Source organism: Ovis canadensis, chromosome 25 (assembly GCF_042477335.2).
Source record: "Ovis canadensis isolate MfBH-ARS-UI-01 breed Bighorn chromosome 25, ARS-UI_OviCan_v2, whole genome shotgun sequence".
NCBI lineage: Eukaryota > Metazoa > Chordata > Mammalia > Artiodactyla > Bovidae > Ovis > Ovis canadensis.
Genome location: NC_091269.1, coordinates 18,318,659 through 18,462,837, shown reverse-complemented (window position 1 = coordinate 18,462,837; position 144,179 = coordinate 18,318,659). Strand labels below are relative to the sequence as shown.

General features: G+C 43.9%; 2 long non-coding RNA genes across 2 annotated transcripts; both read right to left on the bottom strand.

The window, feature by feature from the left end:
* Positions 1-63,486: 63,486 nt before the first annotated feature.
* LOC138430410 (uncharacterized) lies at positions 63,487-108,870 on the bottom strand. Its single transcript, XR_011253155.1, has 3 exons — positions 108,588-108,870; positions 68,707-68,850; positions 63,487-64,807 (listed from the first exon to the last, which is right to left on the bottom strand). It is a non-coding gene; the product is annotated as an uncharacterized lncRNA (long non-coding RNA).
* A 20,628-nt stretch (positions 108,871-129,498) lies between these two features.
* Positions 129,499-134,390, bottom strand: LOC138430411 (uncharacterized). The gene is made up of 2 exons (XR_011253156.1): positions 131,378-134,390; positions 129,499-130,525 (listed from the first exon to the last, which is right to left on the bottom strand). It is a non-coding gene; the product is annotated as an uncharacterized lncRNA (long non-coding RNA).
* Positions 134,391-144,179: the final 9,789 nt, after the last annotated feature.

Genomic DNA, 144,179 nt, shown 5'->3' with positions numbered 1-144,179 from the left:
GCGAAGTAATGTCTTTTGAATATGCTATCTAGGTTGGTCATAACTTTTCTTCCAAGGAGTAAGCATCTTTTAATTTCATGGCTGCAGTCACCATCTGCAGTGATTTTGGAACCCCCCCCAAATTAAGTCTGCCACCGTTTCCACTGTTTCCCCATCTATTTCCCATGAAGTGATGGGACCAGATGCCATGATCTTCGTTTTCTGAATGTTGAGCTTTAAGCCAACTTTTTCACTCTCCTCTTTCCCTTTCATCAAGAGGCTCCTTAGTTCTTCTTCACTTTCTGCCATAAGGGTGGTGTCATCTGCATATCTGAGGTTATTGATATTTCTCCTGGCAATCTTGATTCCAGCTTGTGCTTCTTCCAGTCCTGCGTTTCTCATGATGTACTCTGCATATAAGTTAAATAAGCAGAGTGACAAAATACAGCCTTGATGTACTCCTTTTCCTATTTGGAACCAGTCTGTTGTTCCATGTCCAGTTCAAACTGTTGTTGCCTGACCTGCATACAGATTTCTCAAGAGGCAGGTCAGGTGGTCTGGTATTCCCAGCTCTTTCAGAATTTTTCCACAGTTTATTGTGATCCACACAGTCAAAGGCTTTGGCATAGTCAATAAAGCAGAAATAGATGTTTTTCTGCAACTTATATATATATATATATATACTTTTTCACTATCAGTTTTTACAAAATATTGAATATAGTACCTGTGCTATAAAGTAGAATCTTTCTTATTTTACATGCAACTGCTAAAAAAAGCAAACTCTGTTTTTTAATTTTTAAAAATTACTTTATTTTTTATTGAAGGAGAATTGCTTTACTGAATTTTGCTGCTTTCTGTCAAACCTCCTCATGAATCAGCCATAGGTATACATATATCCCCTCCCTTTTGAACCTCCCTCCCCATCCCACCATAGGTTGATACAGAGCCCCTGTTTGAGTTTCTTGAGCTATACAACAAATTCCAGTTGGCTGTCTAGTTTACATATGGTAGTGTAGACTTCCATGTTACTCTTTCCATGTACCTCACCCTCTCCTCCCCTCTTCCCATGTCCATAAGCCTATTCTCTGTCTGTTTCGCCATTGCTGCTCTGTAAATAAATTCTTCAGTACCATTTTTCTACATTTCATATATATGCATTAGAATATAATGTGTATCTTTCTCTTTTTGACTACTTCACTCTATATAATAGGTTCTAGGTTTATCCGCCTCATTGGAACTGACCCAAATGTGTTCCTTTTTATGGCTGAGTAATATTCTGCTGTGTATATGTACCACAACTTCTTTATCCATTCATCTGTTGATGGACATCTAGGTTGCTTCCGTGTTCTAGCTATTGTAAATAGTGCTACAATGAAAAATGGGATACATGTGTCTCTTTCAATTTTGGTTTCCTCAGGGTATATGCCCAGGAGTGGGATTGCTGGGTCATATGGCGGTTTTATTCCTAGTTTTTTAAGGAATCTCCATACCATCTTCCATAGTGGCTGAATCAATTTACATTCCCACCAACAGTGCAAGAGCACTCCTTTTTCTCCATACCCTCTTCAGCATTAATTGTTTGTAGACTTTTTGATGATGGCCATTCTGACCCATGTGAAGTGATATCAAATTGTAGTTTTGGTTTGCATTTCTCTGATAATGAGTGATGTTGAGCATCTTTTCATGTGTTTGTTAGCCATCTGTATGTCTTCCTTGGAGAAATGTCTGTTTAGGTATTTCCCCCACTTTTTGATTGGGTTGTTTGTTTTTCTGGTATTGAGGTGTATGAGCTACTTGTGTAGTTTGGAAATTAATCCTTTGTCAGTTGTTTCATTTGCTATTATTTTCTCCCATTCTGAGGGTTGTCTTTTCACCTTGCTTAGTTTCCTTTGTTGTGCTAAAGCTTTTAAGTTTAATCAGGTCCCACTTGTTTACTTTTGTTTTTATTTCTATTACTGTAGGAGGTGGGTCATAGAGGATCTTGCTTTGATTTATGTCATTGAGTGTTCTGCCTATGTTATCCTCTAAGAGTTTGATATTTTCTGGTCTTACATTTAGGTCTCAAAGTTTATCTTTGTGTATTGTGTTAGGAAGTATTCGAATTTCATTCTCTTACATGTAGCTTTCCAGTTTTCCCAGCATCATTTATTGAAGAGACTGTTTTTGGCCCATTGTATATTCTTGCCTCATTTGTCAAGTATATTCTTGTTCCTCCTTTGTCACTAGCTTCCCTAGTGGCTCAGAGGGTAAAGCTAGGATGGAGGAGCCTGATAGGCTACAGTCCATGGGGTGCCAAAGAATCGGACATGACTGGGCAACTTCACTTTCACTTTTCGCAGAGCTAAAAAGGCATGGAGCCGGGGGTCACCCTTAGGTCTGTCTGGTCAAAACCTTGTGTTTCTGGCCAAAGACAGGATACCAGTCAAACCCTGATAGCTTCCCTGGCTTCCCTGGTAGCTTGAATGGTAAAGCGTCTGCCTACAATGCGGGAGACCCGGGTTCAATCCCTGGGTCGGGAAGATCCCCTGGAGAAGGAAATGGCAACCCACTCCAGTATTCATGCCTGGAAAATCCTATGGACTGAGGAGCCAGGTGAGCTACAGTCCATGGAGTCGCAAAAGTTGGACACGACTGAGTGACTTCTCTTCTTCTTTTTCTTTTGTCAAAAATAAGGTTACTACAGGTGCATGGGTTTATTTCTAGCTTTCTATCTTGTTCCATTCGTCTATATTTCTGTTTTTGTGCCAGTAGCATACTGTTTTGATGACTGTAGCTTTGTAGTATAATCTGAAGCCAGGAATGTTGATTCCTCCAGCTCCATTCTTCTTTCTCAAGACTGCTTTGGCTATTCAGGGTCTTTTGTGTTTCCATATGAATTGTGAAATTTTTTGTTCTAGTTCTGTAAAAAATGCCATTGCTAATTTAATAGGGATCACATTAAATCTGTAAATTGCATTCTGTAGTATATTCATTTTCACAGTATTGATTCTTCCTAGCCAGAAACATGGAATATCTATCCATCTGTTTATGTCATATTTGATTTTTTCCATAGTATCTTCTAATTTTCTATGTACAGTTCTTTTTTCTCCTTTAGTAAGTTTATTCCTAGATATTTAATTCTTTTTGCTGCAATGATGAATGGGGATGATTACTTAATTTCTCTTTCTGATTTTCCATTGTTAGTATATAGAAATGCAAGTGATTTCTGTGTATTGATTTTGTATCCTGCAACTTTGCTAAATTCACTGATCAGCTCTAGTAATTTTCTGATACTATCTTTAGGATTTTCTATGTAGAGTATATGTCACCTGCAAACACTGAGAGCTTTACTTCTTCTATTCCGATCTAGATTAGTTTTATTTCTTTTTCTTCTCTGATTGCGGTAGCTAGGACTTCCAGAACTACGTTGAATAATAGTGGTGAAAGTGGCCAGCCTTGTCTTGTTCCTGATCTTAAGGGGAATGCTTTCAGTTTTTCACCACTGAGAATAATGTTTGCTGAAGGCTGATCATATATGGCCTTTACTATGTTGAGGTGGCTTCCTTCTATGTCCATTTTTAAAAGAGTTTTAATCATAAATGCATGTTGAATTTTGTCAAAGGCTTTTTCTGCATCTACTGAGATGATCATATGGTTTTTATCTTTCAGTTTGTTAATATGGTGCATCACATTGATTGATTTATGTATGTTGAAGAATCCTTGCATCCCTGGAATAAACCCAAGTTGACCATGGAATATGAGCTTTTTGATGTGTTGCTGAATTCTGTTTCCTAAAATTTTATGGATGATTTATATTTTATTGTGGAATTCCAGTTGAGCTATTTCAAATCCTGAAAGAGGATGCTATGAAAGTGCTGTACTCAATATGCCAGCAAATCTGGAAAACTCAGCAGTGGCCACAGGACTGGAAAAGGTCAGTTTTCATTCCAATCCCAAAGAAAGGCAATGCCAAAGAATGCTCAAACTGCTGCACAATTGCACTCATCTCACATGCTAGTAAAGTAATGCTCAAAATTCTCTGAGCCAGGCTTTAGCAATATGTGAACCATGAAATTCCTGATGTTTAAGCTGGTTTTAGAAAAGGCAGAGGAACCAGAAATCAAATTGCCAACATCCACTAGATCATGGAAAAAGCAAGAGAGTTCCAGAAAAACATCTATTTCTGCTTTATTGACTATGCCAAAGCCTTTGACTGTGTGGATCACAATAAACTGTGGAAAATTCTGAAAGAGATGGGAATACCAGACCACCTGACCTGCCTCTTGAGAAATCTGTATGCAGGTCAGGAAGTAAAAGTTAGAACTGGACATGGAAAAACAGCCTGGTTCCAAATAGGAAAAGGAGTACATCAAGGCTGTATTTTGTCATCTTGCTTATTCAACTTCTATGCAGAGTACATCATGAGAAATGCTGGACTGGAAGAAGCACAAGCTGGAATCAAGATTGCCGGGAGAAATATCAATAACCTCAGATATGCAGATGACACCACCCTTATGGCAGAAAGTGAGAGGAACTAAAAAGCCTCTTGATGAAAGCGAAAGAGGAGAGTGAAAAAGTTGGCTTAAAGCTCAACATTCAGAAAATGAAGATCATGGAATCCGGTCCCATCACTTCACAGGAAATAGATGGGGAAACAGTGGAAACAGTGTCACACTTTATTTTTTTGGCTCCAAAATCACTGCAGATGGTGATTGCAGCCATGAAATTAAAAGACGCTTGCTTTTTCCATGATCCAGCGGATGTTGGCAATTTGATCTTCGGTTCCTCTGCCTTTTCTAAATCCAGCTTGAACATCTGGAAATTCACAGCTCACGTATTGCTGAAGCCTTGCTTGGAGAATTTTGAGCATTACTTTACTAGCATGTGAGATGAGTGCAATTGTGCAGTAGTTTGAGCATTCTTTGGCATTGCCTTTCTTTGGGATTGGAATGAACACTGACCTTTTCCAGTCCTGTGGCCACGGCTGAGTTTTCCAAATTTGTTGGCATATTGAGTACAGCACTTTCATAGCATCCTCTTTCAGGATTTGAAACAGCTCAACTGGAATGCCATCACCTCCAATAGCTTTGTTCGTAGTGATGCTTTCTAAGGCCCACCTGACTTCACATTCCATGATGTCTGGCTCTAGGTGAGTGATCACACTATCGTGATTATCTTGGTCATGAAGATCTTTTTTGTACAGTTCTTCTGTGTATTCTTGCCACCTCTTCTTAATATCTTCTGCTTCTGTTAGGTCCATACCATTTCTGTCCTTTATCGAGCCCATCTTTGCATGAAATGTTCCCTTGGTATCTCTAATTTTCTTGAAGAGATCTCTAGTCTTTCCCATTCTGTTCTTTTCCTCTATTTCTTTGCATTGATCGATGAGGAAGGCTTTCTTATCTCTCCTTGCTATACTTTGGAACTCTGCATTCAGATGCTTATATCTTTCCTTTTCTCCTTTGCTTTTCGCCTCTCTTTTTTTCACAGCTATTTGTAAGGCCTCCCCAGACAGCCATTTTGCTTTTTTGCATTTCTTTTCCATGGGGATGGTCTTGATCCCTCTCTCCTGTACAATGTCACAAACCTCCATCCATAGATCATCAGGCACTCTACCTATCAGATCCAGGCCCTTAAATCTATTACTCACTTCCACTGTATAATCATAAAGAATTTGATTTAGGTCATACCTGAATGGTCTGGTGGTTTTCCCTACTTTCTTCAATTTCAGTCTGAATTTGGCAATAAAGAGTTCATGATCTGAGCCATAGTCAGCTCCTGGTCTTGTTTTTGCTGACTGTATAGAGCTTCTCCATCTGTGGCTGCAAAGAATATAATCAGTGTGATTTCAGTGTTGACCATCTGGTGATGTACGTGTGTAGAGTCTTCTTTTGTGTTGTTGGAAGAGGGTGTTTGCTATGACCAGTGCATTTTCTTGGCAAAACTCTATTAGTCTTTTTTAAAATATATAAATTTATTTATTTTAATTGGAGGTTAATTACTTTACAATATTGTATTGGTTTTTTGCCTTGCTTCATTCCATATTCCAAGGCCAAATTTGTCTGTGACTCCAGATGTTTCTTGACTTTCTACTTTTGCATTCCAGTCCCCTATAATGAAAAGGACATCTTTTTTGGGTGTTAGTTCTAAAAGGTCTTGTAGGTCTTCATAGAACTATTCAACTTCAGCTTCTTCAGCGTTACTGGGTGGGGCATAGACTTGGATTACTGTGATATTGAATGGTTTGCCTTGGAAACGAACAGAGATCATTCTGTCATTTTTGAGATTGCATCCAAGTACTGCATTTTGGACTCTTTTGTTAACCATGATGGCTACTCCATTTATTCTGAGGGATTCCTGCCTGCAGTAGTAGATACAATGTTCATTTGACTTAAATTCACCCATTCCAGTCCATTTTAGTTCGCTGATTCCTAGAATGTTGACGTTCACTCTTGCCATCTCTTGTTTGACCACTTCCAATTTGCCTTGATTCATGGACCTGGCATTCCAGGTTCCTATGCAATATTGCTCTTTACAACATCGGACCTTGCTTCTATCACCAGTCACATCCACAGCTGGGTATTGTTTTTGCTTTGGCTCCATCCCTTCATTCTTTCTGGAGTTATTTCTCCACTGATCTCCAGTAGCATATTGGGCCCCTACTGACCTGGGGAGTTCCTCTTTAGTTATCCTATCATTTTGCATTTTCCTCCTGTTCATGGGGTTCTCAAGGCAAGAATATTGAAGTGGTTTGCCATTCCCTTCTCCAGTGGACCACATTCTGTCAGACCTCTCCCAGGTCTCCCATGATCCACCCATCTTGGTTGATCCCACATGGCATGGCTTAGTTTCATTGAGTTAGACAAGGCTGTGGTCCATGTGATTAGATGACTAGTTTTCTCTGATTATGGTTTCAGTGTGTCTGCTCTCTGATGCCTCTCACAACACCTACCATCTTACTTGCGTTTCTCTTTCCTTGAACATGGGGTATCTCTTCATGGCTGCTCCAGGAAAGCACTGACACTGCTTGTTACCTTGGACAAGGGGTATCTCTTCACAGCTGCCCCTCTTGACCTTGAAAGCGGAGTAGCTCCTCTTGGCCCTCCTGCACCCACACAGCAACTGCTCCTTCTTCTAGGTCTTTGTTAATTGATTTTTGAATAGTCTCCATTTTGTTTTCAAGGTTTTTGATCATATTTACTGTCATTATTCTGATTTTTTTTTCTCAGGAAGTTTACCTACTTCCTCTTCATTTATTTGGACTTCAGTGTTTCTAGTTTGTTCCTTCATTTGTGCAGTATTTTCTCTGCCTTTTCATTATTATTATTATTTTTTAAGTTATTGTGTTTGAGGTCTCCTTTTCCCAGCTTCAAGGAAAGCTGAATTATTTCCTTGAAGAAGTTTGAATTTTTTCTTCCTTTTGGTTTCTGTCCTTCTACAGTTGGTCCAGTGATTTGTGTGAGCTTTGTATAGGGTGAGATTTGTGCTGAGTTTTTGTTTGTTTGTTTCTCCTCTGATGGGCAAGGCTGGGTGAGGTGGTAATCCTGTCTGCTGATAATTGGGTTTGTATTTTGTTTTGTTTGTTGTTTAGAGGAGGCATCCTGCATAGGGAGCTACTGGTGGTTGGTCATGCCAGGTCTTGTATTCAAGTGGTTTCCTTTGTGTGAGTTCTCACTATTTGATACTCCCTAGGGTTAGTTCTCAGGTCATCTAGGGTCTTGGGATCAGTGCTCCCACCCCAAAGCTTCAGGGCTTGATCTCAGGTCAGAAACAAAGATTTCACAAATGGCTTGTTATGGCATTAACTGAGATTAAAACAAATATCCAATAATGAGAAACCAAAGATAAACCCCAGACAAATGGAAGTTACAAAATCAGGCAAATAATAATTAAAATAATGATTAAATTATAATATTTAATTTAATATAATCAATTTTAATTAATTCAGTTAAAATCATTATTTACTTTTTATTTAATTTAATTAAATATTTAATTAAAATAAAATACACATATGCATATAACCCATGAGCAAAGTGAAAACATTCAGGAAAAATAAAGATTGACCTGGTGAACAAAGGAAATCAAAAATTATATTTACCAGTTAAGAACTAAACTAACTTAAGCACAAACTGGAAAACAAAACTAAAGCAAGGTGTCAAGTGTGGAATAAAGCAATGAAAATAAAACTAACAAACATGTTGAGAGGAAAGGAAAGACAGAAAAGAAAGAACAGATATGCAAAGTTAAATAGAGGTAGATGAAGAAGATTTATATACACTAAAGATTAACTGCAAGGGGAAAAGAACAGTAGGAAAGGCAAAAAAGGAATAAATTTAGAAAAAATGTAATACATTTATAAAATTATTTTTTTTTAAATTAAAGAAATGGAAGAAGAAAAGAAAAAAAGAAATAAAAAAGGAAAACTCCACAGAACTGCAGAAGCCCAACTTAGAGGCAGAGGTTTATAACAACAATAGAAAGTGTGACTGAATATATACATATACACCCATAAGTGAAATCAAAACAGTTCAACAAAAATAAAGTACAATAGATTGATCCAGCAAACAAAGGAAACCAAAAATTATATCTACCAGAACAAAACTAATTCAAGTACAAACTAGAAAACAAAAACTAAAGCAAGTTGGCAATTGGGGAATAAAGCAATGAAAATAAAACTAACAATATGTTGAGAGGAAAGGAGGGAAAGAAAAGAAAGAAAGAATAGATACGCAAAGTTAAATAGAAGTAGATGAAGATTTATATACATTAAAGATTAGCTGCAAGGGGAAAAGAACAATAGGAAAAGCAAACAAAGGAATAAATGTAGAAAAAAAAACCTATTAGTTTAAAAAATTAAAATTTTTTTAAAAAGAGAAGAGAAGAATAAAAATAGGAAAACTCCACAGAACTGCAAAAGCCCAACTAGAGGAAGTTTATGACAACAATAAAAAATATGACTGGTGGGGGGGAAAGCTCAAAAACTTAACTGGATTTCTTAGTGCCAATAAAATCAACAACTACAACGGGGTGGGGGGATTCCAAAAGAATCTACAGAACAAGTCAAAAAATAAAAATGATAAATGTTTTTCTTGAGTCACTGCTCTCAGAGTCCTTTCCCTTGCTGGGAGTCACAGTCCACCTCACCTCCCTAGGATGCCCTCCAACACTGTGCTGGTCTCTGGACCTACTGTGGGGCAGCTCAGATTCTAATCTGGTCCTACTCCTGTGTGTTCTTGCCTCCAATGTCCACAGCTATCAGAGCTAGTGCATTTTCTTTTTTGGAAGCTCTCAATGGCCTTTTATATATTCCAAAGACACAGAGTCTGCCTAGTTGATTGTGTGGATTTAATTTGCAGCTTGTACAGCTGGTGGGAAGGTTTGGGGTCTTCTTCCTTAGCCACACTGCCCCTGGGTTTCAATTGTGGTTTTATTTCCACCTCTACATGTGGGTCATCCACTGGGGTTTAGCTCCTGAGGCTCCCCTGCAGGGCTTGAGTTTGCCCCTTTGGGGGCCAGGTGTGGAGGTGATGCAGCTGCATGGGTCTCATGGGTTTTGCAGCACCAGGTGCTCAAGAGGGGTTGGAGGCTAGGGCAGCAGGAAATATAGTGCTCTAGAAGGGTATGGAAATCAGTATTGGCCAATATGCTCCAGTATTCTTGCCTCGAGAACCCCCCGACAGAGAAGCCTGGCAGGCCACAGTCTGCTGCTGCCGCGTCGCTTCAGTCTTGTCCAACTCTGTGCAACCCCGTAGATGGCAGCCCACTAGGTTCCCTTGTCCCTGGGATTTTCCATGGAAAAACACTGGAGTGGGTTGCCATTTCCTTCTCCAATGCATGAAAGTGAAGAGTGAAAGTGAAGTCACTCAGTCATGTCCGACTCTTCGCGACCCCATGGACTGCAGCCCACCAGGCTCCTCTGTACATGGGATTTTCCAGGCAAGGGTACTGGAGTGAGGTGCTATCGCCTTCTCTGAGGCCACAGTCTACAGGGTTGCAAAGAGTTGGACAGGACCGAAGCAATCCTGCACACATAGACGCAAGTCTTTTTCTGCCTGTGGCAGCTCTGCCCCAGTGAGTTGAGTGTGAAGGTGGTGCAGCTACTTGGCTTGCTGGGACCCTGGAGGCGCCAAGTTGCTGGGACACAGACTACCTCCACCGCAGGAGTTATGACTCTATCAAAGTCTTTTTTCAAGCCTCTTGTAGCTGGTGATCAGAAAGCCTCTTTGGCCAGTCTTTCTCCATAGCTCTGCCAGTTCAGGCAGGGCTCCCTTGCCTGGGATCCTTCTCTGTTTTTCGGCACATCAGGTACATTGAGGGGTCCCCCTGGCTGGGATCCTACATCATAGATCAGTGCATCAGTCATTGAAAGGGGCACTCTGGGTGGAGTCCTACTCTGTAGTTCAGTGTGCCAGGCAGTTGATGGGCCAGCCTCTCTATTGTTCAGCTTCCGATGCTGGCGTGTGGAGAAAAAGAGGCTATGGTGATGGCCCCACTCTCTACATGTGACTCAGCAGTATCACCTTGCTCCCATGGCTGCCTGGCTTTCCTCCACAGGCATTTCCCACCACGATCTCCTCCCTCACATCCCCTCCATCTGTCTCTTGTGCCTTCCAGGAGACCAGCATTCCTATAAGTGGTGTATGGCTGTGGCAAGGACTGTCTGATTCTCATTCCATTTAGGTGGCCACAGATCAGCTGTTTCACTCTCACCCTTAAATGTTTCTCCTCTGACTCAGACAATTGCCCTGTTGTGGGGATCAGACCCCTGTTTCACTTCCCCCACACACGAGGGCAGGTCCAATCCTACTAACACTCCTGTTTTCCCCCCTAGTTCCTTCATCCTACCGAGTTTTGCATGGTTCTATGTCAGGTACTCCTGTCCTCTCTCAGCTGGTGTTCTGAATGCACTTCTGTGTCTAAAGGTGTATTTCGGAGTATCCGTGGAGAGAGATGTACTCCACATCCACTTAGTTCTCCACCATCTTTCAATGCCAAAAGTTAACTCTTAATACATCCCTCTTCCTCCATTTCCCCTTTGGAAACCGGTTTGTTTTCTATGTCCATGAGTCTGTTTCTGTTTTGTAAATAAGGCCATCTGTATCATAATAATGCTAATATTTTAACCTTTTTCCATGAATCACAAATGTTATCCACGGTATCTATAATGATGAATCTCTTCCAGATTGGCAAAAAATCAATACAATATTGTAAAGTAATTAACCTCCAATTAAAATAAATAAACTTATATATTAAAAAAAAAAGACTAATAGAGTTTTGCCAAGAAAATGCACTGGTCATAGCAAACACCCTCTTCCAACAACACAAAAGAAGACTCTACGCATGTACATTACCAGATGGTCAACACCAAAATCACACATTATATTCTTTGCAGCCACAGATGGAGAAGCTCTATACAGTCAGCAAAAACAAGACCAGGAGCTGACTATGGCTCAGATCATGAACTCTTTATTGCCATTTAAGTGGTTGAATGTATTGGCAGAAAGTAGTTAATATTATTATTAGTTTCCTTTTAATGCCTATAGGGTCATTTTTGATGTTCCCACTCTCAATCTCAATTTTGACTATATGCTCTTTATTCTTAATCAGTCTAAGTAGAGATGTATTAGTCATTTCAATATTTTGGTTTCACTAATTATTTAGTTGTCTTTTTCTATTTCATTGATTTCTTAGTACATCATTTTACTTACAGTGAGTATAATTTGGCCCTCCCTTTTTAAGCATCTTAATTGCCTTGATATAGACTGTTTGACTTCTGTATATAAGCACCTATAAAAGGTATATACTTCTCTATAAACTTTAGCTGCTTGCCACAGATTTTGATACATTGTATTTTTATTATACTTTGTTAAAATAATTTCACAGTGTAGAAACTTAGCAGAGCCCATATTAATAAACTAGACTTCAGCAATGGGATAAACAGAAATCCTATGCTACCTCATATATGACAAAATAACAGGCGTTGCTTCAGTGATATTCTTGCCAGAGTGGAGTAAGCTGAATCCAAATATGAAGCAATGCCAAAGAAATATACATCAAGGGTTATTGCACAAAATAAATAGCCTGCAATCTTAAAATATTGTAGTCAAAGACTGAGAAACTCTTCCAGAATGAAGGAGACTTAACACATATGATAACTACATAGAATGTATAATTCTGTTTTGTGTTCTTTTAACTTTGAGACATTGCTGAAACTTGAATGGGACCTGAGAATTAGAAGGTAGTAATGTACCATTGTGATCCACACAGTCAAAGGCTTTGGCATAGTCAATAATGCAGAAATAGATGTTTTTCTGGAACTCTCTTGCTTTTTCCATGATCCAGTGGATGTTGGCAGTTTGATCTCTGGTTCCTCTGCCTTTTCTAAAACCAGCTTGAACATCTGGAAGTTCATGGTTCATGTATTGCTGAAGCCTGGCTTGAGAAACTTTTATGCAGGTCAGGAAGCAACAGCTAGAACTGGACATGGAACAACAGATTGGTTCTAAATAGGAAAAGGAGTATGTCAAGGCTGTCTATTGTCACCCTGCTTATTTAACTTCTATGCAGAGTACATCATGAGAAACGCTGGACTGGAAGAAACACAAGCTGGAATCAAGATTGCCGGGAGAAATATCAATAACCTCAGATATGCAGATGACACCACCCTTATGGCAGAAAGTGAAGAGGAACTAAAAAGCCTCTTGATGAAAGTGAAAGAGGAGAGTGAAAAAGTTGGCTTAAAGCTCAACATTCAGAAAACAGAGATCATGGCATCAGGTCCCATCACTTCATGGGAAATAGGTGGGGAAACAGTGGAAACAGTGGCAGACTATTTTTATGGGCTCCAAAATCACTGCAGATGGTGATTGCAGCCATGAAATTAAAAGATGCTTACTCCTTGGAACAAAAGTTATGACTAACCTAGATAGCATATTCAAAAGCAGAGACATTACTTTGCCAACAAAGGTCCGTCTAGTCAAGGCTATGGTTTTTCCAGTGGTCATGTATGGATGTGAGAGCTGGACTGTGAAGAAAGCTGAGCACCGAAGAATTGATGCTTTTGAACTGTGGTGTTGGAGAAGACTCTTGAGAGTCCCTTGGACTGCAAGGAGATCCAACCAATCCATTCTGAAGGAGATCAGTCCTGGGTGTTCTTTGGAAGGAATGATGCTAAAGCTGAAACTCCAATACTTTGGCCACCTCATGCGAAGAGTTGACTCATTGGAAAAGACTCTGATGCTGGGAGGGATTGGGGGCAGGAGGAGTAGGGGACGACAGAGGATGAGATGGCTGGGTGGCATTACCGACTGGATGGATGTGAGTTTGAGTGAACTCCGGGAGCTGATGATGGACAAGGAGGCCTGGCGTGCTGCGATCAATGGGGTCGCAAAGAGTTGGACACAACTGAGCAACTGAGCTGAAATGAACTGAACTGAATGTGCCATTAATACCCTGATTTTGATGGTGACATAAGAATGCACACTAAAGTATTCAGAATAATGGCATCATATCAGCAATGTAATCTGAAGTGGTTCGGAGTAAAAAATGTTTCTTAGATTATACTTGCAACTTTTCTGTAAGATTTCTTTTTCCTGAAATTTTATTATTATTGTTGTTCCCACCCCAAAAGGAAATTTTTTTCTGAGAGGAAAAAAGCTAAAGAGATGAAAAAGAGCAATTACTATATGATTCCATTTATATTAAATTCTGGAACATTAAAAACTAATCTATAGTGACAGAAGAGATCAGTGCTTGCTTGTAGTGGTGATCAGAACAGACTGACTTCATGGTGGTGGGAGGGAACTCTTTGAGGTGATAGAAATGTTCTGGAGATGTACAGTCTTGATCACAGTGATGGTTACATGAGAATGCATTTTATAATATACGAATTATATCATAAATAAAGTTGATTTTAAAAGACCAGAGCATGATCTCTATCACTGTTTCCACTGAAGGAATCAGAGGTCCTTGGAAAAAATGGCTAATTTCTGTCTGAATCAGGTCTAGAGTCAGCCTGGGACATCTCACTGTACTGCTGCTGCTGCTGCTGCTGCTAAGTCGCTTCAGTCGTGTCCGACTCTGTGCAACCCCATAGATGGCAGCTCACCAGGCTGCACCATCCCTGGGACTTTCCAGGCAAGAACACTGGAGTGGGTTGCCATTTCCTTCTCCAATGCATGAAAGTGAAGTTGCTCAGTTGTGTCCGACTCTTCATGACCCCATGGACTGCAGCCCACCAGGCTCCTCGGTCCATGGGATTTTCCGGGTGAGAGTACTGGAGCGGGGTGCCATTGCCTTTTCTGTCACTGTACTAGAAAGTAAAAATGTTTCAAATGTTAATGAGGTCATATATAAAGGACAGACGAAATAGCTTGAAAAAGGGCCCACTTGCAAAAGTTATGACAATTTAAACATCAAAAAGTATAATGATTATGATGGATTGAAATACATTGAATCAATGAAAATCTGTGAACTCACAATGATGCCTTCAAAAACGTATAAAGTCAGAAAAACTCATTTATCACCATTTCTGAAGGAGGGCTTGGCAACCCGCTCCAGTATTCTTGCCTGGAGAATTCCAGGCAAGCCTGGCAGGTTCCAGTCATGGGGTTGCAAAGAGTCAGACATGACTGAGCAATTGAGATAGCTATTAATATTAAAATACTGCATTACTTTGAAATTGGGTATTTTGGGATATTCAAGTAGCCCCAGTTGATGAAATAATAAATGCAGAATAAATGATGAAATTATTTAAAAAATCATTTTATAAGCTTTATATTTTATCAGTTGATTTTAAAACCATTATGTGAATAGTTGGTGAAGAACTAATTAAACCTTCAGAAATATCACATGAGTATAGTCACAAGGGCAAAACATAACTATAAAATAGAGAGATTAGGCTTCCATCATACTAATTGATCATGGGCCAAACAAGTGTTATATGTCTCCTGATCAGCTATTACATATTCTAGCTAACAATGTTTGGATATAAGTTCCATGAAATATAGGAGACAGTCACCAGAAAAAAAAAAAAAAAAGAAATAGGACACCCTGCAAGGAACTGATTAGTCCCTTCAAGATATCAAGTGTAATTCCAAGAGACTTTTCTAAAATAAAGAAATTTTAAGGGGAATAAAAACAAATTGCCATCACAATCAACAATGGATTGAATGTTATTTAGATAAAGCCACAGTAAATTAAAATTTTGGCTATTGTAAAGTAAAATAAAGTAACATTTAAAAAATTAAAAAACAAAAACAAAAGGCAGCTCAAAAAAAAAAAGAAAAAATTTGAATAGGGTAGGTATTCTATGAGTTCAAAATGTACTAAGACGAAGAATTAGAGATCTTTGACTAAAAACATTACAATACAGAACACACAGTTTAATACAATTTTGGTTAAAGATACATATATACATGTGTTACATGTGTGTATGTGCGTACGTATAGAGAAAGGAGATAAAGTAAAATCTCATTTTGGTAAGAAATACTATAGGTAACCTGTGCATGTGTGCTCAGTCACTCAGTCATGCCTGACTCTTCGTGACCCCATAGACTGTAGCTTGCTAAGCTCTTCTGTCCATGGGATTTCCCAGGCAAAAATACTGGAGTGGGTTGCCATTTCTTCCACTAGGGGAGGTAATGTGTATATATGTATATCTATTACTTACATATGTAAAAGGACTTCCATTCGAAATGGAACAGGGGGAGAGGATGAAGACTCTCACACACCTTTCTTCAGGAAACAAAACTGAGACACTGATTTTCCCATAAATGCCTGCTTTACAGAAGAGAGAAACCTGTTTCCTGACTGGGGAAACCGGCCAAGTGTCCCTCCCCATCCTCAGGCCAATGAACTCACTGTCTGAATGCCAGCTGGATGTGCCCTCTTTTCACTCTTTGTCCAAAAATAGAGCCTCCCCAAACCCTCAACTGACTTCCTGAATTGCAAGTCCTCTGCTATTCCTTGATAAACACAGTTTCTAGTTATCTGAGCTTGCCTCAGCTTGTCTCCTTTATTTAGATTGACACCACACATGGACGCACTTATATTATCAAAGTAAGATAATATATGTATATAAATGTGCATGTGCACATATACATACCTAGAAAAAGAACCAGGAGTATATGCCTAATCTATTAAAAGCATGACATCTACTGAAATATCTTGTGATATTTGGGGGTGGAATGTACTATTTTTATCTTATGTTTTTAATAATTTATTCATTCATTTGTTTTTCATTTTTGTTTGCACTGGATCTTCACTGTTACAGTCTTTCTCTAGTTGCGCTGAGCAGGGGCTACTCTTCTGCGGGCTTCTCAATGTGGTGGCTTTTCTTGTTGCAGAACATGGGCTCTAACTGTGGGCTTCAGTAGTTACGGTGTGTGTGTTTAGTTGCTCTGCAGCATGTGGGATCCCCCAGGACCAGAGAGCAAACATGTGTCCTGTACATTGGCAGACAGATTCTTATCCACTGTATCACCAGGGAAGTCCTTCTATCTTATTTTTATTTTTTTAACTTTTAAAAACTTATTCCTTTCAAGGCACATGCAGAGTGGCTTATATGAGGAATGCTGTAGTTGGAAGTTGGGGGAGGGGCTCTGCTACCCACAGTTGCTCGAAGATCTGGCTGCTTCTATCTTGGGGAACCACCAGCCCTGACACAAGCCCTCCCAGGTTGAAGTAGAAGAAGATCAGGTTTCAAAAAGGCTGGTTTATGAACCAGGATTTTTTAAAAATAAAAGGTTATTTTTTCAAAGAGATTTTTATCCTGACAATGCTTCTGCATTCTCTTAGTCCCTCACTCAGGCCCTCCCTCTGTCTTGCCTAAAATACCACAATGGGCTTCATCTTCAACCTTGAACTGTCCCAGTTGGCCCTGCAGGCAGTCCTCATGAAAGGGAAGTGCCCATTGGGTGACTACAGTGATGATTGTTTCCGTGGTTTCCACCCACACTGGGAAATCAGAGCTTCTCAACCTCCAACACTGGGGACTGACCTGCGTGGTCTCCACACACCTCCTGTCTTCCCATCCTGTACTCTGCTGGGCCTGCCCACCACCTGACCCCAGCTGTCCCCATGCTGTGCTCACAACCTGGCCCAACACCAGGCTTGTCTGCTGCAAGCCTGGCTCTCCTCTGGTGTCACTTCCAGTAGCCTTTCCATGGAACATGCACTCTCCTCTGAGGTTCCTCAGTTTTAGCTATAAATTCTAATGCTGACATTAATGTGTATGGTCTATCCCCCCAACAATACTGAAACTCTTCAAAGGCAGAAATTCTCACTCAGTTACACATCGTTCACAAGACTTGTTCTATTTACTGCTTAAAGTAGTACCATAAAATATGAAAAAAATACATGAATGATGTTCTCTGATTAAGAGAATATCCTCTTTCAAATATTTTATCCACACATCTAAAAGAAATATCTAAAGACAGCAAATTATATTTTTTCTTTTCTTAAAGCAATAGAATGTATCCCCCATGCTCACACTTTCTTATGAAATCAAAATCAATTAAATGAATAGGAATGATAGGCTTTGATCTGCAGTGAAGAGTCTACATCGAAATCAGGTTCAGAGGATGAGGTATCGAACCCATACCCCTGCATTGAAAGGCAGAGCTTTAACCACTGGCCCACAGAGGAAGTCCCTAAAATTGCACTTTTAATGCTGCAAGGTGCAGTGAGACTCTTTCTGAGTTACCCATAGAGTCAAAAAAGTAAGCAGCCAGTCCTGCCTCACAAAGCTGTAGCCACTCAGCCAGAAGGAGCCCAGAGAATTTTCCAGAGCATTCTGCCTGCAGGCCAGCCCTGCAGAGAGAAAGGGGTGACTACCTCCCCCACCAGTCTGAGGGGACCCAGAGCAGAGCCCAGTGTCATGGCAGATAATATTCAAAAAGGAAGTAAGGCAGACTCTGGAGGCAGCCGCTGTGTGATCTCCATCCCACAGATGAGAAGACAGGCTTAGAGAAGGCACTTGTTATGGTCAAATGATACCCCTAAAATTCACGTCTCATAATCCTAACCCCCTATAATGAAAAGGACATCTTTTTTTTTGGTGTTAGTTCTAGAAGGTCTTGTAGGTCTTCATAGCACTGTTCAACTTCAGCTTCTTCAGCATTACTGGTTGGGGCATAGACTTGGATTATTGTGATATTGAATGGTTGGCCTTGGAAATGAACATAGATCATTCTGTCGTTTTTGAGATTGCATCCAAGTACTGCATTTTGGACTCTTTTGTTGACTATGATTGATATTCCATTTATTCTAAGGGATTCCTGCCCACAGCAGTAGATATAATGATCACCTGAGTTAAATTCACCATTCCAGTCCATCTTAGGGAGAAATATCAACAACCTCAGATAGGCAGATGACATCACCCTTATGACAGAAAGTGAAGAGGAACTAAAAAGCCTCTTAATGAAGGTGAAAGAGGAAGAGTGAAAAAGTTGACTTAAAGCTCAACATTCAGAAAACTAAGACCATGGCATCTGGTCTCATCACTTCATGGCAAATAGATGGGGAAACACTGGAAACAGTGGCAGACTTTATTTTGGGGGGCTCCAAAATCACTGCAGATGGTGATTGCAGCCATGAAATTAAAAGACGCTTACTCTCTGGAAGGAAAGTTATGACCAACCTAGATGGCATATTCACAAGCAGAGACATTACTTTGTCAACAAAGGTCCATATACTCTAGGCTATGGTTTTTCCAGTGGTCATGTATGGATGTGAGAGTTGGACTATAAAGAAAGTTGAGCACCAAATAATTGATGGTTTTGAACTGTGGTGTTGGAGAAGACTCTTGAGAGTCCCTTGGACTGCAAGGAGATCCAACCAATCCATCCTAAAGGAAATCAGTCCTGAATATTCATTGGAAGGACAGAAGGACTGAAGCTGAAACTCCAATACTTTGGCCACCTGATGCGAAGAGCTGACTCATTTGAAAAGACCCTGATGCTGGGAAAGATTGAGGGCAGGAGGAGAAGGGGATGACAGAGGATGAGATGGTTGGATGGCATCATTGACTCAATGGACATGAAGTGAAGTGAATTGAAGTCTCTCAGTCGTGTCCGACTCTTTGCTACCCCATAGACTGTAGCCTACCAGGCTCCTCCATCCGTGGGATTTTCCAGGCAAGAGTACTGGAGTGGGTTGCTATTTCCTTCTCCAGAGGATCTTCCTGACCCAGGGATCGAACCCAGGTCTCCCACATTGTAGGCAGACACTTTACCATCTGAGCCACCAGGGAAGTCCATGAGTTTGGGTGAACTTAGGAGGTGGTGACGGATAGGGAGGCCTGGCATGCTGCAGTTCATGGTGTCGCAAAGAGTCGGACAAAACTGAGCAACTGAACGGAACTAAACTGAACTGAATCCTAACCCCAGTACCTCAAAATGTGACTGCATTTGGACACAAGGTCTGAAGAGAAGTAATTAAGTTAAAATGAGGCCACTATCAACAGAAAATAGGATTAAAGATTTACTGAGCATGGCCCCGCCCATCAGAGCCAAACCCAGTTTCCCCTATAGTCAGTCTCTCCCACCAGGAAGCTTCCATAAGCCTCTTATCCATATTCAACAGAGGGCAGATAGAATAAAACCACAATCACAGAAAACTAACCAAACTGATCACATGGACCATAGTCTTGTCTAACTCAATGAAACTATGAGCCATGCCATGTAGGGCCACCCAAGATGTATGCATCATGGTGGAGAGTTCTGAAAAAACATGGTCCACTGGAGAAGGGAATGGCAAACTACTTCAGTATTCTTGCCTTTAGAACCCCATGAACAGTATAAAAAGACAAAAAGAAAGGACACTGAAAGATGAACTCCCCAGGTCAGTAGGTGCCCAATATACTACTGGAGAAGAGTGGAGAAAAAACTTCAGAAAAAATGAGGAGATGGAGCAAAAGCAAAAACAGTTCTCAGTTGTGGATGTGACTGGTGATGGATGTAAAGTTTGATGATGTAAAAAACAACTTTGCAGAGGAACCTGGAATGCTAGGTCCACGAATCAAGGTAAATTGGAAGTGGTCAAACAGGAGATGGCAAGAGTGGACAAGGACATTTTAGGAATCAGTGAACTGAAATGGACTGGAATGGGTGAATTTAACTCAGATGACAATTATATCTAGTACTGTGAGCAAGAATCCCTTAGAAGAAATGGAATATCCATCATAGTCAACAAAAGAGTGTGTAATGCAGTACTTGGATGCAGTCTCAAAAATGACAAAATGATCTGTTCGTTTCCAAGGCAAACCATTCAGTACCACAATAATCCAACTCTATGCCCCAAACACTAAAGTCAAAGAAGTTGAAATTGAATGGTTCTATGATGACATACAACACCTTCTAGAACTAATACTAAAAAAAGATGTCCTTTTCATCATAGGGGACCAGAATGCAAAAGTAGGAATTCAAGAGATACCCACAGTACCAGGCAAGTTTGACCTCGGAGTACAAAATGAAGAAGGGCAAAGGCTAACAGAATTTTGCCAAGAGAATGCACTGGTCATAGCAAACACTCTCTTCCAGCAACACAAGAGATGACTCTACACATGTACATCACAGATGGTCAATACTGAAATCAGATTGATTATATTCTTTGCAGCTGAAGATGGAGAAGCTGTTTACAGTCAGTGGGAAAAAAAAAGAAAAAGACTGGGAGCTGATAGTGGCTCAGATCTTGAACTCATTTTTGCCAAATTCACACTTAAACTGAAGAATGTAGGGAAAACAACCAGACCATTCAGGTATGATCTAAATAAAATAAATCCCTTACCATTATACAGTGGAAGTGACAAATAGATTCAAGGGATTAGATCTGATAGACAGAGTGCCTGAAGAACTATGGCCAGAGGTTCGTGACATTGTACAGGGACAGTGACCAAGACCATCCACAAGAAAAAGAAATACAAAAAGGCATAATGGCTGTCTGAGGGGGCCTTATAAATAGCAGAGAAAAGATGGAGAAGCTAAAGGCAAAGGACAAAGGGAAAGATATACCCATCTGAATGCAGAGTTCCAATGACTAGCAAGGAGAGATAAGAACGCCTTCCTCAGTGATCAAGGCAAAGAAATAGAGGAAAGCAATAGAATGGGAGAGACTAGAGATCTCATCAAGAAAATTAGAGACAACAAGGGAATATTTCAAGCAAAGATGGGCATAATTAAGGACAGAAATGTTATGGACATAACAGAAGCAGAAGATATGAAGAAGAGGTGGCAAGAATACACAGAAGAACTATACAAAAAAAGATCTTAATGATTCAGATAACCACGATGGTGTGAACACTCACCTAGAGCCAGACATTCTGGAGTGTGAAGTCAAGTGGGCCTGAGGAAGTATCACTATGAACAAAGCTAGTGGAGGTGATGGAATTCCAGTTGAGCTATTTCAAATCCTAAAATATGCTGTGAAAGTGCTGCACTCAATATGCCAGCAAACTTGGAAAACTCAGCAGTGGCCACAGCTCTGGAAAACATCAATTTTCATTTCAACGTCAAAGAGAGGTGATGCCAAAGAATGTTCAAACTACTGCACAATTGCACTCATCTCACACGCTAGCAAAGTAATCCTCAAAATTCTCCAAGCCAGGCTTCAACAGTATGTAAAATGAGAACTTTTAGATGTTCAGGCTGCATTTAGAAAAGGCAGAGGAACCAGAGATCAAATTGCCAACATCTGTTGGATCATAGACAAAGCAAGAGAGTTCCAGAAAATCATCTATTTCTGTTTTATTGACTACTCCAATACCTTTGCCTGTGTAGATCACAATAAACTGTGGAAAATTCTGAAAGAGATGGGAATACCAGACCACCTGTCCTGCCTCCTAGAAATCTGTATGAAGGTCAAGAAGAAACAGTTAGAAGCAGACTTGGAACAACATACTGGTTCCAAATTGGGAAAGGAGTGCATCAAGGCTGGATACTGTCACCTCACTTATTTAACTTATATGTAGAGTACATCATGCAAAATGCCCAGCTGGATGAAGCACAAGCTAGAATCAATATTGTGGGGAGAAATATCAATAACCTCAGATATGCAGATGACACCACCCTTATGGCAGAAAGTGAAGAAGAACTAAAAAGCTTCTTGATGAAGGTGAAAGAGGAGAGTGAAAAAGTTGGCTTAAACCTCAACATTCAGAAAGCAAAGGTCATGGCATCCAGTTCCATCACTTCATGGCAGATAGATGGGGAAACAATGGAAACAGTGACAGACTTCATTTTCTCGGGCTCCAAAACCACTGCAGATGGTGACTGCAGCCATGAAATTAAAAGATGCTTGCTCCTTGGAAGAAAATTTATGACCAACCTAGACAGTCTGTCTAGTCAAAGCTATGGTTTTTCCATACAGTAGTCAAGTATGGATGTGAGAGTTGAACCATAGAGAAAGCTGAGTACCATAGAATTGATGCTTTTGAACTGTGGTGTTGGAGAAGACTCTTGAGAGTCCCTTGGACTGAAAGAAGATCAAACCAGTCCATCCTAAAGGAAATCAGTCCTGAATATTCATTGGAAGGACTGATGCTGAAACAGAAGCCCCAATACTTTGGCCACCCGACGCAAAGAACAGACTCATTTGAAAAGACCCTGATGATGGGAACAATGGAAGGCAGGAGGAATAGGTGATGACAGAGGATAAGATGGTTGGATGGCATCACTGACTTGATGGACATGATTCTGAGCAAGCTCTGGGAGTTGGTGATGGACAGGGAAGCCTGGCATGCTGCAGTCCATGGGGTCACAAAGAGTCAGATAAGACTGAGCAACTGAACTGAACTGACTGAGGGTGAACCATGATCCAATATGACTGGTGTCAGGGGGCAGTCCTAAGATGGCAGAGGAATAGGACAGGGAGACCACTTTCTCCCCCACAAATTCACCAAAAGAACACTTAAACCCTGAGTAAATTCCACAAAACAACTTCTGAATGCTGGCAGAGGATATCAGGTACCCAGAAAAGCAGCCCATTGTCTTCGAAAGGAGGTAGGAAAAAATATATAAGACAAAAAGAGACAAAAGCGGTAGGGATGGAGCTCCATCCTGGGAAGGGAATCTTAAAAAGAGAGAAGTTTCCAAACACCAGGAAACACTCTCACTGCCGAGTCTGTGGTGAGCCTTGGAAGCACAGAGAGCAACATAACAGGGAGGAAAAATAAATAAATAATTAAAACCTACAGATTACAAGCCCAAAGGTAACTCCCCCAGTGGAGAAGCAGCACAGACACCTTTACCTGCCACTAGCAAGCGGGGGGCTGGGCAGGGAAGTGTTGGCTGCATTGCTTAGAGTAAGGATCTGGCCTGAATGCCCTGAGCACAATCTGAGTGAACTAATTTGGGCTAGCAAACCAGACTGTGGGATAACTACCATGCGAAAAGCCAGCCCTAACCTAAGACACAGCCAGGTCTGCGCACAGAACAAAGGACTGAACAGAGATAGCAGCTGCAGACCATATCCCTCAGTGACAGGCAGCCAGAGCTGGAAGGGGGCAATCATAGACCCAGAGAGACATTATCTACAAACCTGTAAGCAGGCCTCTTTGCTAACTAAGACTTCTTGGGGTTCTGGACGGTCAACATCTGCCTGAGAAGGTGAGCCGGTTGTACACCCAGAACACTGAGTGGCAGCGACGGGTGAAGGCGATAAGTCGCAGAGACTGTGCTCACCAAACTCCTCATCATTTGAGCTGCTCGGACCTGGGAAGGGCACAAAACACAGGCCTAACCGAGTCTGAGCCTTTGAGGACTACCCGAGCGCCTGAACCTGAGCGGCTTAGACCTGGGAGGTGCATGCAGCCCAGGGCCGGCCTCGGACGGTTCCCAGTGAAGCAACCTAGAGCCTGAGCGGTGTGAGCAGGGAGGGTACACGCACTGTGAGCGGGGGCAGGCCCAGTGTGGCTGAGGCATTGCGAGCACACACCAGTGTTATTTGTTTGCAGCGTCCCTCCCTCCCCACAGCGCGACTGAACAAGTGAGCCTGAAAACAGTGTCCACCACCACCCTCTTTGTGTCATGGCGGAAATCAGACACTGAAGAGACCAGCAAACAGAAGAAGCTGAAACAGAGGGAACCGCCTTGGAAGTGACAGGTGCAATAGATTAGAACCCTGTAGTTAGTACCGACTACATAAGAAGGGGCCTATAGATCTTGAGAAATATAAACCGGACCAAAGAACTATCCGAAAATGAACTGACCCACAATACCCACAACAACACCAGAGAAAGTCTTAGATATACTTTTACTATTTTTACGATCATTCTTTTTTTAAATTTTTCAAATTTTTAAGTCCTCTATTACTCCTTTAATTTTCACTTTTATAACCTACTATTACTTTAAAAAAAGAGAAGACCCTATTTTTTAAAAGCAAACTTCATATATATATATATATTTTAAAATAATTTTTGTGACCTTTTTTTTCTGTTTTTTTCTTCTTTTCTTTAATATTGTATTTTTGAAATTCCAAACTCTACTCTAGATTTTTAATCTCTGCTTTTTGGTATTTGTTATCAATTTTGTACCTTTAAGAACCCAATCTTCAGTACCCACTTTTACTTGGGAGTGAGATTCTGGCTTGCCTACTCTCTCCTCCTTTGGACTCTCCTTTTCCTCCACCAGGTCACCTGTGTCTCCTCCCTACCCCCTCTCTTCTCTACCAACTCTGAGAATTTCTGTGTGTTCCAGATGGTGGAGAACACTTAGGGAAATGATTACTGGCTGAATCTGTCTTGCTTCTTTTGATTCCCCCCTTTCATCATACTGACCACCTCTGTCTCCTTCCTCCCTCTTCTCTGTATAACTCCGTGAACATCTCTGAGCAGTCCAGTTGTGGAGTGCACATAAGGAAGTGATTACTGGCTAGCTTGCTCTCTCGTCTATTGATTCCACCTAGAGAGAGTCATTTCCTAGGCAGGTTGATAAGAAGTCTAGGGGTCCCCAAGGAGAGAGGGGTCTGGAATTCTCAAGGAGGAAGAAAGAACAAACTTCTTTTCCTTCTCTACATTCCTTAGGATTGTATAACAACAATGTATTCTTCCTGAGGACAGTCTCTGGATTAAACCTTCTGGCTAATTCTGTTATCTTAAAATTTAAATTATGGGAGTAGGTCTGATGAGGTCTTTACAACCTCCAGACATTCTTTTGATTTACTGGAGAGTATATAACTTCATTGCTAACACTAACAAGCAGGTACTCTTTCTACCCCCTTCTGATGCCTATGTCAGAAGCTTTCTCTATCTCCTTTATACTTTAATAAAACTTTATTACACAAAAGCTCTGAGCGATCAAGCCTTGTCTCTGGCCCCGGATTGAATTCTTCTCCTCCAGGGGCCAAGAATCCCGGTGTCGTGATTCAACAACAACCTTTCATCTTCATCTCATTCGGGTCACCTCTAACTCCCTCCTCCCTCCTCTTCTCCATGTAACTCTCTGAACCTCTCTGGGTGTCCCTCAGTGGGGAGAAACTTTTCATCTTTAACCTAGATGTTTTATCAATGGTGCTGTATAGAAGAAGTCTTGAGACTACTGCAAAAATAAGACTGAAAACCGGAAGCAGGAGGAACTCCAGGAAACATTAATTGACAGGAGCTCATCAGACGCCTCCATACCGACACTGAAACCAAGCACCACCCAAGGGCCAACAAGTTCCAGAGCAAGACATACCATGCAAATTCTCCAGCAACACAAGAACACAGCCCTGAGCTCCAATATACAGGCTTCTCAAAGTTACTCCAAAATCAGTGACATCTCATAACTCATTACTAGACACTTCATTGCACTCCAGAGAGAAGAAATCCAGCTCCATGTACCAGAACACCGACACAAGCTTCCCTAACCAAGAAACCTTGACAAGCCACCTGTACAACCCCTCCCACAGAGAGGAAACTCCACAATAAGGAGAACTCTACAAACTGCCAGAATACAGAAAGGACACCCCAAACTCAGCAATATAAACAAGATGAAGAGACAGAGGAACACCCAGCAGGTAAAGGAACAGGAAAAATTTCCACCAAACCAAACAAAAGAGGAAGAGATAGGGAATCTACCTGATAAAGAATTCTGAATAATGATAGTGAAAATGATCCAAAATCTTGAAACCAAAATGGAATCACAGATAAATAGCCTGGAGACAAGGATTGAGAAGATGCAAGAAAGGTTTAACAAGGGCCTAGAAGAAATAAAAAGGATCAATATATAATGAATAATGCAATAAATGAGATCAAAAACACTCTGGAGGCAAAAAATAGAAGAATGACAGAGGCAGAAAATAGGATTAGTGAATTAGAAGATAGAATGGTAGAAATCAATGAATCAGAGAGGAAAAAGGATAAACGAATTAAAAGAAATGAGGACAATCTCAGAGACCTCCAGGACAGTGTTAAATGCCCCAACATTCGAAACATGAGTTCCAGAAGAAGACAAGAAGAAAAACCATGAGAAAGTACTTGAGGAGATAGTAGTTGAAAACTTCCCTAAAATGGAGAAGGAAATAATTATCCAAGTCCAAGAAACCCAGAAAGTCCAAAACAGGATAAACCCAAGGTGAAACATCCCAAGACACATATTAATCAAATTAACAAAGATCAAAGTCAAAGAACAAATATTAAAAGCAGCAAGGGAAAACAACAAAAAACACACAAGGGGATTCCCATAAGGATAACAGCTGATCTTTCCATAGAAACTCTTCAAGCCATGAAGGAATGGCAAGACATACTTAAAGTGATGAAAGAAAATAACCTACAGCACAGATTACTGTACCCAGCAAGGATCTCATTCAAATATAAAGGAGAGATCAAAAGCTTTACAGACAAGCAAAAGCTGAGAGTATTCAGCAGCACCAAACCAGCTCTCCAACAAATGCTAAAGGATATTCTCTAGACAGAAACACAAAAAGGGCATATAAACTCGAACCCAAAACAATAAAGTAAATGTCAACGGGATCATACTTATCAATAATTACCTTAAACGTAAATGGGTTGAATACCCCAAAAGACAAAGACTGGCTGAATGGATATAAAAACAAGACCCCTACATATGTTGTCTATAAGAGACCCACCTCAAAACAGGAGACACATACAGACTGAAAGTGAAGGGCTGGAAAAAGATTTTCCATGGAAATAGAGACCAAAAGAAAGCAAGAGTAGCAATACTCATATCAGATAAAATAGACTTTAAAACAAAGGCTGTGAAAAGAGACAAAGAAGGACACTATACAATGATCAAAGGATCAATCCAAGAAGAAGATATAACAATTATAAATATATATGAACCCAACATAGTACCACAATATGTAAGTCAAATGCTAACAAGTATGAATGGGGAAATTAACAATAACACAATAATAGTGGGAGACTTTAATACCCCACTCACACCTATGGATAGGTCAACTGAACAGAAAATTAACAAGGAAACACAAACTTTAAATGATACAATAGACCAGTTAGACCTAATTGATATCTATAGGACATTTCACCCCCAAACAATGAATTTCACCTCTTTCTCAAGCGCACACAGAACCTTCTCCAGGATAGATCACATCGTGGGCCATAAATCTAGCCTTGGTAAATTCAAAAAAATTGAAATCATTCCAAGCATCTTTTCTGACCACAATGCAGTAAGATTAGATCTCAATTACAGGAGAAAAACTATTAAAAATTCAAACATATGGAGGCTGGACAACACGCTGCTGAATAACCAACAAATCACAGAAGAAATCAAAATATGCATAGAAATGAATGAAAATGAAAACACAACTACCCAAAACCTGTGGGACACTGTAAAGACAGTGCTAAGGGGAAAGTTCATAGCAATACAGGCATACCTCAAGAAATAAGAAAAAGGTCAAATAAATAACCTAACTGTACACCTAAAGCAACTAGAAAAGGAAGAAATGGAGAACCCCAGGGTTAGTAGAAGGAAAGAAATCTTAAAAATTAGGGCAGAAATAAATGCAAAAGAAACAAAAGAGACCATAGCAAAAATCAACAAAGCAAAAAGCTGGTTCTTTGAAAGGATAAATAAAATTGACAAACCATTAACTAGACTCATCAAGAAACAAAGGGAGAAAAATCAAATCAATAAAATTAGAAATGAAAATGGAGAGATCACAACAGACAACAGAAATACAAAGGATCATAAGAGACTACTATCAGCAATTATATGCCAATAAAATGGACAACGTGGAAGAAATAGACAAACTCTTAGAAAAGCACAAGTTTCGAAAACTGAACCAGGAAGAAATAGAAAATCTTAACAGACTCATCACAAGCACGGCAATTGAAACTGTAATCAAAAATCTTCCAGCAAACAAAAGCCCAGGTCCAGACGGCTTCACAGCTGAATTCTACCAAAAATTTAGAGAAGAGCTAATACCTATCCTACTCAAACTCTTCCAGAAAATTGCAGAGGAAGGAAAACTTCCAAACTCATTCTATGAGGCAACCATCACCCTAATACCGAAGCCTGACGAAGATGCCACAAAAAAAGAAATTAGAGGCCAATATCACTGATGAACATAGATGCAAAAATCCTTAACAAAATTCTAGCATTCAGAATCCAACAACACATTAAAAAGATCATACACCATGACCAAGTGAGCTTTATCCCAGGGATGCAAGGATTCTTCAAATCGGCAAATCAATCAATGTAATATACCACATTAACAAATTGAAAGATAAAAGCCATATGATTATCTCAATAGATGCAGAGAAAGGCTTTGACAAAATTCAGCATCCATTTATGATGAAAAACCCTCCAGAAAGCAGGAATAGAAGGAACACACCTCAACATAATAAAAGCTATATATGACAAACCCACAGCAAACATTATCCTCAATGGTGAAAAATTGAAAGCATTTCCCTTAAAGTCAGGAACAACAAGACAAGGGTGCCCACTTTCATGACTACTATTCAACATAGTTCTGGAAGTTTTGGCCACAGCAATCAGAGCAGAAAAAGAAATAAAAGGAATCCAAATTGGAAAAGAAGAAGTAAAACGCTCACTGTTTGCAGAAGACATGATCCTCTATATAGTAAACCCTAAAGACTTCACCAGAAAATTATTAGAGCTAATCAATGAATATAGTAAAGTTGCAGGATATAAAATCAACACACAGAAATCCCTTGCATTCCTATACACTAAGAATGAGAAAATAGAGAAATTAAGGAAACAATTCCATTCACCATTACAATGAAAAGAATAAAATACTTAGGAATATATCTACCTAAAGAAACTAAACACCTATATATAGAAAACTATAAAACACTGGTGAAAGAAATCAAAGAGGACACTAATAGATGAAGAAATTACCATGTTCATGGATTGGAAGAATCAATATAGTGAAAATGAGTATACTACCCAAAGCAATTTATAGATTCAATGCAGTCCCTATCAAGCTACCAACGGTATTTTTCACAGAGCTAGAACAAATAATTTCACAATTTGTATGGAAATACAAAAAACCTCGAATAGCCAAAGCAATCTTGAGAAAGAAGAATGGAACCAGAGGAACCAACCTGCCTGACTTCAGGCCCTACTACAAAGCCACAGTTGTCAAGACAGCATGGTACTGGCACAAAGACAGAAATACAGATCAATGGAACAAAATAGAAAGCCCAGAGAAAAATCCATGCACCTATGGACACCTTATCTTTGACAAAGGAGGCAAGAATATACAGTGGATTAAAGACAATTTCTTTAACAAGTGGTGCTGGGAAAACTGGTCAACCACTTGTAAAAGAATGAAACTAGAACACTTTCTAACACCATACACAAAAATAAACTCAAAATGGGTTAAAGATCTAAATGTGAGACCAGAAACTATAAAACTCCTAGAGGAGAACATAGGCAAAACCCTCTCTGACATACATCACAGCAGGATCCTCTATGATGCCAGAATATTGGAAATAAAAGCAAAAATAAACAAATGAGACCTAATTAAACTTAAAAGCTTCTGCATAACAAAGGAAACTATAAGCAAGGTGGAAAGATAGCCTTCAGAATGGGAAAAATAATAACAAATGAAGCAACTGACAAACAACTAATCTCAAAAATATACAAGAAAATCCTGCAGCTCAATTCCAGAAAAATAAATGACCTGATCAAAAAATGGGCCAAAGAACTAAACAGACATTTCTCCAAAGAAGACATATGGATGGCTAACAAACACATGAAAAGAGGCTCAACATCACTCATTATCAGAGAAATGCAAATCAAAACCACAATGAGGTACCACTTCACACCAGTCAGAATGGCTGCAATCCAAAAGTCTATAAGCAATAAATGCTGGAGAGGGTGTGGAGAAAAGGGAACCCTCTTACACTGCTGGTGGGAATGCAAACTAGTACAGCCATTATGGAGAACAGTTTGGAGATTCCTTAAAAAACTGAAAATAGAACTGCCTTATGACCCAGCAATCCCACTGCTGGGCATACAGACTGAGGAAACCAGAATTGAAAGAGACACATGTACCCCAATGTTCATCACAGCACTGTTTATAATAGCCAGGACATGGAAGCAACCTAGATGTCCATCAGCAGATGGATGGATAAGAAAGCTGTGGTACATATATACAATGGAGTATTACACAACCATTAAAAAGAATACATTTGAATCAGTTCTAATGAGGTGGATGAAACTGGAGCCTATTATACAGTAAGAGTGAAGTAAGCCAGAAAGAAAACCACCTGTACAGTATACTAACACATATATATGGAATTTAGAAAGATGGTAACATAACACTGTATGCAAGACAGCAAAACAGACACAGATGTATAGGAAATTCTTTTGTGCTCTGAAGGAGAGGGAGAGGGTAGGATGATTTGGGAGAATGGCATTGAAACATGTATAATATCATATATGAAATGAATCACCAGTCCAGGTTCAATGCAGGATACAGGATGCTTGGGGGTGGTGCAGTGAGATGACCCAGAGGGATGGTACGGGGAGGGAGGAGGGAGGGGGGTTCAGGATGGGGAACACGTGTATACCTGTGGCAGATTCATGTTGATGTATGGCAAAACCAATACAATATTTTAAAGTAATTAACTACCAATTAAAATAAATAAATTTATATTTAAAAAAACCAACTATATGAGTGGTGTCCTTCCAAGAAGAGGAGATCAGGACACAGACTCACAGAGAGGGAGGATCATGTGATGACACAGGGAGAAGACAGTTGTCTACATGCCAAAGAGAGATGCTTCAGGGGAAACTGTCCATGCAGACACCTTGATCTTGGACTTCCAGCCTCTGGTACTGGGAGAGCATACAGTTCTGCTTTCAAGTCCCCCAGCCTGATGGACTTTGTCTGGCCCTGAGCCCAGTGACACAGCAGTGGGAACTGATGGAGCTGAGATTTGAACTTAGCAAGTCTGCCTGTGGGGCCTGCCATCCGCACCATGCACTGTCTACCTGCCCCCAACCCACCGGGATTTGTATGTATGTGGTGTGGCCTGGCCCTGTGGCTTTAAGAAATCCAAAGAGAACCGTCTCCCCAGCCTCCTTTCTTCTGAGAATGAGCGTGGGGGTTGGGAACTGAGTAGAGACCAAGAAAAAACCCTGGGAATATTGTGGGGAGGAACTAGCATCTGCAACCTGTGACACCCTGGCTTCTCTTGGCCACTATACACTCTCATTCTGCCCAAAGGGAGGAATAATTCAATCTGAGGAGTAAACACAGGGTGAGTAGCTGTGTATTCTTCTCAGCCTGACCTGTCAGCCTTTCCTGAGGACCAGGCCTTCTCTGTCTCCTCCTGATCCTGCAGGGCAGCTGCTCCATGTGGAGAGGCCCTGCCTGGCCTCACTGGCCTGATTGACTGGCTAAGAAGGACCCTGAATCCCAGGGTTAGTGAGCATATTTCACTCTTGCCCTTAGCCATGCAAATTTCAAAATTAAACGCTCAAATGAAAACATCAGCACAGGTCACACACCTACAGGCCCAGTAGTCTGAGAAGCTCTATTTGGAAGATATGGCTTATCTTTTATCACAGTGACTCCCAGTCACTGGGAACATCCTTGAGCAGTCTGGTTAGGGGATCACAGCTCCAAGAGCAGCTCAGCGTCACCTCCACAGGCCGTGAACTTTTCTGTCTTCGTCGGTGGAATTTTCTTCCCTGGGAAATGAAGGTGCAGGGCTTCACTAGAGGTTTCTATGGGCCCTTCCAGCTAATGCTCTGAGACTAGTGTCCACCAGAAGAGGCACTTCTTGAGGCATGAAGATCCTAAGACAGGCATTCTGTCCTTTGTGTGGCTTATGATTTAACTGGAGAGAAGAGAGAACACAGGTGTGACATATATGGACAGGGCAGTGTTGGCCCAGATCAGGGAGTCCTAAACTCTCTGAGGAAGAAGTTCAAGGGCATAGCAGTCAGGACAAGTGCAGGTGAGAAGATGCCAGACCTACTGGGGTCCTGGTAATGCATTCTGCCCAGCCACTCCATCAACTCAAGTCATCCACTGCCTCTTAGTTTCAGCTTTTGATGAGAAAATAATACACTGCATCCATGGAAAAAGGGGATGTTTAAAACACATAACACTCTCACTGTGACTTGGTATTTCATAGCATGTTTCCACTGTTGTTGGCACATGCTCTGAGTTGGGCAGGATGGGGAGACACACTTTCCAAAGGGGGATGTGTGGGGAGAGAGTAAATTAGCCAAGATGGCATTTTCAGGCTCTCTTCCCCCACGTTTTGTAAATAATGTAGCAGATCATTTATAGCACTGCACATGCGCATCACGAGGTACTCTCTTGGACATGGTCTAGCTTTGCGACATGAGTTCCACCCAGAAAACAGAAGCACTTACTGCGGCATCATAGCTGTGTCCCTTGGGTCAGCCACGAGAGGAAAGCACTTAGTGTGTCTACTGCTATGGCTGCTGTGTCAGCCAGAAGAGAATAAATGTGTCTGCAGTTCCTACAGCTCCTTGAGTCTTCTTTCAGCCTCTTAACTGGTGCCTGGCCTACCCTGGGTTCAGTAAACAGTGTGAACAGCAAGACAATTGGCGTCAGGAGCAGGAGCAGCAAGACAGGATGGCTGTGGTTTAGAGTGATGTGCAGTTCCGGACTCCTGGGCATGTCCATCACACCACATCACAACTGGTTCTGCATCTGACCAGCACTGGGTCCTCAGCAGCCCTGAGATGCCGAGTGGTGGAACTCTCCATGGTATCCCTGAGAAGGAGGGTGGAGTGAGGTTTCTTGGCCAGAGCACCCCCTCCATCTTTACCTCGGGGGCATTCTAGAAGACCAAGCAGAACTCTTGGAGAACTTAAAACATGTCTCCCTCATACCTGCCATGCCAGCTCCTCCTTCCCAAAGGAGAAGGAATGTTCCTCTGAAAAACCCTAGCAACCCTTGGCAGGAGCAGCCCAGAGGAGGCAGCTCATGGCCATCAGTCCTCATTATCATTCTTACAACATTTACTCCATCATCTCGAGGAAAAGGTCTGTATGTTTTGTACCATCTGACTGATGGACTCATTTAATACAACTGTCTAAACAAGACCAAAAGGAAAACACTCATTTTCTTTGAACAGAATCAGAAAAACCACAGACTTCTCAAGTTTGAAATAAGCTGGGCTGTTGATTTTAATATTAAAATTTGGACTGCCAAGAGTTGGGTAGGGTTGGCTTCTGGTGTGATACTGAGGGGTCCCCAGTGGGTCTGCCGAGGGGTTGTAATGATGTGACAGGAGTTTCTGACTTCATTCTCACACAACCAACTATCCTTGACTTCTCACACCTAGCATTTGGGTTAATGGTGGTAAAGGGAAGCAGAGTGACCTAAATTAGATACACCCAGGCCAGCACACCTGGAGAAGGCGATGGCACCCCACTCCAGTACTCTTGCCTGGAAAATCCTGTGGATGGAGGAGCTTGGTAGGCTGCATGCAGTCCATGGGGTCGCTAAGAGCTGGACACAACTGAGCGACTTCCCTTTCACTTTTCACTTTCATGCACTGGAAAAGGAAATGGCAACCCACTCCAGTGTTCTTGCCTGGAGAATCCCAGGGGTGGGGGAGCCTGGTGGGCTGCCATCTATGGTGTTGCACAGAGTCGGACATGACTGAAGCGACTTAGCAGCAGCAGCAGCAGCAGCAGCAGCAGGCCAGCACAACAAAGGACAGGAAATCAGAACAGTTAGGAAGAAAGGGGGAGATTAGAAGTAATACAATGAGTTCTTCATGACCCAACACTAAATTTTCTCAGCAACTTTTATTTCAAGGAATCAGGTAGAAGTCTTCAATACAAGTGGAGGTTCCACTTTAGAGCAGTGAAAGGGCAAAACTAAGGCACAGAGAGGGTAGAGCTGTGTTCAAAGCCACAAAGAAAGATGCATTTGGGTGGGTCTTACATTGGGTGGGACCCACTTGGTAATTTCAGTAACTCGCTCATTGGAGGACTATTAGTCTGGGTTGTTGCAGAGATTTGTCACAGGTTCCTGGGTAACTCACAGAACCCTTAGGAGGGTCAGAGAATCATGCCACAAGGCCACACACACAGTGTCCACTTCAAAAGTGAAAAGTCCCTTTTGAACCTTTAAGGGAATAAAAGTAGATTGAACTTTGAAGGGAAGCAATGCAAACTTCTAAAACATTGCCAATATAAACTCTTCCAGGGAAATTAGCCCAGACACCTGAGCCCCTGGTTGCCCTCCTTCTGGGAACTCTGAGTAACTAGGTCTCTCTCCAATGGCAATCAGCTCTGGATTTTCATGACTCTAGTTTTCCATTCATACACTGTGTTTTCAAACACCTGCAGCTTGAATTCTGGATGGAGAGATGAGTCAGGAGTAAATGAAGATAACTAAGAATAAAGGGAAATGAGGACTTCGCTGGTGGTCCAATGGTTAAGAATCCGAGTTCCAATGCAGGGGATTTGTGTTTGATCCCTGGTAGAGGAACTAAGATCCCACATGCTGTGGGGCGACCAAACCAGCACATCTGAACTAGACAAAGCCTGTGCACTGCAACCAAAACCCAGCACAGCCAAAAAAAAAAAAAAAAAGAGTACAAGGAAATGGCCTAAGATGCAAATAAACAGTTCAGAAAACCAGAGCTAAAGGGACTTGGTAGGTGTGTGACGTCACCATATCTGGGGATCAGGGATGCAGCTTTGGGGTGCAGGCAAACCTAAGCAGGGCTGGAAAGGAGCATGAGATGGGCAACAAGGGCCAGAGTTCCCAGCACTTACTCTTGTCTGGGTGCTGTTCCATAGTCTCTGCATGAAGTGAAGTTGGACCCCCAACACACCGTGTACAAGTTTTCTCCTCAGGAGGCAGCACCTGGGGTGGGGAAGAGCACAGCCACACGAGTCACTTGCCCATCACAAGTAGCTTCGTAGCTTCCTTGGTCCTTCCATGTCTCATCCGGGAAATGGGAATCACAGCAGTACCCTTGTCAGGAGGCAGCCATGCTGGTTAAACATGTAACATCCCAGGCCATTTGGAATGATGTCTAGTTCTTAGTAAGAATTTGACAAATGTTTATTATTATTTCATTTCATGAATGAGATGATTGAGGCAAAAATAGGCTTGAGTCACTGACCCCAAATCACTCAGTGTTAGAACTGGACGGGAAGCCCATTCCACCACGGAGCTGGTCTATAAGCCGCTAGAGAAGGATGCAGTCATTTGTGTTTACTCAGATCACTGTGGGCTTCCCAGGTGGCGCTAAAGGTGAAGAACCTGCCTGCCAGTGCAGGAGAAGTCAGAGACATGGGTTCAGTCCCTCAGTTGGGAAGATCCCCTGGAGGAGGGCATGGCAACTCACTCCAGTTTGCCAGGAGAATCCCATAAACAGAAAAGCCTGGTGGGCTACAGTCCATGGGGTCACAAAGAGACGGACCCGACTGAAGTGACGTAGCATGCACACATATCGCTATACAATTTTTCTCTTAGGCTCCCTCACACAATACTCCCCAGGATACATATTTGTTAAATAATGGAGCGATATCATCCCAAAGAAAAGGAGTGGCTCAGATCTGAGGCACCAGAATGCTCACAGAGTATTTCAGAGAGTAAAGTACTGTGGTTAGGTGAGTGAGTCGAGGGAGGTAAGGCTGCAGGACACAAGGCTGCCGGTGGGCTGGGGATGCCCGTGGACCACCAACCTTGGTGAGGCATCTGCTAACCTGGTTGTGGGGTGGTGAATCCATGGATGGGCAGAGACTGGAGCCTGAATAGGCTCTCAGATATGGAGCCATGTAGTGTCATTGGAGAGAGAAGGCAATGGCACCCTACTCCAGTACTCTTGCCTGGAAAATCCCATGGATGGAGGAGCCTGGTAGGCTGCAGTCCATGGGGTCGCAAAGAATCAGATACGACTGAGTGACTTCACTTTCACTTTTCACTTTCATGCATTGGAGAAAGCAATGGCAACCCACTCCAGTGTTCTTGCCTGGAGAATGCCAGGGACGGGAGAGCAAAGAGTCAGACACAACTGAAGTGACTTAGCAGCAGCAGCAGTGGTGTCATTGGAAACAGTCATGGCAGGCAAGCAGCTTCCTGAAGACAGAAGTCAGAAGTGACAGCATTCAGTGAGCGATGAGAACCCAAAGAAGCCAAAGCAGGAAGAGTCTAAGTGTTAATGCATAAGAAACAGAACTTCTCTTACCTTCCATTTTTTTCCACATCATAATTTAAGCTTAACAATGGCTTCATTTCAAGATTAAAGCATATTGTTTTTTTTAAGAAATTCACATCCTTACTAGGTTGCAGTTCTAAACTAAAGGCCTATAAAGAACACAGTTTTCTTTCATTCTTAAGCTTGCTGTAACAAACACAAACTGATTAAGTCATCAGAATTTGCAAAAGAAATTTTTGGCATACATGGCCAAAGTGCAATCATTTCGAGTTTACATGTTCATATTTTGGAACTAGAAGTAAACTTAGAGAGAACAGCTAATCCACCACTCCTTCCCATCAAAGCCAAGAGCAGGGGAGGGTCGCATCACTTGTTTGTTTGGCAGAAAAAAGAGAAGCAGATTCCCAACTAACTGCTCATCAACCATTTCAGCAACTTCTGTCTTTTTAGCAGAGAAAATAAAGATTAAAAGAAGATATAAGATTCAAGAAACACTGAAGGATGGTGATCAGCAGGGAGTCATGAGGAGATGAAATTGCTGCTGGTGATGGTGGCGATTTTTTTATTCCCCCACATTTATTTAGTGGATGCTTCCAGAGTCCAGACAGGGTTCCAGAAGTGGGTACCAGTGATGAGCAAAACATCCAAAGCCTTGGTTCTCATGAAGCTAATTTTCTGGTGGAGGAGATGGATTTCATAGTCATATACACACATATGCGAGCACCCACAAAATAAAAATTTCAAGAAGTAAGTGCTAAGAAGTGCAGCTATGTTGAGAAGTGTCATGAATATTACAGTGATGGTAATGATGATAATGACAGGCTGACGATGTCGAGAGGAAATCCTAAGGCACCACCACTTCTGCATGGTGCTCTCTCCTTGCTGCTGTGGCTCCACCACTAAGAGCGCCCTCTTGGCCCCTGAGCGGCATGGGGACCTGGGCGGGGCTAAGAGTCTCACATGCAACGACTTTTCTCATGTTCTTACTTATGCTCCTGAGGCCTCGGCGCTCCGCTTGGAGTAGAACAGCTTCACGATGCAGAATAAACTGAGGCCGAGTGTGCCAAGGCAAGATTCCTGCACAGTGTGGTTCTTCCATGCAGTAAACTCTGTGATCCCATGACTCAGGGAGAAACCGCTGCGGCAATTTTAAAGCATGACCCAGTGTGTTTCAACAGTTCTCCCACTGAGAGGAGAGGGTCACCTTTTGAACCTGGGCTCTGTAAGACTTCTTGGCCAGTAAAGTGTCTTCAAGGTCATGCTGCCACAATTTCTAGGCCCAGCTCTTAAGTGTTTTCTGTTCCCTGGAGCCCAATCATCATGATGAACAGGGTCAGTGCCGTCTGAAGGGGCCATCTGAGATTTTTCTGGCCGGTGCTCAGCCAGTAACACCCACCTACAGTGTGGAGGGACTGCGCCCTCAGAGGATGCCTCCAGGCCTCAATCACTTAGCCTCAGCCCCGAGAAGCAGATCCAGGGAGCTTCCCTAAAGGCTGTGGGGGTGAAATCAGCCCTGTATTTGAACATGTTGAAGCCTTAGGCAAGAATGATGTCTTCTCTGGGAGGAGGAAATCTTTACATATTCATTCATTCATTCCTTCATTTCTGTTTGTATCATTTCTACCTTCCTGGGCGAATTCCTTGTGAGCAAGAGTGATTTTTGTTCTTATGTGACTCTCCAGTCTCTAGTCCCCACCCCATGGTCTAACACCCACATGACACACAGGGCTTTGACCCCTCTGAACAGGAATTCACGTTCCTTTGCTCTGCCCTGAAGCCTCCTCACCCTGCCCTGGGCACCCTCAGCCCACAGAGCCCACCCTCAACCTCAGGCTCTCTCATCTTCCAGGGTCCCCTTCTGCCCCTCCATAAAGGGGGATAGACCAGCACTTCCTTCCAGAAAGGGAGCCAAGGACATTATCAATGTAGATGGGCAGGGAAAGTCACTTGATTCATGGTGTGTGGTTTAGCAAGGCTGCTTTCCCCAGCCTACAGAAGGGGCTGGAAATCATCTTTCTTGGAGGGAGCAGGGGCAGCCATGGTGGCTGAGGCCAGGCAGGAGGAGCAGCTGGGGGGACACAGCCTGGATGCGGCAGGCTGCTCCTCAGAGAGAAAGGCCCTGGCCACCTTGATGGAGTAGGCCTCCTGTGTGTCCTCAGCCACTGCCCTTCAGTCTAAGCAAACAGAAGGGTGCTGGTGGAGGCCCAAGGCCCCAAGCATCCCTGGCCCACAGAGTCACACGAACTTGGGCCCATGTGTTCTTCCAGAACCATCTAATCCAGACCTTCTTCAGAGAAGATCCAGATCAGCCTCCAGGAGCTCTTTAGAATAGCTGTCCTCTCCGCCTGTCTGCTGGAGGGCTCGGGCACTCTCCCTTTCAGGACTCAGCTGCCCTGCTCCCTGCACACCCCCTCCCACCAGATCCAGGGCTTGGGGACTGCAGCTGAGTTTTCTGGGCCTTCCTCCTGTGGGAAGACCTCTCCATGCTCCAAAATGCCACCTGTGCCACCTGGAAAGCCCTACTGGAATGGGTAACGGTTCCCTTCCCCAAGGGATCTTCCCAACCCAGGGACTGAACTTGGGTCTCTTGCATTGCAGGAGAATTCTTTACCATATAAGTCACCAGGAAAGCCCCCAAAATGCCACAGAGGCCCCTTCAATTTGAGCCTGAAAGAGATGCACATAAGGTAGGCTTCTGCTCCCAATCCCAGTTGATGACCTTCTATACACAAAGTGTTCTTTAAAAGAGCACAAAATAGGGACTTCCCTAGTCGTCCAGTGGTTAGGACTCAGTGCTCTCAATGCTGGGGCCCCAGGTTTGATTCCTGGTGAGGGAACTAAGATCCCAAAAGCCACATGGCAAAAAAAAAAAAAAAATTACATGAGAACTAACTGGGGACAAGCATCAAGGCAACTGCTAATGGTTTTGGGCAGAGGGGATTGGGGGGGAATCACAAAATATGGCTCTTTCTGAAAAGTTCCAGTAAATCCCTGATTACTTCCCACAGCAGCCACTCTCAGAATCAGAGGGAAGCAATGAAGCCCTAACAGTTTGTTTTAGGCACCGTGATTTCTGAAGTTGTGCACTCAGGCACGGGACTGGTCCTGCACTTGAGCTGGGGCATCACCCAGCTGGCGCACCTGCTCAGGGACTGAGTCTCGGGCCATGCAGTTCCCCACAATAGCAAATCCAACACAGGAAAGGATTTGAATTCTGCCAAGAATCAGCCAGGTCCCCAAGCATCGCAGCCATTCCTGAGCCCAGGACAGAAGGTACTCTTGGTGGCCACTGCTCTGCAAGCCTCCAGGTGGCTCCTATCAGCCTTGTGTCTCTTTTTTTTTTTTTTTTTCAATTATGGTAAAATACACATAACATTGGAGAAGGCAATGGTACCTCGCTCCAGTACTCTTGCCTGGAAAATCCCATGGATGGAGGAGCCTGGTAGGCTGCAGTCCATGGGGTCGCTAAGAGTCAGACATGACTGAGCGACTTCACTTTCACTTTTCACTTTCATGCATTGGAGAAGGCAATGGCAACCCACTCCAGTGTTCTTGCCTGGAGAATCCCAGGGACGGGAGAACCTGGTGGGCTGCCATCTATGGGGTCGCACAGAGTCGGACACGACTGAAGCGACTTAGCAGCAGCACATAACATAACACTTACCATCTTAACCCTTTTTAAGTGTGCGGTTCAGTGGTGTTAAGTACATGTGCTACCATCACCACCATCCATCCTCAGAAATCTTTTTCATCTTATAAAACTGGAATTCTGTCTCAATTTAACAAAAACTGCCCTTCCTCGCTCCCCTGGCAACCACCCTTCTTTCTGTCTCTGAACTTGACTCACCTAGGGACCCCAGATAAGCGGATTCATACAATGTGTGTTCTTTAGTGGCTGGCTTCTTTCTCTTAGCATAAAATCCTCAGGGTGCATTGTTGTAGTAGGTGCCAGAATTCCCCTTTCTTTTCAGGCTGAAGAGCATTCCATCATATGGATAGGCCACATTTTGCTTGTCCATTAATCCACTGATGGACACTTGGGTTTCTACTATCTTTTGTCTCTTGTGAATAATGTTTCTATGAACATGGGTGTACAAATATCTCAGACACTGATTTCAATTCTTTTGGGCTTGTAGCCAGAAATACTGGATCATATGGTAATTCTATGTTTAATTTTTGAGGACTCACTATACTGTTTTCAACAGTAGCTGTACCCTTTTATATTCCCACCAGCAAAGAGCCAGTGTCCCAATATCTCCGCATCATGCCATCATGTTCTTTTCTTTTTTTTATAGTGGTCATCCTCATCCTCATTTGTGAGAGGGTTCCATAAGTCTCCTTTTAACTAAGAAACGTTTAAATTATATCAAATACTGACATGAACTTCCCAGGGTTAAACTAAGAAAATTGCATCTGTTCAACAGTTAGCAGTTTATGGAGTTCTTTAAAATACACTACCTGATTTTATCTTATAATACCATAAAAAAGATTTTGTGGTTATCGAATTTTATAGATGAGGAAACTAAGGATTACTGAAAGAAACTAAGGTGGGAAACCAAGGTAGGCTGAGATTCAAACGCTTTTTCCTTCATGCTTCTAACAAAAGAGTGTTGTCGTCATTTTGACAGATTTTGAGGTCACTCTCAGTTGACAGTAGGCTTCATATTAATAATTGTGGTAACAAAATTAATAGCACCTAAAATTGAAGAAATACCTTCTAAGTGGAGAGAAAAAACAGTAAGATCTACTGAAAGTAAAATTAAAATACATACTTCAGGGTGTCCAAAAAATCAAAATAAATGTTGATACAGGCTTGGATCTCCCCCTCTTGCAGGATCAAAAATGTTGTGTTTAGATTTTGGTCCGTTAATAATATAGTAATACTGCCTGCTAATACAGGTAATAATATCGATGGAAGAATGGCAGTAATTAAGACTGATCATACTGTTTGGGTCTTGCCACAGCTGAAGGTCAGCTTCAGAGACCTTCAGTCTTCAAGCCCTGCTTCTGTCCCACCTGTGAGTTCACTCCATCCTCACATCCTTGCCTGTGGCCCTTCCCTGGATCTGGAAGACAGCTGCACAGTAGCTGAGCATTCAGGCCTCAAGGAGGCAGAGGGCTGGAGTCCACCTCTGACTCACCCACCGTGTGGCCTCGGACATGATCTCGAGTGCTCTGCTCGTCTGTCCCCTCAGCAGTGAAGCTGGGGCAGTAAAGGGTCCCGTGAGGGACCTGTGACTGAAGTGAGGCTGCTATCTTGCACCTGAAGATGGTGGGCGCTCTCCACCCACCCCTCCTCCAGGCTTTCCTCCTCCACAGTGCCCCTCCCTGGGACCACCCAGCACCACTCTCCAGCAGAAATCACACACTTGGATGGATTTGGGCCCCTGCTCTGACAAGCATGGGCCTGAGCCCCTCTCACACAGCTTCCACCCATCTGACAAGAGCCCACCGTCCTCTGTACACCCACCCTTCCCTCCACATGTAAATCACTCAGGCCTCTCAGCCACTCACAGCAAGGCCTCTGCTGCTACACACCTCTGGCTCTGCCCCAAGACATGGTGCCCAGCAGCAGAAGATGGGTCCACTCACTCAGCAGCTGTGTGACCTCAAGCAGAACATTTACCATCACAGGACATGGTGAAGATCATGTGATCAAACGTAGTAAAAGGACTCTGTACCCCGTAAAACTATCTACGGATCTCAACTGTGACTACAGACATTCCAGGCTTTAATCTCCTTCCATGTAACACTGTTTTCCCTGGATCATAAATTCCTAAAAAGGGCTGTGTACTTTGTACAGTAATTCATAGAACTCCTTCTAAGTGCTCGATAGATGTTTTCTATGATGGATAGACTTGGGCCCCTGCTTTGGCAAGCATGGGCCTGGAGGCGCCCTATATGTTAATATGCAACATGGGCAGCTTCTCTGTTTCAGGCATGTGGAATACAGATATCCAAGCCACTTACATTTAATCATATAAATGCAAATTGTGGGTATCTATCTGGGCTGCCTGTCAAATCCCCATCCTCTAAGCAGGTGCATACAGAGACATCTGGGCCACACATGACGGCATAGATGCTTCCACCAGATGTCCCGCCCGGGACTCCCCTCCCCCTCCAGCCAGTGGATCAGAGCCTAGCGCCAACGTGCTGGATGGCTGCCCACCGGCTCTACCATTCTTATCAGGAGTTAGTGGTACCTCTCTCCCCATCAGGAGAGAGGTAAACAATCAGGGAGAGGGAAAGGGAAAGCCTTAAATATTTGCTTTCCTTTACAAGACCACCTACAAAATGTTGCTGAGAACCTGCAGGGGAAACAATCTGTCCGGATCCCAGGGCCGGCGAATATAAACACACGGAGCACTAGGCGGGCGAAAGGGAGCTGGGCCAGATGTTCCCACAGTTTTCCCAGAGTAGGGAGGTGGCTGGGTACCGAGGGGGAGACGGGGTCCTCCCCTAGTTTTCATCCTCTCTTCCTGATCTCTTCTGTTTTCCTTTGTGACCTACAAAAATCAGTTTGGACTAGAGTTTGAGCACATGAATAGGTGAAAAGGTGGCTGTTACGATGCAGCTGGGACCCCTTTCCTTTTTCTGTGAAGGACCCTAGCACCAATGTAGGTCCACGTGGCTGCTGCAGTCGTCGGAGGTCAGGGTCACAGAGACCCGCGGCCACTCACCTGAAGCCACGGTGGGTGCCCAGCAGAGGCAGGAGAAAAGGTCTCAGCCTGCACTTGGGGTTCTGTTCACCATGGAGACCCCAAGGCAGAAGACGACTCATCAGAGAATATTTTGGAAAGTGAATCTGTTTTGTTTTCAGTGGCTTTTCCCTCTGGCTCATTGGAGCAGCCTAGAAGAGCAGGGGGGCTAGGAGTTGGAGGGTTGGGGGTGGTGGGCTGGGGCTAATGGGGTGGGGCTGGTGGGCTGGGGCTAATGGGGTGGGGCTGGATGGGATGAGGCTTGTGGGTGGAGCTAATGGGGTGGGGCTGGATGGGATGAGGCTGTGGGTGGGACTAGTGGGGTGGGGCTGGATAAGATCAGGCTAATAGGTGGAGCTGATGGGTGGGGTTAGTGGGATGGGACTAGTGGCTGGATGAGATGAGGCAGGTGGATCGGGCTGGTGGGGTTGGATAGGATAAGGCCAGTGGGTGGGGTTTGTGGAGTGGTTGTGGGGCCTCCTGTCTGACCTGGGGACAGGAGTAATCTCTGACACATTAAACCCAATGGGGCAGTGCTGAGCAAAGTCCTCAGTTCAGTTCAGTTCAGTTCAGTCGCTCAGTCGTGTCCGACTCCTTGTGACCCCATGAATTGCAGCATGCCAGGCCTCCCTGTCCATCACCAACTCCCGGAGTTCACTCAGACTCACGTCCATCGAGTCAGTGATGCCATCCAGCCATCTCATCCTCTGTCCTCCCCTTCTCCTCCTGCCCCCAATCCCTCCCAGCATCAGAGTCTTTTCCAATGAGTCAGCTCTTCGCATGAGGTGGCCAAAGTACTGGAGTTTCAGCTTTAGCATCATTCCTTCCAAAGAAATCCCAGGGTTGATCTCCTTCAGAATGGACTGGTTGGATCTCCTTGCAGTCCAAGGGACTGTCCTACCGGACCTTTTTCGGTATTCATCACTCCGCTCTGCCTCTCCTGCCTCAGGCTCTGCGAGCCCTTCCTTGGCGGCTCCCCAGGTGCCTCATCACCTGACCCCTCAGGACCTGAGAGTTTGTCTGAGGAGGCAGAGGCACTGTCGCCACTGCTGTCCTCACTCCCCCTGATGCCGCATGAGATGGGCAGGAACAAGTGTCATTACTTCTCAACCTCAGCTTCTCAAGCTGTTAAAATATAAATGAAATTAAAAACATTATGATAAAATTGCCCTTTTAGAGTAAGTTTTAATAACTAAAGACAATGCCTTGAAGCTCTGATCACAGTGTCTGGTTAACTACTAAGTAGTTGGTGAATGTTACCAAAAAAAAAAAAAAGAAAAAAAATCCAGTCAATCAGACAAACCAACAAAAACAACAAAAAAAACAGTTGTCAATGTATGGCAAAACCAATACGGTATTGTAAAGTAAAATAAAGTAAAAATTAAAAAAATAAATAAATAAAAAATAAAAATTACGAGAGGCAAAAAAAAAAAAAACAAGCAGTTGCAGATCTCAGAATTTTTAAGAGATCTTGGTCTGAAGTCTTTACCAGCTCACCACATTAACAGAGCTTTTAGGAGTCTGATTGGGCTTTATCCCCAATTCTAAACCATGGGCTTGTTTTTTAAGTTGTCAATAATGATTTAAACATCCTGGAATGTGAAGTCAAGTGGGCCTTAGAAAGCATCACTATGAACAAAGCTAGTGGAGGTGATGGAATTCCAATTGAGCTCTTTCAAATCCTGAAAGATGATGCTGTGAAAGTGCTGCACTCAATATGCCAGCAAATTTGGAAAAATCAGCAGTGGCCGCAGGACTGGAAAAGGTCAGTTTTCATACCAATCCCAAAGAAAGGCAATGCTAAAGAATGCTCAAACTATAGCACAATTGCGCTCATCTCACACGCTATTAAAGTAGTACTTAAAATTCTCGAAGCCAGGCTTCAGCAATACATGAACCGTGAACTTCCAGACATTCAAGCTGGTTTTACAAAAGGCAGAGGAACCAGAGATAAAATTGCCAACATCTGCTGGATCATGGAAAAAGCAAGAGAGTTCCAGAAAAACATCTATTTCTGCTTTATTGACTATGCCAAAGCCTTTGAGTGTGTGGATCACAATAAACTGGAAAATTCTGAAAGAGATGGGAGTGCCAGACCACCTGACCTGCCTCTTGAGAAATCTGTATGCAGGTCAGGAAGCAACAGTTAAAACTGAACATGGAACAACAGACTGGTTCCAAATAGGAAAAGGAGTATGTCAAGGCTGTATATTGTCACTCTGCTTATTTAACTTATATGCAGAGTACATCATAGGAGAAGACAATGGCACCCCACTCTGGTACTCTTGCCTGGAAAATCCCAGGGACAGAGGAGCCTGGCAGGCTGCAGTCCATGGGGTCACAAAGAGTCAGACACAACTGAGCAACTCCACTTTCACTTTTCACTTTCATGCATTGGGAAAGGAAATGGCAACCCACTCCAGCATTCTTGCCTGGAGAATCCCAGGGACGGGAGAGCCTGGTGGGCTGCCGTTTATGGGGTCGCACAGGGTCGGACATGACTGAAGTGACTCAGCAACAGAGTACATCATGAGAAACGCTGGCCTGGATGAAGCACAAGCTGGAATCAAGATTGCTGGGAGAAGTATCAATAACCTCAGATATGCAGATGACACCACCCTTATGGCAGAAAGTGAAGAGGAACAAAAAAGCCTCTTGATGAAAGTGAAAGTGGAGAGTGAAAAAGTTGGCTCAACATTCAGAAAATGAAGATCATGACATCCAGTGCCATCACTTCATGGCAGATAGATGGGGAAACAGTGGAAACAGTGGCTGACTTTATTTTTAAGGGCTCCAAAATCACTGTAGATGGCGACTGCAGCCATGAAATTAAAAGATGCTTGCTCCTTGGAAGGAAAGTTATGACCAACCTAGTGAAAGTGAAGTTGCTCAGTTGTGTCTGACTCTTTATGACCCCATGGACTGTAACCTAGCAGGCTCCTCTGTCCATGGGATTTTCCAGGCAATAGTACTGGAGTGGATTGCCATTTCCTTCTCCAGGGGATCTTCCCAACCCAGGGATCGAACCCAGGTATCCCACATTGTAGACAGATGCTTTACCGTCTGAACCACCAAGGAAGTCTAACCTAGATAGCATATTCAAAAGCAGAGACATTACTTTGCCAACAAAGGTCCGTCTAGTCAAGGCTATGGTTTTTCCTGTGGTCATGTATGGATGTGAGAGTTGGACTGTGAAGAAGGCTGAGCGCTAAAGAATTGATGCATTTGAACTGTGGTGTTGGAGAAGACTCTTGAGAATCCCTTGGACTGCAAGGAGATCCAACCAGTCCATCCTAAAGGAAATCAGTCCTGGGTGTTCTTCGGAAGGACTGATGTTGAAGCTGAAACTCCAATACTTTGGCCACCTGATGTGAAGAGCTGATTCACTGGAAAAGACCCTGATTCTGGGAAAGATTGAAGGCAGGAGGAGAAGGGGACAACAGAGGATGAGATGGTTGGATGGCATCACCAACTCGATGGACATGAGTTTGGGTGGACTCCAGGAGTTGGTGATGGACAGGGAGGCCTGGTGCCCTGCGGTTCACGAGGTCGCAAAGAGTCGGACACGACTGAATGACTGGACTGAACTGAACTGAATGATTTAAACATCGAGGATATGATCAGAACATAGTTCACTGAGCTTCCATGCTCACTCATTCCCCACCCCCCCCCACCCCCCGCCCAGCCAGGTGACTCACTATGTGGTCCCACCCCCACAGCAAAGCCTGGCCCTGTTACCAAGGGAGGCTGAGAGGCTGGCAGACACTGCTGGGCACTCAGCAGGCCTGGAATACCGTCCAAATGCTGCTTCTCCAGAGATGGCTTCACACTGCTGGACTGACATCTGAGCACCCTTGCGCTCAGCCACGGGAATCTGTGCGCCCGTCTTGGGCAGGGAGAGCTCTCCTGACAACCCCCATCTCCCCACCATTGCTGGGACCCATCAGTGGATCAGCTGCACCAGATACCAGATAAGCCACTCATTTTGAGCCCAAGCCATCACCTGCCTTCACCTGAGCCTCTGTGGTGGCCTGGGGCTGGCCTCCCCACTCATCCAGCTGCTCTGCATCTAATGTTTTCATGTAGCCAGAGATACCTCCATTACTTCTAAAATAAAGTCCAGCCTCATCAATGAGCTGGAAGGCCCTACAGTCCTCACAAAATTTGCTCTACAACAGGGCTCCCTTTCAGGTATCATGTTGTTCCCACCTCAGGACTTTTGGGTATTTGGTTCCTTCCTTCTGGAAGATTCTTCATCCTCTCCACTAGCCACTTTATCTTCTGGCAAAGTTAATATCCCTTAATCTTCCAGATTTCAGTTTCATGTAAAGAAGCTTTCCCCAACTTGCCAGACAACATCAGTCCTCAACATGTACTTCAAGTTCTCCTCGTGGACTGTGTCGCAGTCTGTGAATTTGGGTCGGACTGCATGCTGGATTGTTTGGCTTCTGCCCCAAAACAATGCAAGGAGCACAGCAAGCGCCACGTCCTGCAGCCCAAAACCAAGCACAGCACGCAGCAGGGCAGGTGCTGCAGCCACTGGTTATCAGAGCATGTTACTAGCTGTAGGTCTTGATGGAGAACACGCAGCGTCCCCAGACCTCACCTACTCAGCTGCAGCAGGACTGAAGATGAAGGTTGCTTCTCCTCTGTCACGCTGTGAAGCTTAGAGAGTTAATAGCTGAAAGCCTTTATGGCCGAGTACTATTCCACTGTGTGTGTGTATGTATGTGTATATATACATATACATACATATATATATATGTGTGTGCGTGTGTGTGTGTGTGTGTGTGTGTGTGTACCACATCTTCTTTATCTAGTCATCTGTCAATGGACACTTAGATTGCTTCCATATCTTGGCTATTGTAACTAAATTTTGCCATTTGTAACAATATGGGTGTACTTGAAGGATACTGTGCTAAGCGAAATGTCAAAGGAAGACAAGTACTATATGATATCACTTATATGTGGAATCTAAAAAGATAAAACAAACTAGTGAATATAACAAAGCAGAAACAGACAGAGATATAGAGAACAAACGAGGGGTTACCTGCAGGGAGAGGGAAAGGGGAAGAGCTTAAGAGGTACAAACTACTATGTATAATGCTTATATTATTTATATAAGCCACAAGGATGAAATGCACAACAGAAGGAATATAACTAATGTTTTATAATAACTATAAATGGACTATACCTTTAAAAATTGTGAATTGCTATGTGGTATGCCTGAAACTTACATAATATGGTACATTCAACTATACCTCAATCAAAGAAAAATTAAAACATAAAGTGTACCAAAAATAAAAGTTTAAAGCATTGAAAACGATGCCTGAAATATACTAAGCACTTCATCATTATTGGCTATGATGATGATAATTGGATTCTCAGTGGGTTAAAGACCTTCTTGTAAACAGTGAAGCTATGAAGGTAATAAGGAATCTATAAAGTTGTATGTAAAGATAGCTTTGTTACCTACCGATGAGGAAAAACTTCTGAAATAAAACTTTAAAAGTACAAACCATAAGGCAAAAAGGAAATTAATTTAATTACATGAAAATTAAAACTTCTGTGTACAAAGGACATCATATGTGAAGTTAAGAAATGAATGATAATTTTTCCTAACAGCTAAAACCGATGAAGCATGAATATCTAGAGTATGCAAAAATCCCTGTAAGTTTGAATAAACAAAAAGAGACAGGAACCCAAAATGCGCAAGTAATGTATAGAAAACACAAAACTATAATCGGCACATGTTAAGTGTTCAGACACCCACACAGTGATATGTGTCCAATGCACACCTGTCATCACATAGATGGGCGGGTTAAGAAGGTGGATAGCACCCAATGTGCAGTGAGAGTGAGGGCCCCTGCTGAACAGGGGGGTGGGGGGGACCAGGGAAAGGCTCCCGCAGTGCCCGTCATGGATCCAGGAGACAGGGCCTTAGGATCAGCGCAGAAGAGAAGCCCCCAGAGCCATGGGCGTGCAGAGTGAAAGACAAGAAATGCTTGAGCTCTCCATCAGGACACGACACCAGCTGTAAGTGCATTAGAAATGAAAGACGTGTATTTCACAAGCCGCGTGCAAAGGAAGTGTGGCTACCTGCCCTGAGCAAGGAAGGCACGGAATAGAAAGTGGAGACGAAGAAGTGGTCTCAGGGGAATGCAAACCACTCAATCCTCCACCCCTGAGGTTAGAAGGATAATGAGAGAAGGCGAGGAAGGTTTACTAAACAAATAAACAATCCATAGAAATTACTTTGGGCAACAGTAAGTACCCTCTCCTCCCAAAGCTGTGGTCCTGCCTGCGTGGATGTGGGCTTGTCACCAGGACCTCCTGCATCTCCAATATTAGTGCTCATACACCAGTCCAGGTGAGACTCCTAGCATTCCTCTCCACCCTCTCCCCATGACTACCAAATCCAGGCAGTGCCATAGTGGCAGGCCTGGGCTCCTCAGCTGGCTGGAGCAGACTCTCCTGGGCCCTGGCCACGGCTCATCAGCCAGAACCCCTCTCCTCCTTCACCAGGCCTTTTGCATCATTGCAAGTGCAGTTTCCATAGATGTACTGTCATGCCTTAAACCTCTCCTTATTGCCTGAGTTGAATTAAAATCCTCAGCAGACCATGCATCTCAGTCTCCATCTGCTCAAGTTGCTGTAACAAAATACCTCAGGCTGGTGCCTAGCAACTGACACAGTTCTGGAGGCTGGAAGTCCAAGGTCAAGGTGCAAGCAGATTTGATTCTTGGTGAGGCCTCTTCCTGGCTCAAGAGTGGTGTTTTCACCCTGTCCTCATGTGAATATGTCTCTTTCACTTCTTATAATGCTGTTAATCCCATCATATGGGCCCCACCTTCATGACCTCATCTAAACCTAATGACCTCCCCAGAATCCCATCTCCAAATACATTGAGGTTAGGGCCTCAACATATGAATTTGTGGGTCCACAATTTGATACCCTCCTATCCCTCCAAACTCACCCCCCCCACCCCACACCCACCTAAACATCTTTCACACTAGTTTTCCCCTCCTTGCCTGTGTGTGTGCTTCTCCTAAATCTGTCTGCCTGGAGAGCCTCTCTTTATCCTCCTAGACTCAGCTCTGGCCCCTGCCTCTGAGAAGCCTTCCTGGTACTCTCACCAGGCAGCTTGGCTCTCCCTTTGAGCCACCACTGTGTCTCGGGCACATCTGAGCCTCCCATGGTCCCTGAAGGCCTGGTCATGGAACTGGGGCTAATTTCTTAGATACTTCGATACAAGCTCCTTAAAGAAGGAAGCAAGTCTTAGTAAAAATTAAAGCCCTGGGCCCTGGCATAGTGGTGGGCACCACACTGGAGGTGCCAGCTGGGCAGAGGGATGAATGAATGGTTTGTGCGTGTGGCCCAACTCAGGAAACTGGAATCTCTGCTCTCATTTCTCTCTCCTTGGCCAGGAGAGGGAACTGGGAGAGGTGTTTTTTGTCATTGAACTGCCAATGCCAGACAGAAGCTGATCCATGGGAGGAGGGAGAGGTGTGTTTCACTCACCTGTTCTGGTGTCTCCAGTATTTGAATAACTTACAGCCACTGTTTCTCTGAGACCCTAATGGCTAGGGACGACCTCTGGGAAGGGAGTGTTTGGGAACCCGATTTTACTCCTCAGACAGCTGGCCAGCTTCAGAGGTTCAGGCAGAAGGAGCTCCCAACAAAGCCAGGGCTCAGTGGGCAATGTGGGGGAGCCACCGGAAGTGTGTGCCCTTGTTGGGGGCAGGGATATGACTGTGCCAGGGAGGGGCAGTGGGTGTTTGGGTGATGGGAGAAGGAAGTGTTAGCACAGAGCAGGCATGACAGACCAGATGACAGGGCCTGCATGCCAGGTGTCAAATCAGTGCCTATCAAAGTCCCAGCCTCACTGGGTTCAGACCTTCTGATCAGCCCCTCTGCAAGCCCAGCCCTCTGAGCTTGCCTTTCAGCCCCAGATAGTGACTGTCCTCAAAAAAAAAAAAAAAAAAACCACACACACCTAATTAAAAACAAACAGCTCCAGACTTCCCTGGTGATACAGTGGATAGGAATCCACTTGCCAAAGCAGGGTACATGGGTTCTATCCCTGGTCCAGGAAGATTCCACATGCATGGAGCAACAAAGCCCACAAGCCACAACTACTGAAGCATGAGAACTCTAGAGCTGAGAGCCACAACTACTGAGCTCCAGTGCTGCAACTACTACCTGGAGCCTATGCTCCACAACAAGAGAGAAGCCACCGCAACGAGAACCCCAAGCCCTACAACTAGGGAAAGCCGCGTGCAGCAATGAAGACCCAGTGCAACCCACAATAAATAAATAAACAGCTCCCCACTCCCTTCAGCTTTCAGAGAAACTACATAAGCATCTCAAAAATGTAGAGACCGTTCTCTCCAAAACCACAGGGAACATGTTCACCACCGCCATCTTCTTGCTGCTGAATGTTTGACCTGAACCGTAGTCTGCTGGAGGCTTTGAATGATGAGCTGATTGGAGCACTGAGTCTGCAATCCAAGCCTTGGCCCAGCATGCCAGTTTCTCCATCCAGACAGAAGCCATCCACCAGTGTTCTCCAGATGAGGAAACCATCCTAGATCTGGGCTACCCATTGTAACAGCTTACCACATGTAACTTTGAAAGATGACCAATGCAACAGAGGACCTAATTTTTAAGTTGATTAATTAATATTTAAATTAACAGTTTACTGGGCTGCCTGACTCTGAGCTCTAACCGGCTCTGACATTGTGTCCATTCCCGGAAGCGTGCCCTTTCTCTCATTCTCACAGCTGTTCCCTCCCTGAGACACTCATTGTCAATCAAGGTGGCCCTCAGGGTGACCCAGGCAAGACCAGCCCTTCCATCCAGCTTCTTCCTTCTTCAGTTCTCCTTCTCAAAATCCAGCCCCACCCCTGCCCCTTCAGTCAGCTTGGATGTGATTGTGCTAGGTTTGTGGACAGCTGGCCTCAGGACCAGAAGCTTCAGGACCACAGGGATGCTGTGACAAGGAAGAGTTGAGTTCACCCAGAGCTCCAGCAGGCAGAGGCCAGAGCAAGAAATGTGACCTAGGCCAGGTGCTGGGGCCACCCAGGGTCCTATGGCCCTGACTCAGATGTTGCTGCTGCTGCTGCGGCTAAGTCGCTTCAGTTGTTTCCGACTCTGCGCGATCCCATAGATGGCAGCCCACCAGGCTCTTCCATCCATGGGATTTTCCAGGCAAGAGTACTGGAGTGGGGTGCCATTGCCTTCTCCGAACTCAGATGTTGCTGTGCTCCAATTATTCAGTGGTACCCCGGGATTGCTTTATAGATTCAGAACCATAGCAAGAAGGCGATCCCATACCTGCCCTGCCTAATCAACCCAGACGAGCAACGAAGGTAATTCACGCAGTTGAAACCAAATTGCTTGATGAGGCTTTTGTTGCTGCTCTTACTACAGACTTGCCCTGGGTATCAGAAGTCCTCCGGGAAGAGCCCTGTTCCCAGGAGCCTGCTTTCTAGCATGCAGGATGCCAGCCATCCAGGATGTCTACCACCCAGGAGAATGGCCACAGTGTGAGCAGCAGGAACACTGGTGGGTAGCACACCTCGTCTGTATGCAGTGCAGATGAGAGGTCGGTAGGTTAGAGGATCGTCAGGCCAGCAGCCTAGTCATGCCTGTTCTTCTCTACATCGAAAATACCTCTCTGTACACATTTCTTTCCCAGGTTCTTTAAATGGAAGAAAAGTGCAGCCATAGCCTCCCTGCTTCATGGGCCAAACGAGATCTGACCTGTGAGCTCTATCTGTGCACCGAGATGGAGGGTTCTGCCAGGCAGAATCCACTGCTCTGGGTGTGCTCACCTCTCCCACCATTCTCCTTAGCAGTGGTACCATGTGGGAGGACCCATAGCTTCATCTCACTGCCTCTAGTTAGTGCAGACTTAGGAAAGCAAAGTCTTGTCCCTTTCCTGGTCCTTGGTGTGACCCTGCAGTCCCCAGTCCAGTGACCACTGAAGTCTCCATGTGACTCTCCATGTCACTCACAGTGGACCAAAAAGGGAACCGAGGAAGGGTTGGGAGGACCCTGCCTAGACGTCTAACCACCAACAGCTTATACCTTTGTTTCTCCATAACACTGTGCACATGTTTCTTAGATTAAAAACAGAATATATATTCTGTGGTTCAAATGAAAGATTCTAATTCATTCAGCTATTTTCAAAACAACAATGAAGGTTGATACACTAGCTGCCTCTGCCTCTAAAGAGCACTATTTTCTGAAGTCTGTTTTTCCTGTAAGACAGAGCATCACCCATGCTGATTTACTGGATGAGCCACATTCATCCCTAACTGGTTTTTCCTCGTATCAATCTTTTCTCCCTGACAGGCCATCTGCTCTGGGAATATCCATTACTGTTACTGACGCATGAAGATTTCTTTCCTTGTAGACCTGCAATAATAGCCATCACTCTGTCTAAAGAATAAATTCTGAAAGGGAATCTGGGGTGGGGAGCAGGGGCAAATAAAAGCTGAGAGGCAGTCACTGCTCCCTGGGCACAAGGATGGTTTCTCTCATCTGCTTGACCGTCAGGACACTCTGTGACTCGCCCCCAGAGCGAGATGAAACTGCAGGACCTCTTCATTGAAGGGCAGGATAAAAAGTGTCAATAAGGTACAAAAATGCAAAGCATTGCCTTTCTCCCATGGGCTTTCTCAACCTGTCAGGGTGGTTTTTATTTGCTTCTGAATGTGTTCACAGAGGCAGGGCCCTGCTGCTGCTCTCACCAGTGCTGTGACACAGAGTGCTTCCTTTCCTCCGCCAGCCAGTGGCCAAAGACAACGGGCCCTGGCTGGGAGTTGGGAGGTCCAGCAGATGCAGGCCCATCACCCCCACCTGGCAGACAGGTGATCACAAGCATGTGACTTGGCCTGGAGTGACTAGATGGTGACTTAGCATGCCACACTATGGTTCAGCCAGGTCCAAAGTACATCTGAATGAGGTGTAGGAGCAAAGCTGTTCCTAGGATTTTGAGTTTGTTCTAGCAGCAAAAGAGAATTGGTCATTTGGGTTTATTCTTCAGTGAATCAGGAAAAGTGATATCAAATGGAAGAGCAAGGGGGATTTTTTTTTTTTCTGGGATTGGAAGGAGAGAAAATAGGCAGATAGTTAGGACCAAGGCAACCATATTAGTTAAGATCCTTCAGAAAAACAGAACCAATAGGAGATATATATCATGGCACCTGGTCCCAGCACTTCATGGGAAATAGATGGGGACACAGTGGAAACAGTGGCAGACTTTATTTTTCTGGGCTCCAAAATCACTGCAGATGGCGATTGCAGCCACGAAATTAAAAGACACTTACTCCTTGGAAGGAAAGTTATGACCAACCTGGATAGCATATTCAAAAGCAGAGACATTACTTTGCCAACAAAGGTCCATCTAGTCAAGGCTATGGTTTTTCCAGTGGTCATGTATGGATGTGAGAGTTGGATTGTGAAGAAGGCTGAGTGCCAAAGAATTGATGCTTTTGAACTGTGGTGTTGGAGAAGACTCCTGAGAGTCCCTTGGACTGCAAGGAGATGCAACCAGTCCATTCTGAAGGAGATCAGTCCTGGGTGTTCTTTGGAAGGAATGATGCTAAAGCTGAAACTCCAATATTTTGGCCACCTCATGTGAAGAGTTGACTCATTGGAAAAGACTCCGATGCTGGGAGGGATTGGGGGCAGGAGGAGAAGGGGACAACAGAGGATGAGATGGCTGGATGACGTCACCGACTTGGTGGGTGTGAGTTTGAGTGAATTCTGGGAGTCGGTGATGGACAGGGAGGCCTGGCGTGCTGCAATTCATGGAGTCGCAAAGAGTTGGACATGACTGAGCAACTGAACTGAACTGAACTGACTGATATATATGTGTGTGTGTGTTTATATATATGTATATATATCTACATGTATGTATATATATTTATATATATTATATATATGTGCATGTGTGTGTATATATATATATATATATATATATATATACACACATATATCTAGATATAAAGAGATTTACTATAAGGAGTTGGTTCACACAATTCTGAAGGCTGCTGTGCCACAGGCTCTGTGGTCAGCAAGCTGGAGAGAGGCCCAGGAGAGCTGATGGTGTAGCTCTCCAAAGGCTACCAGGCTCAAGATCTAGTAGAACTGATATTTCAGTTTGATCCCAAAGGTAGGAAAACCTCCTGTCCCAGCTCAACACAGTCAGACAGCTGTTCCCTCTTATAAGCAGAAGGGTCAGCTTTTTTGTTTTAACTGAGCCATAAAACCCGCCCACATGGGGGAAGGTGTCTGCTTTGCTTGGTCCACTGATTCAAATGTTACTGTCATCCAAAAACACCCTCACAGGCCTCTCCTTGCTTGGCTCATATGGAGCCTGGCACTGTCCCTTTGGCCCTCTCTGGGAATGCGGCTCTGTGCCCCAGAATCTGACTCCCCTGGGCAGAACATCCCAGCTCTGACTGCTAGACATGGCTGGACAGAGATGGGGCAAAGACACCAGGTGCCTGGGTACCCGGCTTGATCATCCCTGAGAAACTAAACTGGAGAACTCAGGAAATAGGCTGGTCTCACATTCCCTCCTGCCCCCAGGACCCACAAAAGCCCAGGGTCCCACCTTTGGGGAGCCAAGCAAGCAGTCACCTGTCTGCTCCAGAGTTGGGAGCCCTCCTGTGCTCAGCTGGTAGGGGCCCTTCCTTGTGGACTTGTTCTCCTGGCAGGAGTGTCTAGGCTGATGTTCCTCCCCTGCTGGGGTAGGGGTGGCCCTTCATACTCCTCTCAGCAGCCTGATAGTGTCCTAGGTCTCAGCAGCTCTTAGCTGCTGACAGGATGGTGCATCCAGCAGGGTGGTCAGGCCTGGCTCCAGTAGACCCACTCTGCCCTCATCTTCCAGGAGGCTTCATCTCCTGGAACCTGCTGGTGGGCCCCTGGGTGCCCAAAGCTATCATTTACTCATCTTCAGTAAAGATAGGTAGGCACTCAGGCCAGTGGAAGGAGACTAGCTTTAGGCAAAAGGTCTGAGACATTGAGCAAGTCTCAGAACCCTCCCAGCCTCAGTCTTCCCACCTGTAAGATGGAGATAATTGTATCTTCCTGTTGGCTGAATGGTGAGGCCCATCCAACTCCAAGGTGGCTGGGGATAGTGGGAAGGCAGACCCCCCCGTCCCCCTCTGGCATCCCCCTCTCCCCTCCATCTGCGGGCCTGAGTATGATCCCAGAAGTGAGTGCTCACGTGTGCACACCCTTGTGTGGCGGGAAGCCCAGGTGACTTAGTCAGGGTTCTCCCCACATCCCACAAAGGGCCACCAGATTTAGCAGGTAAAACCGCAGGAGACACATTTAATAAACTGGTATTTCAGATAACAATTTTGTAGCATATGTCCTGAATATTTAAATAAACAACAAATACATTTTTAGCATAAGTATGCTCCACATATGTTGAGTAAGTATGACCCAAATATTGGGGGGAGAGGGGATTGTGTGCATTTTTGTGGTAAAATATACATAATTAAATCTATTTTAAGTGTGCAAAAACAGCCTCACAGACACACCAGTCATATTTAACTGGAAGACAGTGCACCCTATGGCCCAGTTGAGTTGACGCATAAAATCAGCCATCACAGCAGCCCATGTCCATGGGCATCAGTCAGTGAGGAGCCACAGGGACATTGTCCATGCAGTTTACAGAGCAGCCGAAATCTCAGGAGAAAGGGTGAAGGCCATTCCAGGCGGCTGGAAACAGGCTGGTCTGACAGGCCACGCTCTGGGGGCTCAGCACCCTGACAACCCTTTCCCCAGACACACACCCTCACACTCTGACAAAAGTGCAGAACCCAGGCCTTCCCAGGGCTCTTAGACCCTGTGCTGCCTCTTCTGCCACAAACCTAAAGCACGGCACACATCTCTCTCTTTCCTTAAATCACGGTCTCCTTGGGAATACTTCAGACTAGTTAGATATTCCCAGGGCCCTGAGTCTCGCAAATGCTTGTGGGATGTTGACTCAATCAATAATTGTAGTAGAAGTAGTTGTCATGTTATGGATAGTTTCTTTTAAAGATAAAAACATTACTCGCATACCAATATAAACTAAACACAAGTCAAAGATTGTACTTATTAGGGAATAAGACAGTACACTAGTTCCAGGAGCAGAAATAGAGGCCATGAAATGTATTTACAAATAAAATAGATACAAAACTGCCTTTTTCCATGACAGTGGAAATGTCATCCTCTTGACAAGGATTATTTTCTTTGCTGTCCTTTACTTCCACCTTTCAGATTTGAAAACTAGCTCAGAGACGATAAAAGAGGAATCAGATAACTCAGAAGTTTTCCATGGAGGATACCCAGGAATCTTTTTGGTCATTTTAAATTCTTTCACTTTTCTTCCTTGACACAATCTCTCCTTTGCAATCATAACAGTCTAAAAGAAAGATTATTTTAACCACAAAATAAAGCTTTCAGGAGGGTTAGTTCCATGGGTGCAGCAAGAGAGTTAATGACTCCCAGGCCTCCCTGGGAGAGCTTTTCAACATCCAGAGGCAGCCCACAATTGCTTTCTATCTGGAGTTTGCATAAGGGATCAGATTGGATTGTAAGAGCTTCTATTATCTGGTATCCTGAGGCTAGGAAACCCAGCCCAAGAAACTCTCTCCACCAGATTTAACATGCAGTCCTATAAACTTGGATGAATTTTTCTTTTCTGAGCCTTCTTAAGGTTCCTGACCTGCTAGAAAATCTGGTACCTGCAAGCCAGCCCTCAGGTCAGTTTCCTTGAAGGATTTTGTAGACATTGTCTTCTATGCCTTTAAAGTGGCTGAATCATTGAGTATTGTCCTCAAATATGACACTCTAGATAAACCTTGATCAATTTGTTTAGTTGTATCCTGGTGCAAAGAAAAACAGTATCTTACTGAGCCTATGCAAATAACTCTATTTCCAAGTATATAAAAGAGACTTAGTAAGTTTCTGAATTCCATGAGATCAGTGAAAATCTGGTATCATTTTTTAAAGTTTTACTTTGCAGAAATGGAATTTACTGAATTTCTGTGGATTAAGGATAGCTTAAGAAGAAAGAGAAGGAAGATACTTGTATATCTAGAGAGCAGAACTTTAAAACAAATCCCCAGTATACCAAAGAGTTAAGCACAATAAAAATTTCCCTTATTAATTCATTCAGTCCTTTGAAATTATTACTATTTTGTGAAGTCTTGGGTTATTATTCTCATGAAGTCATATGTGTCTCAACTAAAAAGTTATAGAAATCCAGATTCAGACTCCTGGCATAGTCTAGAAGTTCTCTGAGTGAAGTCAGTTCAAATGCCTGTACCCAGGAGTCTATTCTTTGAAATGTTAGTTTGAATTACCTGGTACACTTCTTTTCCATGAGTCACTGAGATAGTGTTTATTGAAGATACAATCTCTGGTCTGCACTTTATCACAGAACCTCAGGCAAGCCTCAGAGTATAGTAAAAATGATCTGTACATGACAAAGACTTAATAACTATGGTTATTACTGATAATTTTATAAAATAGAAGGTCTAATGAGAGGTTGTAATAAGAGTAACGTATCTGGCCAAAAAAAAAAAAAAAAAAGGCTATTTCTCCACATACAAAGCAAAGAAAACAAAGCCATCCCAAAGAAAAAAAATTAGACAAAATGTTTTTAATAAAAATGATTAAACCTATTTTCAAAAAATTCAGTGAAAGTTGGCTGATTTATAATGAATGAATATAATTTGTGTAGAGGAAAAGAATCTTGAGATACAACCTATATTAATCCTAGAATGTATAGAAAGAGAAAATCCATAGAATTTATTTGCATGCCTAGCAATAAGAATCATTTGCTTTGTTGTAGTTACCTGCAATTTAGGAGTTGTATCTGACCTGCCTCTTGAGAAACCTATATGCAGGTCAGGAAGCAAGAGTTAGAACTGGACATGGAACAACAGACTGGTTCCAAATAGGAAAAGGACTATGACAAGGTTGTATATTGTCACCCTGCTTATTTAACTTCTATGCAGAGTACATCATGAGAAACACTGGGCTGGAAGAAGCACAAGCTGGAATCAAGATTGCCAGGACAAATATCAATAATCTCAGATATGCAGATGACACCACCCTTATGGCAGAAAGTGAAGAGGAACTAAAAAGCCTCTTGATGAAAGTGAAAGAGGAGAGTGAAAAAATTGGCTTAAAGCTCAACATTCAGAAAACGGAGATCATGGTATCTGGTCCCATCACTTCATGGAAAATAGATGGGGAAACAGTGGAAACAGTGTCAGACTTTATTTTTTGGGGCTCCAGAATCACTGCAGATGGTGATTGCAGCCATGAAATTAAAAGACGCTTACTCCTTGGCAGAAAAGTTATCACCAACCTAGATAGTGTATTGAAAAGCAGAGACATTACTTTGCCAACAAAGGTCCATCTAGTCAAGGCTATGGTTTTTCCTGTGGTCATGTATGGATGTGAGAGTTGGACTATAAGGAAAGCTGAGCGCTGAAGAATTGATGCTTTTGAACTGTGGGGCTGGATAAGACTCTTGAGAATCCCTTGGACTGCAAGGAGATCCAACCAGTCCATTCTAAAGGAGATCAGTCCTGGGATTTCTCTGGAAGGAATGATGCTAAAGCTGAAACTCCAAAACTTTGGCCACCTGATGTGAAGAGCTGACTCATTTGAAAAGACCCTGATGCTGGGAAAGATTGAGGGCAGGAGGAGAAGGGGACGACAGAGGATGGATGGCATCACTGACTCGATGGACCTGAGTCTGAGTGAACTCTGGGAGTTGGTGATGGACAGGGAGGCGTGGCATGCTGCGATTCATGGGGTCGCAAAGAGTCCGACACGACTGAGCGACTGAACTGAACTGAAGATAGGTCAAAGTCAATGAAAGGTGAAAACTGCACAGAATCAGAAAACTCACAAAGGTGTGCCCCAGGTAACATATGGCTTCTGCTCAAGACAAGCAGAAATCTTTCTAATCTGTTGGAAAGTTCTTTCTAGAGGGAAGATGGTAAGCAGGAAGCACTATCTCCCCACCTTGACAACAATTGCATTGGCAGAAGTTGTCTGATGTAACTATTTGGAACTCTGGAGACAGGTTAGCTTGGGCTGCTAACAGAAGACCACAGAGTTGGTGGCTTAGACAAGAGAAACTTATTTCCTCATAGTTTTGAGGCTAGAACTAGTAGGTCCAGATGTCATCAGGTTTGGTTTGTAGTGAGACAGTTCTTTCTGGCTTGTAGATGGCTATTCTCACATGACCTTTTCTCTGTGCAACAAGAGGAGGGAAGAGAAAGAACTCTTATGTCTCTCTTCCTGTAAGGACACTAGTCCTTTTTTAAAAAAATATAAATTTATTTATTTTAATTGGAGGTTAACTACTTTACAATATTGTATTGGTTTTGCCATACATTGACATGAATCCTCCTCGGGTGTACATGTGTTCCTCATCCAGAACACCCCTCCCACCTCTCTCCCCATCCCATCCCTCTGAGTCATCCCAGTGCACCAGCCCTGAGCATCCTATATCATGCATCGAACCTGGACTGGCAATTCATTTCACATACGATAATATATATGTTTCAATGTAATTCTCCCAAATCATCCCACACTTGCCCTCTCCCACAGAATCCAAAAGACTGTTCTATATATCTGTGTCTCTTTTGCTGTCCCGCATACAGGGTTATCATTACCATCTTTCTAAATTCTCTATATATGTGTTATTATACTGTATTGGTGTTTTTCTTTCTGACTTACTTCACTCTGTATAATAGGCTCTAGTTTCATTCACCTCATTAGAACTGATTCAAATGTATTCTTTTTAATGACTGAGTAATACTCCATTGTGTATATGTACCACAGCTTTCTTATCCATTTGTCTGCTGATGGACATCTAGGTTGCTTCCATGTCCTGGCTATTATAAACAGTGCTGTGATGAACATTGGGGTACACGTGTCTCTTTCAATTCTGGTTTCCTTGGTGTGTATGCCCAGCAGTGGGATTGCTGGGTCATAAGGCAGTTCTATTTCCAGTTTTTTAAGGAATCTCCACACTGTTCTCCATAGTGGCTGTACTAGTTTGCATTCCCACCAACAGTGTAAGAGAGTTCCCTTTTCTCCACACCCTCTCCAGCACTTATTGCTTGTAGACTTTTGGATGACAGACATTCTGACTGGCATGAAATGGTACCTCACTGTGGTCTTTATTTGCATTTCTCTGATCATGAGTGATGTTGAGCATCTTTTCATGTGTTTGTCAGCCATCTGTATGTCTTCTTTGGAGAAATGTCTATTTAGTTCTTTGGCCCACTTTTTGATTGGGTCATTTATTTTCCTGGAATTGAGCTGCAGGAGTTGCTTGCATATTTTTGAGATTAGTTGTTTGTCAGTTGCTTCATTTGCTATTATTTTCTCCCGTTCTGAAGGCTGTCTTTTCACCTTGCTTATAGTTTCCTTTGTTGTGCAGAAGCTTTTAAGTTTAATTAGGTCTCATTTGTTTATTTTTGCTTTTATTTCCAATATTCTTGGAGGTGGGTCATAGAGGATCCTGCTGTGACTTATGTCAGAGAGTGTTTTGCCTATGTTCTCCTCTAGGAGTTTTATAGTTTCTGGTCTCACATTTAGATCTTTAATCCATTTTGAGTTTATTTTTGTGTATGGTGTTAGAAAGTGTTCTAGTTTCATTCTTTTACAAGTGGTTGACTAGTTTTCCCAGCACCACTTGTTAAAGAGATTGTCTTTACTCCATTGTATATTCTTGCCTCCTTTGTCAAAGATAAGGTGTCCATAGGTGCATGGATTTATCTCTGGGCTCTCTATTTTGTTCCATTGATCTATATTTCTGTCTTCGTGCCAGTACCATACTGTCTTGGTGACTGGGGCTTTGTAGTAGAGCCTGAAGCCAGGCAGGTTGATTCCTCCAGTTCCATTCTTCTTTCTCAAGTTTGCTTTGGCTATTCGAGGTTTTTTGTATTTCCATACAAATTGTGAAATTATTTGTCCTAGCTCTGTGAAAAGTATCATTGGTAGCTTGATAGGGATTGCATTGACTCTATAGATTGTTCTCATTTTCACTATATTGATTCTTCCAGTCCATGAACACTTTATATTTCTCTATCTATTAGTGTCCTCTTTGATTTATTTCATCAGTGTTTTACAGTTTTCTATATATATGTCTTTAGTTTCTTTAGGTAGATATATTCCTAAGTATTTTATTCTTTTCATTGCAGTGGTGAATGGAATTGTTTCCTTAATTTCTCTTTCTATTTTCTCATTCTTAGTGTATAGGAATGCAAGGGATTTTTGTGTATTGATTTTATATCCTGAAACTTTACTATGTTTCTTGATTAGCTCTAGTAATTTTCTGGTGGAATCTTTAGGGTTTTCTATGTAGAGGATCATGTCTTCTGCAAACAGTGAGAGTTTTACTTCTTCTTTTCCAATTTGGATTCCTTTTATTTCTTTTTCTGCTCTGATTGCTGTGGCCAAAACTTCCAAAACTATGTTGAATAGTAATGGTGAAAGCGGGCACCCTTGTCCTGTTCTTGACTTTAGGGGAAATGCTTTCAATTTTTCACCATTGAGGATAATGTTTGCTGTGGGTTTGTCATATATAGCTTTTATTATGTTGAGGTATGTTTCTTCTACTCCTGCTTTCTTGAGGGTTTTTCATCATAAATGGATGTTGAATTTTGTCAAAGTCTTTCTCTGCATCTATTGAGATAATCATATGGCTTTTATTTTTCAATTTGTTAATGTGGTGTATTACATTGATTGATTTGTGGATATTGAATCCTTGTATCCCTGGGATAAAGCCCATTTGGTCATGATGTATGATCTTTTTAATGTATTGTTGGATTCTGATTGCTAGAATTTTGTTAAGGATTTTTGCATCTATGTTCATCAGTGATATTGGCCTGTAGTTTTCTTTTTTTGGTGGCATCTTTGTCAGATTTTGGTATTAGGGTGATGGTGGTCTCATAGAATGAGTTTGGAAGTTTACCTTCCTCTGCAATTTCCTAAGAGTTTGAGTAGGATAGGTATTAGCTCTTCTCTAAATTTTTGGTAGAATTCAGCTGTGAAGCTATCTGGAGGGACACTAGTCCTATTGGATTAGGGCCACAACCTTATAACCTCATTTAACTTTAATCATTTTCCTAAAAACCCTATCTCCAAGGATGGTCACAAAAAGAATGTCAACTAAAAATATGCACATCCTAAAACTTGAGAGTTATGCTTTATTTTGTGTGATTTTGGGGGACTTCACATGCCTGGGAGACAGTATCTCAAGTAACCCTGAGAGAACTGTCCCAAGGAGGCAAGGAGGGGAGCCAGTTATACAGAATTTTTGGAACAAAAGGGAGGTAGCCCGAACATCAAAAGATGATTGTTAACTAAAGAAAACCAGATAGCCCAAGTTAAGGAATTTAGCACTTTTCTATGCATGCAAACATGCAAGAGTCTAGGTTCACTGAAATCATTCCTTCAATATGCACCTCAGCTATCTGGGGCCAGTATCTTGTATTTTCACATTTTGAGCTTCTTCAGGGCTCACCATGGAAAGTAACTACAGTCTGATGGCTGCTAGATGGCAGATATTCTTCTCCTTTTGAGTTTCTTTAGGAATTACCTATTCACTTTGGAGGGCTGCAATCACTGATGACTGTGACATCATTTGTTTGCTGATGTGGCAGGAAACATTCCATTTCTCAGGGTTAGGGCTTCAACATACAAGTATGGAGAGAAGATAATTCAGTCTATACTGAGAGATTACTGAAGATTGCAGTTTCCAAGGAAAGACTTGAAGAGTGAATAGTGGCTAATTTTGGTTAGTTTCAGCTCTAAACACAAGAGCAGACACCTGTCCTCTAATCTCTAGCCCCAGGATAAGAAGCTGTGCATACATTCCAAGAGCAACTTATACGCAGCTTGTGGGAGCTGTCAGGCACTAAGGACCCTGTTTCCAAATGACAAAAATCTGCTTTTGTCATGAGTTGTTATCTCTGATTGTTGAGATACAGACACAGAAGTGGGCAAGCACTATTGTTAAGACTCTCCCCATTTAGCCAAAGTCACTTCAAGGGGATTTAATGGCATGTTGGAAATCATTTTTTCCTTTCATTTTTCACTTTTCCCATTATAAGAGCTAGACATTTAAGGACTGGGATATTCAAAAGCAACCACATATGAGGAAAAATTTTAATAGAGTCATTGAGTATGCCCAGGGAAAAACATAAGCTCAGAATAGACCTGTGAAGACTGTAAGTTTACACCTCAGACTGATCACTGGCAGAGACACAGCCCATATAGTTGCTCAGCCACTGACTGAATCACATCTGACTCTTTGTGACCACATGGACTGTAGCCCACCAGGCTCCTCTGTCCATGGAATTCTCCAGGCAAGAATACTGAAGTGGGTAGTCATTCTTTTCTCCAGGGGACCTTCCTAACTCAAGGATCAAACCTGGGTCCCTTGCAGTGCAGGCAGATTCTTTAGCATCTGAGTCACCAGCGAAGCCCATAACAGCAAGAAAAAACAGCAAACCTGGGGAAGGAGGAGAAGTGGACCAAAGTTACCACATTATAAGATTCAAAAGTCCAGTTTTCAACCAAAAAAGTCACAAGACAGGTCAAAACCCAAACAAACAATAGTATGGACTGTTTAAAGGAAAAAATTAATTAACAGAAAATGTCCCTGAGGAAGACCATATAGTGGAATTACTAGACAAAGAGTCCAAAACAGCTGCTTGTAAAATGCTCAAAGAGTCAAGAGAAGTATGGGCAAAACCAGGAAAAGGATGTATGAACAAAATGGAAATGTCAACAGATAGAAAACATTAAAAAGGAACCAAAAGGAAATTCTGGGGCTGAAAACTACAATAACCAAACTGAAAAATTCACTGGAATGAATGATATGATGAATTAGAGTGATTTTTCTAGCCAAAAGCATATTTGACAAAAAGAAAAAAGAACAATTGAAGGTACAATGATTTAAATTATTGAATCTGAGGAACAGAAAGAAAATGACCAAGGAAAGTGAACAGAGCCTATGGGACCTGAGGGGCACCATCAGGATGCTCAGCATTTACACTATGGAAGTCCCAGAGGAGGAAAGCAAAGGGAAGGGACAGAATGACTATTTGAAGAAATAGTGAGCAAAACCTTCCCAGACTTGACGAAAGACATGAGTATAAACACCCAAGAAGCTCCACAAACTCCAAGCAAATAAAAACAAAGAAACCCACATGTACTTTATAATCAAATTTTCAAAAGCAAAAGACAAAGAGAGACTCTTGAAAGTAGCCAGAGCAAAAGACAAAGAGAGACTCATGAAAGCAGCCAGATAGAAGCAACTCATCACATCCGAAGGTCCCCAATGAAATTATCAGCCAATTCCTCATCAGAAATGGGCTTCCTGATGGCACAGTGGTAAAGAATCTGCCTGCCAATGCAGGAGACAAAAGAGACTTGGGTTCAATCCCCAGGTAAGAAAGATCCCCTGGAATAGGAAATGGCAACTTACTCCAGGATTCTTGCCTGGGAAATTCCATGGACAGAGGAGCCTTATGGGCTACAATCCACGGAGCCACAAAGAGTCAAACATGACTGAGCACACACACACACACACACACACACACACACACACACACACACCTCATCAAAAACCTTGGAGCTGGAAGATAGTGAGTCAGTGAATTTGATATGTTGAAAGAAATGAACTGTCAACCAAGAATCCTATATATAGCAAAATTTTTCTTCAAATGAGGAGGAAATTAAAACATTCCTATATAAATAAAAGCTGAGAGACATTTGTACCTCTAGTCCTGCCCTGAAAGAAATGATAAAGAGAGTCCTTCAATCTGCAGGACACTAAATGTAACTCAAAGTTTTAGGAAGAAATATCAGATCTCTGATAGGATATCTGTAGGAATATCAGATTTCTGATAAAGATAAACACCCGGGCAATTATAAAACCTAGTATTATTGTAACTTTGACTGGTAATTCCACTTTTGTTTTCTAAAAGACTTAAGAAACTATGCATAAAAAACAATTATTAGTCTATATTTTTGGACAGAAGATGTGTAAAATGGATTTTATGACATCAATAACTGAAACTGATGAAGTCAGATCTGTATAGGAAAGGAGTTTTTATGTTACTGAATTAAGCTGGTATAAATTCAATTTAGTGTTATAACTTTAAGATGTTAAATATAATTGCCATGATAGCCATAAAGAAAATAGTTATAGGATGTACACAAAAGGAAATGAGAAGAGAATTAAGATATTTTACTACCAAAACAAATAACTAAACATAAAAGAAAATAGTAATGCATGAAATGAGGGACAAAAAAGCTATGAGGCATATAGAAAACAAATTGAAAAATAACGGAATTAAGTTCCCCTTTATCAGTAATTACTTTAAATGTAAATGGATTAAATTCTCCAATAAAAAGACAGAGAGTGGCAGAATGGACTTTAAAAACATGACCCAACTAAATGCTATCTATAAGAGACTCACTTCAAATCCAAAGATGCAAATAGATTGAACATAAAAACATAGAAACATCTGTGTCTCGTATGGCAAAACCAATACAGTACTGTAAAGAAAAAAATAAAATTAAAAAAAAACCTAAAAAAAAAAAAACCACATAGAAACAGATATTCCATGAAAGTAGGAAACAAAAGAGAGTATGAGTGGGTGGTACTAATACCACATAAAGTAGACTTTAAATCAAACATGCTTACAACAGGCAAAGAAGGAGCTTACAGATTAATAAAAGATACAAATAGCAAGAAGACTTGACTTAACAATTATAAACACTTATATACTTAACAATAGATCATCTAAATATATGAAGCGAAACTTAATAGAATATGTATAAATATGTATATGTATAAACCTCATTTTGCTCATTGATTTCTTAATCAGAGGACATTTGGGTTGTTTCCAGCTTTAGGGTTTTGTGACTACTGCTGCTATGAACACAGCCATACAAATATCTGCTTTGAATATTTTCAGGTATATAACATATGTGATTCAGCCTTAAAAAGGAATGAAATTCTGACACATGCAGCAGCATAGACGAACATGCTGAGTGAAATAAGCCAGTCACTAAAGGATACTGTATGATGCCACTTATATGAGATCTCTAGAGGAGTCAGATTCATAGAGACAGAAAATAGAATGCTGATTGCCAGGGGTTGAGAGAGGGAGGAATGGACAGCTGTTGTATGATAGATATAAAGTTTCAGCTTGGGAAGATGAAAAATTTCTGGAGATGGATGGTGGTGGATGCACAGCATTGTGAGTGTACTTAATGCCACTGAACAGTTCACTTAAAGATGATTAAAGTAATAAAATTTTATATGTATAAAACTGTGGTATATTATACCACAATTCTTAAAAAGCAAATGTTTTTTAACTCTTTCTATTTTTCCCAACAGCTGCATGTATTTATTGAGTTCTTTCTATGTGCCAGCTAAGTGTACTCCCAAACACTTTACCTGTGTTATTTTATTTAATTTCCATAATAATCTGATGAAACAGGTGTTATCCTGATGTCTATTTTTCAAAAAAAAAAAAAAAAAGTGAGGCACAGAAAAGTTAAGTACTTTATCCAAGGTCACAGAACTTCTTAGTGGTGGATCTGAGGTATGAGCCCAAGCAATGTGATTCCAGATTATTCTTAGCCACTATGCTGTTCAGTTCAGTTCAGTTGCTCAGTCGTGTCTGACTCTGCAACCCCATGAACTGCAGCCCGCCAGGCCTCCCTGTCCATCACCAACTCCCAGAGTCCACCCAAACTCATGTCCATTGAGTCGGTGATGCCATACAACCATCTCATCCTCTGTCATCTCCTTCTCCTCTTGCCCACAATCTTTCCCAGCATCAGGTCTTTTCAAATGAGTCAGCTCTTCACATCAGGTGGCCAAAGTTTTGGAGTTTCAGCTTCAAGATCAGTCCTACCAATGAACACCCAGGACTGATCTCCTTTAGAATGGACTGGTTGGATCTCCTTGCAGTTCAAGGGACTCTCAAGAGTCTTCTCCAACACCACAGTTCAAAAGCATCAATTCTTCAGCCCTCAGCTTTCCTTATAGTCCAACTCTCACATCCATACATGACTACTGGAAAAACCATATGCTGTACTACTTTCAAAAGAAGTGAGAAACCAGTACTTTATGTTATTATAGATTTGATTATCATCATGTGGTCTCTGATCAGTTGCTTTGCATCTCTGCATTTCCTTGTATGTGAAGCTGGAATTTAGCATTTCCTAATGTGGCTATGACCTTCCTAGGCATAGCTACAGTAGGAGGTGATGCAGACAATCAGGGTAAAATAACCTCACAAATGGTGAGTCCCACACTCACTCACTAAAGAATCTTTTATGATTGCCTTCCATGACATTAAAAGTCCAAATGCCAATTCTACTACTTACTTGCTGTGTGATCTTGGGCAAGAAACTTGACTTCTCTGAGCCTCTGTCTCCTTGTCTAAAAAATGGAAATCATAACATCTTTCTTGCAAGGCTGTTGTGAGTAGGACTCCAAAGTCCTCAGGCCTCACTGTCCTGTGAATACAACTGAAATCATATCAATGTCAATATTCAAACTTCACTGGCAAGGGACCCAGCCCCCCCCCGCCCCCCCCGCCCCCCCGCCCCCCCCGCCCCCCCCCCCGCCAGTTCACCAGACAAGTGAGAACCTGAATTCATTTCACACTCAACATAAAACTACATATCTTGATATGATATGCACACAACCAGAGAGAGAATCTGAAAAGCCATATATATGCTAAATAGATTGTAGCTTTTTTTTAATTGCTTTAAATAAAACATAAGGTCAAGGTGGAATAATATCTATATTAACAATCTAGAATTTAGATCTTATTTTCTGACTAATCTCCACCCATTTTAAATGGGGAACAATGGAAATAAGTGAAGTTGCTCAGTCGTGTCTGACTCTTTGCTACCCCGTGGACTGTAGTCTACCAGGCTCCTCAGGAACTTCCCTGGTGGCTCAGATGGTAAAGAGTCTACCCGCAATGTGGGAGACTTGGCTTCAATCCCTGGGTCTGGAAGATCCCCTGGAGAAGGAAGTGGCAACCCACTCCAGTATTCTTGCCTGGAAAATCCCATGGACGGAGAACCCTGGTAGGCTACAGCTCACGGGGATCGCAAAGGATCGGACACAACGGAGCGACTTCACTTTTCACTTAATGGGAATAACCTTTGAACTACAGTATGCACATTCCTGGAGGAAATAGACAACTCTTATGTTTTGTTTTGGTGCAATTGTTTCCAAGGCACATTGCTTCCATATAATCTCCCCAGGCACCTAAGAGATCATTTAAGGGAATCACTGTGATACTTAGGCGACAGGGGAAAGGGAGGCAAATAATATAATTCTTCTTTTTCCAATACAATTGAAAAATATCTTATCCTATATGTTCATAGATCTTTAAAAATAACTTTTGTTGTGTCAAGTTATTATAAAATCACTGGCATGCAACTCAGAAAGAGTTCAAAGAATTGAGGGAAATTTTCAGTTCCTTTCACTGCCATGCGTCTCTATGACCAATACTTGTTATTCTTTACTTGTATTGTAGCCATGCGTTCTGGGAAACAAATTCACTCAGAAGGACAATGCAGATAGTGAAGTGCAGTTTATTACACCGGCAGGCCCAAAGCCAAGTCTCCTCTTAGCCAAGGACCCCGAGCAGTTTTTGCAAAAACCTTATATACCCTAGGACTTCCCTGGTAAGTGTACCTGCTCAAATCCATCTCCCCAAATTCTCTGAAACTAGTCTGAACAAAGGAAAAGAAAGATACAATCAAAGTTAACCCTGATTTGTATGCCTTAAGCCTAGGTAGTTAACAGTGGGCAATTACCAATAAGCCTGTGGTCATACCCCAATAAGCATAATAGAATTTATGATTCTGTTCGGTTACACAGATCATTAAAGTATTCTTTTAGGCGATGGAGAGTCTAGCTACAAGCCCTGGGGCTCTTCCATCCAGGGGTCTGGTTTTCCAGTTGGTATGTCATTTCCGCAGATACTGGGCATAGAGCTCAAAGTCCACAGTTCAGCCCAAGATGGAGTCCTGCTTTCAAAATGGAGCCTGTTCTGTTTCCTCCTTCAGTATAAAGAGGAAAAATAGGAATAGAATTAACGCTACGCTGTCTCACACAACCATAGAGATTGTCCATGATATCTATGCTTCTGATTTTAGAAGATCTAATTTTCAGTCAGAAAAATATTAATTGAAATTAATATATAATTGAAATATTTAATTGAAATTAATATTTAACTGAAATTAACTTTAATCTTTTATTTAAATTTGTCAAAATGTATGCTATATTATTGTTTTGTCAACTATACTGAGAATGCAATTCAGAAATGACAAGTTTAATAAATAGAGTTCATGATCACCACAGAGTTAAAATCTTTAATATATTTTAAATTAATTTTTATTGGAGTATAGTTGCCTTACAATGTTATGTTTCTCCTGTACCGCAAAGTGAATTATCTCTGCATATACATGTATCACATCTTTCTTGGATTTCCTTCCTATTTAGGCTACCACAGAGCATCAAGTAGAGTTCCTGGTGCTATATATTAGGCTCTCGTTATTTATCTATTTTATATATAGCATCAATAATGTATATCTGTTAATCCCAATCTCCCAGTTCATCCCACCACTTTCCCTTAACCCCTTGGTATCCATACATTTGTTCTCTACATCTAAAAATTTTAAATTTCAATTTATATATATATATACATTGAAAAGAGAACTAAGATGGGAGAAGACCCTTGAGAGTCCCTTGGACTGCAAGGAGATCAAACCAGTCAATCCTAAAGGAAATTAGTCCTGAATATTCATTGGAAGGACTGATGCTGAAGCTGAAACTCCAGTACTTTGGCCACCTGATGTGAAGAGCTGACTCATTGGAAAAGACCATGATGCTGGGAAAGATTGAGGATGGGAGGAGAAGGGGATGACAGGATGAGATGGGTGGATGGCATCACTGACTCGATGGACATGAGTCTGAGTAAGCTCTGGGAGTTGGTGATGGACAGGGGAGTCTGGCATGCTGCAGTCCATGGGATCGCAAAGAGTCAGACACAACTGAGTGACTGAACTGAACTGAAGATGGAATGATCAACAAAAAGATTTTAGGTTAGAATTTTAGGGATAGAATTGGGGGAGATAAAATGGAAACACATGTTCAGATGGAAAAGGAACATGTAAAATGACCAACAAAGAATAATTTGGTTATGCACCCATGAAAATGGGACTTCCTAGGTGGTGCAATGGTTAAAAAAAAAAAAAATCTGTCTGCCAATGCAGGTGACACAAGATCAGGCAGATTCCCTGATCAGGTGACACAAAGATTAGGCAGACAAGATCAGGTGACGCAAAGTCAGGCAGATCCCTGGAACAGGAAATGGCAACCTGCTCCAGGATTCTTGCCTAGAAAATTCTACGTACAGAGGAGCCTGGTGGGTTACAGTTGATGGGGTTGCAAAGAGTCAGACCCAACTGAGCACACAACACATCCATGAAAATAGATATTGATGATTATCAAATTATTATGATTTCATTAGAGTCCTTGTAAAGAATGACATAGCAGTTTTGTTTTAAAATGTCAATATTTTAAACATGTTGAAAATTCTTCTTTGTGGCTATTTAAATAAATATAAAAATTTTAGATGGCAACTCAAAAATATATGAGGGGTACATAAGTTTACATATGAAAAATGTTAGGAAATACGTGAGCAAAGCATTGAAGGCCGTTGACCTAGAATCATTCTTGACTCAGCAAATGATCAAGCAGAATGGCCTGACCCCACCAGGACTGGAGGTGCTGTTCAGTTAACAAATGTTTGGTCACCAAAGGGAAAAGATTGGGAAAGAGATAAGTTAGAAGTTTGGAATTAGCAGATGCGCTACCATGTATAAAATAGATAACCAAATTGTTATAACCCATCAGGGAAAATGATTGGAAAAGTAACAGATGAAAGTATATGTATGCTGCTGCTTCTAAGTCGCTTCAGTCACATCTGATTCTGTGCAGCCCCATAGACAGCAGCCCACCAGGCTCCTCTGTCCATGGGACTTTTCCAGGCAAGAGTACTGGAATGGGTTGTCATTACCTTCTCCGATGTATATGTATAACTGAATCATTTATTTTACACCTGAAACAAAACATTGCAAATCAACTATACTCCAATATAAAATAAAAATTAAATTAAATTGAAAAAAGATAAGCAAGCACATTTAAATTTTTAATTTAATTTTAATTTAATTGGGGAAAAAAATCAATCTAAATTGGTCAAGTTGGACATGGCTAGGAGGCTCCAGTCAGAGGAGCTGGGGAGAGACTTATACACAGGAGGTATGGAAGCAGAGCAAGGAGGTTACTCATTGTTTGGGAGCTTAAAGCCTGGGTGACTGTGACTGGGTGTCCTCAGGTTTCAATTTTGTAGCCTTGAGGCATTTACAGGGTTAGATTTGGGTTTGCTTGTAGAGGCACCTGGGCATCTGAGACCTTTCAGTCTAAGGCCCTCCTTGTTAAACTAATTTAACACTATCACGTCTCCTAGCCAAGGTAAAGCTCCAGGCTGCCTGGGTAGGATGTCTGACAGTGCTGGAAGAGTATGTGTGTGTGTATCTGTGCACCTGTGTACTGGGATGTGTGTGTGTGAGAGGTCTGTGTGTGTGTTGGCATGGCTGTGTTTTGGTGTGTGTGTTGTTCCATGCTGATTGTGTGGTTAGGCTATATCCCAAGGCCTCCTTGCTCACACTCTCCCTGAGGAGATCATCTCTCACATGTGTGGACAAGCCCAGCTAATGTCCGAGTCCCCAGTGTCATCTCTGGTTATCACAGCTGAAGGGCAAGTGGGGGATGATATAAAAATACGGCTTCAGGATTTAATTCACTATTAGTTAACAGCTGTTCAGGAGAATTATGGCTTCCCTCACAGTGAAGGCAGAAAAGTATCAAAATATCAAAATGTGAAAGAGTTATAATATTTGAAGGAGTCTTAATCTACTTCTGCTTAATAGCACCTCTTGAAAATATGTGATTAATGTGTAAACCATATAGAATTTTGTGGTACCCAACGCTGTCTTTACACAGCCAAGCACTGGCGAGGAAACTGCAGCTTTAAATCCTCCTTCGAGTTAACTGAGTCAAGAACATCATTCCTTCTATAAGAGGATAAAAAGAACCTCCCAAAGGACTTGCTGCCACAATTGCGTATGTAATGTCATGGCAAATTTGATTCTTCACATCCAAACCTGGCCACCTGGGGGGAAAGGAAGCCTCTCTTCCTCAGGAACCAAGGTGGAGACAGCCAGTTGGGTGTCCCCTCATATTGTTACTGTAAGTTTCCCCCCTCAACACACAAATGGTCACTGTTAGAAAATCTATATACCTGAGGTGCAAAACAGATCAATTCACATTTTCAAGATCAAAAAGGGCTCTTTGCTTTACATAGGTATTCCAGAGGCATTCACTGAAATAGAAAGTTCCTCTGCTGCATTTAAACAGATTCTATTTACAAAATATCCATAAATGAAAATCACAGGAACTCAATGTTGCAAACTAAATAAGGCATATTCAGTGCAGCCCTTACTGGAGATCATACCTTTAAGGAACTGTGTGACTGAAGAGGATGGTTGCAAAGGACCAGAAGAGACTTGCAGTTGGTGGTCTGGCCTGGAGGGGTGAGGCTACAGATGGGAGACACCGAGTAAGAGGGTCGGAACAACTGTTATCCAAATCCTGCTTCAGAGTGTTCGCGTCTGCCTTCTGGTAAATAGGCCATCTTGGCTCTGGTAGAAGGAGCCAACCATCCAGGCTTTTCCCAAGGATAACCAGAGCCTGAGCCAGCAAACTTAAAAACCAGACACTGATGCTTTCGCCAGGAAAGTGCAGTTTTATTAACACAAGAAAATATGTAGCTAGAACGGCAATACTGTGTGAACAGCAGAACTTGTGTTTTACGGTCAACACACACTCCAGGGTCTAAATGCAGCGGGAAAATGGATACACTCCAGCAGTGCACTGACCGTGATGCAGGAGGAAGACATCCCCGTCTAAGAAACGCAAGTGGGCTGCGGCAAGAAGTGACCCAGTCATTTCGAAGCTTTGGCGACCCCATCTTTGTGCATCTGAGGGAAAAGCCCTAAGAATTGTGGGACTCTGTGAAAAGGTGGTTTCTCATTCCTGCAAGATCCCAGGAGGCACAATTGGAAAAGGAGGTAAGGAGGGAAACTTGAGGTGAACTGGGAGCAACCTCCCCAATTCTGGGGCAATTAGGAAAAAAGATGATCTTCTTCCAACAGAACATTCTCTCACTAAGTGACCTCTTTCCAGCTTTATAGAAAAGCTGCCTCACACCACAGGAGACACACAGGCTCCTCAGCCAGAGGTCCAGGAGAATTACTTCACAACCAGAGCAATTTTCCCTCTGATACCTGGGTGCCCTGCCGCCCCTCCTCTTCTGCCTGTAGCATGGATGCAATGAAATAGTGCCCTTTGCGTGTTTAACACAGGACTTGGCTGACAATAAACAGCCCATGGCCACACTATTAATAGATAATGTTATTAATAGAAACTCACCCCTGCTCATCTTCACCTGTCATCTGTTATTCTTTAATATGCACAAGGTTTTAGTTTCTTTGCCTTTCCCCTACCCTGAGTGCCCTATTCACTGCCCTCCTGGTTCTTCTGATGGTCCTTTGTGCCTGCACCTCATTTGCGGGAAAGAAAAGGACTTTGGCCCCAGGCAAGTTCTCCCCTGGAGGCCCTGCTGAGACCAGTGGATCAGAGGGAGCAGCAACTTCCTCCCCCAGGCCTCCATCTGCTGAAATGGCCCTGATTCCTTAACTGCAGGCACTTAGAAGGGATGTTTTGCTCACCTTTGCCTTTTCCCATCAGGTTGATAAACTTCCTTCAAAGGGATGAACCCTTTCGTGATCACTTTAAAACACATTTGAACAAAATAGTCTTACAGAAAACAGCCTTACATCCCCAATTGTTATCTAGACAGAACCTGGAGAGTGGAACTTCAGTGGGTATTTGCAGACAGCGGGGCACTATGGCGGGATGTGATCAGGAAGCCGAGTGGTCAGCACACAGAAGGAGGAGTGGGAGGGCAGGAAGCCCAGGGGAATCCTGGTGAGTCTCATATACTGATGCTGTGCTTTGGGGCACGGTGAATTAATTTCTGTACTGGAAGCTACAGTTTCTTTATTTGGGAAATTCAAGACCAAATCTGGCTTCCTCACAGCTCAGCTATAGGATGCCCTGACTGTGCCCCTGCCCGTCCCCTCTCATGGGCACCAAGCGTTCTGCCCCAGGGTTGGCCCTTCCTCTTCTGGGATCCCTAGCTGTCTTTGTAGCTCCTCTGCATCACCTTCAGTATCACTTGTAAGCTGGTGTTGCTCAACTTCTCAGTACTAACACTGACTTCTCACTGAAGCCCATTTCTGAATTATTTGCATTATTATCTTAGTTTGCAGAGTTATTTCCTTAGTTATTTATGTTGTTTCTTCTTCCAAACAGGATTTGGAGCGGCTCAGCCTTGCTTTCCGGCTGTCTGCTTGGCTGGGGTGGGGAACTCAAACCCTATAGCATTCTGTTGTGTGCATGAGTGCTCATTCACTCCAGTCATGTCCAGCTCTTTGCAACCCTATGGACTGTAGCCCGCCAGGCTCCTCTGACCACTGGATTCTCCAGGCAAGAATACTGGGGTGGGTTGCCATGCCTTCCTCCAGAGGGTCTTCCCGACTCAGGGACTGAATCCACTTCTGCTGTATCTCCTGTATTGCAGGCAAACTCTTTACCCACAGAGCCACCAGCAAAAAAAAAAAAAAAAGCAGACTCTGTCCTTATGTACCACAAAGTAAAATGACCCCAATTCACTGTAATCTGGTGAAGTTTGCCACTGGCACAGAGATAGCTGGATGGACTGATGGACAACATTGGAGCATAGGAAGAGATTCAAGAGACATAAAGGACAATAATAACCAAAGTAATATTTCAATTTAGAAAGAAAATAATAATTACTTTAATAATTAATAGTGCTGGCATAATAAATTCTTCATCCAAAAGAAAACATAGCTGAACTTTTACTTCACATTATATACAGAAATAAATTCCAAAAGGATTCGAGATAAATATTTTTTTTAAATACAAATAATAATAATATTTTTAATTAAAGAGGTTATCTGTATAAACTTACAGTATAGATGCTCTTTCCAAGCCAGACAATACCAAGAGGCCATGAAGAAAGGATATATTTGAACAAATAACAATGTCCAATTTTTGTATCATTAAAAAAAAAGCAAACTATGAGGAAAAAAATCTATAGGAAAAAAATCCAGAAGGTCAGTAAACATAGGAAAAAATGCTCAATTTCACTGAGTTGGAAAAATGTAAAACAAAATAACATGTGACAATAACTTCTATATCATTCTATTGACAAACATTTTTAGAAGAAAAAGAATGAAATGCTCTCAAAAATACCAAAAATAGACAGTGGAGTACATTGCTAGGGGGGAAGGGCAGTGACCCCAACTGGGGAGAGTAATGCAACAAAATTTGTTTTTAAAATGACATATAAACCTACTTCATTTTTGTGAATCTATTCTACAGAAATAAAAGCATCAACATATTAGAATATACACAAGGATGTTACAGAGAATTGCTAATGATAACAAACAAGCAAATCTAACTAGAAACAGCCTCGGTGCCCATAACTAGAGGCATGGTTTTATAAGTGGTGTCCATCTACATGACGGAATATTATACAACTTCTAACAAGAAAGAGGTAACACTGTATATTGACCTGTCCGTGCTGTGTTGATATAAGAGGAAAGCAATTTGCAGAGTAATTTTCACTGCATGATCTTATTTCTGCAAAAATCCACAATACCATTTTCTCTCTCTATGTGCATATATGTTTGGGTGATGAGTGAGAAAGATGCAGTCAGAAAGTCAAAATCTGTTGACTTTGGTTCCCTGGGGAGAAGAGGGAATGTGTTGGCAAGATTTCTGTGGCTGTCTACATAGACTTGTGCTGTAGTGCTGTGACACTTGTGTAGTTTTGCTTAAAATTTATTGGAGTAGAGTTAATTTACAATGTTGTGTTAGTTTCAGGCGTACAGCAAAGTGATTCAGTTATGCGTATACAGACATATTCTTTTTTAGATTATTTTCCAATTTAGGTTATTACAGAATATTGAGTAGATCTCCTTGGGCTATACAGTAGGTCCTCGTTGGTTATCTATTGTATATATATCAATTGTAGTATGTGAACATTAATCCCAAATTCATAACTTATTCCCCCCACCATGTTTCCCATTTGGTAACCAAAAGTTTGTTTTCAAAATCTGATTCTATTTCTGTTTTATAAATAAGTGCATTTACATCAATTTTTAAATTGTATTTCGCATGTGAGTGACATCATATGGCATTTGTCTTTCACTGATTCCACTTTCTATGATAATCTCTAGTTGCAACCATGTTGCTGCAAATGGCATTATTTCATCTTTTTATGGCTGAGTAATATTCAGTTGTGTCTATGTACCATATCTTCATCCATTCCTCTGTTGATGGACACTTAACGTTGCTTCCTTGTCTTGGTTATTGTATTTGTCTAATTTTTAAATGTATAAAAAAATGGTTTTTGAGGAAAAGACTTTTTCACATGTTACCCAGATTCCTAGGGCCCCTTATTCTGTTTGAGCTTTGGGAGAAAAGCTTGAGAATCTGTGTCTTAAGATGAAGCCCACGTGATCCTTGGTGAGGTGGCCAAGGATGTCTCAGAAAGCGCAGGAGCACAGAGCTGCCTGGGAGGTACCAGCCACATGAGTTTGGGTGGGGAAGACCATTTGGAAGGAACAGAAGGAAGGCAGGTGAGCAGTGGGTAGAAACCAGGATACGGAGGAAGTGCACAGGAGGGCACCTATTTATGAAAGGGAGGAATCCCTTCCTCCAGGCTAAGAAGGAAGAAGTTCAGTTCAGTTCAATTCAATCGCTCAGTCACGTCCGACTCTTTGCAAACCCCTGATCCACAGCATGCCAGGCCTCCCTGTCCATCACCATCTCCCAGAGTTCACTCAGACTCATGTCCATCGAGTCCATGATGCGATCCAGCCATCTCATCCTCTGTTGTCCCCTTCTCCTCCTGTCCCCAATCCCTCCCAGCATCAAAGTCTTTTCCAATGAGTCAGTACTTCGCATGGGGTGGCCCAAGTACTGGAGCTTCAGCTTTAGCATCATTCCTTCCAAAGAAATCCCAGGGCTGATCTCCTTCAGAATGGACTGGTTGGACCTCCTTGCAGTCCAAGGGACTCTCAAGAGTCTTATCCAGCACCACAGTTCAAACGCATCAATTCTTTGGCCCTCAGCGTTCTTCACAGTCCAACTCTCACATCCATACATGACCACAGGAAAAACCATAGCCTTGACTAGATGGACTTTAGTCGGCAAAGTAATGTCTCTGCTTTTGAATACACTATCTAGGTTGGTCATAACTTTTCTTCCAAAGAGTAAGCGTCTTTTAATTTCATGGCTGCAGTCACAATCTGCAGTGATTTTGGAGCCCCCCAAAATAAAGTCTGACACTGTTTCCACTGTTTCCCCATCTATTTCCCTTGAAGTGATGGGACCGGTTGCCATGATCTTAGTTTTCTGAATGTTGAGCTTTAAGCCAACTTTTTCACTCTCCTCTTTCACTTTCATCAAGAGGCTTTTTAGCTCCTCTTCACTTTCTGCCATAAGGGTGGTGTCATCTGCATATCTGAGGTTATTGGGATTTCTCCCGGCAATCTTGATTCCAGCTTGTTTTTCTTCCAGTCCTGCGTTTCTCATGATGTACTCTGCATATAAGTTAAATAAGCAGGGTGACAATATACAGCCTTGATGTACTCTTTTTCCTATTTGGAACCAGTCTGTTGTTCCATGTCCAGTTCTAACTGTTGCTTCCTGACCTGCATGCAGATTTCTCAAGAGGCAGGTTAGGTGGTCTGGTATTCACATCTCTTTCAGAATTTTCCATAGTTTATTGTGATCCACACAGTCAAAGGCTTTGGCATAGTCAACAAAGCAGAGATAGATGTTTTTCTGGAACTCTCTTGGTTTTTCCATGATCCAGTGGATGTTGGGAATTTCATCTATGGTTCCTCTGCCTTTTCTAAAACCATCTTGAACATCAGGGAGTTCATGGTTCATGTATTGCTGAAGCCTGGCTTGGAGAATTTTGAGTATTACTTTACTAGCGTGTGAGATGAGTGCAATTGTGCAGTAGTTTGAGCATTCTTTGGCATTGCCTTTCTTTGGGATTGGAATGAAAACTGACCTTTTCCAGTCCTGTGGCCACTGCTGAGTTTTCCAAATTTGCTGGCCTATTGAGTGCAGCACTTTCACAGCATCCTCTTTCAGGATTTGAAACAACTCAACTGTAATTCCATCACCTCCACTAGCTTTGTTCATAGTGATTCTTTCTAGGGCCCACTTGACTTCACATTCCAAGATGTCTGGCTCTAGATTAGTGATCACATCATCAAGATTATCTTGGTCATGAAGATCTTTTTTGTACAGTTCTTCCGTGTATTCTTGCCACCTCTTCTTCATATCTTCTGCTTCTGTTAGGTCCATACCATTTCTGTCCTTTATCGAGCCCATCTTTGCATGAAACGTTCCCTTGGTATCTCTAATTTTCTTGAAGAGATCTCTAGTCTTTCCCATTCTGTTCTGTTCCTCTATTTCTTTGCATTGATCGATGAAGAAGGCTTTCTTATCTCTTCTTGCTGTTCTTTGGAACTCTGCATTCAGATGCTTATATCTTTCCTTTTCTCCTTTGCTTTTCCCCTCTCTTCTTTTCACAGCTATTTGTAAGGCCTCCCCAGACAGCCATTTTGCTTTTTTGCATTTCTTTTCCATGGGGATGGTCTTGATCCCTGTCTCCTGTGCAATGTCACGAACCTTCATCCATAGTTCATCAGGCACTCTATCTATCAAATCTAGGCCCTTAAATCTATTTCTCACTTCCACTGTATAATCATAAGGGATTTGATTGAGGTCATACCTGAATGGTCTAGTGGTTTTCCCTATTTTCTTCAATTTGAGCCTGAATTTGGCAATAAGAATTTCATGATCTGAGCCACATTCAGCTCCTGGTCTTGTTTTTGTTGACTGTATAGAGCTTCTCCATCTTTGGCTGCAAAGAATATAATCAGTCTGATTTCGGTGTTGACCATTTGGTGATGTCCATGTGTAGAGTGTTCTCTTGTGTTGTTGGAAGAGGGTGTTTGCTATGACCAGTGCATTTTCTTGGCAAAACTCTATTAGCCTTTGCCCTGCTTCATTCCATATTCCAAGGCCAAATTTGCCTGTTACTCCAGGTGTTTCTTGACTTCCTACTTTTGTATTCCAGTCCCCTATAATGAAAAGGACATCTTTTTTGGGTGTTAGTTCTAAAAAGTCTTGTAGGGCTTCATAAAACTGTTCAACTTCAGTTTCTTCAGTGTTACTGGTTGGGGCATAGACTTGGATAACTGTAATATTGAATGGTTAGCCTTGGAGACGAACAGAGATCATTCTGTCATTTTTTGAGATTGCATCCAACTACTGCCTTTGGACTCTTTTGTCGACCATGATGGCTACTCCATTTCTTCTGAGGGATTCCTGCCCGCAGTAGTAGATGTAATGGTCATCTGAGTTAAATTCACCCATTCCAGTCCATTTCAGTTCTTTGATTCCTAGAATGTCGACGTTCATTCTTGCCATCTCTTTTTTGACCACTTCCAATTTGCCTTGATTCATGGACCTGACATTTCAGGTTCTTATGAAATATTGCTCTTTACAGCATTGGATCTTGCTTCTATCACCAGTCCCATCCACAACTGGATATTGTTTTTGCTTTGGCTCCATCCCTTCATTCTTTCTGGAGTTATTTCTCCACTGATCTCCAGTAGCATTTTGGGCACCTAGTGACCTGGGGAGTTCAACTTTCAGTATCGTATCATTTTGCCTTTTCATACTGTTCATGGGGTTCTCAAGGCAAGAATACTGAAGTGGCTTGCCATTCCCTTCTCCAGTGGACCATATTCTGTCATAGAATAGTCAAAGGAGACCTGGGGAAGATTCTGAAACATTTCATTTCCATGGGCAGGAAAGGAAACAGAGTAGCTGAGGTGAGAGTGAGGACCTTGGAGAAAGGGTGGGAAATGACTGGGCACCCTCGGGGCAAGCTGTGCTCAGAGGCGGGCCTTGCTCAGGAGCTGAACATCAGGTACCTCACCCATCACCGGGCTTCCCTTGTAGCTCAGTCGGTAAAGAATTTGCCTTCAGCGCAGGAGATCCAGGTTCGATCCCTGGGTTGGGAAGAGCCCCTTGAGAAGGAAATGGCAACCCACTCCAGTATCCTTGACTAGAAAATCTCATGGACAGAGGAACCTGGTGGATTGCAGTCCATGGGATCACAAAGAGTTGGGCACGACTGAGTGGCTAACACACACACACCCATCACCAGCAGGACCAGACAGAGCACGGCACACCCTTTCTTCCCAAAGAGGGTGACTGGCCGCTGGGGCGGGTCAGCCCTCTGTCCTTGCAGCCGTGACCTGCAGGAGGGATGCTGTGATTTGTGATACACAGTTATTACAAGCACAAAATTGGGTCAGATCCCAACTGGGGGGCCTAGGAAATGATGCCCATCAGTTCTTAAGTGCCAGGTGCTGTGCAACTGACATTTCTAACAGTCAACAGTTCCTTAGGTTAGATATGATTATCCCATCTCCAGAAAGGAAAATTGAGGTTTAGAGAATTGGAAAGACATTATCACTCTGGGCTGGGGTGGCTTTAGGGCCAATATGCCCATGTGTCCCTCATTAAAGCTCTGGTTCTCTCCGCTCCCTCACAGAAGGAAGGTCTGGGGACTTACCCAAGCCTTGTGGACAAGGGTATGAGCCCGGTGGCACCGTAGCCTCTGTCTTCAGGGCAGTGAACAGGCTGAGCCTCCCTCTGCGAGCTGAGCCCACGGGATTCTGCTCTGCTGGCTCCTTTTTTCTCCAGCCACGGAGCAGCTCTACTGGTGACTGGCCCTCACCACTGCACGGACACACGTCACTGCCCTGAGAATAACGCGTCACTGCCCTGAGAATAACGTAGCACAGAGCAGGGGTCAGGGTGGCCAGCACGGCTGTCCCACCTCCAGAGCCCCAGGCCCAGCTGGGAGTCCCCAGTTAGACCAGAAAAGTGAGTCAGCTCCCTCTGCTCTTCCATCCTCCCGCTGGGACAGCCCAGGTTCCTCTCCCCCATCTGTCTGCCACCCGTGCTTAGGGCAGGCAGAGTGGCCTTGACCACAGGCCAGTGTGCCAAGGAGCAGGGGTGGAAGCCTGTCTGGGGGGACGGTGTGGCCCCAAATCTCTCACTAAGGGGTGATGTGGGGAAGCAGTGTGTACACCTCTTACCCAAGGGTACCAGTTAACCGCTGCTGTGCAAATGACAGGGACTCCTAGGGGTTGTGGACATGGAACCAACTGAGACCCTCCACTGCAGAGTCCCAGATGTTTCATTCCCTCTTATATCCTCACCATGCAGAGCAGCATCTGGTACATGCAAGCCCCATAAAAGTGCTGAATGAATAAATGACAGGCTTGGTCTCAGCCTTTAGAAGCATAGTATATGGGAGAATCAGACATCAAGCAAATCATGTAGCTCATTCACTCCAACTGTGATGAGGATGATGAAGTTCAGGATGAACTTGCAATTATTTTAAAAAGTGTTAAATGACTTTTCTTTGAGTGAAATTTCCAGACTCTTCTCAGTTTCTATATGAGAAAAAAAAATCTTAAAAATAGCCTGAGTCTAAGGCAAAATTGCCGCTGCTATTAGATAATTCAGCATGCTATATTGTTATTTAATGAAGAATAGATTTTCAGTGATAGTGAAAACAAACATAGCAAAACAAAAGTGTGTGTGTGTGTGTGCACATGTGTGTGTGTGTGAGTACCCAAGCCCCTCTGTTCATGAGAATAAGGGGCCAGAAGCCTCATCTGCATAGTCTCAGCAGGGCTTTGGATCAGCTGTTTATCATTTGCAGTTTGTCCCCGCCCCTCCCAGTAATGGAAAACTGAACAAATTACTTGATTATGATGCTCTAAACTATCATCTCTCTCTTGTCCTTGTTGCCAAGCTGCAAGCCCCTCTGTGAATGGACAGGAGCTACCATATATAGTGCCTAATTACCCCAACTCCTCGACCCTCTCAACTGAGGTAGTTTCTCCATACAAGGTGGGCTTAGCTGCCCCATGAGCCCTCCATAAAGATCAGGCTCTCTTCCGCGGCCCCACTGCCCCACCTTCTTAGCTGAGTCTCTGACCATTAAAAACACAAACAGCAGATGTGGCAGACCAGTGTGGGAGGCTAGATGCCTGTAAGTCTCGGCTATTTGGCAGAATCATAATTTTGATCAAGTGATGAATATCTGAGCCTTGATTTACTCATCTGCAAACTGGAACTGATAGTGTTGTCTAAGGGACCTGGTTGTTGACAGGTAAGAGCAAATGAGAGTGCATGTACAAAAGCCCAGGGGTGAGGGGAGATGAGCCAAGGCTGGGAAAGGCACCAACATCCACAGAGCCTGATGCCTCATTCCCACCAGGCCAGGAGAGAGCGTTTACAGGGATGCCCAGCCTTGCACCAGAAGAAAGTCAGAGAAAAGCTGAGATCACCTCTTTCCCTAGGTCTTTCCTCTGTTGCGAGGTGTCTATTTGTGTGGTTGCTGTGTGTGTCTTTGTTCATTTGGGCTACTATAAAAAAAATCCCATAGACTGGACAGAATGTATTTCTCATTGTTCTGGAGGCTGGAAGATCAGGGTGTCACATGGTCAGGTGGAGGCCTCTTCCTGAGTCATCATAGGTATCTTCTCCCTGTCTTCACACTGTGAAAGGTGTGAGGCAGTAATCTCATCCTGAGCCCCCCCACCCCACCACCACCACTTCCTGACCTCAGCACCTCTCAGAGGCCACAGACCAGCATCGTTGGGGTGAGGATTCCAACAGAAATTAGGAGGGGATGCAAGCATGAAGGAGCTTCTCAGGTGGCGCAGTGCTAAAGGATCCACCTGAGAACGCAGAAGACACAGGAGATGTGCGTTCGACTCCTGGTTGGGAAGATCCCCTGGAGGAGGAAATGGCAACCTCACTCCAGTATTCTTGCCTGGAAAATTCCATGGACAGACGAGCCTGGTGAGCTACAGCTCACGAGGTCGCAAAGAGTAGGACACAACTGATCAACTGAGCACACACAGCAGCCAGACCACAGCAGTATGACTGGATTCAAGTAAAACAAGCAGTGATGCTTGAACCAGGTTGCCCAGCCCAGGTTTGGGGCCGTCCTTGAGAATGGCCTCCCCAGATCTGGAGTTCTGGGGGGCTGGGGAGGTGAAGGGAGACACTTTAGTCACTTTGTCCAGTTGGAGTTTAGTTATCATCCAAAGAACCCTTTAAATTCTTGAGTGAAAGTTTTCTTCCTGCTCAAGATCCTATGGGACACGGTCTTAAATCATCAAAGAAAACCACATGAGTGCTTGTAACCACATGAGTGGTTACTCCGAAGAGCAACCCAGGCAGCCCTTCCCTCAGAGGCAAAATGCCTTACGTAAGGTTCCCCCGGTACAATTCACAGGCCAGCAGCTTGAGTCTCTGACTTCTGAGGTCATTTTGGCTCCAATTCAAAGCAAATGGAGGTCTGATCCACAGATACAGGTAAGAAGTAAAGGGAAAAGAAACAAAATCTGAGAAGCTGAGTGCAGCCCCAAGAGCATCCTCCCATGCCTCAAGCCCGTCTGCACCTGCGTGGCCCTGGCTGACGTGTTGGGTCCAGACTAGCCCAGTAGCATAGGCTCCATATGGATGATGCTCTAGCTGCAGCGATGGGTAGAAGGCACCCGTGCATCTGGCTACAGCCTGACCTCAGCAGACGCTTATGTCTCCCGCTTGGGATAATCCTCTCCAGACTTATTCCTTAGTGCAACTCAGAGCAAGAATTAAAACTTTCCCGTGGTCAGCCTCCGGCACTGGCTTCTGTAACTGTGGAAGTTTGTTCTGCAACCGAAGGCCCCCAGCCCAGGAGGGTCTGTCCACATCCAGTAAAGGTTAGCAGGCTGCAGCTGCAGACCCAGTCTGTCTGGGTGAATGTGCCGTCAGGATGCAGTCCCAGTATCCATTGAAGAACAAAAGCCCCCAGATCCCAAGGTGGGCCCTGACCAGAGCCCTGACCTAGGTTTCCCCAGCCTCCTGGGGCCTCCATTTGCTCATGTGTAAAATGGGGGGATTGGACCTGACTCCCCACTGTATACATGAGAGGGTGCAGGAGAGGGCTTTCTGAGGGAGCAGACTGGGGTCTGGCCTGCTGCTGAGCCTCCAAACCCTACAGCCACAGAAGGAAGCCATGTACCCTGGTTCCCCTGCTGGGGGGGAACCACTCCTCCTCAGGCTGCTTGTGGGGGTCAGCTGTAGGCATTTTGAGGAGGCTCAGAAGCTGGAAGGGTACCCAGAGGCACACAGCCATTGCCGCACAGGAGGATGAACAAATAGCTCAGTCTTGTTCTGAGAGCAGCACAAAGAGAGGTTTTGCTGTTTGCTTATTTTTATAAGAGGATTTATGGGAATTCACATATTTGAACGTATATCTTTGACACCATGACAAGATGTTCAGAAATGACATGTAACTTAGAAATGCTGTCTCTCACCAGAGACCTCCTGTAGCATCAGGTCTTCACAGACTCCAAATTCATTTTAAATTAGAAAAAAAACAAAAAACGGCAAAACCAAGCAATTTAGAGTGCATTCACTTGAGGGTTAATGAGTATACCGGTCATCACTACTTTTTTCTTACTCTTGTTGATACTGCTTTTATAATACAGGTAATAAACACGAACATGCAATAAACCCAGGCCTGGGAATGCAGGGTGTCTATCTTTCTTCAAAGCAGAGGATGCGGTCCTGACACACACTCCAGTTAATAGCCAGGACATGGAAACAACCTAGATGTCCATCAGCAGATGAATGGATAAGAAAGCTGTGGTACATATACACAATGGAGTATTACTCAGCCGTTAAAAAGAATTCATTTGAATCAGTTCTGATGAGATGGATGAAACTGGAGCCGATTATACAGAGTGAAGTAAGCCAGAAAGAAAAACACCAATACAGTATACTAACACATATATATGGAATTTAGGAAGATGGCAATGACGACCCTGTATGCAAGACAGGGAAAGAGAACAGATGTGTATAACGGACTTTTGGACTCAGAGGGAGAGGGAGAGGGTGGGATGATTTGGGAGAATGCCATTCTAACATGTATACTATCATGTGAATTGAATCGCCAGTCTATGTCTGACGCAGGATGCAGCATGCTTGGGGCTGGTGCATGGGGATGACCCAGAAAGATGTTATGGGGAGGGAGGTGGGAGGGGGGTTCATGTTTGGGAATGCATGTAAGAATTAAAGATTTTAAAATTAAAAAAAATATATATATATAAATGAAAAAAAAAAAAACAAAAAAAAACACAAATAAAAACAGAAACAGCTACCCAACCCTGCCAACAAATCAAACAGCACGTCTGCCTTGGTCCAGTTGCCCCCTCTGAAAGGCTGACAGCACTGGTACTGTTGGATGTGGGGCAAACGGGAGTAGAGCGACTCAAACCGCCGGGTAAACTGCCCTGTAAACACACTGAAACCTGAGGAATGAATCCGAGCCTGATTCTCAGGATAGTTTAGCCCTTTACTGGAACAGCCTTCATCTGTGCTCTGGTTCATTAAAATGCTCAGGTCACCCTGTTTGCCAGGGATACTTGAGTTGCAGACATTCTTAGAGGCCTTGAGCAGGCTTAGAAGAAATAAAGGACTGCAATTCTGCCCTCAAGGTCTCTTCCTTCAAAGGAAGAAACAAGCAAAATCCACATAAACAGATAGCAGATGGTAACATACATAAAGAAGAGCACCCTCATCAGGGTGAACAATGTGTCCAGTGCCGGGGTTATAGGATCAGTGAACTGTTAGACTGGGAGACTCAGAGAAGGCTCTGTCAAGCAGTGACTCCATCACTTTGGAAGAGCATAGATAGTCAGATTCCAGACACCTTGGTCAACAAGGTCTGTCCTCCAGGGTGACTCTCAGGACAAGCAGGCATCTGGGGACAGACAGAGGAGCAGAAAGGGAGCTGAGTGGAGGGAGCCTCATGGAAGACCCTGTCCATGCAGAAGGCGGCTCCTGTGCACCTGTCCACAGAGCATACCTCCGGGGCCTGGCATCCATCAGAGTCCACCCTCAGCTGAGAAGTGGGCAACTCTGCCAAGGGGTCAGGAATGGATCCACCACAGGTTCAGAGCATCTGAAGAAGGGAATTCTGAGACAATGTGAGGAAACGTTTCTATGACAATAGAAGCTGGAAGTGATAATACATAAAACAGCAAGGCTTAGGATAGTTTTGATTAGAAAAAAAACTGGCATAATATTGGCTTCATTCCTTTGTGATCTTTTAAAGACAGCCTAAAAAGTCAGAGGAAAGCACATAGCCTGCTGCAGTAAAAAACAACAGTGAGGTGGATATTCATTTATATTAGTTACATTATTTTTCCATCAAGTCAATAATATCTGTATATCGACACCTGGGCATGATAGAATCCAAAATCAGTAACCTTCCTCCCAGCATCCTAAGTCTGAGATTCTGCATGCTGCTCAGACACCAGCCACTCCTCCAGGTTAGGCACCTGAAGCAGCTACAGAGACTATAACCACTACATTGTTGATTAGGAACTTAATCTGAGGCCTAGTTTCATTTTTTTCTAAAATGAAGGTAACATAATCTACTCCAGACTGTTTTTCTGAGAATTAAATGAAATGACAGTGCTAAAGTTCTTTGTAAATTGTAGTACCTAGAAGGGTCATAAAGGAGCCAAGGAAAAGGGAGAAAGAAAAATGCATAGGCTTACATGCATCTGTAGAAATATCCTCATGTACTTTGAACCTAGGGTGAAAAGTTAATTAAAGCTCCACCATCAAAAATTTGACCCCATCTGCAGCTGGCGTTGTCATAATCAACCTTGTCCATTACCTGTGGGGGGCAGGGCATTGTCACACAGGCCTGAGGTGCCTGGGGCTGGCTGCAAACCACGGCTTCACTGCACAGTGACGCAGGTCATAAGACCGATGACATCCTGTCTTCATTTACAATTCTGATATTTGTATCATGGATCTTTGCATTATTATATTAAAATATTATTCCTCTTGACTACTGAGTTCTCCAGTGCCCCCTTCAATTTTGCACAGCAGGTGGGTTTCTCCTCTGCCTTCTCAGCTGCAGCCCCAGGACCCTGGAGATGGATGTCACTCATTGTCGCCAGGCTTGATGTTGGTGGACCCTCTGTGCAGCCTCAGCCAAGCCTCTTCACCTTCCCTTCCATGTGCCCAGTCTATGAAATAATGAAACTGTTGTGAAAGGTATAACAACTGACGTCAAGGACCTTCCAGTATAGTTGGGAAGCCAAATTGATAGAGATCAAGGACAGTCTGAGCTGCTGAGTTAGACATGGCAGCATAGCACAAGCTGTTGTTGGAAATATTGTTCTTATTGTTGTTCAGTCGCTCAGTCGTATCCTACTCTTTGGGACCCTATGCACTGCAGCACACCAGGCTTCCCTGTCCTTCCGAAAGCTTGCTCAAACTCGAGTCCAATGAGTCAGTGATGTCATCCAACCATCTCACCCTCTGTCATCTGCTTCTCCTTCTGCCTTCAATCTTTCCCAGCATCAGGGTCTTTTTCAATGAGCTGGCTCTTCACATCAGGTGACCAAAGTATTGGAGCTTCAGCATCAGTTGTCAAATAAACATTCATGGTTGATTTCCTTTAGGATTGACTAATTTGATCTCCTTACTGTCCAAGGGACTCTCAAGAGTCTTCTCCAACACCACAGTTCAAAAGCATCAATTCTTCGGTGCTCAGCTTTTATTATGGTCCAACTCTCACATCCATACATGACTACTGGAGAAACCATAGCTTTGACTATACAGACCTTTGTCAGCAAAGTAATGGCTCTGCTTTTTAATATGCTGTCTAGGTTTGTCATAGCTAGGAAATGTAGGATTCAGAAAAGAGGCGGTGCTTGGGAGCCACAGTGTCCATCTGACTGGTTCATTACGGTAAATCTTCCATGAAACATATGCAGGAAAAGAAGAGGCATTTTCAGCAAAGAAACACTGAAATGGGCTGGGATATGGCATATTTATGTCCTCTTATCTGGCCCAGGTCTAAGTAACCTCCACAAGCAGCAGCTAGAGTTCAAGAGAAGAGTCTAGATTCTCTAAGTTGCTCCTAAAAACTCACAGCAAGTGGCAATATCTGGGGGCATTTCAGCTATTTCAGCACTGAACCTTAAAATGGTCTTAATGATTGCTTTTCACCACACACACAAAAAGCTCCAAAGTCATCAAATGCAAGAAAAATCGGAAACTGTCAACAGCCAAAAGCAGGCTGAGGGGACACGAGAACTAAATGCACTGTGATGTCCTGGGTGACTTTCTGGGACGTAAGAGGCCACTGGGACATGAGAAGGCAGAAACTAAGGAGTCTGAGCAGACCATGGCCTTCACTCAGGCTGAGTTCATCAGTTCTTTACAAATAACAGAGTAAGCTGTCAGGGGCGCATGGGGGTTCTGGACTACTTATGCAACTTTTCTATAAATCTAAAACTGTTATAAAATAAAAAGTTTATTAAAACAAACCAAAAAAAGATTCTTAATGGAACAGTAAGACTAGAATCAGGAAGAGGGGCAAAGATAAAAGTGTGCCCTGACAATACTGAAGGTCAAAGCCACCTGGGCTAAAGGCTCTTTTCTGGAGGTCTGAGGGGCTCCCCTGGAGGGGACGCAGAGTGGTCAGCTGACTGAGGTTGGAGCAGGGGGCTAGGGCTCAGAACTCCTGCACCCAATACAGCTTTAAGTCCCAACCAGCCTGGGTTCTCTGCACAGCAGAAACTTATAGGGCGACCGCCTCAAGATGGAACTAAGATGAAATATCACGAGAGGAAAGGTGAAGCTCAGGGCATGGGGACGTTCTGTAGACATGGGGGCCCAGCTCCCTCTGGGGCCTGGTAATTTCCAGACTTCCCTGCTTGGAGAACGGATGAAGCACTGAGACAAGCAAGCAGAAAGGCTCACTGAAAGCACACGCTGCATGTGTGTGCACACAGGTATCCACACAGACAGTCATCAGGGCCCAGTGAGCAGCATGAGGCCCTGCAGCCAGTCCTCCAAGGCTTCCCTCCCACCCCTCCACTCGGGGGAGATGCCCCCTGCATGCACCACTCACTGGCTTCCAAGTCCAGATCAGACAATTGCTCATCATGTGCAACTGCCGCCCTGTTTTTTAAACCACAAAGACATAGCAGAGCTCTTGGGTTTGGTCTGCCCCCTGAGAGACCATGCTATCCTGGAGGCAGTCTGAGGTGAGAACTCCATCCCTGGTGTTAGCACAGAGCCTGCCCTCCCGGCCAACAAGCCCACTTGATTTCTCAGCAGCAGACAGAGACCCACCATGCATGTCAGCAAATGGGCGTGAACAGCTAGCTGCAGTGTCCAGGGACTGGGCCAGACTCATAGAATCACAGCCTTGTGGGCCCTGGCCTGGCGCTACCAGATACCTCTGCTCAGCATCTCGGGACATGCTCTCAGGACCTGGTGACTCAAGTCTCCTGATTTTACTCAGCATGTACCCCCCTCTGCTTCTATTTCTCTCTTCAACACTGATCAAATCTTTCCTTTCTGACTCTCCAGAATGACACAGGGTGGAACCTGGGATACTTTGTTGCAGTACTTTCACCTGGACAGACATCCCCTCAAACACAAAACTATACGGTACTAAAAATAACTGTATATATGAGCATTTGGGGCAAACTGTAAACAACAAGATACCAAAAGACCAAACGAACTGCCACTTCTGAGGTGCCTGCAGCAAAAACAGGGTCCTGCTCATGATCCCTGCACACAGCACCACTAAGGAGGCAGACAGATCACCCAACCTACCCCTACCCTCACCCCATTTAAGGAACCAGCTGGCCTGCCTCCCCAGGGATCAAGCAAAAGCACCTGTTACTTGTTCTCACTCTCGCCTTGCCTGATTTCCTGTTGGCCTCTTTTCCTCTTATCAATTTATATTGATCAAAGAGTCCAAGGACCTCAGTTGGTAACAAGAACATCCCTCATCTGGTTTGCATCCCACCTTTAGAGGCCACCCAGCAGTACACATACTCTGTCAGCTGCACAAGAGACCCCATAGGATTGAAGGCATTCAATCTCTTCTCTTCAACCAACTCCAACTTCAGCAATAATTTCACACAAGAGTTGTCACCACCTTGTTCACCTTCATTTATTATCATCCCTTAAGATTGAGAACTCTATTCTCATAGCATAGTTTGGAGTTTAGAAGAAACTTAATGCTAGGACAGTTTATAAATATCAATTAATTTTTTCTGACTTTTCCCTTTGGGGCACTATTGGATAACAATTTCATTAGAAATTTCAAATCAATGATTTTCTAATTCTATCATCTCTTCTATACTTTTTAACTGGCATTCTCTCTCTCTCTCTCTCTCTCTTTTTTTTTTTTTTTTGGTTGAACTGGGTATTCATTGTGTCTTATGGGCTTTCAGTAGTTGCAGCAAGGGGATATTTCTCCCTTGCTGTGGAGCACGGGCTCAGCACTCGCAATTCATGACTTAGTTGCCCTACGGCTTGTGGGATCTTAGTTCCCTGACCAAGGATTGAACCTGTGTCCCTTGCAGTGGAAGCCCAGGATCTTGACCACTGGACCACCAGGGAAGTCCCCCTGGCATTTTTCTTTAAAGCAAATCTTTCATTTACCAACTGAAGCAATTTGGCCAGCAGAATGGAAAAAATGAATGATAATGCTTTAAAAGCTTTTAGATAAGAAATTGATTCTTTGTTGCAACAAACAGTGAAAATGGAGGACTTCTCTGTCTCTCTCTGTTTTGGTGATCATTATGAATTCATAACCTCCATTTAAATTTTTTGTTTTTTACATCTTATTTTTATTTTTAAGACTTTCTCCATTAAAAAAATCTTGTTCATATATTTATTTGTTTATGTATAGCTGCACTGGGTCTTTGTTGCCACATACTGGCTTTTTCTAGTTGCAGCAAACAAGGGCTACTCTCTAGTTGCAGTAGGCAGGCTTCACATTGTGATGGGTCTCTTGTTGCAGTGCACAGGCTCTAAAGTGCTGGGGCTTTGGTGATTCAGCTTGTGGGCTCAGTAATTGAAGCATTCTAGCTCTAGGGCGGAGAAGGCAATGGCACCCCACTCCAGTACTCTTGCCTGGAAAATCCAATGGATGGAGGAGCCTGGTAGGCTGCAGTCCATGGGGTCACTAAGTTGGACACGACTTCACTTTCACTTTTCACTTTCATGCACTGCAGAAGGAAATGGCAACCCACTCCAATGTTTTTGCCTGGAAAACCCCAGGGACTGGTGGGGTGCTGTCTATGGGGTCACACAGGGTCGGACATGACTGAAGCAACTTAGCAGCAGCAGCTCTAGAGCACAAGCTCAGTAGGGTGCTAGTGTTCAAAGCCAGGACCTCCAGCTCAGAGCCCACACTTCTAGTCACCCTCTCTGACACTATTCTTTACTACACACAGTACATTAACCAATGGGAAAGGTGATTTGACATAAAGTCTTTCATATATGATACTGTCACATGAATCCTGAGAAACCGACTTACACTTTCATTTATGATTAAGTACCTTCTGGCAGGTTTAGTCCTGCCAAAAATAACTTTAAAAGCAGGATTAAACATTTTAAAAATAATTTTCCATGCATCAGAGAGCCACTGAAGCAAAGAGGACTGGAGGGTCCAGGATTCCAGAGAGGGAAGAGCCACGGATGAATGGGCCAGCTTTGTGCAAATATGTTAACCCTTGGGGCACTTGCAGAGCCTGAGGACAAGTCAAGGGCTGAAACGCTGGGCTCTTCCGGGGCAAAGGTGCCACTGGGACAGCTTAATGAAATGGACTAATTCCTCAAAATATAGAAACTACTATAGCTCATCCAATATGAAATAGATCATTTGAATGACCCTATGAATATTATGGAAATTGAATTCATAGTTTAAAACTTCCCAAAGTAAAAACCTCTGAGTGGAGATTTATACCAAAGATTTAGAGAAAATTAACACCAGCTCTACACACCTCTTCCAGAAAACAGAAGAAAAAAGGAATCCTTCTCTGTTGATTTTATGAACTTGGTATTACACTGGCTTCAAATTCAGGCAAAGATAATTCAAGGAAAAAAAGGAAGCCACATGCCAATATCTCTCATGAATATAGAAACACAATTCCTTAAAAAAACATTGCAAATGAAATTTAGCAATATATTTAAAAATTGTACATAACCAAGTGGTCTTTATTCTAGGGATGCAAGGATATTTCAGTATTTTAAAACCCAGTCACACAAAGCTGGCCCATTCATCCATGGCTCTTCCCTCTCTGGAATCCTGGACCCTCCAGTCAATCAGTATTAACATCATATTAACTGGCTAGGAAGAAAATGGACTGGAATGGGAGAGTTTAACTCAGATGATCATTATATCTACTAGTGTGGGCAGGAATCCCTCAGAAGAAATGGAGTAGCCATCACGGTCAACAAAAGAGTCCGAAATACAGTACTTGGATACAATCTCAAAAACGACAGAATAATCTCTGTTCGTTTCCAAGGCAAACCATTCAATATCACAGTAATCCAAGCCTATGCCCCACCCGTAATGCTAAAGAAGCTGAAGTTGAATGGTTCTATGAAGACCTACAAGACCTTTTAGAACTAACATCCAAAAAAGATGTCCTTTTCATTATAGGGGACTGGAATACAAAAGTAGGAAGTCAAGAAACACCTGGAGTAACAGGCAAATTTGGCCTTGGAATGAGGAATGAAGCAGGACAAAGGCTAATAGAGTTTTGCCAAGAGAACGCACTGGTCATAGCAAACACCCTCTTCCAACAACACAAGAGAGGACTCTACACATGGACATCACCAGATGGTCAACACCGGAATCAGACTGATTATATTCTTTGCAGCCAAAGATGGAGAAGCTCTATATAGTTAGCAAAAACAAGACCGGGAGCTGACTGTGGCTTAGATCATGAACTCCTTATTGCCACATTCAGACTTAAATTGAAGAAAGAATGGAAAACCACTAGACGATTCAGATATGACCTAAATCAAATCCCTTATGATTATACAGTAGAAGTGAGAAATAGATTTAAGGGACTAGATCTGATAGATAGAGTGTCTGATGAACTGTGGATGGATGTTCATGACATTGTACAGGAGACAAGGATCAAGACCATCCCCATGGAAAAGAAATGCAAAAAAGCAAAATGGCTGTCTGGGGAGGCCTTACAAACAGCTGTGAAAAGAAGAGAGGGGAAAAGCAAAGGAGAAAAGGAAAGATATAAGCATCTGAATGCAGAGTTCCAAAGTATAGCAAGGAGAGAAAGAAAGCCAAGTCTTCCTCAGGGATCAATGCAAAGAAATAGAGGAAAACAAAAGAATGGGAAAAACTAGAGATCTCTTGAAGAAAATTAGAGATACCAAGGGAACATTTCATGCGAAGATGGGCTCAATAAAGGACAGAAATGGTATGGACCTAACAGAAGCAGAAGATATGAAAAAGAGGTGGCAAGAATACACAGAAGAACTGTACAAAAAAGATCTTCATTACCAAGATAATCACGATGGTATGATCGCTCACCTAGAGCCAGACAATCTGGAATGTGAAGTCAAGTGGGCCTTAGAAAGCATCACTACGAACAAAGCTAGTGGAGCTGATGGAATTCCAGTTGAGCTCTTTCAAATCCTGAAAGAGGATGCTGTGAAAGTGCTGCACTCAATATGCCAGCAAATTTGGAAAACTCAGCAGTGGCCACAGGAATGGAAAAGGTCAGTTTTCATTCCAATCCCAAAGAAAGGCAATGCCAAAGAATGCTCAAACTACCGCACAATTACACTCATTTCACACACTAGTAAAGTACTGCTCAAAATTCTCCAAGCCAGGCTTCAGCAATACATGAACCATGAAATTCCAGATGTTCAAGCTGGTTTTAGAAAAGGCAGAGGAACTAGAGATCAAATTGCCAACATCTGCTGGATCATGGAAAAAGCAACAGTGTTCCAGAAAAACATCTATTTCTGCTTTATTGACTATGCTAAAGCCTTTAACTGTGTGGATCACAATAAACTGTGGAAAATTCTGAAAGAGATGGGAATACCAGACCACCTAACCTGCCTCTTGAGAAGCCTATATGCAGCTCAGGAAGCAAGAGTTAGAACTGGACATGGACCAACAGACTGGTTCCAAATAGGAAAAGGAATACATCAACGCTGTATATTGTCACCCTGCTTATTTAACTTCTATGCAGAGTACATCATGAGAAATGCTGGGCTAGAAGAAGCACAAGCTGGGATCAAGATTGCCAGGAGAAATATCAATAACCTCAGATATGCAGATGACACCACTCTTATGGCAGAAAGTGAAGAGTAACTAAAAAGCCTCTTGATGAAAGTGAAAGTGGAGAGTGAAAAGTTGGCTTAAAGCTCAACATTCCTAAGATCATGGCACCCGGTCACGTCACTTCATGGCAACTATATGGGGAAACAGTGGAAACAGTGTCAGACTTTATTTTTCTGGGCTCCAAAATCACTGAAGATGGTGACTGCAGCCATGAAATTAAAAGATGCTTACTCCTTGGAAGAAGTTATGAGCAACCTAGATAGCATATTGAAAAGCAGAGACATTACTTTGCCAACAAAGGTCCATCTAGTCAAGGCTATGGTTTTTCCAGTAGTCATGTATGGATGTGAGAGTTGGACTGTGAAGAAAGCTGAGTGCCGAAGAATTGATGCTTTTGAACTGTGGTGTTGGAGAAGACTTGAGAGTCCCTTGGACTGCAAGGAGATCCAGCCAGTCCATTCTAAAGGAGATCAATTCTGGATATTCAATGGAAGGACTGATGCTAAAGCTGAAACTCCAATACTTTGGCTACCTCATGGGAAGAGCTGACTCATTGGAAAAGACTCTGATGCTGGGAGGGATTGGGGGCAGGAAAAGAAGGAGACGACAGAGGATGAGATGGCTAGATGGCATCACTGACTCGACGGACATGAGTTTGTGTGAACTCCAGTAGTTGGTGATGGACAGGGAGGCCTGGGGTGCTGTGATCCATGGGTTTGCAGAGTCGGACACGACTGAGCGACTGAACTGAACAGAACTGAGGAAGAAAATCACATGATATCATATAATAAAAATTTTGTCTGGTCTTTGTTCCTGGTTTCTGGGAAGAAGCTTCTAAACCCTTGGAGTTGCCCAGTGACAAAAGCATCTTTGTCATTCACTGTGGGTCCTGGGACCCTGTCTGAACTATGCTAATTCAGTAACTAGTGATGGGCCCCTAGATAGTTTCAGAATTAGAACTGGCTACTACACCAAGGCCAACCATACCATTAAAGGCTTTGGGCTTTGATCTACATGGTATCAGCTCAGTCTTCCAGTGTCCAGGGAGGGGAGAGGAAGGGAGATTGAGTTCAGCCATGGGAGCAGCTATCCAATCAATCATGCCTTTGTAATGCAACCCCAATAAACGCTATGGGCATCAAAACTTGGTTGAGCTTCCTGGTTGGTGAACTTATTGATGTGCCCAGGGGATGAGACATCCTGAGTCCCTCAGGAGAAGACACAGAAGCTCTGCACTGGAGGCCCTTCCAGACCATCCCTTTTGAATCTCTTCTTTTTGCTGTTCCTGATTTATATCTTTTAATGTAAAACTTTAAGAGTAAGTGTAGGGTTTTCCTGAATTCTGTGAGTCATTCTAGTGAATTATCAAACCTGAGGTGGGACCCCTGAATTTGTAGCCAGTTGGTCATAAGTTCAGGTGGTCTGAGAAACCCAGAACTCATGGTTCACATCCAGAGTGAGGAAAACTTGACAGAGGACTGAAGTCTATACTAACTTTCAGTGAAGTCACCTCAGAATTGCATTGCAGTGTTGTGCTTAATTGGAGAAGGCAATGGCAACCCACTCCAATACTCTTGTCTGGAAAATATCATGCACGGAGGAGCCTGGTAGGCTGCAGTCCAAGTGCTTAATGGCATGAATTGATGCAGGAAAATAATTTGACAAAATTCAATATGCCTCCTCAGATAAATAAGAATAGAGAGAACTTCCTCAACTTGATAAACAGAACCTACAAAAAGCCTATAGCTAGCATTATGCTGCTGCTGCTGCTGGTAAGGAGAAGGCAATGGCACCCCACTCCAGCACTCTTGCCTGGAAAATCCCATGGACAGAGGAGCCTGGTGGGCTGCAGTCCATGGGGTCGCTGCTAGTCAGACACAACTGAGTGACTTCACTTTCACTTTCCACTTTCATGCATTAGAGAAGGAAATGGCACCCCACTCCAATGTTCTTGTCTGGAGAATCCCAGGGACAGTGGAGCCTGGTGGGCTGCCGTCTATGAGGTCGTACAGAGTCAGACACGACTGAAGTGACTTAGCAGCAGCTGCTGCTAGGTCACCTCAGTCATGTCTGACTCTGTGTGACCCCATAGATGGCAGCCCACCAGGCTCCACTGTCCCTGGGATTCTCCAGGCAAGAACACTGGAGTGGGGTGCCATTGCCTTCTCCGAGCTAGCATTATATTTAGTAGTGAAAGAAAGAATGGTTTCCCTCTAAGACTGAGAATAATGCAGAGATAGATATTACTATGCCAACAAAGGTCCATCTAATCAAAGCTATGGTTTTTCCAATAGTCATGTTTGGATGTGAGAGTTGGACCATAAAGAAAGCTGAGCACCAAAGAACTGATGCTTTTGAACTGTGGTGTTGGAGAAGACTCTTGAGAGTCCCTTGGACTGCAAGGGGACCCAACCAGTCAATACTAAAGGAAATAAGTCCTTAATATTCATTGGAAGGACTGATGTTGAAGCTGAAGCTCCAATACTTTGGCCACCTGATGTGAAGAACTGACTCATTTGAAAAGACCTTGATGCTGGGAAAGATTGAAGGCAGGAGAAGAAGGAGATAACAGAGAATGAGATGGTTGGATGGCATCATGGACTTGATGGACATGAGTTTGAGCAGGCTCCGGAAGTTGGTGACAGAAAGGGAAGTCTGGCATGCTGCAGTCCACGGGGTCGCAGAGTCAGACATGACTGAGCGACTGAACTGAACTGAAGTGAGATATACACACCCACCACCTCTACCTCATACAGTGCTGGAAGTTCTAGCCAATCTATTAAGGTAAGCAAAGGAGGTAAAGGCATACGGTTTGAAAAGAAATGAAATAGTATTAATTTGCAGATAATGTCATTATTTATATAAAAAATTCCAAGGAATCTGAAAAAAGCACCTTCTAGAATAAGTAAGCTCAGCAAAGTCACAGAATATAAAATTAAAATCAGCTATATTTCTATATAGTAGCAATGAACACAAGCAACTGAAACTAAAAAATGATTATCATTTATAATCACTCATAAATAGAATACTTAAGTGTGAATCTACAAAACAGAAATTATATACTCCAACCTGCACAAAACTGATGAAAGAAATAAAAAATGAAATTAAGAGAGATATAAGATTGGAAGACTCAATATTGTAAAGATGTGAGCTCTCCTCAGACTGTTACCTGAGTTTAACACAATTGCCATGAAAATCCTACCAAGATGTTTTTGTAGCTATAGACAAAATTATTCTAAAATTTATATGGAAAGGCAAAGGTGATAGAATAGATAAATGACTTTGAAAATGAAATTGAATAACACTTTTGAAAATGAATAGACAAAATTATTCTAAATTTTATATGGAAAGGCAAAGGTGATAGAATAGATAAACAATTTTGAAAATGAATAAAGTGGGAAGAATAAGCTTACTCAATTCCACAGCTGTGAAGCATTGTTGAAGTAGACACATACATCAATGGAACAGATAGAGAGCTCACATACATAGATCCATGAAAATATGCTCATCTGATTTTGACAAAGACACCAAAGAAACTCAATGGAGGAATGATAACTTTCTTAGCAAATGGTTGTGGAGCAACTGGACATCCATAGGCAAATATAGAACCTCAATGTCAGTCCCACACCTTTTGAAAAATTAACTCAAAGTGGATCATAGACTTAAAATGTAAAACATGAAAACTATAAAACTTGCAGGAGAAAAATGCAAGCAAACTCCTTTAAGAACTAGGGCAAGGTGAAGAGCCCATAGACTTTACATCAAAAGCCTGATCTACAGAAGAAAAAAATGGTGAATCAGACTTCATCAAAGCTTAAAATTTCTACTGTACAAAAGATCCTGTTCAGAGGATAAAAAGACAGCCACAGAAGGACGATAATATTTTTCAACCATCTATCTGACAAAAGACTCATATCCAGAATATTTTTCTTTTCACAGTACATCTTTTAAAACACCACAGTAGGAAACAAACAATTCAGTCAGAAAATGGACAAAACTGAGTAACTAGGCTGAGGCCATGTGACTAGTTTTACACAAAGGACTCTGAGCAGAAGGGATATATCACTTTGTAAGAGGTGGTGTAAGTTTTTCGTGTCTTCCCTCTCGCCTCACTGGAAGCCATGTGCTGAGAGGGTATCTCATATCTCCCATCATGCAGGGGTCTGGCCCCTTGAGACACTGTCTGGAAAAGAGATTCTCACATTGGGCATCACATGAGCAAGAGACAAGCCTTTGGTGTGTTAGGTGACTGTAATTTCTGAAATTATTTATTATTACCATTAGCTATCCTATCTGACAAATGCAGTAATGAACTATTAATATAATGTCATAATTTAATACAAATTTTAATATAGGGCAATTACGTGACTCTGTGTTTTTTCAGTTATTTATAATTAATGATGCTGCAGGACTATCTTTGCTTATGTGATACACTTAGTGTAGGATTTTCTTTGGAGAAAAGTAAGGGTGAAGATTATGTCCTAAGGTATTTCTAAAAGCTGTGTTACTAATGAAAGGAGATAAAGTCTTCTGTTATTCTGTGTATTCTGTTAGTGTCCAAGATACAGAATTTGGTCACCAGAACTTTGTTGAATGAGTACTTTCTATTTTTGCCATCACCAATCTTGCTAACCTTTTCTATGACCATATTTTAGGCAGTTAGTGGGCATAAAGTTATTCTTTCCTGATATTTTGGTTTGCATGGCTTTGGTTAGAAGTGAGGTTGAGCGTCTCTTCATATATTTGTTAGCTGAGTGTAAGCCGCCTTTCATGAATTTCTAGAAGATGTGTTTGTAATTGAGAAATAAAGCAGGAGCTTTGGTGAGGTTATTTCTTTTTGTCAACTTGTCCCAAAATAGCAATCAATCAAAATGAAAGGTGAAAAGTATACTATCTCTTTCTCCAACTGTAACTCCTTATATGGAACAAAGCCAACTCTCTCAGCTGAGGTTAACTTTAACTAACCTTTCAGCCAAGATTCTCAAATGATCTTTCATTATGTTCCTCCAAATGTTTAATTAACTACACTGATGATTAATTAACAGACACCACTTCTGCCATCTGGAGCAAGTCCCCTCTGCCTCCTGGCTTTATCATTTTTCCAATTCAGTTAAGATCTTGGTGAATGCGTTTGTCTTTTCATCTTGTCTTCCTCTTTTCTTTTTAATGTTTAATGCCTGGGAGAATTCAAGGTAGGAGAACTGCTGTCTAGGAGAATCCTAGGGAATTTCACTGCATCTATGCTGTTGACATAAAGCTTTGCTATGATGTTTTGTTATTTCTTTATAAAACCATAGTAAGTTTTTCACTAATAGTATAAAAAACCCAGAATAGCAAACAACAAGGCTTTTCTGCTCCAGCCACTGTCCACTTTTGCCATGCCCTTCTAAACACAGCACTGCACATTCTTATCACCAAATTGCTCACACTTCCTGGCATGGCCCCTGACCTGCATCATGATGCGTCCTTGTAGACAACATTCCTTTGGCCTGGGGAGCCCATTCTCTCTTTTCACCCTGAGAATCCCTCTTGTTCACTGGGACACATACAAATGTCAGTGTGTCTGTGAGGCTCCCTGTCACCAGGCCATGACTCAGCACTCTCTCCCATATTTCTACAAGATGCATCCTCACTGCACAGCTGTGTCTTCCTCCAGATTCTGAGTCATCTAGAATGCATCTCTATCTTTTCCCTCATACCATCTATTATGGTGGCAAGTAAGCACATCACAGGTTTTTGTTCAGTAGCTGGCACTGGGTTGAACCATGTAGCATAGCTTTTCACTTTCAACTTCTGACTGAGCCAGACATCACCCCTGGGCATCAAAAACAAAACTGGAATAACTCTTTTGGAGCAAAAGCATCCTGAAGAATGTGCTAAAGCCATGGAGCAAATTATAAATGCTGCAATTCAAGGCTTAGCACCAGCATTCCAGGCCAGTGGGGTTTCCATTCCAGCTGCCTCCCCACCATGCCTGCCAAGCCCAGGCACACATGTTAGAAGTGCTCATTCTGATCCTAGAAATAAACCCATTCCATCAACTAATTTGACAGAGGAGCCAAGAATACTCAATATAGAAAAAAAAATTCTTTCAATAAATGGTGCTAGGGAAATTGGATATTCACATGCAAAAGAATGAAACTAGACCATCTTACACCACTCACAGAAATTAACTTGAAATGGATTAAAGATTTCAGTGTAAGACTGGAAACCATTAAATTCCTAGAAGAAAAAGCAAGAAAAAAGCTCTTTGCTGTGGGTCTTAGCAATGACTTTTTGGATGTGACACCAAAAGCACAAGCCAAAAAAGCAAAAGTGATTAAGTAGGACTACATCAAACTGAAAAGTTTCTGTACAGCAAAAGAATCAATATTATGAGGGCAACCCACAAAATGGGAAAAAATATTTGCAAGCCACATATATGATAATATTCAATATATATAAAGATCTCATACAACTCAACAGAAAGGAAACAAACAAAAAATCCTGTTAAACAATGGGCAAAGCACTTGAACAGACATTTTTTTCAAAGAAGGGATATGAACGGCCAACAAGTATATGAAAAGATGTTCAACATCACTAATCGTTGGAGAAATGCAAATCAAAACCACTATGAGATATCACCTCACAATGTCAGAGTGTTATTGTCAAAAAGACAAAAGATCACAAATGCTGGTGAGAATGTGGAAAAAAGGAAAGCCTTGTGCATGGCTGGCGGAATGTGAACTGGTGCAGCCACTGTGGAGAACTACATGAACATTGCTCAAAAATTAAAAATAGGACTGCCTTATGACCCAGCAGTTCCACCTCTGGGAATGCATTTGAAGAGAAGAAAACACTCTGTTGAAGAGCTATTAATACCTTCCCTTCTATGTTCATAGCAGCATTGTTTGCAATAACCAGGACATAACACAGATGAATAGATAAAGAAGTTGTGGTTTTATATATATATATATATATACACACACACACACACACACAATGGAATATCACTGGACCATAAAAAGGAAGCTCTGCCAGTTGTGACAATACATCTTGAGGATATTAGACTAAGTGAAATAAGTCAGACAGAGAAAGACAAACATGATATGATCTCACGTATACATGAAATCTGAAAGCTCACTGAAAAAAGCGATCAGATTTGTGGTTGCTAAAGTTAGGAACAGGATGAAAGTCGAGGAGTTCGGAGGAAGATAGTCAAAGGGTACAAACTTCCAGTCCTGAGATAAATAAGTACTGGGAATGTAACCGGCAACAAAATGATTAATGTTAACACTGCTATATGGTACATTTTAAATGTGCGGTGTGTGAAGAGAGTAAATCCCAAGAGTTCTCATCACAAGGGGAAGAACTCTTTTTTTTTTTTTTTGTATCTATATGAGATGATGGATGTTAACTAAATTTATTGTGATATTATTTCACAGTTTATGAAAGCCTAATCATTATGCTGTATACCTTAAGCTTATACAGTGCTTATACAATTACATTTCAATAAAACAAGAAAAGGAAAAAGCGCTCATTCTAGGATTAGAATGATTCCTTTCATAGATGATAATTCTCACAAAATTTGAATAGCTTTCTAAAAGTTAAGGATGATTCTGCATACCCATGCATAGAATACATAATTGGTCTTTTAAGTTAAAATCACAAGTTGTTTTGAGTTATGAAAATCCAGAATGTTCCTCCCAGGTTAATTTGGTTGGTATTGTGGTTCTAGCACTTTCACAGCCTGAGTCATCTTGCTGTGACCTGTATCAGGGGCAGGACTCCTTATCCAAGAATCCCTATGATGCCCATTTGGCCCTGGTGTTTAACAGGATGGGGACAAAACGCACTGTCGCTGAGCTCAATAACTGCCCAAGCAGTATAAATGATGAAAGAGGGGCTGGGAGAAAGAAAGAAGGGTGAAATTTAACCCCTTTTCAGGTAGTGGAGCTATACTGAGATACAAACGTAGAGCTTATGTTAATATGAGCAAGTCCTCACTAACATCGGCATCTCATCTAGAAGTCTAAGGATGTAATATCCTGCCAAGTAGTGTCAAAAGCCCCCTTTACACAAGTGGAGAGCTTCAGATGCTGATGACCGCAAGCCCCCAGCCCCCCAAAGGGACAGAGGGGACAAAGGTGTCTTCTAGCCTCAAGGAGGAGTGTCTACAGCTCTGTATCTCCTCCTGTGATCAGCTTTGGTCATTAGGGGTGAAATTTTCCAGGAGTCCTTTGGGAAATGAGGTATGTTAAGTTCCAGACAGTTCAGGTCAATATTATGGACCATTAACTCAATGTTTTTGTTTAAAGATGAGTGGAAATGAGTAAGTAATGCCCTTCCTCCAGAGAGTTCCCAGAACTCTCTGGGTCTTCAGAGCTGTTCCAGCCTGGGGTGCATATAAGCAAGCTTCCTGTGCTTGTTTCACGGTGGCCTTTGGATTCTGAAATGTCTGTGGCCTGAAGTGTCCGTGGCTCTCACATTAGCGGACCAGTGCATTTAAGGAAATAATGAACCTAAGATGAGGAAACTGTAGAAAAAATTTGAGTCCGCTAGCAACAGAATTCTCAATTAGCAAAAGGAATTTTAAGTGATACCACCCAAGAGAATGGGGCATCCCAGGTGGCTCAGTGATTAAAAAATCTGCCTAGCAATGTAGGAGATGCAAGAGACAAAAGTTTGATCCCTGCATTGGGAAGTTCCCATGGCATAGAAAATGGCAACCCATTCCAGTATTCTTGCCTGGGAAACCCAATGCACAGAGAAACCCCGCAGACTACCGTCCTTGGGGTCACAAAGAGTCAGACACGACTGAACATGCACGTAAGGCACTCAAGAGAAAAAGGAAGAAACAGAAGGCAAAATAATCCGAGGATGGAGCGACCTGAATATTTAGTGACTTGTGTCACTGTGCAAATCTCAGACATTAGAACACCAAAGGAAAAAATACATGAAAAAAACCCCACAGATTTTCTCTGTTCTAAATAAATCAATCCTCTATCAAACTGCAGTAGGACAGTAGGGCTGTAGGTGATTTTTTTCTTTGTTTTCCAGACTTCCTAATCTGTTATTTTATTGTTTTGCTAATAATAATAAACTGATAAGTTAACCTAGCCATAGGTTAAAACACTAAAAAGGCTTTTAAACAATAACATATACAAATAAAAGGGAAAACACACCCAAAATGACCAGGTGGGGCCCCCTGTCCTGGCCTCCACCCTGCACTGTTGTACCCCAGCCTCAAGGCTCCAGGAGCTTCAGAGGGGAAGATTTGCATCCCCCCACCTCTCACCGTCACCTCCCACTATCATCTCCATCTGACTGTGCTCCTGCTGTATCTTTGGCCACACCAGGACCAGCCATGACCCACACCTGCCGTGGTCCCTCAGGGACCCAAGACATCACGAACCCAACTGCCTGAGCTGGTTAGGGAAGGACCTCTCTCCAGGATGGGTTTTGATTCTCATCCAGGTAAATGAATTTCTGGCCCAGTGTGACACCCAGTGCTCCCAGAAGGGGCTATTTACAGCTGGCCTGCTTTCCTCCAGGCAGTTGGCCACAGCATCCTTGATCTCGAGCACACTTTTCTGAGGCACAGATAAGAAGTACTATGGGCTTTGATTTACAGAGTCTTGAGAGAGGGGTGATGTTTGGGCCAAGTGTCTCTTGGCAAAACAGGAAAAGCAAAAAGTGATTTCTTTGTTTGCAGTGTGCCACTCAGAGAGGCTGACTTCACTCTGTTTAAGCAGATGCAGAGTGATCGGTCCATACAAGGATGCTCTTCTGTGCATGCTCCCACCTGGAGCATATCAGTGAAAACCCAGGGCAGAGGGAAAACAGATAAAGCCGTCCTTACTTTCTAGGCTACCAAGAAAACCAGGGCTGCTCAGAGGAGGAATGCCTGTCCCTGAAAAAAAGGAGCCTGCAGAATTTCAGAATTTCTAAATGTATCATTGTAAGATGACACCCCAGCCTGGATCCTGGACTTGTTTCCACAGCTGAGGCCTGAGAGGACCAGTGTATGCTAAGTCACTTCAGTTGTGCCTGACTCTTTAGGACACTATGGACTGTAGGCTGCAAGGTTCCTCTGTTCATGGGATTCTCCAAGCAAGACCACTGGAGTGGGTTACTGGGTCCTCCTCAGGGGATCTTCCTGACCCAGGAATCAAACCTGAGTCTCTTATATCTGCTGCACTGGCTAGCAGTTTTTTACAGTAGCGCCACCCAGGAAGCCCCATATGCCTCTTCCCCAAATCCTTGCAGCCCCCAATCCTTCACCCAGGGACTGCGGTTTGTCTCTGTGCTGTGAGTCCGGGACTCACTGGGCATCTTATCTGCTCTCCTGGCTCCACTGTTTCCTAAATGACTGTTCCTTTGCAGTGAGTGCTTTTGGACACAGCTGCCTCTAAACCCTTTGTTGCTGTCATCTACGGACTGTCTGGTCTTCTCCATCTTTCAGTCATTCGCTGTAAACAGCTCCATCTTCAGCCTCCTGTCTTTCAGTCCAGGGTGGCTTGAGGCAGATGTTGACCAATCCAACCTTTGCTCCTGGTTCTTCACCTACATGCACCCCTTCACCTGGCTGGGTCACCTTGAACTCAGACGTGAGGCTACACCGAGGTGGACCTTCTGATCATGGAGCAAGAGTGAGAGCCCAGCCAGATGCCCACCCTGACCCTGACATCACCAAGCTTCCGAAGTCAACACAGACCCTGCCTCAGTTAGACTTCCGGTCACACACCACGTTTGAGTCACTCTTAAGGGCTGCACGGCCTCTGTAAATTCATTGTCGTTTGTCTCAGTTGAGTTCACTCTGAACAATACCTGCTTATTATATTTCCAAAATCACTATTGATTATCTCTCTACTGCTCTTCACCACTTTTGTGCCTCCTTCGACTGGCGCAGTGCCCACTACATGCAGACAACCACTGATAAATGCCTAAAACCAAGGCTTAATATTTGGGTTTTAAAATTGCTCAGTCCAATCTGTGGACACAATGCACTTATATTTACGTGAGATTTAGAAACACAGTGAGGGATCCAGAGGCTTTGCTTATTTTATTAGACAGTGAAGAGATGCTAAAAGTCAGTCATCAAAAGGAAAAGAAACCAGCAAGTAAGACAGAAGCAGTCAAGCCAAGAAAATGCAAACAAAAAAGAGGAAAAGGGCTCTCAGAGTCCTGGGAATGGACAGCATCCTGAAAAAGAGAGCCAAGGCAGAGATGAAGCCAGCTGATAAATTATCTCTTTATTGTTTCAGGGAAGATTTCATCCCTGAGTGTTCCAGTAAAAGGCATAAAAGAGACCAAAGGGACATTGCCGTCTGCCTGGCCATTTAGCATTTTAACAGCTTGTCCTGCTCCTTCCAAGAAGCAGTCTCTGTGTGTGTGTGTGTGTGTGTGTGTTTTCTCCTCTCCCTCCCCTCTTTCTCCAGTATCCTTGGCTTGGGGCTCTGATTCATGACCAGAATCCCTGTGCAGATACCAGCCTGGTGAGACATTCAGACAGGCTCCTGCTTCTGGTTTTACAAGCAGAGAAACTAAGGCTTGGGGCTCAGAATCCAAGGTACATCCCTATGCACCCCATGCGGCCATGGTTAAGACTCTTGGCTCACCAGTATGGACTAAGGAAGAAAAACAGAGATTAGCCTAAAGCCCAAAACATGTTTCCGTAGTGAAGCCAGCCATCCAGCTCTTGCCTGGCCCCCTCCCCTCACATCCCAGGCCCAGAGAAACCAATCAGCCACAAGTCTGGCTCAGTTGCCCCAGGTGGCATGAGTGGGGCTAGTGCAAGGTGAGGACACACCCAGGTTGGATCTGGGCATCTGAGGTGAGTAGCTGGATGAGAGCAGGAAGGTCATCTTAGATACCAGAGGGAACCTGGGAGCAAAAGCCTCTTGCAGGGGCTTCACACACAGGGGCAGCCTCCTCAAACTGGGAGCTAAGCAGGCCTGGGAAAGCCACCTGCTCCCCAGTTATAAGGGACTTCTCTTTTCCTGCGTCAAAGTACACTGCTCTGCTTTTGGAAAGAGCTGACATTCTGACCAGAGGACAGCTTGTTCACAGTGACCATCTTCTGACACCAGGCCCAGCAGTTCCAACTAAAGCACAGGAGGGAGGGGTCACTGCGCTCGATGGGGTGGTCAGCCAGGGCCACGGTGCCAGGCGCCACACCTCACACCAGGCCAGTGCTTTCAGGAGGGTTTGTGCAAAATGAGAAGGCAAACTGGAGAGGGGAGGGGTCAGTATAAACATGAATCATTTCTCCTCTTCAGAAACTCATTACTCCCTCTTTTTAACTGTTCCCAATACTACATGCTTTGAGCTTAGGGTTTTGTTTGTATTTTATATATTTATTTTTAACTGAAGTATGGTTGATTTACTATGTTGTATTAGCTTCAGGTGTACAGCAAAATATGTTTCAATTATGCATATATATCTAAATCTGTTCTTTTTCAGATTATTTTCTATTATAGATTGTTACAAGATTTTGAGTAGAGTTCCCTGTGCTATATAGTAGGTCCTTGTTGTTTACCTGTTTTATATACAATAGTGTGTATCTATTAATCCAAACCTCCTAATTCATTCCTTTCCCCCTTTTCCCTTTGGTACCTATAAATTTGCTTTCCATGTCCATGAGTCTGTTTTGCAAACAAGTTCATTTGTATCATTTTTTAAGATTCCACATATAAGTGATAATTCAAGCTATATTCCACTGACCTTATGTTCCTCTAACTCAGCCACAGAAAACCGTGTTGGTGGGAGCAGACTGCAGGATTGGAGCAGAGAGGCGGGCCCAGCACCCGTATCAGAGGGGCCTGAGTCGAAAACCAAGGACCCACAACGGTCTGGGCATCTGGGCGTGAGCAGATGTGCAGCCAACATAGTTCGAAACATTGTCTGCTGTGTGGCCGTGAGGGGCTGCCAGGCAGCTGCTGTGATGATAAGCTCCTGTGGCAAAGCCTTCTGGCACTGATAGAGTAGGCTTCAAAGCGACTTCTGGACAGGCTTCTCCCTGCAAGACACAGGGCTGCATTCCTCAGAGTAGGCAGGCTCAGCCCGGCAATGCTGGCTTCACGTCCCATGGGAGGGGTTTTCTGCGTTTCCAAGCCAGAGTCACACCCCCTCTGGGCACAAGCTGTCCCTTTGGACTGTGGCCTGAGGCCCAGAGCCTGGCGGGGATGTGAGAGCACCTGAAAGTCACTCTCCCATCCAAAAATTGACTCAAGCTTTATCAACAGATGTCATACTTCTTCCTATAAGGAAACAAAATGTCAGGTCTGGACATGATTCCCAAGTTGGGTGAATGGCAGCCAACACCTTTTGTCCTGCACCTCTGGAGTTTTCCTTTATGATACATGCGACCATGAGGCCTAACATCCAAGCCCATCAGCCCCCTGTTATGCTGAGTCCCAGAGGAATGGTTTTCTCTGGATCTGACACACTCTCACAAACAGAGCCCAGGCACTGGGGAGGCACAGGAAGAGGTTCCTTCACAACCCCAAGGACCACAGAGTGCTCTGTTCTCTAGAACATTCCATTTCCATGATGTTCCAGAACTCTGAACTTGAACAGAAAATGATGGAAGTTTGGGTCAAACCAGAAGGCTTAATGTACTGGAAGGTGGCTTCTCCTAAGTACGGGCCCAGGCCTGTTGGGTAGGGCCTGACAGCTTGAGCTCTGGCTCAACATCTTTGCTCTTGCTTGGATATGACCTTGAGCAACTTACTGAACACACTAAGTCCAAATTTTTGCATTTGAAGAAAAAGTAGTAATAGTAGTAGTAGTAGTATCTGTGTGTAGGGCTGGGGAAGAGTTCCCTGGAGTGACAGTGTGAAAGGAACCTGAGTCAGCACTGCTACTGTGTTGCCCAATGCCATCAGGTCTGCAGCACACATCAAGTGTCTAAACAGAACCACCCCCAAGACAAGGTTACATTTGACCAAATGCTGTGCCTGGAGGGCCCCCCTGATGGTTTCCAGGAGTAGCAGCTCAGGGTCACTGAGCTCATGGTCCTGGACACCCACTAATTCATAGAATCATCCTCTGACTCTTGAGAGTCCCTTGGATTGATTGCAAGATCAAACCAGTCAATCCTAAAGGAAATCAGTCCTGAATATTCACTGGAAAGACTGATGCTGAAGTTGAAACTCTAATACTTTGGCCACCTGATGCAAAGAATTGACTCAATGGAAAAGACTATGATGCTGGGAAAGATTGAAGGCAGATGGAAAAGGGGATGACAAGGATGAGACGGTTGGATGGCATCATTGGCTCAATGGACAAGAGTTTGAGCAAGCTCCAGGAGTTGGTGATGGAAAGGAAAGCCTGGTGTGCTGCAGTCCATGGGGTCACAAAGAGTTGGACACGACTGAGCCACTGAACTGAACTGAACTGAACCTCTGTTAAGAGGGGGTGCTGGGATGCCCAGGATTCTGATGGAACAGCTGTGTGGGTGAGGGGGTCATTGGCTAAACAGGCCTCACTGGTGGAAGACAAGCTTATTAGGCAAGAGACACGATAAAACCCCCAGAATTTCTTCTTCTCCTGCAATTCCTGGCATTATTTTGGTATCTGGTATTTGGTATCCAACATCTAACTCCATTACTTCCCATGCCTCCTATCTCTAAGTGGACCCCCATTTAATCCTCCAAAACCAAAAGGATGCAAACTGAAGGGAGAGGTCTTCAACAAAATGGGAGATTTGCCAATAAATTGCACAGTGAAGCCCAGAGCTCACCCATAGCACATGGAGAAGTGAGGTGGCAGGACAGAGGCAGAGGCTGGAGATGTCAGGGCTGGGGGCAGGGCCACGGATCACAAGCAGACCCGGTGGGGCCAGCTTCCAACCGGGTCCACACAGACCGACTGCCTGCAGACAGAGAAAGAGAGAGACTCTGGAGGAAGAGAGCACGGATTGGGAATATTCAGGAGAAAAGAAAGGAAGGAGAGGAAGACAACAGAAAGAACTTAGAGAGTTCTGGGTTATCTGTGGATTGAGTAGTCCAGAGTCACATGTCTAAAGTTTACCTGACTCACCCAGAAAGCTATCACCTGGGGCTTCCTCATCCCGGGGTACAGTAGGGCGGGGGTCAGGAAACCCAACCCATGGGCCCAAGCTGGCCTGCCTTCTGTTTGTGTATGGTGCATCAGCTAAGAACAGTTTTTTTAAGGGTTGAGAAAAAGTCAAAGAAAGAATAATATTTTGAGACACGGGAAAATTATATGAATGCAAACTTTGGCATCCTGACGGGACGCTTTACAGGAACACAGCCCTGCTCACTGGTTTGCCTCTTGTCTGGGGCTGCTTTCCATCTGAGACTGACCACACAGCCCCTGAAGCCTGGAACGTTTACTCCCTGGACTTCATATAAAGCGTTAGCTGACACTAAGCAGAACCGGCCTTTAAGTAGTAGACTCAGGGTGTATTTTAGATCTCGATACAGAAGAAGAGGAAACAGGCCAAGAGAGTGAGGGGCTGGAATGACAGAACCTGGTGCCACATGCACGTTGAAAGGGGCTGGAAGATTCCCCGGTGGTCCAGCGGTTAGGACTCTGATTTCACCGCTGAGGGCCCAGGATCAATGCCGAGTCAGGTAATTAAGATACTGCAAGCCACATGTTGTGCCAAAAAAAAAAATTAAATTAAAAAATTAAGAGGCTGGAGCCCCGTAATTCCTTAGGTGGTGGACATGGCAGTACTGACAAGGGAGAGTTGGTGTCTTCGGCTTTTTTATAGCCAAAAAATGTTAAGTAAAACCTCATAATAGAGTGGAGTCCCCAAATCAGTGCAATATAGTAGAATGGACACTCATCTTTAAAGTCCTCCACTGGGTTCTCATTTAAACAAAATTGTTGGGCATCCAGTAGTCACCCCAGCTGGGAGAGCCAAGGTGGCCGGCTGCCTGCCTGCTGCTGTCGTGGCTTGAAGCTAAGCTTCTCTTTGGCCGTCCTGAAGCCACCTGACTTCCCAGAGAACAGCCTTCTTCCTCCTTGCTGTTGAGGTAGTGTCTAATAATCCCTGCTGGTTCTCAGGAAAATAAAATGCCCGTCAGTGTCCCCTGCCACCTCCGTCCAACCTGGTCCCCAGTCTCTGCTGACAGTGGTGGCTGTAAATGCCCCATTGACCGTCCACCTTGCTCCTGGTTCCCTTGGAGGAACTTCACCTGGTGCCCTGGCCTTTCCAGGCCTGTCTAGTCTGACACAAGTGCTCTTGCAGCCATACCCACGCACAGCCCTCACTGGATGGATACCCCTCTTCTTGGAGTGGTGGCGACAAAGCTGAGAGTTTTACAAGATGAGCCTTTCCTCGCCTGACTCCACACCAGAATTCTACAGGGGTGGTGGTGATTTCTTCTGTGTGTTCGCGCATGTCCACACACACACACACACACACACACTCACAGGAGAGCCTGTGGGTCCACCTCCCATGGTGCACATGGCCCCAGTGAACTTGCCTGTCAGACCAGAACTCTGTACCCAGCAGTCAGTGGCCAGGTTCAGCTCTAACTGCTCTAACTGCCTACCACACAGGTTTGTGATTGTTTTTAATGTCTTTGTGTGTGTTGGTATTTATGGCCAAAGAAACTGTAAAACTTACTTGATAACCTTTATATTTTATGATAAAAATGATAGCATCTTAAAATGATATTGCAACAAAGCCCCCCTCATAACTGATGGCGGGATAGGTTTCCTCTCCTACCTTCAAAAAGAACATTGAGGGTGTGGGGGAGGGAAAGGTTGGGAGTTTGGGGCTAGCAGCTACCAGCTATTACATTTAGGATGGATAAACAACACGGTCCTACTGTGTACCATAGGGAACTATCTTCAATATCCTGAGATAAACCAAAATGGAAAGAACATAAAAAATAATGGGTATATATAACTGAGTCACTTTGCTGTACAGCAGAAATTACAACATTGTAAATCAACTATATTTCAATAAAATTTCAAAAAAGAAATGAAATAGAAAAGAATAATAAAAAAGAACAAATAACTAGAGAAAACAAGATCCCAGTCAAGAACTTTAGTTCCTAAGAAAAGAGCCTCGAGGAAAAATTAGAATTATTCCTTTTTAAGAGGATTTTTTAATGCCCTGCAGCCAGCCTAGCAGCACTTGGGCCTGTGAATCTATCAGTTCATCAACCGGGTGCTTATTGGAGCATCTGGGGTGCATTGCCTAAGCTTCACGTTTGTTTAGTTAACCAATGTGTGTGTAATGAATAGTGTTGGCCTCAGAATCAACCCAAACTAAGGAAGATCTGACAAGAGCAAAGCTGCACGAGGCTTTTCTCTGATAGAGGCAGTGAAGGGAGGAGAGCGTTAAGACGGAGGTGGGGTCTTGGGATGGGGTGGAAATCTGATGGCTGACCTCGTGCCCTGTGCTTGTGGCTTCGGTCTGAGCTCATGAGGAGAAGAGCTGCAAGCTGAGAGGGTGTCACATGACATGGCCCAAGCCTGGCACCTGAGGGCTGAGGCTGGCAACACCCAGGAGGACAGCAGTCATGCCGAGCAGGCAGCCAGTCAACAGCCGGAGCAGGAGGCGGCGAGGATGGGGCGGTGGGGGAGGGAGACCAGTACTGATGGGATTCCTTGTTCCAGAATTTGCATCTTTCATGGAACACCCTCAGGTACCCAGAAGCCAACCAGCCTGTAGAAACTCAGCTAATCTGTTCCTGTGAGTAAAGAGCTGCAATGCTACAGGATTTTATGTACAAGTGACTTGGTTACCACTTGGGCCCCTCGATGTTAGAAGTTCAGGATTCTTGCTCCTTCATCATCCAGGGATAGCTGGACCTCTAGGGGTCAGGAGAGGGAGGAGTCTGGGCAGCTAGGCCCTAGCTGGGGCAGAACCATTGATGGCTGGTGGCCTGGTGAACACAGGGAAGGCTAGGCTTATAAATCACTTTGTTTGGAAACCAGGTTTCCTATTTCATGGCCCATTTCTAAGCAAATTTATTAGATGATATTATTTAAGACTCAAAAATCTATAAGATTCTTAGTTAACAAAAATCTTTTCCCTGCTTCATGGTTGCTGGTTGCAATAAAACAGAGACAAGTTGCCTCAACTTGGTGCTGATTTTTTTCAAAGCTGCCATGTTTCTCCACCTCCTTTTCCTTTCGGGCACTATCTTCCAGGCTCCACCCCACACTGCCAAATACATGCAGGCTTGTCACTGCCCTTGATAATTAGCTCAGCATCCAGTAGATGGTTAAAAAGAAGTGAAGTCTCCTGTGACTTTCAACCCCTGTGACTGGACTTCTGTCCCCAAAACTTAAAGACATTAACATGACTTACACTTTCCAGCTGGGATCTTATTCCCATCCACCCCAGTGCTCATGGAGGTCAGGCCTTGGGCGCCTCTAATGGATGTGCATATGTGTATGCATCCTCAGTTGCTTCAGTCGTGTCCAGTACTTTGTGACTCTATGGACTGCAGCCCAACAGGCTCCTCTGTCTATGGGGTTCTCCAGGCAAAAATACTGGAGTGGGTTGCCATGCCCTCTTCCAGGAGATATTCACAACCCAGGGATCAAATCCACGTCTTTTGTGTCTCCTGCATTGCAGGCAGATTCTTTACCACTGAGCCATCTGGAAAGCCCTCTCCCCCACCTTATAGATACTTCACCAGTAATCTCTAAGGTGATGAACATCCCTGACTCCAATATGGGCTTCTCCAGCCCATTCTATTCTCTTCTGGGAAGATAATCTACCCAATTGCCAGCCATACTATTTTATTTTCCCGACTGAATTAGGCCCCCAGAGATATGCAAGCGCTCATCCTTGGATCCTGGAAATAAGACTTTATACAGAAAAAGGATCTTTGCAGATGCGATTAAGTGAAAGATTCTGAGATAGGGTCATCCAGATGCACCCCACAAGTGCCATCATCAGTGTCCTCTATAAGAGGGGGACATAGCACAATTACAGAGCACCGAGGTCACAGCAAGGAACACTAGCAGCTCCAGAAGCTGGGAAAGGCAAGAAGGACCCTCCCCAAGAGCCTCTGGAGGATGGCTGCAGCCTGCCAACACTAATTCTGGCCTTCTGGCCTCCAGAACCTCCAGAACTGATAGAACGTTTATTTCGCTTGAAGCCATCAGGTCTGTGATTTCTTACGGCAGCTGCAGGAAATATACTCTGACCAAAACTCTGTTACTCCAAACTGTAAAGCTCTCAGCCATCAGGTCTGTGATTTCTTACGGCAGCTGCAGGAAACATACTCTGACCAAAACTCTGTTACTCCAAACTGTAAAGCTCTCAGCAGTCTGGAGCCTGGATACTCTTCAGACCCATCTCTCTCTGCAGCCTGTCTTCCTACTTTACCCCACCCCCGTGCTCATGCAGCCAGCCTGTGAGAGCTCCCATTGACTCTGGTTTGCCCACCTGGGAAAAGTCTGCATTGTGGGAAAAAAGTCCACCTGGGAAAACTCTGCACCTGTCTCTCCTTAAAAGTCACCTCTCTGAAGCCCTAACCATCTGCTCTACCTGTTCAATGTATTTGGTTCTGAGTTCCCCTCATATCCTACAGCTTGCCCCATTTTTCTTTTTTTTAAAAAAATTATTTATTTATTTTAATTGGCAGTAATTACTTTACAATATTGGGGCGGTTTCTGCCATACATCAGCACGAATCAGCCACAGGCATACATGTTCGTCGCCCTCCTGAACCCCCTCCTATGTCCCTCCCCACTCCATCCTTCCAGCTTGTCACAGAGCACCGGCTTTGGGTTCCCCGTGTCATACATCAAACTCCCACTGGCTGTTTGTTCTACATATGGTAATGTGCATGCTTCGATGTTGTCTTCTCAAATCACCCCACCCTCTCCTTTTCCCACTCTGCAACTTGCCCCGTGTTTCTAGTTATGTGTCTCTTCTACTAAACTGTAAGGTCTTAAGGGGGAGGGACTGAGGGCCTGCTGGTCTTGACACAGTATGTGTCACGTGCTAGAAAGCTGGCAAGTGTTTTCATGTCTAGATGAAATTACTTGTGTGCAATAGTTTTATGAAGATGCTCACGGCCTCCTTCAAGCTTGCCTCCTCTGGCTTCTGGGACACCTTCTCCACTTGGTCCGTAGGGGCTAGTGATTACCATTCCTCATTCTGCTTCACTGGCTTTCATGTCCTATTCACTTCATGTTGGCTTTGTTTAGAAGCCAATCTTTGCTTTCCTTGGCTTTTTTCTCCACCACTGACGCTCTTTCTGAATGATTTTGGCCATGCCCCTGTGTTTTTGGCTTCCAAACATAGTTCCCTTCCTCCTCTGAACTCTTTCCCACTAGAAATGTCTGCACAGATGTCCCCCAGGCATCCCGAGCCTGGCATGTCACAAGTTATTGTCTTCTCATCTTTCCTGTCTATGAATCTGGACCACTGGGGCCCCTGGGCTAGGATTCTAGAAACTGAAGCAGGGCCTGGGGAAGGCTGAAGCCAGGCAGGCTGGGGGCTGTGCAGTCAAGGATGTCCAAGGTCACTGTCCTTGGGGAAGTTCAAAGGAAGGTTCTCTTCCAAAGAGAGCAGAGACTCCAACAAAGACACCAAAGCAGGCCAGTGGGGAGGGGTTTGGGAGGGACCCAGCACATGGACATATTCTGCAGAAACAGACTCCAGAGTTTTCTCTGGGGCACTTTGAGATGTCACTTTGAAAGATATCCTTCTGTCCTGAATTTTCTCTTCCCCTTCACTCAGCTGTCCAAATAGAAACCTCAGAGTCATCCTCATCCTCCCTTACCCTTAACCCTTTCCAGCGAGCAAGTTCTGTGGAAGGCACCCCAAGGAACCCCCCTCATCCCCATGCCTCTTCCTGTCTGCAACCTAGAGCCAAAGGAATCTGTATGTCTATAGTCTCTTCCCACATCCATCACTCCCAACTGGCCAAAATCCAGGCCTGCCTTAAAACCTACCCCTCCCGCCTCCAGGATAAAATAAGTATTCCTAAGCAGGACATCCGAATCCTTCACCTTTGCAGTCTTGTCCCTCCTCAGCCTCACCTACTGCCACCCCCTCTTACCTTAGACCGAGTCTTTCCCAATCTCCCTTGCCTCTTCTGTCTGCAAATTCTTGCTCATTTTTGAGAACTATACCCCAGTGCCTTTCTGTGCCCATCTGACCTCCCTCCACCCTCCGAGTACCCTTCTGGCTGGTCCCCATTTTCTGGGCTCTGTGATGCTTCAGATTCGCCCCCTGGGTCACTTATTGCACTATTCAGGGATATCTGTTTCCTCATCCATATACCCTACTAAACAGCAAGCTTCTCAAATAAAGATAGCTTCTTATAAACGTTCATATTCCTAGTACTTAGCTTGGAAACTGACACATCGCAGATACTTCCTTCTGTATTTGTGAAATGAGTGAACAGGATGTAAGCAAAGATGATAACTAAAACAGAAATGAAAACAACGGGCCATGTGGGAAAGGCCTCAGTGGCTCCATACCTCACTTTCTTAGTCCACTTGGGCTGCTATAGCAAAACACCATACACTGGGTGGCTAATAAAAAACAGAAGTTTGTTTCTCATAGCTCTGGAGGCTGGAAGTCCAAGATCTGGGTGTGGACAGACTCAGTGTCGGGTGGAGTTGCTTCCTCGTGGACTTCTGTCTTCTCACTGTGTCCTCGTGTGTTCAGAGGGACTGAGGGCTCTCTGGAGCCTCTGCTATGAGGACACTAATTCCATTCATGGGCTCTCCACTCGCATGACCCAGTTACCCCCCAAAGGCTTACCTCCCAATATCATCACTTCAGAGATTAGGGTTTTAACCATTTGAATTTGGAGGGACACAAACACATTGCACTCCTCAAGAGCTCCCACTGACCATCTTAGGGAGAAAAGTTTTCTTAGCTTGTCCCATGAGCAGGACAAGAGGTCAGGGAGTGAAAAATCCCTGTGTTGTATATGGGGCTGGACATCAGGGATGAGGCCAGATACACTGACAAAAACATGAGCTTGAGCTTGTTTTGGATTGCAGAGTTGGGTCTCATCTTGATGCCCAGGAAAGAGACCAAGGCGCAGAGGAGCCGCATGACTGACCCGAGGAAGTGACAGGTGTGTTGATCCCAACGTGGGTGGACAGAATACAGGAAAGTAGCAGCTGGAGAGGGTAGTAGATGGAGCCAGAAGGAAAGCTAAGTCAATGTAAACCAACGCACTCCAGATAGCTGTCTTCTCCTCAGCAGATGTTTATTCCTCAAGAGCTTTTTCATGTATATAGTCCATAAAGAAGTGTTTGTCTGCCTCCCCCACTGGATTAAGAGCTCCAGAGGAAAGGGCACACTTCTCTATCCGCAGATCCTCATCTCACCACTCCATGCATCCCCAGAACACACACAGTTACCCGTGGTCACACATGATCAGGCATGGTCCCCACTGCTCTGTCAGTCTGAAAGCACAAGGTCATTTTATGGATAGCCAGTGTGACCAGTTTGTAGCAGCACCCCTCATTCTGTCTGTTCACGGGGTTTTTTTTCTAGTTCCTCTTCCAGTTCCCATTCTCCTGACCAGAACTACCTGTCCCCTCACCTCTAGGCTGGATTTCACCTGGAAGCATTCTTCCCGCTCTCCCATCCATGTTTCCCCTCAGGCTCTGAAACAGGCACCTCTCCAACAATGGACAGCAACACCTTTATCTCAGCTTAGCTTACAAGTCCTGGGTCTGTTGTGTTTCCTTATTCCATCATGGGGAGAAGGGATGGACAGGAAGAGCTTCCCTAAAGCAGCATGGCCTGCAGCCCAGAGGCCCTAGGAGCTGGTCATTTGCCTTTACCCTCAGGTCCATCCCTTCCCATCTCCCGCTGGCTCCACCCTGGGAGGTGAGCAGATGATGCAGTTTGTTTGCTACGAACTGCAGTCCAGGCACCAAGTCTGCTCAGAAGACACTGAGACACAGGGAGAGCTCTTTCACTGATGGAGTAAGAGGGACAGAGGCTGCGTGTACGTATGACCAGGTACACAGCCTAGACACAGGCGTGCTTCTCTCTCACCCTAGGCTAGACGGATGGAGATGCTGACAAGCCCCTCCAACCAGTGTCCATGCTAGAGAGCCTGCCCTGAAACCCGCTCTACATGGATGTTTCCAGAATCTTCCTCCCCCACCCCCCAGGCAGGTTAAGTTCCCCCGGAGGAGGACTAGATCATCCATGGAATTAGTACTGCTGTGGACGCTGGCTGGGCCACCCAGCCCCCTTCATCAAATCTCGCCTCATCCCTCTGGAGGGGAGGGAGCCCAGGGCTCTCACTGATGGTGCAGACTGCAGACACATGCTCTGAGCCACGTGTCTGCTCTGCTGGCATGGAGGAGGGCCTCCTGGTGCCCCTTGCCATAGGGGTCCACCCTCCTTTCAGCATCCCGGGCAAATTTTGGCCCATAAGCAGAGGAACCTCAGTTCACTGAGTTTTTTTAAAGGTGAGAGAGAAAATGAAGGATGGGGACACAAAGCTGCTCCAGAGGCTGGAAGAGGTGACTCCGTCTACACGGACTAGCTTCTCCACCCATGGGGGCCCTGACCCTCCTGACAGCCTATGGGGGTCATCACCCATTCTTGATGTGGCAACAATGAGGCCAGCAGACCGAGTGATTGGCCCACCTTGACACAGCTTGGTCGGCAGGGAGGGGGGTCCACAGGCACCTGGACCACCAGGGATGGGAGAAGAAACAGGACGAGATCCCCTGCCCTGCTGGTGTTTGCTGTCCTGTCCAAGTGAGCTTTGGGACAGGAAGACTCAGGGCCGGGAGAGGCTGCCCAGGGCTGTCTCACTGAGACCTGGATCCCTGAGTGGATGGTGAGAACCTCCCTGTTTGAGGGCACCAAGGACTCAGACCAGCAGAGAAGATGAGGAAGCTAGATGACACAAGGCAGTGGTCTCCAAGCGAGAACTGCCCTGGTCTCCAACTGGCAGTCTGTCGAGAAGGGTTGAACCGGTGGCTCAGTGCTGAGTGGGAGGGTCTTGGAAGCTGCCGCAGAATGTTTGCTGAGGGACAGGCTTTGAGTAAGGGAGTCACTGGGCAGATTTTCTTTAAGACACAACCATCACTTGGACAACTGGAAATGAACTTGAAGGGAGCAATGCAAGAGACAGATCATGTGGGAAGCTCTTACAAGAGGCAGGTAAATGGGGAGGGTGGTCTAATTCAAGATGAGGGAAGGGGAGACAAAGAACTAGACTACAAATATTTAGAAGGTAAAGAGCATCAGTGAGGAGCACAGACAAGGGAAGGCCTCAGATGATCTGGCTCATGATTGGGGTCGGGGCTTTGATGGAGACGAGCAGTGCTGGAGGAGGGGGAGAGGTGTGCTCTGGCTCCAGGTTGCCCGGGTGCAATGGGGCTGTGTGCTGGCAACGGGAAGGCTCCAGCAGGGGGAGGATCAGAACTCCTGGTGAAACAAACCCGAGCAAAGCTCAGTGTAATTCTCTGAACAAGTGGAGGGTGGCCTGGCCATGGGTCCCAAAGAGGGGGACCTGCCCACCCCAGAGAGAGCTAGGGAGAGGCAGGCTCCTCATGATGTGATGCAGAGCTTGGCACCAAATCCGTGCCCACTGGTGAGCGTGGGGCATCCCACTGGCCAGGGTGTTGCTTGATGGGGCATGACTTTGAAAATTATATCTTTCCCTGATACTGATCCCCTTCCTTCCACAACCATCCCCTCCACCTCTTTACCCAGAAGCCAGTGCTTGTGTCCAGGGGAAAGAGCAGATGACGCAACTCAAGTGCACAAGAGCCCAAGCCTGAGCCAAACGAGCCAGTTCTCATGTGCAGGGTCGCCCACCACCCCACCGCTGGCTCAGCCCACCCACTCTGGGCCTGCTCTCTATTCCTCCTGGGGTTGGTGCCCACAGCATCTCAGAGCCATCTGCACAGGGTCCCATGGAGGCTCTCATGCTCTCCCACCCACCCAGGAGTCAGGGTTTCCGTTTGTCCCCAGCTGCACCTTTAACCGAGACCCTGCCCACCTTTCCAACCTACAAATGAACCTGCTTCAGTAGAAACTGGCTGTCATTTTCGGTTTTCGTTTGATTCCCTGGAAATGAGATGGCAGTCAGCGAGATGGAGTCGGCCTGCTCCACGTCCAGGCTCCAGCTGTCCCTCCGCCTTCAGAGTCCTAAAAGGATTTCTTATCCTTACAGTTTATGTTTACAGTCATAAGCACACTTTCAAATTTCTTGCTAGAATTCCTTAGCCTTAGGAAGAAAATTAATTTCCACGTGTAATTCAAATTAATTTATTATCTTAGTATTTTACTTATCTTCATGGTGGCCAACATGAAATTGTTGCTATTTGACCATTCTGATCTACAAAATGACAGTTTCTTCTGATTCAACCCAATATTTTCAGCCACCAATGGAATTCCTATTTTATAGATGAGTTGGGAGGAAGATTTGTTTGCTGGTAACAATAGAATTCCTCTTTGGGAGTGAACTGTTTTCTGTTCGTGGGCATTTGCAAAAAATGGGAGATGGCAGGATTACTTTGCTTAATCAAGTCATGACCTTCTCCAGGTTTTTTTCCACTTTTAAAAAATAATGTTTATGTACTTATTTATTTACTTTTGACTGGGTATCCATTCTGGATGTTCGTTGCCAAGTGGGCTCTCCTCTAGTCGTGGCAGGGGTGGGCTACTCTCTGGTTGCAGGGAGCGGGCTTCTCATTGCAGTGGCTTCTCTTACTGCAGAGCGCAGGCTTTAGTGTGTGCAGGCTTCAGTAGTCAGGGCTCCCAGGCTGGAGAGCACAGGCTCAATGGTTGGGAGGCATGGGTTTAGTTGCGCCGAGACACGTGGGTGGGATCTTCCCAGATCAGGGACTGAACCCACGTCTCCTGCATTGGCAGGTGGATTCTTTACCACTGAGCCACCAGGAAAGTGAAGCCCCTCTTCTGCTTTTGTTCTGTCTGTCTCTGTCCTCTCAGACAGAGGAGTAGGGAAAGGTCCTGCAGGCTGTGCCAGGGGAGGTAGGGAGTGGAGGGTGGTTTCAGAAGAAACCAGAACACACTACCTCTTGAACAGAGGGGACAGGTTACCCCCCTAAATGCAAGTATCCCTTGGGATCTCTCAGAAACTCTGCAGCACAGGACCGGAATTAGTCATCCTGTAGTTTCATGTGTGATTCTATTATAGAAGTTTAGGGGGCTTGGAGACATCTGGAATCGTTCATTCTGAGAGCTCAGATCACCTGACCCTCACAGCTTACTGTCTCTGTGACCATGTCTTTGCTCTCTCAGGAAACCCCTGTCCAGGAAAGTAAAAGTTCCAAATAAATTTGTTTCAAGAAATTTCTAGTAAAGTCCATTCAAAGGAACATTAAACTTTCAGACTTTTCAATAGATGAAATTAAGGACTATTTGCATCTCACATTGCTGTGCTCAAATTCTAACTCTGATGTCATGAACTTCACCCAATCTGAACTAATCCCCCACCCCAACATTGAAAGATCCTCTGAAGCCCATCCCTAAGCCTCGTTAATACCCTGACTTTGACTTTCCTCGCTAACATACTATTCTAACTGCCAAGGCTATGAGGCCCTGATCATGTCAGCAGCAGATGCGGCCCCTAGCAGGTCATGTGGTGTTGTTTTCAGAGAGCCATGATTTGTTCAGAGCAGCTGTGCTAGGTCGTGGGGGTACAAAGGTCAACAGAACTGACCTTCTGCATCCTTGCTTCATGGAGCCAACGTGTTGGCACTGTAGACACATATCCAACCACTCATCACAAGTTATTCAACAATGCTCAGAATTATTTAAGCACCAGGCTTCCCAGGAGGTGCTGAGTATAAAGAACCCGCCCACCAATGCAGGCGACGTAAGAGACACAGGTTAAAACCCTTGGTAGTAACGATATCCTGGAGGACAGCATGGCAACCCACTCCAGTATTCTTGCCTGGAGAACCCCATGGACAGAGCCTGGTGGGCTACAGTCCATGGTGTCTCAAAGAGTCAGACATTACTGAAGTGACTTAGCATGCACACATGCACTTTAAGCACCGGGTTGGTAAATGCTATAAACAGAGGGCCTTAAACAGAGATGGCCCTGACCAGGCTCATGGGAAGCAGGAGCTTGTGGAGTAGAGTTGGGGCTGAGCCTGCAAGGGATGCCAGCAAGGCTGGTTTTCACAGTAGGGCAGGACAGGATCCCCAGAGGGTCTCAGGCTTAATAAAACTGGACTTGCATTTGTAAAGGGGGAGGAGCCTGCCTCAACCCACAACCAAGGGACTTTGGAATCTGAGCTGTGTGCAGCAGTGCCTCCAGTGGGGAAGGACTTGGCTTGGGGAGCTGGGGAGGGCCAGGCAGCAGAGCAGGGAGAGGCCCAGAGCAAAGGTGGTGACAAGAGTGCTCAACATGTGATCCTGAGACCTGGGTGCAGGCAGGCAGGGGGTGGGGGGAATGTATGGTGAGGGAGGTGGTTCCAAGTTAGAAGCCTCTCTGGGTCTTCAAAGAAGAGTCCACAGGGTCCTGGACTGACGCCATGGGAGGAGGGACCCTGAAGCTGGGACAGACATGGGGCTAGAGAACAAAGGCCCCCTGGTGCCCCATGGTGACCGTGGGGTGAGAGTGGGGGGTGGGTGGCTTCAAGTGACTTGAAGTCCTGTCCAGATTCTCAATTTTAGGAGATTATAAAGAAAGGCCTAGTGCCAGGAATATGAAAGAAAACAGACAGCCCCTGAAACAGAGTGCAAGCCTGGTCTTAGAACTGCAGGTGCAGTCCACGGAGGGATCTGGAGGATGGGGCCAAGTGGCCTGATTCAGAGCTGCTGCCAGACATCAGGAGAGATGTCTTTTCTCTAATAGAAAAAAGGCTGACGAGGACGACGTCTGCAAGGGGTGGAGAGAGGAGGGGCTCAGGGAAGAGAATCGAGGCAGAGACAAGGACTGGAGAAGGACAAGGGCAGGTTCAGGGGATGGGAGGGCAGGATGGGGCTGCTGGCTGGGGCCTCCTTTGTGGATGAGTCAGAGAGGAGATGGGGGGCTGGAGGAGAGCCTCAGGGGAGAACCAGAGGCCTACTGGAGAGGCTTGGAGCAGGCAGCGGATGATTAAAGCAATGTCTCGGCTAGGGCCACCTGGCATGGGAGACCACCAGGCAACTCTGGCCTTTCACAGCTGGTGGTGGAGACTCAGCTCTGTACAGGGTGGTGGCAGCAGGATGGCAGGGACAGGCTGGAGGGGAGTCCCAGGGCCTCCTGATAGTGGGAGGGTGTGAAGGGCAGTAGGGATCACCGAGGCTGAGTGACCCACAGAAGGCCAGGGAGAAGCAGGCTTAGGAGGTCACCCCAGCCTCAGCATGGGATGCACTGAGCTTGCAGGGGAGGGTGTGACGTCCAGTGGGGAAGGGTCAAAGAAAAGCCTGGAGACCATGTGCTCCCCAGCTGGACTGGAAACTGAAGGAGATCCAGGCCCTCGGATGGGCTGTCAAGTCCTGCATGCCCAGCACTAATCCACATGTAATGGCATCGCCTGTGTCTAATTGGTTGTTAACTGGCTAACAGCAGCTGGGGAGGCGGCTGTAGCTGCAGCAGCAGCAGCCACACCAGCCAATATGCCATCTATCCAGGCACGTTGCCTCATCCCCACACCAGGCATCAGGACAGGTGTAATCAAGCCCACCTGACCGAGGAGGAGTTCAGTGATTTCTCCAGCTCAGGAAGCAGAATCAGACTTTGAACCCATGCACTCCACTGTCAGAGACCATGCTCCTGCCTGTGGTGGCCTCACTCTGGGTGGGCCAGGTGGTCAGAGTAGATTTGTGAGTCAGAAGAGAGGAGAGACCTCAGCCACCAGGAGAGTCAAGGAAACAGACACAAGAACCGAAGACATGCACCTTCCCTTCCGATTAGGGGTAAAAAGGGGGAGAGAACATGTCATCTGTCCTCCCCTCCATCCACATCCTCATTCCTGGAAGAGGACGGAGTATGCTACCTCACCTCTGAGGAATTACATCCTTATGGGGCTTCTTACTGAGCACTATGGATGACTCATCTGGGCTCTAGGACAAAGTCCAAGGTGCTGGCTGAAGGCAAATTTGATGGACTTTTGAGCTCTGAAATGAATGACAGTACATCCATCATTCCCGTGGAAGTGACCTTCCAAAACGTCTCTGTAGCTGTCTTCACACACACACACACACACACACACACACACACACACACACACACCTAAAGAAGTCTTGAGTATTATAAGTGGGATAACAAGACTTCTTATCCTGTAGAGAGTCTGGCATCTATCTCTGAAACAAAAGCTCAGGTCTTTAGGCAGCCGTCAGGTGAGACACCTCCACCTCTGAAACAGATATCTCTGGCCACTATCACTCACACATAGCATCCAGGTGCAGTTAAATTCCCCCAAAGCACAGGGAAGAGGCATCACTGCGGGTGAGTGGGGTGTGTCCCTATCAGAAGAGAAGATGATGAGACAACAACCTAGTGTAACTAAATCTCCTTTCCTTCCCAGCCGTGCTGCCTAAGTCACAGCAGAGAAGCACACTCAGAGCTGGGTGGTGGTTCTCGCGAGGTTCCGCATCTATTTCGTCTGTTTAAACATGTTCTTCTCCCGTGGCTGCCAGGATGCCCCAAGCCGCTAGAGTCTTTTTCAGCCAGGGCCTGCCCTGCCCTTGGTGGTTGCCTCCCCAGTGAGCTGATGTTCAGGTTCTTTCACTTCTGAGATGCAGTACACTTTCTATTGAGACAATGGATCTTTTTGTTCTTTGTGATTCAACTCTAATTTGTTTTTTGTTTTTGTTTAATTCTGCACATGGCTTCAGCGCACAGCTGACTTTTGCCTGGGACCATCTTGTCAGTGTTGACAACTCCCTTATTTATTTGCCTTGGAAAATTCTCTTTTCATTTTTCATATAGCATCTGATTCATGGCTTATTCCCACCTGGCTGCTGCCTACAACCTTTTCCAGCTAGGAAGACATGTGTTATGAGCCCTACCAAGGGCAGGGCCCTGTGCCACAGCATGGGGATGCGGGGCCCAGGATCAAAGGCCAGCATCATATGGGCACAGGCTGAGCTGGTGGCCGAGGGCCCTGTATTCTTACCCTGCCCCCTCTTCCCAAGACATCCTGAGCTGTGGGCAGCAGACTCACGGTTGGCCTCGTGTCACTTGCTCGGATTTGAGCCTCCACATGCAGAACATGGTTATGCAACCATGTAAAAGACTCACTTCCTTTCTGGTCATTTTCTGTTCTTCAGCACATAACTCACCTACTGCCATGTCCTTTGATCCCTACTTACTGTCTTGCTCCTTAAAATGGGCCTCCCTCGACCAGAGACCCTGGGGAATCAGCACACCCTTTCCCACCAACCACTTCTGAACTTACACCCACAGAGGTGAGAGGAGGTCTTTGGAAGCACATGATTTAATCCAGTAAGCAATTTTTCCAGAATTTGCCCAGAGTACTAAGTTCATTCCATAATGATTATCATAGAACAAAGCACCAGGTTCTTGAGTAATTGTGAAAATGCAGACTCCTGGGTCACATTCCAGGCTTTCTGAGTCAGGACCCCTTGGGGTGGAGCCAGAGAGCCTGCACTTTTACAATCTGCCGAGGCACGTCTTACAACGACTGAAGTTTGAGAACGTGCAGGGCAAGATGTGCGGAGCAGGCCAGGTCTCAGGAAGCTTGCAACCGTACAGAAGAGAAAAGCAGACAAAATCTGCAGTTCAAAGTCGCCCCCAGTGTGGCCTTAGCAGTGTTGATAAGAGGAACGCAGGCCCCTTGTGCCTGAGGACTCCATTCTCCATGGCTCTGGCTTCCAAATGTGAGTTATTTGCTGGCACAGGTAGGTGATGTTCTGCTGCTGAGAAAGAATGCTTTCCCCATAAATAATCTACTCTTTCATCCCAGTACGTATTAAGTGCCTACTGTACATCCTTTTAAATATACATCTGATGTCTTTAGTGACTTTCTCATATCTCCCCGACTTATTGAGTCATCAGCCACGTTTTCATCCACAGCACAGCAGTAGTCACTAGAATTAGCCTGAGATGTGAGTATGATCATGTTTTGGGGAGCTGTTCTGAGGCAAGGACAATCAATGGCCTCCTGAGATGTCCCCATCCTCATCCCTGTTGAGAGATGTCGTGTACATCACACGACAAAGGGGGATTCTCAAGATGCGGAGATTCTCCTGGGTTATCCAGGAGGCACAATTTAACCACATGTGGTCTTAACAGTAGAGAACCCAGCTGATGCCAGAGAAAGAAGATGGAAAGGAGGCAGGAGAGGCTTGAAGCAAGAGAGGGGCTCAGTCTACCATTGTTGGCTAGAAGATGGAGCCAGAAAGGTGTCAGCTTAGCAGATGCTGGGGTTGACCTTCTACATGGAAATGAGAACTTTGGGGCTGCAGTCACAGGGAACCGAAGTCTACGACAACCTGAATGCTCAGAAGAATGGATTCTCCCTGAGCCTCTAGAAAGGAGAGCAGCCCTGTTGACAGTTTGATTTTAGCCTAGTGAGATCTACACCCACATCCCAACACATTTAAAATAATACATTCTTGTTGTTTGAGCCATTTATTTTGTGGTTACTTGTTATAGCAATAAGAAGAAAGTCTTGCATTAGCCATCAGTGGTGGTCACCTTGTACTTGCTGGTTTCAGATACCTGTAAGGAGACATTAGTGGGATCCATGTTCCTACCTAATTTTTAGTTTATTTATGACCCAGTTATGTTTGAAGAAGTTCTTTGCAGAGCAGTGCCCCTCCCATAAGTTCTCTTGCTGCCTCCATTCCATCTGAAATCAGGCAACCAACAGAGGCTGATTTGCCTCAATCTGTCCTTGAACCAATTTGAATGTTAATGTGGGTTCTTTTGACCTTAGATTTAGTAATGGTTTTCACACTTTTATTCTGATAAAAAGCAAAAACATTCTTTTGAACTTGTATTTATGCTCTTATATTTTAATTTTCAAGAGCTCTTTCTTGTTTTCCAAAAGTTTTTAATACCATACTGTTCTTATTTCATGAATACAAAAAAACTTTCTCATCTCTTGCTGATATGCACTACAGTTCTCTTTTCTTTTGGAGTTGTCTCTCATTTCTTTCAATGTTCTTTCTTTGAATTGTTTTGGTTCTTCCCTCTCATGGCAAAATCTCTCCCGAGGTGTCTACTGGCATTCTCTGTCTGCTAGAGGTGAGGCACTAAACCTCCGTGAAGCTGGCGTCTCATGGACTCTACCGCATAGGGTGACAGGCGGTATTGCCCCATTGTTTCCTTGGAAAACTTCACATATTCACACCTCTACCTCTCTCTTTCTTGGGCTGCAGCCCCTCAGAATGCAGGATTTCACTTATTCTCCCTCATTTCAGTAGGATGCCTCATCCCTGTCTTTGCTTGCATCACTAAGTCCCAAGTATGATTTGTTTTCTCTGCAGAATAAACCCTCCTTCTCCTTGTTGCATAGGTTAACAAAGGAGATAGAGTAGGGAGTGGAGAGGGATGTACCTAATTACCCCCTTGGACACATTTTCAACCAATTCTACTATTTTGTCCCTTACCAGCCAGTCATCCTGCCTCCTGTGGTCCTGGGGGCCTCCAGTCCCTCTGGGGTCCTGCAGTAGCAGTGCCTTGCCTCTTGTGTTCTTTCTCTGTCCTGTTGCTCAGGTACCAACCATTGCCCATCACTCAGGTACCGCCCTCATCTGCCCAAATGTTGCTGATGTTCCCTGTCTTCTAGACTCTATTTCTCTCCTTGTCATTATGGGTTTATCTCATTCACTCACTCATTTATTCATTCACTGTCATTTTATGGGGTTTGGAAGAGAGCATGGGTTCAAGCCTCTATGTGTAATTGGAAACCCTAGAGAAGTTTGAGTCAAAAGCATTGACTATTCAAGTGGAAGTGACCTAGTTCAATCCCTTCATTGGAAGGAAATGCAAATAAAGAAGAAAGACCTTCCTACTTTAAACTGCTCTTGTATTTCAGAGGTCCCTAAGCGTCAGACCTCAGAACAGATATTCTGAGATGTTCCTGTTTGGAACTGGTCAGTCTGGGTGGAGGACAGTGACAGAACTACAGCGCTTGTCCTAGTGAGAAGGAGAGTCACCCCCACACAGGCAGCTAGAAGAGTTCCTCACTGGCAGGTCATGATCGGAGAGGTGACAGGCTTCCCCAAAAGAGAAAGACACCGTCACACAGCCCCAGAGTGGAAATGACCTTCTGGATGACCTGCCCTCTCCGCTCTCCTCCCCCATACACGCGGACACCTCCAGCTGTGACAGCATCCGAGCACAGGGGCAGGAAAAGAGACAAAAGCCATCACCACCTGCAGAGCAGACTCACAAAAGGTCCAGCTGGCTTTGAAACCATGTGTTTCACATCTTTGTTTGCTCCCTATGAATCAAAGTATGGGACCTGCATACCTTCTGCCTCTCCTCTGACCCATAGTGTCAAGAGGGCTCCCTGCCTCCTCCCATCTCCCTTGTTTCTGCTGACACATCCTAACTGGGGATGGCCATGGGAGGGAACACACTGGACCCCCTCAGAAGATGGTGGGCTGGGCCCTCCTCATTTCAGGAGCAGAGAGGTATCCTCCAAGGCCCAAAGCACTTTCAGAGTGGGGTCACAAGCTGTTGTCAGGGAGTTAAATGAAATAATTTATGTGAATCCTCTCTTTCAGTGAGAAGTTATTTCCTTTTATTGACTTTTTAATTTTTATTTTATATTGGAGTATAGTTGAGTTCCCTGATGGCTCAAGTGGTAAAGAATCCACCAATGCAGGAGACACAGGACATGTAGGCTTGATCCCTGGGTCAAGAAAATCCCCTAAAGAAGGAAATGGCAACCCACTCCAGTATTCTTGCTGGAGACTCTCCTGATAGAGGAGTCCATAGCGTCTCAAAGAGTCAGATAAGACTGAACACGCACATGCAGAGTTGATTTACAATGTTGTGTTAGTTTCAGGTGTTCAGCGAAGTGACTCAGTTATACATATACATATATCCACTCTTTTTCAGATTCTTTTCCCACATCAGTTCAGTTCAGTCGCTCAGTCCTGTCCAACTCTTTGCGACCCCATGAATCACAGCACGCCAGGCCTCCCTGTCCATCACCAACTCCCGGAGTTCACTCAGATTCACGTCCATTGAGTCAGTGATGCTACCCAGCCATCTCATCCTCTGTTGTCCCCTTCTCCTCCTGCCCCCAATCCCTCCCAGCATTAGAGTCTTTTCCAATGAGTCAACTCTTCGCATGAGGTGGCCAAAGTACTGGAGTTTTAGCTTTAGCATCATTCCTTCCAAAGAAATCCCAGGGCTGATCTCCTTCAGAATGGACTGGTTGCATCTCCTTGCAGTCCAAGGGACTCCCAAGAGTCTTCTCCAATACCACATAGGTGCCTTTTAATGATTTTTAAAATTTTTTTTTGTTGAAGTGCAGCCTGTTTACAAAAATGTACACAAGTTGCCCTGACCTAATTCACAGTGAACAGACTCATGTGACCAGGATCAGAGCATGACCAGCCCCCCAGGTGCCCCTGCCCTGCCCCACTCCTGTTAAAACCCCAGTGATAACCGATCCTTGGTCTCCTAACACCACAGATTAGTTTTGCATCCTTTTATATAAGTAATTGTGTGGGATGGGATCTTCTGGGTCCGGCTTCCTTTACTCAGCTTTACATTTTGTGAGATCCACCCACGCTGAGTGTGTTGCGTCACTCTGAATGTGTTTAAACTGTAAAGCAATAGATAGAATTAGGTTTTTGCTGTACAATTCAAATGCCATTTAGTGCAATCATTTCTTCTACTTGTCTTAAAAGCTACCAGGAGGAGTAAAAGATTATTTGTATTTTAAGCATATTCATATAATGGATCTGAAATCCTTTCTTTTACGGAAAAGAAATGGCAAGGGAAAGGCAACCGTGATCTGCCTGTGTCATCAGAGCCTGTCAGGTTCTCCAGGTGCCTGACGGGTTTTGTCTGTCTTCTTGCCTGTTCCATTCCCACAGGACCTGGGGGCCCCCTTTTTGGAGGCAGACCGTCCCCACAAAGAAGCAGCCTCTGATTACCCAGAGAACAATGACAGTATCCAATTTTTGTTGCTGTTTTGCAATCTGTATTTAAGTAGTTACATAAATCATCAGGATCACACTGTTCATCTCAAGGGAAAATACAGAAGATGAAGCTGCGTGAGGACAGTGTCATGACCTACTCACACCAGAGTCCCCCATCCAGTGTAATTATGAGATCACTAAAATTAATGAAACTTTTATTTGGCTAATAAAATAGCCTGTGGTCAGATCCCATACCAACAAAATTCATTTCTAATCCAGGAAGGAGGAAAGCCAAATTGAGTGTTCTATGCTCATGTTTCCTGAAACAAAGCAAAATCAAACGAAGGCAAAAAGGAACAGGATATTCGGAAACTGAACAGCGAGCAGCCAGCATCCTTGCTCTCCACGTGGGTATTAAGTGCTGTGCTGACTGCTGTACATTATTCTGTGCTCCGTTAGCCAAGGGACCCCACAGATGCCATAAAAATCTCTGTGAAGGAGTCAAATGCCCAGGACAGCGATGAGATTATTACCTAAACAGCAGATCATGAAAACAGCAGGAAGTTTTTCAGCAGAGTGGAGACAGCTGGCTGAGCACAGTTTCCAGACGCGGTGTGGAGGCACTGGGAGGTAGGAAGGCTTGAGGGGGCCCCGCTGCTCCCCAAGCCTGCTCGCTGCTCTGAGTCTCTGCTCACCTTTCAGAGCAGCTGCTATAGACGTTGAGGTATCCTCATGGCAAAGACACCAACTCAATTACTTTCTTTCATGAAACAGAAATATATCAGTCAGTGGCAGCATTTGAGGAAACACAAGTGTAATGACCCTGATTAGAGAAGGGACGCCAGAAAAGAGGAGACGTTCTCCGGAGGGCACAGCAAGATCTGTGTGGCCACTGGCCCACCAACCATGACAGAGCCCAGCAGATGAAACAAGGCCATTTGTAAACATGAAATTGCCTGATCTTGGCTTCCAGCCCAGCTGCTAATTCATCGGAGGTAGAAATGACCCTGGGAGCCCCTCAGAGATGCAGGTTACTGTAAAAGGCACAGAAGTGGAAACGAGGGCCAGAAAAGGCTTCGGAAAAAGTCACATGAGAAAGAGAAAAGAACAGTTTGTCATTAACAAGACGTCTCCAAGTAAGCCTGTGGGAAGTACAGGCTTTCTTTCACTTGTCAAGTACAGAAAGTACAGAATACATACATACAGCTTCCGCCTCGCTGACACCTTTGAACTTCTTATTGTTTTCTTTTCCAGAACACTTCTGGTAATCTGAATGAGAGGTGGGTAGCATCTCTTATTATACAATTTCTAACAGAGAGTTTGCCAGAATCCTTTCTGGGCACCATCCTCATATTCATCTCCCAGAACAGTGTCCACCCTAAGCCCTTTCTGTGGTTCTCTGCACTCAGAAGGGCTAGCCCCACACCATGGCCCCTCTACTGTACCCCACTCCCCGAATCAGAGCCTGCTGGGCCTGCCAGACTGGGCCCCTACCAAGACCCCTCGGAGCCTGCCTGGTCCTAGGTATGGTCACATCGGCTGTTCCTCCCACTCGAATCAGTTGAATTCAAATGCCCTTTCACATTGCAACCCAGATATTATTATCTCTGCTCTGTGCATGGCTGGGTTAGTGGGTTTAGCACAAACATTCTGAACAAGGAGAGACTCTGTGTTGTGGGGACGAGACAGAACCAAGAGAGATGTCCCTCTGGGGTGGGCAGAGAGAAAAACCCAAACCCTCAGTACCAGGGGGCCCAGAGCCACAGAAGCCCAGGAAATGGCACTGTGCTTCAGCTCCAGAGGGTGGAGGGAGGTAAATACCCAGACACAATTTGGGTTAAGTGTGGCCACCAGACCAGGATCAGCCAATGAAACGGGAGTGAAGTGATGATTCTGAACACTGTTATTTTCCTTTGCTTTTATGCTTGTTTCACAGAACATTAGCAAATGCCACTTGACTTGATTTCCTCTCCCTCTCTGACTGCAGCTGATAAATTTATTTGGTATTTGGTCACTCCTGGCCACAAGCTATTCACCTGAGAAAAATAGACTTTACTTATTTTTGTAATCTCATAATGATACTGAGTGACAGGATCACAGAGACAGAATCCAGTGTGAACAAGTCGCTCCAAGTTCTTGGATCAATTTTGCAATTAAAAATTGCTTGTGCCCCTTTTATTTAATAGAAATGAGTCTTTTACTTTACTTGACAACGTTGAGGGGTCTGGTCAGGGATTTTGTTGAATGTGCTTCAATTTGAGTTTGTCCAGTGCTTGTCTTGTGATTAGCCAAGGGTTGTAGGTTTTTGGAAGGGAGACTCAGAGGTCAGTGGCTTCTCAGGGCATCATATCAAGGCCGCAGGTTATCAGTGTGACTTCTCCCTGGTCACCTGGCCAGTGGGGTGTTTGCCAAGCTTCTCCACCATCAAGTTAACTTTTCTTTCTTTTCCGTGCCCATGGGAAGGAATAGTGAATGCAGAACACACCAGGGGCTGGGAAAGACCATTTATTCACTTATTTGTAATTCTTCCCCAGGAGACGTGCCACTGATGTGGAAGTTCTAGTGCCAGGGCACGTGTCGCCATGTCCTCTCTTCCTGTTGCCATCATGACTATGACCAGTGGCTCCATCAGCTGGGACCCAGAGAGAGGAAAGTGATGACACAAGCTGTGCCCCCTCCTGACTCGCAACAATGTGTAATGTGAACAAGAAATAAGCCCTGGGAATTCCCCAGCTGCCCAGTAGTTGAGACTCCATGTTTTCACTGCCAACAGCCCTGGTTCAATTCCTGGTCAGTGAACAAAGACCCCACAAGCTGTGCAATGCAGCCAAAAAGAAAGAAAGAAAAAAAGAAATGAGCTTTTATTGCTGTGAGGCTTTAAGGTTTGAGGGTGGTATGCGTTGTAGCACTAACACCAAACTGATCCTTCCTCAGGGAAGGGTAAAGTGAGATCATATTCAACAGGGCAGAAGTCAGAAAGTTTGGGGTGTGCAGAGCCTGCACACCCATTTTGTAGTTTAAGACTGACGTGCAGACAGGCCAGAATGATGACAGTGAGCTCTGACATCATGTGAAAGGTGCTGCTTGGGGCAGATGGCTGAAAACCCCTGCCAGCCAGCAGGTGCAGCCCTCCCTTCCAGAAGGGTGCAGCCCTCCCTTCCTAATCATGTAGTGTAATCAAATGATTGTTTCCCCTCGTTGACTTCTCCTCCTGACTCGGTATTTCTGCATGTGGTGTGGTCATCTTTCCTTTAAGATTTTCTTTTTGACGTTGAATGCAACTTATTCCATGGTCAATCATTTCTAAAGGTTCTGCCCCATAGTGTTAACACTGGTCCTCAGCTTTTCATTCCCCAGCCCCATGTCTGTCTCAGACCCTCATCACCTTCTGTCTGCACCACGGTGAAGGGTCCACATTAATCTCCCAGTCTGTCTTCAAACCTCCCTTCTTCTGCTCGAGGTTTGTCTCTAAATCAAAGACCAGCTCAGTTATTTCTACTGTATGAACTACTGTCTTGGTCCACCACTCATGGTCTCACAATCTGTAGTCACCTCAGATCTCCTTAGTTCCTCACATCCAGCTTACATGTTCAACATGCCTGATGGAATCTCATTTCCAAGGATTTATGTTTCTTTGTAAATGTATCACCCCTCCTGTTATAACCTACCCTCTTTTCTCCTTTCCCATGTAGCAAATCCTGGTGCCCTTTAAGTCTTGGTTTACATATCACCTTTTCTCTGATATTTTTGCTGACTCTTTTCCCATTTCAGGTAGAATTAATAATTCCTTCTTCCTTTTCTGATTTAGAAAAATCATACACATCCTTTGATGTTTGACTCAATAATTATCTCTTTCATTACATTTCTGTGACTTTCTTTTCCTTCCTCCTTCCTTTCTTTCCTCCTGTCCACCTATTTCTTTTTACTTTTCTTAAGAAAAAATAAACTTAATGCTGAACTTTTGGTAAGGATAGAACAAGAAAAACATGGTTCTTGTCGTCCAGCCATAGCTGGCTACCAGAGGGGACACAACCCAGGAAAGAACCGCCAGCCTTGGGCATCCCATCAGGGTCCAGCTTCAGAATTCCTTACAGTGGGATAGCTTCCAGTTTCAGGAGGAAATTGTGGGCTTCTTAAGACACGGAACCTACATCATCTGTGAATTTACAATGCCAGGAATGGTGTTTAGAATGTGACGATTGATCAAAAATTACTTACTGAATTGAATGCATGTAACCTGCTAATAAAATAAACTGCCTAGTCAAAGCTATGGTTTTTCCGGCAGTCATATATGAATGTGAGAGTTGGATTATAAAGAAAGCTGAGCACCGAAGAATTGATGCTTTTGAACTGTGGTGTTGGAGAAGACTCTTCAGAGTCCCTTGGACTGGAAGGAGAGCAAACCAGTCCATTCTAAAGGAAATCAGTTCTGAATATTCATTGGAAGGACTGATGATGAAACTGAAACTCTAATACTTTGGCCACGTGATGCAAAGAACAGACTCATTGGAAAAGACCCTGATGCTGGGAAAGATTGAAGGCAGGGGGAGAAGGGGACGGCAGAGGATAAGATGGTTGTATGGCATCACTTACTGGATGGACATGAGTTTGAGCAAGTGCCGGGAGTTGGTGATGGACAGGGAGGCCTGGCGTGCTGTGGTCCATGGGGTCACAAAGAGTCGGACACATCTGAGTGACTGAACTGAACTGAACCTGCTGTTAATGCCCCATCTTGCTGGGTTCTTGCTGCTGAGTGATGTTTCATCAGACTTCCTTAATAAGGAACAGCTTCCTTTTTAAAGTCAGCTCACGGGAGAGAAATTATACTTTGTTTTTCTGTTAAACCAACAAAAAAATGGATCCATATCTAAAAGAGGGCAACATTTGTATAATGGTGGAAGAAATAGCTACTTCTGAGTTTTCTTCTATTAAGACGTTTCACAGATTTTTCCCACTGCAATGAGTTACGTATTTAAAAGTGGTAACTTCAAGGACTAATCAACCTTACTTATATGTTTACAAGAAATAAAAATAATCCTCATACAGTGTAAAACTGCAGGTTAACCAGAATCTCATAAAGAATTGAACTATTTCGAAGAAATAAAAAGTGGAAAAGAGAAATGTTCCATTTAGTTATCACATAATTAAGTTTAAACAACTAATCTGTAATGCGAATATCTCAATCTGGTTTCAGGCTATTGGTGACTCTTTGTAACTGGCCATTGGTTGAGTGCAAGTATAGACTATAATTACGAGATGAAGAGTCACACTTTTCTTGTGTATAAATTGTGTTCATTTTCCATCAGCCTCATTTCCACTTTCTGTCCTATGGTCTATGGAAGGATAGCATGTGACCACCCTGTGGCGACTGGCATTGTGTCATGGCCAGTGCAGTGGAGCCTGAAGTAGGAAGCCAGTGGACAACTGCAGGTGAGGAGCAGGCAGGCCCCAGGAACACCCCTGGGTCACAGCCTGCAGAGCAAAGCCCTGGTCTTCCTCGTCAACCCCTGCAGGGCAGGTGCAGAAGCAGAGACCAGGTGTAACTTCCATAGATGTGCAGCTGACAGTGGAGCCAAGCTGAAAGATGGGGTCTCCACTCTACTTGGGAGGTCGAACAGAGCCCACTACTATTGGAGCAGAGTGCTATTGGACTTGGAACCATGGTATGAAAAGATGTTGTCAAAGTCAAATACTAACAATGATGCTGGCAGGCCGTTATCCAGTACTTACTATGAGCTGGTCAGTGTTCTAACAGCTTTACACGTACTAACACATGGTGAGGATTTTTTTTCTAATATCACACCCTCTAAAATGTAAAAGACTACTAATGCCTAGTTATTTCTGGCAAGAATCCATTTTTCCTCAAGGCTCTTTAAAATTCAGCTCTTTGCATACAAGGAGGAAAAATAAAAGAGCAAGCCCTACATTAAGAGAGATTACCAGGCACGCCCTCGTAAACTTTTTCTAAAATCAGTTTATGTCATTAAACTCATGAGATTTCCTTTTAAGGGCAAAAACAGGTTACATGACCAAAAACCAAAATCAAGTGATCCTTATGACAGGCAGCATAGACTGCCCTGGCCATGACCCGATGCCAGTGTCCACAGGATGGTCACATGCTATCCTCCCACAGACCCTAGGACAGAAGATAGAAATGAGGCTGGTGGAGAATGAACATAATTCATACGCAAAAAGAAAGTGTGGCTCTTCATCTGCGCTCATCTTATCCACAAGTGGGGGGAATAAAAGCATGTGCATTTATCTTCTCCTGTGAGAACTCCAAAATTGCAACTAACTGCTGAACAACCATTAACAGAAGAATGTTGGATCCCACCAAAAGAAGATACCCCATGTCCAAGGGCAAAGGAGAGAGCCCCAAAGATGGTAGGAGGGGTGATTTTATACCAGCCATACCCGCAAGAGATGCTTGGAGAGCTCAAACAAAACCTTGTATGCACCAGGATCCAGGGACCCCATAAGAGACTGAGTCAGACTTGCCTTTGAGTATCTGAGTGTCTCCTGTGGAGGCATGGGTCAGCATTGGCCTGCTGCAGGGACAGGGGCTCTGGCTGCAGCAGACCTGGGAGGTGTGGCATGTGAGACCCACCACAGAGCCACTGAGCAGACAACCCACGAACAGGAAAGCAATTACACCAAAGAAGTTCTCTTACTGTTGCTAAAGTTATAGGACCTACAACAGATTTCTCAACCAGGAGATCTGGAAAAGGGACTGAGAACTCCCAGGGAATTTGACTTTGAAGGCCAGTGGGATTTGATTATAAAACTTCCACAGGACTGGGGAAACAGACTCTTGGAGGGCACAAACAAAACCTTGTGTGCACCAGGACCCAGGAGAAAGGACCAGTGACCCCAAAAGAGTCTGAGCCAAACTTGCCTGTGACTGTCCACGAGTCTGGTGGAGGTGTGGGTTGATAGTGGCCTGCCAAGGAATCAGGGGCACTGAATACAACAGTCCTGGCATAAGTCTTTTTGAAGGAGGTAGCCAATACCCTACCATAGTTTGGTCTTAGGCCAAATTACAGGGACAGAACACAGCCCCACCCATCAACAGAAAATTGTATTAAAGATTTACTGAGCATGGCCCCACCCATCAGAGAAAGACCCAGATTCCCCTACAGGCAGTGCTTCCCATCATGAAATTTCCACAAGCCTCTTATCCATCAGAGAGCAGACAGAATGGAAATCACAATTACAGAAAATTAACCAAACTGATCACTTGGGTCACAGCCTTGTCTAACTCAATGAAACTACAAGCCATGCCATGTAGGGCCACCCATGATGGACGGGTCATGGTGGAGAGTTCTGACAAAATGTGGTCTACTGGAGAAGGGAATGGAAAACCACTTCAGTATTCTTGCCTTGAGAACCCCATGAACAACATGAAAAGGCAAAAAGATATGAAACTGAAAGATGAACTCCCTAGGCTGGTAGGTGCCCAATATGCAACTGGAGAAGAGTGGAGAAATAGCCCCAGAAAGAATGAAGAGGCTGAGCCAAAGCAAAAACAAGGCCCAGTTGTGGATGTGACTGGTAATGGATGTAAAGTCTGATGCTGTAAAGAACAATATTGCATAGAAACGTATAATGTTAAGTTCACGAATCAAGGTAAATTGGAAGTGGTCAAACAGGAGATGACAAGAGTGAACGTCAACATTTTAGGAATCAATGTACTAAAATGGACTGGAATAGGTGAATTTAACTCAGATGACCATTATATCTACTACTGTGGGCAAGAATCCCTTAGAAGAAATGGAGTAGCCCTCATAGATATCAAAAGAGTCCAAAATGCAGTACTTGGATGCAATCTCAAAACTGACAGAATGATCTCTGTTCATTTCCAAGGCAAACCACTCAATATCACAGTAATCCAAGTCTATGCACCAACCACTAATGCTGAAGAAGCTGAAGCTGAACAGTTCTGTGAAGATCGACAAAACCTTCTAGAACTAACACCCCAAAAAGATGGCCTTTTCATCATAGGGGACTGGAATGCAAAAGTAGAAAGTCAAGAAATACCTGCAGTAACAGGCTAATTTGGCCTTGGTGTACAGAATGAAGCAGGGCAAAGGCTAACAGAGTTTTCCCAAGAGAAGGCACTGGTCATAGCAAACACCCTCTTCCAACAACACAAGAGAAGACTCTACATGAGGACATAGCCAGATGGTCAACACCGAAATCAGATTGATTATATTCTTTGCAGCCAAAGATGGAGAAGCTCTATAAAGTCAGCAAAAACAAGGCTGGGAGCTGACTGTGGCTCAGATTATGAACTCCTTATTGCCAAATTCAGACCTAAATTGAAGAAAGTAAGGCAAACCACTAGACCACTCAGTTCAGTTCAGTTCAGTTCAGTTGCTCAGTTGTGTCCGACTCTTTGCGACCCCAAGAATTGCAGCATGCCAGCCCTCCCTGTCCATCACCATCTCCGAGTTCACTCAAACTCACGTCCATTGAGTCAGTGATGCCATTAGCCATCTCATTCCCTGTCGTCCCCTTTTCCTCCTACCCCCAATCCCTCCCAGCATCAGAGTCTTTTCCAATGAGTCAACTTTTTGCATGAGGTGGCCAGAGTACTGGAGTTTCAGCTTCAGCATCATTCCTTCCAAAGGACACCCGGGGCTGATCTCCTTTAGAATGGACTGGTTGGATCTCCTTGCAGTCCAAGGGACTCTCAAGAGTCTTCTCCAACACCACAATTCAAACGCATCAGAAATTCTTCAGCACTCAGCCTTCTTCACAGTCCACTCAGATATGACCTAAATCAAATCCCATAGGGTTGTACAGTGGAAGTGACAAATAGATTTAAAGGATTTCCTCTGATAGGTAGGTATCTATTCGATCTGATAGACTCAGGTTCAATTCCTGGGTCAGGAATATCCCCTGGAGAAGGAAATGGCAACCAACTTGAGTATTCTTGCCTGGAAAATTCCATGGACAGAGGAGCCTGGTGGGCTACAGTCCATGGCATTGCAAAGAATCAGGAACATGCTTACAGGAACATGCATCAGGGAATCTGGGTTTTTTTCTTTTTAAAAAATTGAGGTATAGTTGACTTATGATATTATATAAGTTTCAGGTGGACAACATGCACAATTTTAAAGGATAGACGGTATTATAAAATATTGGCTATATTTCAGAGAATCTGGCTTTTAACGGCAGCTCAGACATGTGACCACAGAGAAGACTTGTGTCTTGCCTTTATCTATCAGATCTGATAGATAGACCTGCCTCCTAAGAAAGATAGATATATAAAAAGATAAGAACTCTGGATGGAGGTTCTAACTGTTGCTTCTTGACCTGCATACAGATTTCTCAGGAGGCAGGTAAAGTGGTCTGGTATTCACATCTGTTTAAGAATTTTCCACAGTTTGTTGTGGTCCACACAGTCAAAGGCTTTGATGTACCCAATGAAGCAGAAGTAGATGTTTTTCTGGAACTCTCTTGTTTTATTAATGATGGCAATTTGATCTCTAGTTCCTCTGCCTTTTCTAAATCCAGTTTGACAGCTGAAAGTTCACAATTCACGTACTGTTGAAGCCTGTCTTGGAGAATTTTGAGCATTACTTTTCTAGCTACTGATATGAGTACAATTATGCAGTAGTTTGAACATTCTTTGGCATTCCCTTTCCTTGGGATTAGACCGTTTCCAGTCCTATGGCCACTTCTGGGTTTTCCAAATTTGCTGGCATATTGAGTGCAGCACTTTCACAGCATCATCTTTTAGGATTTGGAATAGCTCAACTGGAATTCCATCATCTCTACTAGCTTTGTTCATAGTGATGCTTCCTAAGGCCCACTTGACTTCACATTCCAGGATGCCTGGCTCTAGGTGAGTGACCACACCATCATGATTATCTGGGTCATGAAGATCTTTTTTGTATAGTTCTTCTGTGTATTCTTGCCACCTTTTCTTAATATCTTCTACCCATACCATTTCTTCCCTTCATTGTGCCCATCTTTGCATGGAAAGTTCCCTTGGTATTTCTAATTTTCTTGAAGAGATCTCTAGTCTTTCCCATACTATTGTTTTCCTCTAATTCTTTGCATTGATCACTGTAGAAGGCTTTCTTATCTCTTCTTGCTATTCTCTGGAACTCTGCATTCAGATAGATATAGCTTTCTGTTTCTTCTTTGCCTTTCACTTCTCTTTTTTTTCTCAGCTATTTGTAAGGTCTCTTCAGACAATCATTTTGCCTTTTTGCATTTATTTTTCTTGGGGATGGTCTTGATCACCGACTCCTGTACAATGTCATGAACCTCCGTCCATAGTTCTTCATGCACTCTGTCTATCAGATCTAATCCCTTGAATCTATTTGTCACTTCCACTGTATAATGGTAAAAAATTTAATTTAGGTCATACCTGAATGGTCTAGTGGTTTTCCTTACTTTCTTCAATTTAAGTCTGAATTTGGCAATAAGGAATTCATGATCTGACACAGTCAGCTCCTCATCTTGTTTTGCTGACTGTAAAGAGTTTCTCCATTTTTGGCTGCAAAGAATATAATCAATCTGATTTCAGTGTTGACCATCCGGTGATGTTCACATCTTGTGTTACTGGAAGAGGGTATTTGCTATGACCAGTGCCCAGTGCCTTCTCTTGGGAAAACTCTGTTAGCCTTTGCCCTGCTTCATTTTGTACTTCAAGGCCAAACTTGCTTTTTACTCCAGGTATCTCTTCACTTCCTACTTTTGCATTCCAGTCCCCTATAATGAAAAGGACATCTTTTCTGGGTGTTGGTCCTGTAGGTTTTCATACAAGCATTCAACTTTACCTTCTTCAGCATTAGTGGTTGGTGCATTGACTTGGATTACTGTGATGTTGAATGGTTTGCCTTGGAAATGAACAGAGATCATTCTGTCAGTTTTGAGATTGCATCCAAGTACTGCATTTTGGACTCTTTTGTTATCTATGAGGGCTACTCCATTTCTTCTAAGGGATTCTTGCCCACAGTAATAGATATAATGGTCATCTGAGTTAAATTCACCCACTCCAGTCCATTTTAGTACATTGATTCCTAAAATGTCAATGTTCACTCTTGCCATCTCTGTCAAGGCTGTATATTGTCACTCTGATTATTTAACTTATATGCAGAGTACATCATGAGAAATGACAGGCTGGATGAAGCCAAGCTGGAGAAATTGCATGGAGAAATATCAATAACCTCAGATATGCAGATGACACCACCCTCATGGCAGAAAGCAAAAAATATTAAAGAGCCTCCTGATGAAAGTGGAAAAGGAGACTGAAAAAGCTGGCTTAAAACTAAACATTCAAAAAACGAAGATTATGGCATCCAGTCCCATCACTTCATGACAAATAGATGGGGAAACAGTGAAGTGAATGAAATAAATGAAAACAGTGACACACTTTATATTTTTTGGCTCCAAAATCACTGCTGATGGTGACTGCAGCCATGAAATTAAAAGACGCTTGCTCCTTGGAAAGATAGCTATGACCAACCCAGACAGCATATTAAAAAGCAGAGACATTACTTTGCCAACAAAGGTCCGTCTGGTCAAGGTTATGGTTTTTCCAGTGGTCATATATAGATGTGACGGTTGGACTATAAAGAAAGGGGAGTGCTGAAGAAATCATGCTTTTGAACTGTGGTGTTGGAGAAGACCCTTGAGAGTCCCTTGGACTGCAAGGAGATCAAAGCAGTCAATCCTAAAGGAAATGAATCCTGAATATTCATTGGAAGGACTGATGATGAAACTAAGATTTCAATACTTTGGCCTCCTGATGTAAAGAACTGACTCCATGAAAAAGACCCTGATGCTGGGAAAGATTGAAGGCGTGAGAAGAGATGACAGAAGATGAGAGGGTTGGATGGCATCACCAACCCAATAGACATGAGTCTGAGTAAGTTCTGGGAGTTGGTGATAGACAGGGAAGCCTTGTGTGCTGTAGTCCATGAGGTCACAAAGTGTCAGACACAACTGAGTGACTGAACTGAACTGATGGATGGAGGTTCGTAATATTGTACAAGAATGTGATCAAACCCGCCCCCAGGAAGAAGTGCAAAAAGGCAAAATTGTTGTCTGAGGAGGCCTTACACATAGCTGAGAAAAGAAGAGAAGTGAAAGGCAAAAGAGAAAAGAAAAGATATGTCAATCTGAACGCAGAGTTTCACAGAATAGCAAGGAGAGATAAGAAAGTCTTCCGCAGTGGCCATTGCAAAGAAATATAGGAGACGATAGAATGGAAAAGACTAGAGATCTCTCCAAGAAAATTAGAGATACCAAGGGAACTTTCCTGGCAAAGACAGGCACAATAAAGGACAGAAATGGTATGGACCTAACAGAAAGAGACGATATTAAGAAAAGGTGGCAAGAATACAGAGAAGAACTATACAAAAAATTCTTCATGACCCAGAGAATCACGATGGTGTGACTGCTCACCAAGAGCCAAACATCCTGGAGTATGAAGTGAAGTGGACCTTAGTAAGCATCACTACAAACAAAGCTAGTGGATGTGATGGAATTCCAGTTGAGCTCTTTCAAATCCTAAAAGATGATGCTGTGAAAGTGCTGCTCTCAATAGGCTAGTAAATTTGGAAAACTCAGCCGTGGCCACAGGACTGGAAAAGGTCAGTTTTCATTCCAATCCCAAAGAAAGGCAATGCTAAGAATGTTCAAACTACCACACAGTTGCACTCATCTCACATGCTAGTAAAGTAATGCTCAAAATTCTCCAAGACAGGCTTCAACAGTATGTGAATCGAGAACTCCCAGATGTTCAAGCTGGTTTTAGAAAAGGCAGGGGAACCAGAGGTCAAACTGCCAACATCCACTGGATCATAGAAAAAGCAAGAGAATTCCAGAAAAACATCTGCTTCATTGACTATGCTAAAGCCTTTGACTGTGTGAATCACAGCAAACTGTGGAAAATTCTTAAAGAGATGGAAATACAGACCACCTTACCTGCCTCCTGAGAAACCTGTATGCAGATCAAGAAGCAACAATTAGAACCAGTCATGGAACAACGGATTGGTTCCTAACTGGGAAAGGAGTACATCAAGGCTTATATTGTCAGCCTGCTTATTTAATTTATATGCAGAGTTCATCATGTGAAATGCCAAGCTGCATAAAGCACAAGCTGGAATCAAGACTGCTCGGAGAAATATCCATAACCTCAGATAAGCAGATGACACCACCCTATGGCAGAAAGCAAAGAGGAACTAAAGAGCCTCTTGATGAAAGTGAAAGAGAAGGGTGAAAAAGCTGGCTTAAAGCTCAACATTCAAAAAACTAAGATCATGGCATCCAGTCCTATCACTTCATGACAAGTAAATGGGAAAACAATGGAAACAG